Source organism: Bos grunniens, chromosome 6 (genome assembly GCF_055505025.1).
Source record: "Bos grunniens cultivar Pamir isolate PY7600 chromosome 6, Bosgru_T2T1.0, whole genome shotgun sequence".
Taxonomy (NCBI): domain Eukaryota; kingdom Metazoa; phylum Chordata; class Mammalia; order Artiodactyla; family Bovidae; genus Bos; species Bos grunniens.
The window spans coordinates 35,476,931-35,621,109 of NC_141170.1; the positions used below are offsets into that span (position 1 = coordinate 35,476,931).

The 144,179-nt window shown below is 37.1% G+C and overlaps 1 long non-coding RNA gene across 1 annotated transcript; it reads left to right on the forward strand.

The window, feature by feature from the left end:
• The first annotated feature begins 13,331 nt into the window (after positions 1 to 13,331).
• On the forward strand, positions 13,332 to 87,675 carry LOC147370587 (uncharacterized). The gene is made up of 3 exons (XR_015166027.1): positions 13,332 to 13,638; positions 13,731 to 13,834; positions 86,711 to 87,675. It is a non-coding gene; the product is annotated as an uncharacterized LOC147370587 (long non-coding RNA).
• Positions 87,676 to 144,179: the final 56,504 nt, after the last annotated feature.

Sequence of the window (144,179 nt, forward strand, 5' to 3'; positions counted from 1 at the left end):
GCCTCCCTTTGGCTGTGTCGTTTTCTTCAATTACACAAACAGCAACTGGAGAATCTGGAGGAGATGAGAACTACAAGAATTCTGGGAGATGCTAACGATTAGCACTTGCATTATTAGTCTCTGGAGGTTATTAAAGCTCAGAGTCCCTCATGGCATTGTCAGAATAGCAAAGTGACACAGAAGCAGGCAGCAGTCAGGCGGCATCATTCAGCAGCCTAGGATAACATGCTCCTCGTGCACAGGGCCCTGTGCCCCCAGAGTCCCTCAATCTGCCCAGGAATCAACAGACCCTGCCTGGCCATGATGGGTTTAACTATATCTAATCAGTCTGGAGGGCTGATAGCTGTGAAAAACCTTGTTACCCTGGGAGGGAAGCCTATCTTTCTCTAATAAAACAGAATGTAGTTCCTGTACCACTGGTTTCCTAAAGCGCTCTCCTTTGTATTATTAATTTTTTGAAAGTGCAAGTTTGGGAAAGTCTTTAGAGATGCCAAGCTTATCAACTCTATTCATCTTCTGAGTGAATACATTTCTTTCTGAAAATAATGCTCTTGGAATGCTACTTTGTTTGTGGTTCTCCTAGGAGAGCGTTTTCTATCTCTCTGCTATTCTGCTCCATTTGAGAGTGAAGCTTGTAATGATACGACTGTCAAAAGGAAAGAAAACATCCTAAGACATCATGGACTGAAGCATCCGGGAAGGGTAAACATTTGCCAGTAAAACCTTTAGTACTATGGTGCAGGCTCTTCTTCAGCTTGCACTACCACTGCTCTCTGAGCAACTGCTTGGAGGCACAGGATGGACTCCTAGAAAAGAGTGGAAGCTTACTGACGACATGCAGGTAAATAGCAGAGCAATCCACATACGAGGGGTTTTTGTGCATTTCAGGATAGGAAAGTGAGAGGCAGATGCTGGCTCAGCACGCATAATGTAAAGCAGAATGTATGGGAAAGCTATGGGCTTGGGAGTTAGACTGCCATCAAACACAGATCTGCTTTGCAGCTTTGCCCATGTTCCTTTCTATTTCTGTTTTCCATTTTTCTTTTTACTTGTAAAATGAGGCTCATGATATCTTCTGCACATGGTTGTTGAAAGGATCAAATCAAATTGGTATACATTAGTTTCCTTGTATATAATTCATGACCAGTAAATGTCAGCTTTGCTAGCGTTCTTTCATAGGCAGTGTTTGCTGCTGCTTCCTTCATTTCTCTCTCTTTTATGGTTCTTAGCACATTTAATTGAAGTTATTTGTGTTCAAGTCTGTTTCAGATCAGATCAGATCAGATCAGTCGCTGAGTCATGTCCGACTCTTTGCGACCCCATGAATTGCAGCACGCCAGGCCTCCCTGTCCATCACCAACTCCCGGAGTTCACTGAGACTCACGTCCGTCGAGTCAGTGATGCCATTCAGCCATCTCATCCTCTGTTGTCCCCTTCTCCTCCTGCCCCCAATCCCTCCCAGCATCAGAGTCTTTTCCAATGAGTCAATTCTTCGCATGAGGTGGCCAAAGTACTGGAGTTTCAGCTTTAGCATCATTCCTTCCAAAGAAATCCCAGGGCTGATCTCCTTCAGAATGGACTGGTTGGATCTCCTTGTAGTCCAAGGGACTCTCAAGAGTCTTCTCCAACACCACAGTTCAAAAGCATCAATTCTTCAGCGCTCAGCCTTCTTCACAGTCCAACTCTCACATCCATACATGACCACAGGAAAAACCATAGCCTTGACTAGACGAACCTTTGTTGGCAAAGTAATGTCTTTGCTTTTGAATATGCTATCTAGGTTGGTCATAACTTTCCTTCCAAGGAGTAAGTGTCTTTTAATTTCATGGCTGCAGTCACCATCTGCAGTGATTTTGGAGCCCAGAAAAACAAAGTCTGACACTGTTTCCACTGTTTCCCCATCTATTTCCCATGAAGTGGTGGGACCGGATGCCATGATCTTCGTTTTCTGAATGTTGAGCTTTAAGCCAACTTTTTCACTCTCCACTTTCACTTTCATCAAGAGGCTTTTTAGTTCCTCTTCACTTTCTGCCATAAGGGTGGTGTCATCTGCGTATCTGAGGTTATTGATATTTCTCCCGGCAATCTTGATTCCAGCTTGTGCTTCTTCCAGTCCAGCGTTTCTCATGATGTACTCTGCATAGAAGTTAAATAAACAGGGTGACAATATACAGCCTTGACGAACTCCTTTTCCTATTTGGAACAAGTCTGTTTAGGTTTCAATTTTCTCTTGGACAGGAACAATGTCTTATGATATTAAGATTATTAAATGTGGAGTCAGAATACTTTTAGCCAATAAAAGTTTGTTCATTAGTAACTATAGGGATGGCAATACTTCTCAAAGTAGCCATGAAGATTAAATGGGAAACCACAGTGTGTACCCTCCCTTGGCACAGTGCTTAGCACAGAGCAGTCTCTATGAAAATGTTAGGTCCATTTTTCCTTTCTGTCTTTTGTACATTTATGGCCTAGAGGATTTTAACACAGATTTTAAATGCATAATACCATTGCTTAATGAATGAGGGAAACTACAAACAAGTAATGCATGAGTGAAATAGAGCATTGGAAGGAAAGTCAAAGATTCTAATTCTGCCTTGATTTTAGCTGTGTGACGTTGAGAATGCACTGCTGCGCTAGGCCCCAGTGTCTGTCATTAGAAAGGAGGAATTGAGTTGAATGGACTGTATAATACAGTGTGTTTTTTCCTAGGTTTAATCTACATGACACAAAAATCTGAGATTTTGTAAAAATCTGTAGCTTTTGATTTATAAGAAAACATCTTTCAGAAACACAGAAATGCCCATAGTAAATGATAGAACACATTTTTCTCTAACATGATAAGTATGGTAGGAGTGAATGCGAAAGAGTAAGAGGTCCTTGGAGATCCACAACAGTGGCTTCATTCACTTGTTTAATGACAGTGATTCGTTTTGGATAATGGAGAATAAGACACTTCAGTATCAGTCTAACATTTCAAACTTACTAAAGGTCATATCTTACTATAAAGAATCTCTTCACAGTGAAGAAATACTGAGGCCTTAGATGCAAAGATATGCCTTGGCTACTTCTACAAAATGACACATAGATGTTGTACTACATGGTGATTTTAAAACTGGTTCTCAGAGTGTGGTCCCTGAACTAGCAGCTTTAGCAACAACTGGAAATGTGTTAGAAAAAAAAATCTCATTTCCCACCCCAGACCTTCTGAATCAGAAGGTGTATGGGCAGGTCCAGGGATCCATGGTCCCTGTGATTCCTGCTTCGTGCTGAAGTTTGAGACTCAACTACTTTCAGGAAAATAAAATCTTTAATGCTGACCAGTCTTCTGAAGCTAGGCTTCTTGGCTGTTCAGAATTTATCACAATGTTCTTTCTCATACAGCAGAAAATGTTTCAGCATTTCAATATATAATATATACTAATGCTCACATTAATTAATTAATGCCATCGCTTCATGGCAATTAATTAATTCCATCATGGCAATAATTAATGCCATCACTTCATGGCAAATAGATGGGGAAACAATGGAAACAGTGACAGACTTTATTTTTTTGGGCTCCAAAATTACTGCAGATGGTGAATCCAACCATGAAATTAAAAGATGCTTGCTCCTTGGAAGAAAAGTTATGAAAAACCAAGACAGCATATTAAAAAGCAGAGACATTATTTTGCCAACAAAGGTCCATCTAGTCAAAGCTATGGTTTTTCCAGTAGTCATGTATAGATGCGAGAGTTGGACTATAATGAAAGCTGAATAACCAAAGAATTGATGCTTTTTAATTGTGGTGTTGGAGAAGACTCTTGAGAGTCTCTTGGACTGCAAGGAGATCCAACAAGTCAATTCTAAAGAAAATTAGTCCTGAATATTCATTGGAAGGACTGATGCTGAAGCTGAAACTCCAATACTTTGGCCACCTAATGTGAAGAACTGACTCATTGGAAAAGACTCTGATGCTGGGAAAGATTGAAGGTGGGTGGAGAAGGGGATGACAGAGAATGAGATGGTTGGATGGCATCACTGACTCGATGGACATGAGTTTGAGCAAGCTCTGGGAGTTGGTGATGGACAGGGAAGCCTGGCGTGTTGCAGTCCATGGGGTCACAAAGAGTCAGACATGACTGAGTGACTGAACTGAATGCTTACATAGTCAAAGACTACCCTATGTTCTTCCACTTTCTAATCATAACAATGATCGTACTCATTTGTTAGAGAACAGTGAAGCTCTGATTTGAATAACAATAAGTCATTTATTTTTACCTATTGTTAGTATAGATACAAGTATTCTTTTCTTTCCTCTCTTTTAGAAAATATGCTCTCAAATCCTCAGGATAGAAAGGACTTCTGAAGAGTTTGGGATGAAATCACTTTGCTTCACACACCAAGGTCCCAGTAGGCATGTTGCCTCTGAGCTTAGAGTGTCCACAATGTCACCTGCTCATCACACTTCCTTTTGTTGAAGCAAAGGGAGAAATCAGCAGCCGTGGGTGCACCTGACTCTTTTGCAAGTTTTCTGTATGTTCCTATTCCACTTCTTTCAGTCTCCTTTAGTTTCAGAAATAATGAGAAGAATTTCCCTCCTGTGTACTTTTTATCATAGTTAGAGGAAAGAGAAAAACCTCATTAAAATAATGAAGTGATTTCAGCATGATTAATTATGTCCCAAAGCCATTGATGTCCATTGGTAATGAAAACACTCAACTATCCTCAGCTCTGGTTGCAAGATAAAGTTATTTGCTCCTTTTCAGAAACCATGGATGTGTAGAAGGGAGCAGGCTCTGGCAAAACCGAACTTAGATGAATGATCTCTTTCATCTTGTGCTGCAGCTGGATCAATTTGGTCACCAGGAGTAGACAGATTTTATCCGAGCCTTCTGACAGAAATTCATTTGGCACTGAGAAATCATTGAGGAGTTTGCAATGTCTGTTGTCAATGAAATGAATTTAAGCATGGAAAAAGGAAAAATCCTTCAGTTAGACATAATGGAGAGGAAGAAAATGAAAGCTCACCAAACATTACAAGCTATTCTGTCAAAGAAATGTGTTTTATGGCTAATTGAGCAGTGTAGTTGGATGATATGTGTGGTCACCTGCTTTGCTTGGCCAGATCTTTGTTTCTAAAGTATAGATTTTAAAGACATTAACACACATTAGTGATAAATAATTGTTTTTGATTATAAAGGGGAAAATATATGAAATTTATTGGTTCTTAATGTCTGCTTAACTGATACAGGGGAACTTATCCTGATCAGCATTCTTCAACAGGGAAACAATTGCATGTATTATTACTGCTGTTTTGAACAGAAATTAGATCTGAAATCACATCAATCATAATGATAAGGTTTTATGAAGTTCTAAGTAAAACTAAAGGTAAAACAGCAGGTGTTTGGATTTTAGTTAATAGGGATAAGAGGCTTTCTTGTACCACAAAAGGAAGCTCCATAGTCCCTGGCAACAGATGAAGATATTTCAAAGCACATAACTTCTTCCAAAGTGAAATACACAAATAAATAAGTTATTAGAGAAGACCTAGAAATATGGATTGACTGTAAATGGAGTTTACAGCTTGATATATGTGAATTGAGCTCAATACCAATAACACAAATGCTCAGCCATAATAGAATTCCTAAGAGAGAGGGTGGTTATAGGCCTCAAAAACCGTTATAGCAATCCCCTCTCTCTATAATGGCTAATCTTTCTCCAGTCATGTTCTGTAGGTAATGCTGTAGATGGGATTTAGTCATTTAATTATGAGGCTAGGGGAAAAAGGGTCATAAACCAAAGCTCATGTTACCCATGTAGAAATAAAAACTGACTGTCTTAAATCCATCTCATTGTGGTAAAAGCAGAGGGTTGTTGGCAGACATGGAAGTATTTTTATTCTAAGATAAAAAGTAAGATTTTGTTATACACATTTTGAAATTAGACATTTTCTGTTTCTTAGTATTTTGCTGATAGTCTTCAAGACTACCATATAAATTACAAGGATCATTATCTTGGGATATTTACAAACTTCAGCTATTTCAGTGAAGATCTGTTTATTCAGCACTAACTATGTAAGAGGTATTGTTTTTCCTGTAACCCATATTAAATCTTTTGTATCAAGTTAATGGAGTCAGTTGATATTTGAACCTGTTTTCTTATAAGCCAGCTTCTACATTCACAGAACAACCATTTCTGCTATACACTACCTCCTACACAGGTATTTATTGGCTTTTCAGGTTTGAGAGCAATGGGTCTCAACACTGACCATAATATTAGAATCACCTGGGGACCTTTACAAACTACCAATACTTGTTTCCTCCTGCAGGTCAGTTAAATTAGACTTGCTCACAGGTGAGTCTCAGGCAGTCATGTTATTTTAAGCTCTGTAGGTGATTTTAATGTGATCCCTACAGCCATGATGGAGAGCCACTATTTTCCAATTTTGACTAAGAAATCAATGTGTATTTCATTTTTTCCCCATTTATTCACATTTTCCTCTTCCAGGCTTAAAATAATTAAGTGATGGCCAACTCTCTGCATCTTGTGTTATAGATTTAAATATTCTATTTATTGTAGTTCTCACCTTTGGCCAAATATATTTTCATTGATTGAAATATAACAGAAACTAGTACAGAGTCTTGGAAAACATCAAAATCCAAGTTTTCTTTTATAGGTTGAATTCTGTAATTAATTAGTTATTTCCTCTTAGGTGAGAGTGATTTGGGAAAAAAGCCAAAACTATTGACAAAAGTAGAGCATGATATCATTTTATTGGCATTTATTTTCATAATTAAAATTCTGCATGCTTTAGTTACTTGTTTACCTTCTGTCATCTTCCCCATTCTCTGTTGTTGATGTTGATCCTTAGTTTTGTCTTTTAACTAGGGATTTTCTTCTGGCGAATGGTTCATTTTTGCCTATTAATATTTTAACATACTATGAAATATTTAAAACTTTGAAAATGGCATGAAGAAGAATGCAACAAAAACCCATTTACCCAGCTTAAGAACTAAGACATCAATCCAACTGAAGCCCCCATGCAGCTCTTCTTTCCTCATTAGGATGCCATATTTAGCAAAGATACAAGCCACCAGTAAAATGTGAATTTCAGATAAACCACCCCAAACTTTTTAGTTGTCCCAAGTATTGCATGAGACATGTGTACTAAAAATATTGTTGGTTTTCATCTGAAATTCAGCTATCACTGGGCATTCTCTGTTTTATTCAACAACCCTACTACCAACTCAACATGTATTTCTTTCTACTTTCATTATGTATGTAATGATTTAGCAGTTTATAAAAATGGCACCATATCTTATATATACTCATTGTATGTATATCTTTGAAACCTTTTTAATTAGCCTAGTTTAATGTTTGTGGGTCCCCTATTTCATTCATACAGCTCTATTTCATTTTCAACACCGAATAGTATTCCACTGACAGAGAAGGCAATGGCACCCCACTCCAGTCCTCTTTTGCCTGGAAAATCCCATGGACAGAAGAGCTTGGCAGGCTTCAGTCCATGGGATCGCTAAGAGTTGGACACGACTGAGCGACTTCACTTTCACTTTTCACTTTCATGCACTGGAGGAGGAAATGGCAACCCACTCCAGTGTTCTTGCCTGGAGAATCCCAGGGACGGGGGAGCCTGGTGGGCTGCCGTCTATGGGGTCGCACAGAGTCAGACACGACTGAAGCGACTTAGCAGCAGCATTATTCCATTGAAAGACAATCCCACAAATTAGCTACACATTCTTCTGGTGGACATACATTTCTAAATTTTTGCAATTACAAACAGTGCTTCTATGAACATTTTCTAGTCTCCTCATGTAAGTATTTAGTTTGGATTTACATCTAAGAATAAAATTGCTATGTTGTGCATTGTATATAACATTTCTATTAATCATTAATTAGCCAATGCTTGAAATGGGACAAAATTTGAAGCTTTTTAGATAGGTTGATTATGATAATGATACATTTATTGAAAGTTTTACATTTTCATATTCCGGTCCTGGATGACTTATGTTTAACATCTTAGTTTATGATCCCCAAGTGCTCTGGCATATACACTGTAAAAATATGCTGATAATGATGATGACTCTAGTTTTGACAATTGATGTGTTTTTAACTACTTGCTTGTTTGATACACATTACACTCCTAGCAGAGGTATTGTTAATTCCATTTCACAGGTGAGGAAACAGGGTTAGGGAAGTTATATATTTATCTCAAATCCTTCAGAACACCGGTACATGGTAGACCCAGGACTGAAACTTTGATTCTCTAAATTCAAACTTCAGGTTTTCCTTTCTTTATTATAACTCCTAAATGCATTTAAATATTAATAAAGTAATTATGGTATTTCAGAAGTATCTTCTTAATATTTTCTCATATCAACAGATTATTTAGGGAGCATATATTAATAGTCTAATTGCTTTGAGAAATGTGGCAAAACATATACTGTATTTCTTAACTTGTAATATATTTTGTCTTAAAATAAGTGCCAAATTGCATGTAGCTGATAGCACCAGATGTAGGCATGCTATCTCTTCACTGCATATCTCCAAGCCTGCTCAGTAAACTGTGTTCTCTCATAACTGACAGAGGTTTAAAAGAGAAAAGACTAATGACAATAATCATGCAAACAGTGTTATTCCTAATATTTGCACTCACTCACTCAACAAACAAGAATGTTATAAACAAAATTCCTGGGATTATATTATACTTAAAACTAATTTTTTATATTATAAAAACCTATTTTATGCCTCTAATTGTAGATAGAAAAATAGAAGTTCCAAGAGATTAGGTAATTTACTCCAAATTTTATTAAATCAATGAAGTAGAACCAAAGTCTAGACTTTTAATAAGAAAGAAAAACTGTCAAAGTTTTCTAATAATTTCATGAAAAACTTAGGTTCTGTAGTAGGCAGAATAATGGCCCTCAAAGATATCCTTGATGATCTTTGAAAGCTGTGAATATGTTATTTTCAAGGCAAAGGGGATTTTGCAGTTGGATTCAGTTAAGGACATGGAGTGGTAGAGAGTAGCCTGGATTGGCCAGGTGGGCCCCATCTAATCACACGAGTTCTTGAAAGTGGAGAACCTTTCCCATCTGAAGCCAAAAGAGAGCACAAACAGGGAGGAATGATCAGAGGCAAGCTTGCTAACTCTGAGGTTGGGGATTAAAGCTGTGATCCTAGGGACATGCGTAACCTCTAGCAGCTGGAAAAGATAAGGAAATATTCTCTCGTAGGTCATTTTGTAACCCTACCAAATCCTTGAGTTCATTCCAGTAAGACCTATTTTGAATTTCTATGAAATGCTTCTGGAAAATTTTGTGTTAAGCTATCAAGTTTGTGGTAATGTTTTACAGTGGCAATAGAAATCTAAAACATGGTACAGTTTGACTATACAGCTATAATGTTTGTGTAGGTGATAGGTAAGCTCAGTAATTCAACATATATTTCTTGATAATTATGATGATAGTTATAGTTAGGAGGAATAGTAACCTTTGAGATAGGAATCCTGGTACCTCATAATTTTTGTGTGTAATAATCAGCTTGGCTTTTATTTTTAAATGCTGATTCAAGGTATCTAAAAAACTTCCACTTCAGAAGTTCTAGAGTAGGATCCTGATGGAGATGCAATATAGAACAGTCATTTTGGGAAATTGTTTAGTATTTAGAAACCCAAATGTATGTCTTCTGATAAGTAAATCAACTTTAGTGCAACCATACAATGGATGTTTCTCAGAAATAAGTTATAAGCTACTAATAAGTATGCTGATATGTATGAATATAAAAATTATTAATGTTTAACAATTTAGACACAAAAGAACGACATTGGTTATGTTTCCATTTATATGAAATTCTGAAAAGGGAAAAACTGAGGGAAAAAAGAGAGACAGAAATTATATCACAATAACCAGAGGCTGTGGGTTGAAGAATGGGATTGATTGCAAATGGGGATGAGGGAACTTTGTAGGATAATTAAAATGTTCTATATCTCTATTATGGTGGCAATTATAAGACAGTGTGTCTTTGCCAAAATTCAGTGAAATTTAAGAGGGTGAATTTTACTTTATGTACATTTTATTTTAGTACACTGGACTTAAAAAAGTAGTCTGTTTAACTATGTCTTGGAATGCACTTTTAAGTCAACAACCACAACCATCTCACACAATTTAGAAAACACTGAGCTCGTGAATCTCAGGTTAAGAAATGGAAACCATGTTCTTTCAATTGATTCCTAACAAGTACTAATTAAGCCATAAAACCCCAGTGAAAATTATATAATAGGAATTCTCACTAGGCTCTGAAAGGACTCAACTCTCATCCAATTTTACACATCCTAAGAGAGCCATGAATTTCAGGTCATTGTGTGCATAGAGATAAAAAGCATCCTGCTCCAACTAATCTTCTCAAAAGAGAAAAGAAGAAATCCTAGACTTGTAAAGGAAACTCAGAATTCATATTTTACTTCTGTGAATCCATCTGGTTTGTAGTATGAGTTAAGTTCCTTCTCCAAGAAATCTTACAGTTAAAATCTCTGTTAAAAGGGGAAATGTTGGTAAAACAATAGGCTTTAAAAGTAAAACATTTTTAAAACTATTAAAATTCATTTAGTGTAATGTATAAAGGCTTAAGGATTCTGTTTAGTGACTTTGGGTTTAAAAAAAAAACAGCCGTTGCATGAAATATGTTGATATATTTCAAAATATCAATTTTATTTCTTCTCTACTATCTTACACTTTTGGAGAAGGAAATGGCAACCCATGCCAGTGTTCTTGCCTGGAGAATCCCAGGGACAGGGGAGCCTGGTGGGCTGCCATCCGTGGGGTCACACAGTGTCGGACACGACTGAAGTGACTTAGCATAGCATAGCATTAGCATCTTATACTTTATAGCAAGAAAACTTTCTGGCACTTAGTAATCTGATAAGAGGTTGCCTGAAAGTCTGTAAAGTTCTCCTGAGCCAGAGACTGAGAATCTAGGCAGGGTTTTCAGAATGAGTCTGGTTGATATTTACTGTTAGGCTGTGGTAGGATTCCTGATTCCTTGATACAGTAAAATAAAGGAAGTTTCCAAAGGCATTCACAGGGACAGTGCATTTTTTTTAATTGAGTTATAGCAATATCAAGATTGATAGCAGAGAGTGATTAAATTTTTGAAAGTGGATTTAACTATTGTGTAAGGGACTTGTTAACACAGTATAGGTGGGTATTGTTAACTAGAGTGGTTGGAATGTATTGCAACAGGCCAGGTGAGTAATGCTGCAGTGTTGGTAAGAATAAATTCAAGAGGTGGTAAGGCTCAGAAACTTGGCGACTAATTAAATAGCTAGAATGAGTGAGAAGGAAAGTTTAGGGATGGTTCTAAAGATTACTAGATATTCAAGAAAATTATCTTAAACTGCTAGGTTCCAGAGCAGTGATTTTTAACACTGGCTTTAGAGCATATTGATGTACCTCAAACCTTGCACAGGTGTACCACCAAACTCTGATCAACATAAAAATTCTACTTTTGTTCCACCTTAATATTCTGGGAGCTTCATTTTAGAAGACACCATTTTTCCAGGTTCTTTATTTCCGTGAAATATTGTGCCCCTTTTTACTTTTTTATACAATTCAATTTTCTTGAGTGATTCAGTATATCTCTAAGAGTGACATTCTTATAGGATAAAGGCCATTAATCTTAATATCAGTTTTTATCTGACTGGAAACTCCTTTCACTGAGTGATAGTCAATTCTGGCATGCCAAACCTCCACATGCTAAAATAGCTCTCTAAAGACGTTTTAACTAAAGTATGTCAGTGGGGAAAAATTAAAAAAAAAAACAAAAACAAAAAACAAAGGGGAAAAAATTCTGAAAAATAAAGCCCTACTGTTTGATTTCAGAACTTTGTCCTTCTACCAAAGTCAAGGTCTGCAGAAAGTGTTGACAACTTGATCAGTAATTAAAAGAAAAGGTATTTACAAGAACCTATCCCTATGCTTTATGGTATCCCCCGAGGTCATTTAACTGACTAATTTGGACAGGCTAGACAAAAAACTGAGGGCTCAGACTCTTCTCCTTTTATAACTCTGCAAACATAGTCCCAAATTGATTGGTCTCCAATACATGAGAACCAAATGAAAAATTAATTAGATTGGCTATAACCCTGACATGAGCAGTTTCCTACTTTGTTGCTTTGTTTATTTGATCCTTTTTCTTTTGATTTATCAATAAAGTAGCCCATGTGGAAAAAATAACAGAAGAAAGGTAAGGGCAAGCATCAAAAGAATCCAGACAACTGCAAAACTGAGCAGTCTCTGCAAAATGTAAGATACAGAGTTGGTCTCTAAGTATTAACTGCACATAAACAATATGTTAACATGAAATCAGTATTTTTCTATTATTAAACTTACAGACTCTTCTGTATATTCTACTTTTCTATCTTTACATTGGGAATAACAATTTCTGTTAATGTTTATCTCATTTCATCTATATCTAAACATTCATTAAAAAAACTGACTTAAACTATTATAATCATAGAAAAGTAAACGTTTCATGCAATGAAACCTTCTCACTTTTATGTGTGAAGTCACTCAAAGCCTTGGAGGCTAGTGGTGGTATTGAGGGATAAGAAATCATTTCCCTTGACTCATATGCCTGTGCTCATTAACTTTATTTAGAGTTTCAGTAATCATAGTTAGCTCCATATCCTGCCAGCAGGAGAGTAAGTTTTTATGGCACTAAAATATCATCTCAAGGAGTTGAGACAATTGATTTTAAAATATCATAGCCAATGTCAAATGTGGTTACGGATATAATTATTTTATTCTTGATTCTAGAACCCAAAACTAGGTCTATAGAAATCCACATGTCAAATATAAATAATAGAAATTGTCTTATTTATATTACAAAGTACATTGTAAGCATTTTAGTCAATGGGCATCATAATTTTCCTAAAATATTTGACTTTTTTACTTAGTTGGTATTCAATAGTAAATGAAACACAGATTCATCAGGTAATGTGTCATAAAATTTTTGATTTGATCTATAAGAAAAATATGAAAATTTCTGATCTTTGAAGGTGAATTCTTGAACTGAATTAGTTACTAAAATCACTAATTCAAAAGTTCTTTAGATTGAACTAACTCTTCAGGTTAATGTTAAAAATTGGCCTATGGTAAAACACAAGTTATTTAATAAGTTGTGCTAGGGAGAATAATGTACCCAAAGATGTCCACGTCTTAACCTTAACATTATGAGTATATTACCTCATATGACAAAAGAGATTTTAGAGATTGGAATTAAAGGATTTCATGATAGCTATATTATCCATGTGGAGCTAATGGAATCACATGGTCCTTTAAAAGTAGAAGAGGAAGGCAGGAGAGTTGCTCAGAAAGATGCGAGGATAGGAGAAAAAATAAGAAATGAGAGATTCAATTTCATTGCTGATTTTGAAAATGGGGGGGGATGGGCAAAGGAACACAGGTGACTGCTAGAATCTAGAAACAGCTTTCTGCTGATAAGTAGCAAGGTAAAAGGGACCTCTGTCCTACCACGGCAAGGAATTGAATTTTGTCAGCAACCTGAGTGAGTAAGCAAGTGGATTCTCTCTTAGAGCCTCCAGAAAGAAACAGCCCTTGAGTCAACCTGATCTTTAACCCAGTAAGTCTCATCTCAGACTTCTGTCCTGTAGAGTATAATAAGAAAGGTGTTTTAGCTACTACATTTGTGGTAATTTTTTATTGCACCAATAGAAAATAATACACAAGCCATCAAAGTATCATGAAAAGAACCAGCTGTATTGGTAACGTGTGAGCTGCTGCTGCTGCTGCTAAGTCACATCAGTCGTCTCCGACTAGTGAGTATTAACCTTTACAATATGCCAAGCCAAATTCTAAGCCATACTCTTGGGACCGTATACAAAATTTGCCTGTATTTCTGTGAGTAAGGTATGCTGTTGATCTAGTCTTGTTTGTTTGCTTGGTTATATTTTTAATTAATATAGGAGATGGCTCTTGTGGAGCCAGTCAACTTTACAATTATCAACAGGGAAACTTTCTTCCATTGATTGAAGACTTGTGAGGAAAATAACTTAAGATCTTGCCTGCTCTGAGGCAAAATTATTAAGAAAAAAATGTGTCATCCTTTCACCTCAGCAGTAGCTACTTCAGCCAAGAAATAATCAATATAAATATTCTAATTGATAATTCAGTCACTAAATCAATATGGACTGAGAACTTTCTGTCAATTACTCTCTTAGACAACAATGATGTAGTAACAAGAAAATGAATGTGTATATTCATAAAGCCTGGGATCTATAAATAGGCAAGTAAATAGGTATAATAATTTGGGAAAATCATATTTAACATTCACCTTAGGAAGTGAGGTTCAAGGAACATAACTACTCAGTGAGTAGCTAAGAAGAAAAGTGGTTTCTGAAAAATCATTTCAGAGATGTTGGATCCATTTAAGCACATTGGTTTAGTTGAGTGGACTATACAATAATATACCATTTGTGCTAAATGCTCTATATGGAGAAAGAAGTCATTACTAGAATTTGAGCTTAAAAAAAAGAAATGTAGGTTGAAAATACCAAAGTAACTTATCCTGGGATGTCAATATGTACTCTTTTACCATCTCTTTTATGATTGTAAATGCTACCAAGAAATACACAGACTGGGTTTATTATGGACTATGATGAAAGAGGAAGGAATTGGTCTTTTTACAAGCTGATTTGAGAAAGCCAGACAGTGTCAAAACTGAATTGATAAGGAATAGTCAGAACCTAACTGAAATTCAAGGTATGACTTCCCTGGAAGTTAGCAATTATATGAGCGTGTGTGCTTGTAGGAGAGATCACGTAGTGGGTATTTGACAGTGTTCCTGACAAAAGGATGTATACATGCAAAAAGTAGGAAGAACAAGGTTTATCAAGAGAATTACATTAGGTCAAAATGACAAGAACATGTGACGTAAGTTACATAATGTACATTTTAACATAATTTCTCAATATAATTACTTAAACTTATATAGGATTATTAATTACTGAGATATTACGCCAAAATATTTGGGTCCAGGGTGCACTGATAGACGTTTAGCAGAAACAACTTTTCCAAATGATAAATTCTTTATATGATGAGAGCTGTGGTTTATCCTTCCTTTCCTCCTTTCCTTATGCCCTCCTTCCATGAGAATTTATTAAACATTTGTTAGATGTAAGTAACTCTGCTGGGTATCAAAGATACAGAATGGAAAACATAAAATGATTAGTGTGTGATAAGTACTGTGATAGGGTCTTATGAAGAGGTACCTATTCTGTTTGGGCCATAATGAGGGTTTATATGGTAGGCTGGCTAAACATGATGCTTGATTTGAATCAAAGATGATTAGGAAAGGAGGATAGCAGGATCCTGTGACAAACTAGGCATAGGGAACCGTGTGTAAAGACAGAGGTATAAACAAGCATGATGTATTTGAAGAACTGTCAGCAGTTTACATTGCTTTAGTACAGAGTGGGAATGGAGTGTGATAAGATAGATCCCCCATCATGAAGTATGCTACATTTGAACTTAACACATGAATCAAAGAAGTTGGAATGTTTTAAGTGGGACTGATGTTCCAAGTACAATGATAATTATATATATATATATGTATCCTTATTTAATCACTTATTAAGATATTTTCTGTTTTTACATATATAGAGAGCAGGAGAAGGCAGAGGGAGAAGCAGTGAGAAAAAGTTGACCTCGTTCTTAAAGTCAAACCATCTGAGTCAATAGCCTGCTTAAACCTAGTTCTGTCCCAGTGCAATGGAATATTTATTATTTTTGAGGAATCACTTGGTGGCACTGTAAATGATGTAGGAAACATTAAAAAAAGAACAGTCCATTGCAATAATGAGTGTGAAAAATAATCATGATCTTATCAAAAGGAACTTGTGGGTATAGAAGAGATTGAGCAGGTTTTAAATGCTTTGAAGAAGCAAAATTAATAGCACTTGACAACAGGAGGTGAGGCTCTGCTGCTGCTAAGTCGCTTCAGTTGTGTCTGACTCTGTGCGACCCCATAGATGGCAGCCTACCAGGCTCCTCTGTCCCTGAGATTCTCCAAGCAAAAATACTGGAGTGGGTTGCCATTTCTGAGATAAGGCTCAGAGAAAAGCAAATGTGGTTGAAAATCCTCCCTTTCTAAATTTGGTAAAGGGTTCAGTTCAGTCGCTCAGTCGTGTCCGACTCTTTGTGACCCCATGAATTGCAGCACACCAAGCCTCCCTGTCCATCACCAACTCCCGGAATTCATTCAAACTCACGTCCATCGAGTCGGTGATGCCATCCAGCCATCTCATCCTCTGTCGTCCCCTTCTCCTCCTACCCCCAATCCCTCCCAGCATCAGAGTCTTTTCCAATGAGTCAACTCTTCGCATGAGGTGGCCAAAGTATTGAGGTTTCAGCTTCAGCATCATTCCTTCTAAAGAACAGCCAGGACTGATCTCCTTCAGAATGGACTGGTTGGATCTCTTTGCAGTCCAAGGGCCTCTCAAGAGTCTTCTCCAACACCACAGTTCAAAAGCATCAATTCTTCAGCGCTCAGCCTTCTTCACAGTCCAACTCTCACATCCATACATGACCACAGGAAAAACCATAGCCTTGACTAGACAAACCTTTGTTGGCAAAGTAATGTCTCTGCTTTTGAATACGCTATCTAGGTTGGTCATAACTTTCCTTCCAAGGAGTAAGCGTCTTTTAATTTCATGGCTGCAGTCACCATCTGCAGTGATTTTGGAGCCCCCAAAAATAAAGTCTGCCACTGTTTCCACTGTTTCCCCATCTATTTCCCATGAAATGATGGGACCAGATGCCATGATCTGGTTAGAGGTATGAAATTTAGAAAACAGGGAAGAGAGGGTTTGATAGCATGAGAAAGATGAGGAAGTCACATTCGGTTATTTAATGTAGAGAGACTTTTGAGAAACTCCAAGTGTGAGTTTCTTAGGACCATGGATATAAGGCTCTAGGATTGAAGTGAGTTTGCGGAAGGAGATAAAAGTTGGAGTAATTATTATCAGGAGTGGTGTCCTGGTGCCCATGAATTTCATCATTTTCTGGCTCTTGAATTTAAGAGTAAAATGGATGCTTATTGTCTTCTGGGAAAAAGCCATGTCGCTCAATAGTTCTTATATGGTCCTGCTTATGTCTCCTGTTTCTATTTTACCCAAAATCTTTCCAAGCGGCAACTCCAACCTTGGCCCCACTTTAAAAAATATATATATTTTTGGCTCTGCTGGGTCTTCGTTGCTGCGTAGACTTTTCTCTAGTTGTGGCAAGTGGGGACTACTCTCTAGTTGTGGTGCATAGGCTTCTCATTGCGTGGCTTCTCTTGTGGCAGAACACGAGCTCTAGAGCATGAGGACTGCAGTAGTTGCAGCACATGGGTTTAGTAGTTCCAGCTTCTTGGCTCTAGAGCACAGGCTCAGTAGTTGTGGTACATGGGCTTAGTTGTTCTGAGCCATGTGGCATCTTCTCTGGCCAAAGATCTGACCCGTGTCTCCTGCATTAGCAGGTAGATTCTTTACCACTGAGCCACCAGGAAAGTCCTCAGTCCCACTTTTCATTCATAATCATATGAGGCTCTTTAGCCCTCTGAATGCTATCGGCTTTGATTGCTTTAGTCCAATATACTATGTTCTCTCTCTCCTTTGAGGAGTCACACACAGTATTTTTTCAGGATACTGTCCTTTCCTTTCTTTAATGACTAACAGTCACTCCTCCTTTCAAGCTCCATTTAGATGTTACTTCACATGGCGTAAATTACTTGACAACCTTCATCCTCCTACATTTATTTGTCTTAAGGAACCCTCCCATGTGCTCCCAAAATGCACAATATTTTTCCAATATCTTAGTTTAACTATATGTTTACTTGTCTATATCCACAAAAGGCTCTAAGTCATATAACTCTTAAGTTCTTCTGTTATTCACCATCATGCTGAGAAACTAGCACTTTTTAGAGTGCTAAAATACCTTTAAGAAAGATATGAAATTTCTTAATGAATAAACAAGTAAGAAGGACAAACAAGAAGGGAAGCTTGGGTAAAAATAAACTTCTAAGCTGTACAGAAAATAATCTTAAAATCATATAGGAAATATCAGAGTGAAAGATTAAACCAGAGAAGAATTTCACAGTATCCAAAAAAGAGCTTCCCACAGAGGAAGAGATCAACAGGTTGAGCATTGTAGATTTCAAAAAGCAGTAATGTACTAGATTTTGCAGTTTGGAAGTTGACTTTGGAACCTATACTGATAGATGTGCCTTTGATTTCAGCATTAGATTATAATGGGTTTTCTTTTGAATGAATGAAAATAACAGGTCTTCTCATTAACACATACACACACACACACACACACACAACATTTCCCCCTTAACACCAAGGAGAAATAAGTACCCATAAATAATTTAGTCAGTGCTGGCTTAGAATTCTAAATTTTTAATACATATTAAAATGCCTAATTGTTGCACATAACATAGCCAAACATTAAAAGATCTTTTGCAGATACTGCTGCTGCTAAGTCACTTCAGTCGTGTCCGACTCTGTGCGACCCCATAGACGGCAGCCCACCAGGTTCCCCCGTCCCTGGGATTCTCCAGGCAAGAACACTGGAGTGGGTTGCCATTTCCTTCTCCAATGCATGAAAGTGAAAAGTGAAAGTGAAGTTGCTCAGTCGTGTCCGACTCTTAGCGACCCCATGGACTGCAACCTACCAGGCTCCTCCACCCATGGGATTTTCCAGGCAAGAGTACTAGAGTGGGTTGCCATTGCCTAAGGTGGATATAAATACAATGTCAATATTATACCAAACTTCTATGCATATTATAGGAAATAAACAGTAAATAATTTCTCCCAAAAGTTGCAAAAAGCTTTCTGCTGGCCCTAATATGATGGTAAATTTAATGTGTTGAACTTTTTATTTTTTCATTTTAATACTGACATATGGTCAGTCTATACCTAACCAAAGAAATATTCTTATGGACCATTTTTGAAGGTGGAATTTTCTGTTTCACTTAGGATACCAGTTTTGAAAGGTGAAGGATCATTAGTATCAACAACCTTTGTGAAAGGTTATTGTCTTCTAAACTGTCTTTTTATTTTCATGAACTTCAATTTTTAAATTTATTTTTAATTGGAGGATAATTGCTTTACAATGTGTTGGTTTCTGGCACACAACAATGTGCATCAGCTGTAAGTATACATTTATCCCTTTCCTCTTGAACACCTTCCCACCACCCCCATCCCACTCCTCTCAATCATCACAAAGCACTGAGCTGAGCTCCCTGTGTTTCACCTGTAGTAATGTATATGTTTCAATGCTACTCCCCCAATTTGTCCCTTCCCTTCGCCGTCTGTGTACACAAGTCCGTTCTCTGTCTGCATCTCTATTCCTGCCCTGAAAATAGGTTCATCAGTACCATTTTTCTGGATTTCCATATATATATGTGCATTAATATATGATACTTGTTTTCCTTCTGACTTCACTTTGTATAATTCTGAGTTCATCCATTTCAGGTCAACTGACTCAAATTCATTCCTTTGTATGAATTAATATTCCACTGTGTAAATGTATCATGACTTTTTATCCATTCATCTGTTGGTGTGAACTTCAATTTTGATTAGATAAAAAACTTAGCTCAATTTAAAAGTTCAGGAATAAATATCTGTAGGCAGATCTTCCTTAAAAGAAAGGAAGAACTCTTTGACTTCTATGAAATATAAAATAAATATGACATATGTTTGAAAATATATTTACTGTTAATACATTCACAATATTCAATGCTAGTTAAATAACTTGCACTTTATGTGCCATCCTTCTATGCAAAAATTTAGAGTTATTGGCCTTTAATTAAAAAAAAAATTGACAACCAGTCAATTACACCCTTCTCTCAGTATTGTAGTATTCTGGATATTTTGTTTGCATTGCTCTTCAGTTATGTGATGAGTCCTTGTGGCTCAGCTGGTAAAGAATCAGCTTGCATTGTGGGAGGCCTGGGTTTGATCCCTGGGTTGTAAGATCCCCTGGAGAAGGGAAAGGCTATGCACTCCAGTATTCTGGCCTGAAGAATTCCATGGACTATATAGTCCATGGAGACACAAAGAATCAGATATAACTGAGCAACTTTGACTTTTCAACTATGTGATACTAGCTGCTGAATTATGAGTTTGAGTAAAACACCACCCTGTTTCCTTCTGTCTGCAGACATGCAATAGAATTTCAATAAAGCTTAGGAAAATATGTGTATAAACAAAGGCTATATAATTAAGAGGAAAGTTTGTGAGATTCTGCATGTTTTATAAGGAAAATCTAAACAGTAAGAAGGGAATAGCATTATTATGAAACCAGGGGTCTATGATTTGGTTCAAGATTTGTATTTACATAAACTTTTCAGGTCCTCATTTGTGGAATGTAGAGAACTTGTTATTTGTTAAATGATATTTGAAGATTCCTTCCAGCTCTATAAATTTTAATTTGCCATTGCCACCCAGCAAGGCGGTAGGCTATGGAATCCTTATCTCTGGGCACTTGGGTGAACATTTCTCTAAAGATCTGCCTTTTCTGTGGTATAATACTTCTCTGCAGTAACATCTGAGACAATTCCAACAAACTCCATAAAGCTGATTTTTGGTAAATTAATCGTAAACTGTAAGATTATAATCATAATAATGATATTACATGAAACTAATGCTATTTTATGTATCTGATATCTCAGGTCATTAAACAACCATTTTGCACATATCATAGATTGTCTGATTTTTTTCATTTGCAAGATTTTATGATTCCCATTTTATCTTCAAGGAGAGAGATTAAGGAGTAGGTAACTGCTCAGAGCTACACAGCAAGTAATTATGACATCAGGGTAACATCTCCAGTCTCTCTAGCTCCTAAGCACATGCTTATTATTATATTATGCCAATGGTAAAATAAAACTCAGTGTGGGTCCTAATTGGGCTGAGTTTTTTTTCAAAGTTTGTGTGTATGGCTTTTCCTATTATTGTTGTTAGGAATGAGAATTTTCATACTCTTAGGGATTTTTTACTTTCTGAGATATTATAATAAAACTTTTATTTACAGTTTTACTGAAACTGCAAACAAAGTTAAAAAAAGGTGAATTTACTTCCCTCTGAAACACTAGATGGTTTATTGTTGAATTTTGATGTCAGTGAATTTTAAAGAGATTCCAATATTAAAATGGACATAAGGCTGAAGATGATATATGTATAAGATGCCATTGGTTAGAACATCTTAATTATACTTATTTCTTATTAACCACATTAGCAATTACACATATACATTATCTGTGTTAGCAAAAAGTAAAAAGAGGGAAGGAAAAAAGAAAGAAAGCAGAAGAAAGAAAATAATAGCAAATATTTACTTAGTACTTGCCTTCCAGAAATGGTTCTAAATGCTTTACATGAAAGATTTATTGTAACCCTCGCTGAGGAGTTCATGTATATGTATGAATACAGTGGACATCTGTCAAACTGGTCAATTTGACTACCTTTTTTAATTTAAACACTGCCTTTCTATAATTGGAGAATTCACCATATTATGATTAACACCTTTAATATGGAATTAAAAATTTAAATGTATGGCATGTTTTTCAGTAACGATGCAAATGTAATTTAAATGAGGCTTCCTTCTCTGTGCTGATGATGAGTACATGGGACTTAGTTCTTTTTTCAGGTGAGGTCCCTTTGCTGGCAGCAGTAGCTGTTAACAATAGTTGAATTTTTGGTGGTTGAAACTTGGTGATCTTAGCTGCATTGGTGACAGTTTCTTTACTGTCATCATTTCAACTAAGATGTGGGATGTTATATTTCTAGAAGCCTGCCTCAATATTCCTCTAGGCTTCAGTGATACTGTGAAGTTAGGTGAATCACTTAATTTTTTTCTGGCTTAAATTAGCTGTAGTGATGATTTGCTATCATGACCACTAACCAATATTTCCTTTGTGTGTGTGTATATATATATATATACACACATATATGTATGAACACATAGTCACATAGATGTATATACATTCATATGTATATTATATATGTGTGTGTATATATATATATACACACACATATATATGTATATATTAGTGACATTAAACTCCTTCAGTACAGTCAAAAGGTAACACTTAACTATGTGATGCTCTGTAGTCTGCTAGACCCGTTGAGCAGGCATTGTAATAATACATTCTCATAGCCCTGTAGGATAAGACAGTTGGCTGTCTTTCATTCCCATGCCCTTCAAAATTACAAATGATTGAATATTTATTTGAATTTCTTCATCCCTTTTGAAAATCCTAAGGAAGGAACCATGCTATATGCCTCTCAGAATGAAGAAAATAGCATTTTAGGGCATCCCAGTTTGTAACTGAGATAGAAAAATTATGTATTAGACATGCTGAATAAATAGCTGTTGTAACTATTATTCTGATGGTACAGGATAAGGGAAGTTAAGACCTGTGTTCAGGTACACACACTAGATCTGTCCCAGGCATCTCACTGTAATACTGTGTTCCACATTTCCTTCCTTCCATGTTCATGATATAACTCTACTTTCAGTTACTCAATCAGAAATGAGGGCCATCTAAAACTTGTTTCTTTTTATCCACTATAGTTAATTAGCAGTTGATTCTACTGATTATTTCTCCTAAATATTGCTCAAATCCATCAAAGGCTCTTCATTTACCTTGCCAGTTTCCTAAGTTGATTTAGCCTTCTGCATTTTCCTTCTTCCTTTGGTTAACATCAATCTATTCTCTACAAAGAAGCCATGATGATATGTTAAAACATGTATGTAAAAGATGCATATAGGATGAGGAAACCATTAATCATTTCACTGCACCCTTCAAATACAATTCCATACCTTTTCTGTAGACACAAACCTTGCATGATATGTTACGTATCTCTTTCAGCCACCTGAAAGAGGTGCATAAACTTACCGCACTTTACATCCCACCATGCTAAACTCTTCCCCTCCCTGCAATGATGTATTATGAATTTGATTTTCTAGGTCCTAATGATGATTTTTTTCTTTCCTATGGGTTGTCTTTTCTGGTTAACTCCTCTATCATATTTAAATAAATCCCATATCCTTAGGGAGTATTCCCCTGAACTCCCAGACCACATGAAATCTCATAGAACCCTGGATATCCCCCTTTGTATCCATCATCAAACTTTATTTTCATTGTCAAAGCTTGATTTCCTATGCTCTCACCTCTGCAGGGGCCAGAATGTATTTACTTTGATAATAGTAGTAATAATGGTAATGATGGTCATGTTCTTATCAGTTTATACAGTACATTGTTTTCCAAGTGCGTGTTGCATGCAGTTTTCAATGAGTTGTAGCTTGAAGCCAGACTAACAAGAGTAATCTGAAACTGAATCACCTGAGTGTTAACAACTATACATTCCTCCTGCTGGAAGCTAAACATATTCTGTAACTGTGGATGATCCTGAGTCTTGAGGGATACATTAACCTACTAATGAAATGTTGTGGGGCCAGAGATCTACTCTGGGGGTCTGCAATATTTATGTTATATGTGTGTGTGCTCAGTTATGCCCAACCCTTTGTCACCCCTTGGGCTGTGGCCTACCAGGCTCCTCTGTCCATGGGACTTCTCTAGCAAGAGTACTGAAGTGGGTTGCCATCTCCTTCTCCAGGGGATCTTCCCAAATGAGGGACTGATCCCTCATCTCTTGTATCTCCTGCACTGTGCTATGTTTAGTCACTCTTTGTGACCCCATAGACCATAGACCTCTAGGCTTCTCTGTCCATGGGGATTCTCCAGGAAAGAATACTGGAGTGGATTGCCATGATCTCCACCAGGGGATCCTGGAATCCAGGGATTGAACTCAGGTCTCTGGCATTGTAGGCAGATTCTTTATCACTGTGTCACCTGGGAAGCCCCTTCAACATTTAAGAAGTCTGTGAAATGGAGAAAGGTCTCTTCAATTGAAGGTGAGAGTTGAACGTGTAAGTCATCTTTGGTGAAGGAACAACTATTCTGTGTTAAGAAACTTTCCTGTGTTACTAAGCAAGTGGGGCCATTCTAGTGTGGCAGAAATCCTAGAGTCAGTCTAAACCTCACTGATCACCTTTGAGGTGCAAGTCAAATGTGGTAAACTCATGGGGTCATTTATCAGAATCTTGTTTGCAGGAGGAATGAGGACACTGCTCTGAGCATTCTGGAATACAGTTCCCAAGTAATAGGCATTTCTAAAGTGAAATTACCAGGTAGTAGTCTGAGTGCTTTCTGCTTCAGCACATGATAGCATTTTATTTCCACAGTGTTGACAATAGTGGGGCTCCCACAAAGTGTTACTGCTCCATCTGCTCCCCAAAGCCTGATATTTTTGGATATTAAAAATGTGATACTTTGGTACAGGTGGTGTGATTTATCATTTAATTGGCATTTATTTGACCTCTAAAAATGTTGAGTAGTTTTTTATACACTTATTGGCCATTTGGTTTCCTTTTCTTTGGTGAAGTTTCTTCATGGTTTTCCCTCACCCTCAGTTTTTCTATAGTTTTTAAACTGATTTGTAGAGGTTCTTTTTCCAGTTATGTTTAAATTACTTCAATTTGTGACTTGCAGTTCCCTTTTCACAGTATCTTTTGATGAGTAAAAATTATTTTTATTATACTTTGGGTAATCTTACACTTTGTACTTTTCTTGTGTCTTGGAAGAAAGCTACCACTATCTCAAGGTCATAAGATATTCTTTATATTTTGTTGTACAATGTTAGCCTTTTATGTGTGTTTATATTTCATCTGGAATTTGTTTTTATATATTGTATGAGAAAGTGAAGTCGTTCAGCCAGGTCCGACTCTTTGAGACCCCATAGGCACCAGGCTCCTTCGTCCTAGAAAATCCCATTGTATGAGGTATGGATCTAATTTCCTTTATTTACCATAGGAATATTTAATTATGCTGACCATCATTAACTAAATAGCCATCCTTTCCCCAGTTTCTGCAGCATCATCTCAATCATCTGTGATTTCCCCATATGCAAGTCTGCTTCATTTTTTAATTCTGTCTGCTTGTTTTACTTCTATTAGAAGAATGATGATTTAAAATCCAAAGTATGGAGCGTGGGTTAGAAAACCGAATCTGCTACCTTGTACAAATTGCTAAACATCCTTGTGTCTCAAACTCCTTATTTGTAAAAATAACTATAATAGTATCCTCATCATAAAGTTATTATGTATCTTGCACAAAGAGTCATATGTATAGGTTATATCATTTTTATTATTAGTTGTTCAGTCGGTCAATTGTGTCCAATTCTGCAACCCCACAGACTGCAGCACGCCAGGCTTCCTTGTCCTTCACCGTCTCCCAGAACTTGCTCAAACTCATGTCCGTTGAGTCAGTGGTGCCATCCAAGCATCTTACCCTCTGTTATCCCCTTCTCATCCTGCCTTCAATCTCTTCCAGCATCAGGGCTTTTCTAATGAGTTGGCTCTTGACTATTAGTATTCCTGTGATAATAACATGCTGTTCTTACTAAAATATCTTCATAATAAGTTTAGGCATTTTCTGAAATCAGTTTACATCATTTTTAGTCTTCATTACGGGTTTGGCTACTTCAAAGCTTTTGCTTTTCCACACATATCTGAGAATAATGTCAATGGATCCATTGAATAGAAGCATTTTTAATTTGGAGTGCATATGATAAAGTTAGGAGAGTTACTGCTTTGTCGTTGAGCCTTCTATTCATGATCTCAGTAATATTTCCATTTATTTATGTCTTTCAAGCAATTTTATTTTCCATAGAAAGGTCATAACATCTTCTGCTAGCTATATTCTTAGCTCAAATTTTTGTTGCTATTAGAAAACACATTTTAAATGTCATTTTCTTAGCTATTTGTTTCTGTGTTTGATTCTACCTGACCTATTGTTTTAGGTCTATCTTCTCTCCTTTCTGCTGCATCTAATCTGGTTTTCATTTCTATAGGTACATTCATCTTTTTTTTCTGCTTTCCTCCAGTCCACATTCTTTCTAATTCCATTTTTTTTTTAAACCAGACTTTCTCTGAAGTATTCTTTCCCTTTTGAGCTCCTATTCTACAGAATTGGTTGTTTCCTTAAATTTACTGAAACCATCAGTTTCTTCAGGTATATATTTTTGCCTAAATCCTCTCCATATGCCTTTTGTATTTTCCTGTTCCTTGTAGTCATTTTTTTGCATTGTTTCTGGATAGCTCCTTGCCACTTCATTTTCAATCACTGCTCGTATGCCATTTCCTCTCAGGTTACTGGATATAGAAAGTGTTTGTCAGTGTATGTATAGGAGATGTCAATGGATAGGGAAAGAACCAGGACTCTACTACTAACTAGAAGGAATTATCCCTGTTGGAAAAGGCTGTCTGTGAGAGTGCGTTCCTGTAGCATTTTCCCTCTTAGCCCCTGAGTTCAGCTTTGCACAGCTGCTGATAATGCAGTCTCTCCCTCTCCTGCTTCCAGAGTCAACAGACTGCTTTCTGTAAATACAGCTTGTCTGTGGCATTCCTCACTTCTTCAAACAATCTGGTTTCAGGGGAAATTCTCACCCTCCATTCATGCACATTGTTTCTGTTGTTCTAAAGAAGGAATTGCTAGGTTTTGCCCCTCAGAGATTTTGCCTTCCTATTGAGAGCTGCAAGCTTTGTCTACAGCTGCAACCTTATCTTTTATTTCTACCCTATGTGTATTCACTCATTCATATGGCAAATATTTCCAAGTGCAATATGCTAAGTACTTTGTTCATTTCTAGGCAACATTTGATTACATGAAAAATTATGGAATATGACCTCAAAGTACTTTCATTCTTATGAAGAGAGTTCTGCTCATGACAATACAATAAATTAATTGCAATGATAGTTATGTCTGTGCTGCAAGACAAGGAGGATGCCTAAAGCTGTCTAAGTGAAGAAAAGGATTGGTTAATTCATGAAACAGGAGATAGACCTGCTAGATGTAGTGTACCATGCTCTGTGAAGAAGCAACAGTGACTAAAATAGACATGATTCTTGCCTTGATAAAGTTTATAAACTAATTGATTAAGAACAGTGACTTTTAAGATGATGGATTAAGAACGGGCAGTTTTCCACAAGAATGAAGAATAATGTTCTAGTCAATAGGAAGCATGTGCAAAAGAAGGGAAACTTCAGAAAGTAAAACAAGTTTAGGAAATTATGCCTAAGCTAGAACTAGATTGCAAAAATCAAGCAATGTTTGTGAAGTTGGAGCTGCCAGGTAAGATGGGGCCATATAGGAAATTATGTTGTGTTCTATCACTGCAGTTCACTTTTTGTCTAACAGATATAGAGGCAGGATCACTGGAAAAGAAACTAACAAAGAATACCCTCTTCAGATTAGTATGTTAGTGATAATACATAATAAATATGAAAGATGGGTGAGAGAAGATCCAAACTTGAATCTGGACTTTGTGCAATATATCCACATTGATAGACAAGGAAGAGGGAAGTTCTGAGTGTGAGTAGTTGCAATACGGTTGGAATGAGAGAGGTAACGAAAATGGAAGAATTTTTTAGATAATTAGCTCTGGAAAATAAGGGGAGCACTTCAATTGCTCTCAGATTTCTACTTAAAAGAAGGATAAATCTTGGTGTGTTTATCAAACCAGGAACTGTCATATTTGTGATACATATAATACTTATAAAAGATTGGCATGAAAATTTATAATAAGACCAAGTTTTGAAAAGTAGTCTGAACACAAGGGAACTGGAAGTAATCAGTCATGTCACCTTTTCATCTCTATCCCTTTCTTGGGCTAAATGAGTTTTCATTTACGTTTCTTTCTACAAATTTGTTATTATTCCCTTTGTGATTTGGCTTCTTCAAGGTTCAATGTTTTGTTTTGTTTTGTTTTCCTTTCTGTGACATCAGATTCTGCTTGATCTTAGTTTAGCATGAAATAAAATCTGGCCTCAATTTTACACTCTGGAGCCAAAGGACTCAGTGTCTGTTCTGTGTCCTATTCCACATTCCTGATTATCAATCACTATCAATCACTAATAACACTATCAGTGTTAATGAATTAGGTCCTGTGGACCCCACTTAGGCTCAGTCTCACCAAGGTCTCCTGCCTGTGCAAGGAAAGTTCTTTTTCTTTTCTGGGTTCATGCAGCCAAAAACAAAACCAAACCTGAGATTGCAGCAGCATAGCTTTACTCAATGGCCAGAGAATGGAGAAGTGGAAATTAAGTTCACAGATCAACTCACCTTAATGTCAAGAGAGATTTGCTTTTAAGGAGTAAGGACAGTTGGAGAAGGAGTGAGACTAATGATGGGAAAGAGGCAGGATTTTCCTGGAAATAGGGTGCCATCCTTTTTCTGTCCTTTTATTGGGGTGTCTGTGACATCTTGTCACACAGTCAGTAGGTGGTGTTATTTAGTATGCTAATATAGTAAAATTAGTGTAAAAATGAAACTCAGGGTCTGTTGGTGGTCCCACTCATTGCTGTCTTGGTTTTAGCTGTTTTTGTTTGTTTCTTCCTACAGCTTCCTTCTTTGTCTAGACTCTGACTTAAAGATATGTTAGGGCTTTCCTGATAGTTCAGATGGTAAAGAATCTTCCTGCAATGCAGGAGACCTGGGTTTGATCCCTGGGTTGGGAAGATCCTCTGGAATAGGAAATGGCAACCCACTCCAGTATTCTTGCCTGGAAAATCATCGACAGAGGAGCCTGTTGGGTTACGGTTCATGGTGTTGCAAAAAGTCAGACATGGCTGAGCAACCAACACTTCACTTCACTTGGTTGGGTGTTAAGCAAGGGTTTGGTTCCACCTATGGTAACAAAAGAATAAAATGACCACTCCCAGTTGAGTTAATGGTGGTTTCTGAAGTATATGGGCTTGCTCCTTTCAGACACTGGGTGGAGTAGACTGTTTTTGAGAAAAAATGTATGGATGAAAAGGACACCACAGGAATGTATAGTATAGTTATACTCCCCAAAATCATTAATGAGTAGTCATGCATGATTCAGAGAAGGCACTGGCAACCCACTCCAGTACTCTTGCCTGGAAAATCCCATGGACAGAGGAGCCTGGTAGGCTGCAGTCATGGGGTTGCGAAGAGTCGAACACGACTGAACGACTTCACTTTCACTTTTCACTTTCGTGCATTGGAGAAGGAAATGGCAACCCACTCCAGTGTTCTTGCCTGGAGAATTCCGGGGATGGCGGAGCCTGGTGGGCTGCTATCTATGGGGTCGCACAGAGTCAGACACGATTGAAGCGACTTAACAGCAGTAGCAGCAGCAGCATGCATGATTAGGGGGAAATAGTGAGCTTAATTTTGAGTATCGATGTTGAAAAGCCATTGTCATCCAAGCATTAATACAAAGAGTCTTGGTTCAGTTCAGTTGCTCAGTCATGTACAACTCTTTGCAACCCCATGGACTATAGCACGCCAGGCTTCCCTGTCTATCACCAACTCCTGGAGCTTGTTCAAACTCATGTCCATCAAATTGGTGATGCCATTCAACCATCTCTTCCTCTGTCATCCCCTTCTCCTCCTGCATTCAATTTTTCCCAGCATCAGGGTCTTTTCCAATGAGTCAGTTCTTCGCATCAGGTGGGCAAAGTATTGGAGCTCCTATAAGTATTGAACATCCTATAAGCCTTCTCTATTTTCAGCTGTTAATATCCACCTCTTTCTTCTCAGTATGTTTCCAAATGTTATCTTTTATTCATGGAATAATTTCTAAACATTTTAACAAAATGATATGCTTCTTAAACAAAAAGCTTTTCTTAATTCTCTTCTAGCTTTTATTTTTTGACTTGCTTTAGAGTAAGGTCTTAATATTTTGTCATTTCTTATTCTGAGTTGAAAGATTTCTGAGGCTATAAGGCTGATATAACTTCATACCATGATATTTGCTGCTGAGTTATGCAAAATTCTTCCACACCTAGCAGGTACTTCATGCATAATCATTGCAATGTGAGTAAAAGAGAACCTTAGACAGGGATCTAGACTTGCAGGAAGTGTAGAGATCAGGAAGAGAAAAAGGTTGATAGTAATCAAACTGCCTTGCTAGTGTCTGTAATGAGGACACTTTGCTTGTTGGGTTGATTTTACATAAGTAAAATGTTAAAAAAAAAAAAAAAAAAAAAAAACAACCTCCAGTAAAATTAGCCATGGTTTATGGATTTACAAGTTTCCAATTTAAGTAACTTGATTTTCATTGGATTGATCGGTTGCTCTTGAATGGGATAAATGGCTTATTTGTTTTGGCATCGTTAGACAGAGCCCCGTTTTGAGATGAAACTGCAAAGGCTGTTCAATCATAGTGTTTCTTAAATAGTTACAATTCCCTATGGACTGAATGAGAATTTCAAGCTAAATTTTAGATTCATTTAAAAAAAAATGTTTCATTTCACTATTTGAATATGTAATTTGAAATGTTCTAAAATAGAAGAGAGTTAAAATATCAGAAAACCTGGCAAAAATGCCATAGGAAGTATGATTCTTTTTTTTCTCAAGTTTAGCAATTTGCAGATATAGTGCTTGATTCTGGCTCTGGTTTTAGCTATTTAAGAGATTTTATTTTGAATTTAAATGACAAACAAATCTTCCTGTCTAAATCTTCCAGGTCAACAACTTTACCAACAATATTGTAAAAGTGTTTTAATAATAAAAATTAGATACTAAAACAAATATACTTTAAAAATTCTACTTTGAAATACTTCCCCATTAGCAACACAAGAAATAGTTAAAATTTTTAAATTTTTCAAATATTGTCTTAATTTGTTATGATAGAATATTTTGAATTTTAGCTCTCTTGTACTCAGTCAAATTACCTAAGTTACATTGTCCTGATTTTTCTGATCTATATAGGAAGAGTAATAATAATATCTTGGAGAAGGAAATGGCAACCCACTCCAGTATTCTTGTCTGGAGAATCCCATGGACGGAGGAGCCTGATGGGCTACAGTCCACGGGGTCACAAAGAGTCGGACACGACTGAGCGACTTCACTAATAATAATATCTGGAACACTAGCATTTTAATGTAACAACCAATGTGATAATACAAGTAATATGCTGGATACTTTAAATATTACTATAAATTGAAATATGATTACTATTTAATGTTTGTAAAAGAAAACAATTATTGTGATATACTGTAAGTTAGAAAGTCTTCATATTCCTTCAGAAATGCAGTTACTGTGAAGGGAGTTTTCTTAACTTTGGGCTTAAATTGTTACATAAAATCAAGATATGACATAACCACCGGAGAGACCATTGCCTAAGAAAAATCATGAAAGGAGATAAAATTTTAGAAGTATTTTTGCTTTAAGGGCATAAATGAAAGACTGTGATAGATATGAAAGGTGAATCTAGCAAAGGGAAACTGAATTATATGGGAAGAATTGGATGAGCTAAGATAAGGGTAATGTTTTAAATAGTCAAGACTTACTTAGAAACCAAATAATGGTGCCCAGAAAAGCTGTATTTTTGTCAGATTCTGATTCAGATTTGGGGACAAAGAATCTACATTTTAAACAAATTTCTCAGGTAATTCTGCTCAAGGAGGTACATCTGTCTATACTGTCAATACACATTACTGTAGACCTTTCCATGACATGTTCAATTCTACTTTTTTTTTTTCCAAGAAATACTAAAATAAGAAAAGTGATTAAATGTTAATAGGTAATGAATTTAGGTTAATGACTTCTCAGGTTAAAAGCACATCATAAAAATACAGTTAGTAGCAACAAAAAGAAATACGTCTTATTGTTTGAGAGTATTTTAATTTTGTTGTGTTCTGTCTTATGAAGAGTAGAGATCAGTTTAGTTTGGATCTGTGTAATAGAATGACACGTAAAAACTGAAGCTACTCGAGGACAAATAATGTAAATAATATGTAAATTCTGCATGATGGAATAAGAAGTCTATGTGCAGTTCTGAGTAAGTTGAGAGAGTCTGTGGGACTTTTCCAATGTTCATATGAATCACTAGAGGGCAACATATACTATACCTTCAAGATCCCATCACAGACAGTTGTCTATAGTTACAAAGAGTGAAGGCAGAACCCAAACTGGCTGAAGTCAAAGATAAAATTGTAATGATAATTCTGCTAAAATGATCAGGTAATTTAGCCAATTGCATGGAAGCAATCAGTAGCAATTATTTAATAGGAAAACCTATTGAATGAACTATTAAAGTTTTTCTCAATTTTTGAAAAATAAGCAGGCATGGTCAATGTCCTCTAAAAGTCATGCACACAATCATGCAGAATATTTAACAGCCATGAAAAATGGACTCCTTTTCTATCTCTCAAACCTGCATCAATTACAGAAGGACAGCACAGTCACTTTACTCTGTACAGTACCGGCCGGTACAGAGTGTGGGCTGGTTTTATTCTTTCTATTGCATTACACAGGCTCATTTGATCATTGCTTTGGTTTAAAAACTATGAATGGAGCTACCAACAGAGAAAGAGCTGGCAATTGACTATCTTTTCAACCAGAATAAAGGAAAAAGAAAATAACATTGTAGGAATCATAGTTCTGATTTTCATACTTCTCATATTTTTATATCTAGAAAACAATGTTTTTGTTGTATCTTCTTTTAATGATATGACATTATAAATCCATTTTGGAGTCAAGTTGCTTATAAGAATGAAATTTTAAAAAAATGAATTTAATGAATTTCTGACTTCCAAAGACTTAAAAAAAAACCAAAAAACAGAAATGTGGAAAAATACAGATTACTGTGGTAGAAAATCTGAACATAGTTCTGAAAACAGAACTGCATGGTTTAAACATAACTTTCTTTAAGAAGTGAAGTTTCTATTTTACTAAATGATAGTATAAATCTGATGTTTCAAACACAGCAAATTGATAGTTACCAGTTATTTTTTAAAACACTTTGTGTGTGCTGGGCAAAATACTTTTTCTCAATTAATTGGAGTTATCACCATATACACTTTTTTACATGGATAAACTGATTTTAGAGTTGAGTTTACTGATGAAGCTGAAGCAAAATTCAAGGCAAAGAATTCAGACCCTATTTTCTTAACTATTGTGCTTTTCTACTTTCCATGGTTAGATGCTATCTCAGGAGAAGAATAATAAGGTCTTAGGCATGTTCGCCAGAAAGTGGGTATATAAATTTCATATTCATTCAAAGCTGCTAAATCACCTCTATTTTACTAGTCTAAAGTCAATATGAAAACATTATCCAGGTTCACATGCTTGGAAAATGTATGAAAGAGTTGAAACATTTATATATAAAATTAATTTGGCTTAATTAAAAACAGTAAACCTTGGTTCAACCTCAATCTAAAAAGTATACTGGCAGTTGGGAGTTGGAGAATATATGTTAAAGTGAATCTATTTCATGATTTTCAGGAAATAGTAGGGGCCTCTAAGAAAAACTATACATTCATTCATTAATATTTTTAAGCATCTTTTTTGAAGATATTAAAGGAAAAATGAGGCATTATTCCAGCCTTAAAAAATTGAATGGCTTCTATTTCTGATTTGGTATCCTAAATTCCACTTCTCTAGTTGAGAGTTAAACCACTGATCAGTGAAACGTTATTGAGGAGGAAAAAAACCACAAACACCAAAATGTCTGAGATGCCTGTGAACTTTGGAGGTGTGTCTAATTTTGTGCTTCATTCCTTAATAGAACTTTATAGAAATTCAGAACTTATTAAACTCAAATATTTAATACACCATGCAAAAAATAAGTCTAAACTACGCTAACTTTTTATTTTTTGAAAATTTTTTTTTCAGTTTTGTTTATTTATTTATTTATTTTTCCTTTGCAATATTGTATTGGTTTTGCCATACATTGACATGAATCCGCCATGGGTATACATGTGTTTCCCAATTGACTTTTTAAAAAAGTGATTTTATACAGAGTGAAGTAAGCCTGAAAGAAAAACACCAATACAGTATACTAACGCATATATATGGAATTTAGAAAGAAGGTAACGATAACCCTGTAAGCAAGACAGCAAAAGAGACACAGATGTATAGAACAGTCTTTTGGACTCTGTGGGAGAGGGGGAGGGTGGGATGATTTGGGAGAATGGCACTGAAACATGTATAATATCATATACGAAACGAATTGCCAGTCCAGGTTCGATGCATGATACTGGATGCTTGGGGCTGGTGCACTGGGACGACCCAGAGGGATGGTACGGGGAGGGTGGAGGTAGGGGGGTTCAGGATGGAGAACGCGTGTATACTCACGGCGGATTCATGTTGATGTATGGCAAAACCAATACAATATTGTAAAGTAATTTAACCTCCAATTAAAATAAATAAATTTATATTAAAAAAAAAAAACTCCTAGAGATTTAAGTGAGAGTTACAAAATGTTAGTTGTACCTTTCAAAGAACTTTGCAAAAATGTTAATCTCCTATATCAATCCAGAGAGCTTAGGCAGTCACCAAAGTATAGGCTATGCTGCAATAATAAATAGTCCCCAAATTTGAGTAGCTTAAAACCTAAAGTTTTAGTTCTTGCTCCTGCTGCCATTCCTTGATACATCAACTGAGAGTTCAGCTCCCATGTAGCCATTATTCTGACTCTGGAACCAGCCTGCCTGCGGACCCACTATCTTGAACCTTGGTTCTGAACATGGCAAAGAGAAAAGGGAACTCCTGTGTTACCTCAGCATTATGTACTTTGTTATACATTTTGGACTGGAAGCAGTTTATAATTCATGGCCCAGAATTACTCACATATCCTTGCTCAACAACATGGAAACTCACTTAAAAAAAAAAAAAAAAAAAGGCAATCCACTATAGTTCTGAAATGGAGGAAACCAAAAGTTGAGTGAATAGCAATAATGGCTATCACAATTCTCAAATGGCAACAACAAAATCCCTTTCTTTTTTACCCAAGTAGGATACCTAAATTTTACACATGATTTACACAAACTGAGATAGAAATGAAATTTTTGACAATATTAAAAAATGTTGTAAGATTAAAGTTTTTTTAAAAAAATATTTGGTATAAAAGGGATGTATAATGTTGTCTTAGTTTCAAGTATACAGAAAAGTAAATTAATTTATATGCTTAGCCACTTCAGTTGTGTCTGACTCTTTGCGACCCTATGAACTGTAGGCTGTCAGACTCGTGAGTACATGGGATTCTCCAGAAAACAATATTGGAATGGGTTGTCATTTCCTTCTTCAGGGGATCTTCCTAACCCAGTATTAAATTAGTTATTCACATCTATATATTCACTCTTTTTTCCTTTTTAGATTATTTTCCCATATAGTCTACCACAGAGTATAGAGTAGAATTACCTGTGCTATAAGGTAGGTTCTTAATAGTTAACTATTTTTATATTTCAGTTCAGTTCAGTTAGGTTGCTCAGTAGTGTCCGACTCTTTGCGACCCCATGAATTTCAGCACACCAGGCCTCCCTGTCCATCACCAACTCCCGGAGTTCACTCAGACTCACATCCATCGAGTCACTGATGCCATCCAGCCATCTCATCCTCTGTCGTCCCCTTCTCCTCCTGCTCCCAATCCCTCCCAGCATCAGAGTCTTTTCCAATGAGTCAACACTTCGTATGAGGTGGCCAAAGTACTGGAGTTTCAGCTTTAGCATCATTCCTTCCAAAGAAATCCCAGGGCTGATCTCCTTCAGAATGGACTGGTTGGATTTCCTTGCAGTCTAAGGGACTCTCAAGAGTCTTCTCCAACACCACAGTTCAAAAGCATCAATTCTTCGGTGCTCAGCCTTCTTCACAGTCCAACTCTCACATCCATACATGACCACAGGAAAAACCATAGCCTTGACTAGACAGACCTTTGTTGGCAAAGTAATGTCTCTGCTTTTTAATAAGCTGTCTAGGTTGGTCATAACTTTCCTTCCAAGGAGTAAACGTCTTTTAATTTCATGGCTGTAGTCACCATCTGCAGTGATTTTGGAGTCCAGAAAAATAAAGTCTGACACTGTTTCCACTGTTTCCCCATCTATTTCCCATGAAGTGATGGGACCGGATGCCATGATCTTCATTTTCTGAATTTGAGCTTTAAGCCAACCTTTTCACTCTCCACTTTCACATTCATCAAGAGGCTTTTTAGTTTCTCTTCACTTTCTGCCATAAGGGTGATGTCATCTGCATATCTGAGGTGATTGATATTTCTCCCAGCAATCTTGATTCCAGCTTGTGTTTCTTCCAGTCCAGCATTTCTCATGATGTACTCTGCATAGAAGTTAAATAAGCAGGGTGACAATATACAGCCTTGACGAACTCCTTTTCCTATTTGGAACCAGTCTGTTGTTCCATGTCCAGCTCTAACTGTTGCTTCCTGACCTACATACAGATTTCTCAAGAGGCAGGTCAGGTGGTCTGATATTCCCATCTCTTTCAGAATTTTCCACAGTTTATTGTGATCCACACAGTCAAAGGCTTTGGCAGAGTCAATAAAGCAGAAATAGATGTTTTTCTGGAACTCTCGTGCTTTTTCCATGATCCAGCCGATGTTGGCAATTTGATCTCTGGTCCCTCTGCCTTTTCTAAAACCAGCTTGAACATCAGGAACTTCATGGTTCATGTATTGCTGAAGCCTGGCTTGACAAATTTTGAGCATTACTTTACTAGCGTGTGAGATGAGTGCAACTGTGCAGTAGTTTGAGCATTCTTTGTCATTGCCTTTCTTTGAGATTGGAATGAAAACTGACCTTTTCCAGTCCTGTGGCCACTGCTGAATTTTCAAAATTTGCTGGCATATTGAGTGCACCACTTTCACAGCATCATCTTTCAGGATTTGGAATAGCTCAACTGGAATTCCATCACCGCCACTAGCTTTGTTCATAGTGATGCTTTCTAAGGCCCACTTGACTTCACATTCCAGGATGTCTGGCTCTAGGTCAGTGATCACATTATCGTGATTACCTGGGTCGTGAAGATCTTTTTTGTACAGTTCTTCTGTGTATTCTTGCCACCTCTTCTTAATATCTTCTGCTTCTGTTAGGTCCATACTGTTTCTGTCCTTTATCGAGCCCATCTTTTCATAAAATGTTCCCTTGGTATCTCTAATTTTCTTCTTCTTTTTTTTAAATTTTATTTTATTTTTAAACTTTACATAATTGTATTAGTTTTGCCAAATATCAAAATGAATCCGCCACAGGTATACATGTGTTTTTCTTGAAGAGATCCCTAGTCTTTCCCATTCTGTTGTTTTCCTCTATTTCTTTGCATTGATTGCTGAGGAAGGCTTTCTTATCTCTTCTTGCTATTCTTTGGAACTCTGCATTCAGATGCTTATATCTTTCCTTTTCTCTTTTCCTTTTCACTTCTCTTCTTTTCACAGCTATTTGTAAGGCCTCTCCGGACAGCCATTTTGCTTTTTTGCATTTCTTTTTCATGGGGATGGTCTTGATCACTGTCTGCTGTACAATGTCACGAAGCTCAGTCCATAGTTCATCAAGCACTGTATCTATCAGATCTATGCCCTTAAATCTATTTCTCACTTCCACTGTATAATCATAAGGGATTTGATTTAGTTCATACCTGAATGCAGAGTTCCAAAGAATAGCAAGAAGAGATAAGAAAGCCTTCTTCAGTGATCAATGCAAAGAAATAGAGGAAAACAACAGAATGGGAAAGACTAGAGATCTCTTCAAGAAAATCAGAGACACCAAAGGAACATTTCATGCAATGATGGGCTCGATAAAGGACGGAAATGGTATGGACCTAACAGAAGCAGAAGATATTAAGAAGAGGTGGCAAGAATACACAGAAGAACTGTACAAAAAAGATCTTCACGACCCAGATAATCACGATGGTGTGATCACTGACCTAGAGCCAGACATCCTGGAATGTGAAGTCAAGTGGGCCTTAGAAAGCATCACTATGAACAAAGCTAGTGGCGGTGATGGAATTCCAGTTGAGCTATTCCAAATCCTGAAAGATGATGCTGTGAAAGTGGTGCACTCAATATGCCAGCAAATTTTGAAAATTCAGCAGTGGCCACAGGACTGGAAAAGGTCAGTTTTCATTCCAATCTCAAAGAAAGGTAATGCCAAAGAATGCTCAAACTACTGCACTATTGCACTCATCTCACACACTAGTAAATAATGCTCAAAATTCTCCAAGCCAGGCTTTAGCAATATGTGAATCATGAAATTCCTGATGTTCAAGCTGGTTTTAGAAAAGGCAGAGGAACCAGAGATCAAATTGCCAACATTGGCTGGATCATGGAAAAAGCAAGAGAGTTCCAGAAAAACATCTATTTCTGCTTTATTGACTCTGCCAAAGCCTTTGACTGTGTGGATCACAATAAACTGTGGAAAATTCTGAAAGAGATGGGAATATCAGACCACCTGACTTGCCTCTTGAGAAATCTGTATGCAAGTCAGGAAGCAACAGTTAGAGCTGGACATGGAACAACAGACTGGTTCCAAATAGGAAAAGGAGTACATCAAGGCTGTACGTTGTCACTCTGTTTATATAACTTATATGCAGAGTACATCATAAGAAATGCTGGACTGGAAGAAACACAAGCTGGAATCAAGAGTGCCAGGAGAAATATCAATAACCTCAGGTATGCAGATGACACCACCCTTATGGCAGAAAGTGAAGAGGAACTAAAAAGCCTCTTGATAAAAGTGAAAGTGGAGAGTCAAAAAGTTGGCTTAAAGCTCAACATTTAGAAAACGAAGATCATGGCATCCCGTCCCATCACTTCATGGGAAATAGATGGGGAATCAGTGGAAACAGTGTCAGACTTTATATTTCTGGGCTCCAAAATCACTGCAGATGGTGACTGCAGCCATGAAATTAAAAGACACTTGCTCCTTGAAAGGAAAGTTATGGCCAACCTAGATAGCATATTCAAAAGCAGAGACATTACTTTGCCAACAAAGGTCCGCCTAGTCAAGGCTATGGTTTTTCCTGTGGTCATGTATGGATGTAAGAGTTGGACTGTGAAGAAAGCTGAGCACCGAAGAATTGATGCTTTTGAACTGTGGTGTTGGAGAAGACTCTTGAGAGTCCCTTAGACTGCAAGGAAATCCAGCCAGTCCATTCTGAAGGAGATCAGCCCTGGGAGTTCTTTGGAAGGAATGATGCTAAAGCTGAAATCCAGTACTTTGGCCATCTCATGCGAAGAGTTGACTCATTGGAGAAAGACTGTGATGCTGGGAGGGATTGGGGGCAGGAGGAGAAGGGGACGACAGAGGATGAGATGGCTGGATGGCATCACTGAGTCGATGGATGTGAGTCTGAGTGAACTCCGGGAGTTGGTGATGGACAGGGAGGCCTGGCGTGCTGCGATTCATGGGGTCGTGAAGAGTCGGACATGACTGAGCGACTAATCTGATCTGATCTGAATGGCCTAGTGGTCTTCCCTACTTTCTTCAATTTAAGTCTGAATTTGTTAATAAGGAGTTCATGATCTGAGCCACAGTCAGCTCCTGGTTTTGTTTTTGTTGACTCTATAGAGCTTCTCCATTTTTGGCTGCAAAGAATATAATCAATCTGATTTCGGTGTTGACCATCTGTTGATGTCCATGTGCAGAGTCTTCTCTTCTGTTGTTGCAAAAGGGTGTTTGCTATGACCAGTGCATTTTCTTGGCAAAACTCTATTAGTCTTTGCCCTGCTTCTTTCCGTATTCCAGGGCCAAATTTACCTGTTACTCCAGGTGTTTCTTGACTTCCTACTTTGCATTGGAGAAGAAATGGAGTAGCCATCATGGTCAACAAAAAAGTCCGAAATGTAGTACTTGAATGCAATCTCAAAAACGACAGAATGATCTCTGTTTATTTCCAAGGCAAACCATTCAATATCACAGTAATCCAAGTCTATGCCCCAACCAGTAACACTGAAGAAGCTGAAGTTGAATGGTTCTATGAAGACCTAAAAGACCTTTTAGAACTAACACCCAAAATAGATGTCCTTTTCATTATAGGGGACTGGAATGCATTTTTATATTTAGTAGTGTGTATATGTCAATCAGGGCTTCCCTGATAGCTCAGTTGGTAAGGAATCTGCCTGCAATGCAGGAGACCCAGCTTCATTTCCTAGGATGGGAAGATCTGCTAGAGAAGGGATAGGCTACCCACTCTAGTATTCTTGGGCTTCCTCTGTGGCTCAACTGGTAAAGAATCTCCCTGAAATGCGGGAGACCTGGGTTTGATCCCTGGGTTGGGAAGATCCTCTGCAGAAAGGAAAGGCTACCCACTCCAGTATTCTAGCCTGGAGAATTCCATGGTCTGTATAGCCCATGTGGTCACAAAGAGTTGGACACAACTATGAAAGTGAAAGTTGCTCGTGTCAATCCATAGCTCCCAATTTACGCACTCCCCTCCCCAATCCCCTGGTAACATTAGTTTGCTATATATGTGACTTGACTTCTGTTTTTCATTTGCTTTAGATTCTGTTCTCATGTAGGCCATTACAGAGCATTGAGTAGAGTTCCCTGTGGTATATAACACGTCATTATAATCTATTTTATAATGAATAAAATCTAAGGCATTAACATCTAAGAGGTTTCTTGTTTGATTATGTTCATAAGAAAAAGGATAATAAAAATTCTGCTTTTCCTCTGTCTAGATTGACTTTGACAATAGAGGTTCTTATCCCAGTTTTACAGACTGACAGATGACTGTGTCTGTTTTTGTTTTTAAATTACATATAAATTAAGTTTGCAGTTTCAAAAACTTAACCAGCTTTAAGTTAGATCAATATTGCCTTTTTGTAATAGTTCAAGATATCTTAGTCCCCTCTCAACTGCTCTGTTTTTGAATGTATCAACTAATTTACGTGTGTTAGTTGCTCAGTTGTGTCCAACTCTTTGTGACCCCATGGACTGTAGTCCACAAGGCTGCTCTGTTCACAGAATTCTCCAGGCAAACATACTGGAGTGGGTTGTTATTTCCTCCTCCAGGGGATCTTCCTGACCTAGGGATCAAACATGTTGGATCTCCTGCATTGCAGGCAGATTCTTTACCATCTAAGCCACAAGGGAAGTCCTTTAATTGTATACATATGCTTATTTTATGAGAAATGTTTATTTCTCATAAATTATCCCATTAGCTTTCCTAGTACCTTTTCTTGTCATTAAAAATGATTTCAGAATCTTATAAACTAAATAAATTATAACTCAAAACAGCTGTTATTGTTGTTCAGTCATGTCTGACTATGACTTAATAAAGTCCCATGCACTGCAGCACAGCAGGCCTCCCTGTCGTTCACTATCTCCTGGAGCATGCTAAAACTCATGTCCATTGAGTTGGTGATGCCATCCAACTGTCTCACCCTCTGTTGTCCTCTTCTCCTCCTGCCTTCAGTCTTTTCCAGCATCAGGGTCTGTTTTAATGATTTGCTTCTTCACATCAGGTGGCCAAAGTATTGGACCTTCAGCTTCAGCAACAGTCCTTCCAGTTGAATATTTAGGGTTGATTCCCTTTAGGATTGACTGACTTGATCTCCTTGCAGTCCAAGAGACTCTCAAGAGTCTTCTCCAACACCACAGTTAAAAAACATCAATTCTTTGGCACTCGGTTTTCTTTATAGTCCAACTCTATGACTACTGGAAAAACCATAGCTTTGACTAGATGGACCTTTCTTGGAAAAGTAATGTCTCTGATTTTTAATACGCTGTCTAGGATTTTCATAGCTTTTCTTCCATGGCACAAGCTCCTTTTAATTTCATGGCTGCAGTCATCATCTGCAGTGATTTTGGAGCCCAAGAAAATAAAGTCTGCCACTGTTTCCATTGTTTCCCTGTCTATTTGCCATGAAGCAATGGGATCAGATGCCATGATCTTAATTTTTGAATGTTGAGTTTTAAGCCTTTTTTTTTTTTTTTTCACTATCCTCTACACCTTCATCAAGAGGCTCTTGTATTCCTCTTTGCTTTCTGTCATAAGGATAGTATCATCTGAATATCTGAGGTTATTGATGTTTCCTCCTGAAATCTTGATTCCAGCTTGTGCTTCATCCAGCCCAGCATTTCACATGATGTACTATGCATGTAAGTTAAATAAGCATGGTGACAATATACAGCTTTGACATACTCCTTTCCTAATTTTGAACTAGTCCATTGTTCCATGTCTGGTTCCAATTGTTGCTTCTTGAACAGCATACAGGTTTTGCAGGAGGCAGGTAAGATGGTCTAGTATTCCAATGTCTTGAAGAATTTTCCACAGTTAGTTGTGATCCACACAGTCAAAGGCTTTAGTGTAGTCAATGAAGCAGAAGTAGATTTTTTTCTGGAATTCTCCTTTTTTTCCCTATGATCCAGTGGATATTAGCAATTTGATCTCTGGTTTTTCTGCCTTTTCTAAAACCAGCTTGAACATTTGGATGTTTGTGTGATGTTGGAGCCTGGCTTAGAGGATTTTGAGCATTACTTTCCTCACATGTGAAATGAGTGCAGTTGTGCAGTAGTTTGAACATTCTTTAGTATTGCCTTTCTTTGGGATTGGAATGAAACTGACTTTTTCTAGTCTGACCAGAATTGAGTTTTCCAATACTGCTGGCATATTGAGTGCAGCACATTCACAGCATCATCTTTTGGAATTTGAAATAGCTCGACTGGAATTCCATGACCTCCACTAGCTTTGTTCATAGCGATGCTTCCTAAGGCCCACTTGACTTTGCATTCCAGGATGTCTGGCTGTAGGTCAGTGACCACACCATCATAATTATCTGTGTCATGAAGATCTTTTTTTTTTTTTTATTTTATTTTATTTTTAAACTTTACAATATTGTATTAGTTTTGCCAAATATCGAAATGAATCCACCACAGGTATACCTGTGTTCCCCACCCTGAACCCTCCTCCCTCCTCCCTCCCCATACCCTCCCTCTGGGTCATCCCAGTGCACCAGCCCCAAGCGTCTTTTTTGTATAGTTAGTTCTTCTGTGTTATTCTGTTAGTTATTCTGTTAGTTATTCTGATGTTATTCTTACCATCTCTTCTTAATCTTTTGCTTCTGTTAAGTCCATACCATTTCTGTCCTTTATTGTGCCCATCTTTGCATGAAATTTTCCCTTGGTATCTCTAATTTTCTTGAAGAGATCTCTAGTCTTTCCCATTCTATTGTTTTTCTCTATTTCTTTGCTTTGCTCATTTAGGAAGGCTTTCTTATCTCTCCTTGCTAGGCACTCTGCATTCAGATGGGTATATCTTTCCTGTTCTTTTGCCTTTCATTTCCCTTCTTTTCTCAGCTATTTGTAAGGCAGCTTCAGACAGCCATTTTTCTTTTTGCATTTCTTTTTCTTGGGGATAGTTTTGATCACCTCCTCCTGTATAGTATCACAAACCTCCACCTGTAGTTCTTCATGCACTCTATTAGATCTAATCCTTTGAATCTGTTTGTCATTTCCACTGTGTAATTGTAAGGTATTTGATTTAGGTCATACCTTATTGACCTCCTTATTTTCCCTACTTTCTTCAATTTAAGTCTGAATTTGACAATAAGAAGTTCATAATCTGAGCCACAGTCAGCTCCTGGTCTTGTTTTTTTCTGACTGTATAGAGATTTTCCATCTTCAACTGCAAAGAATATAATCAGTGATTTCAGTATTGACCATCTTGTGATGTCCATGTGTAGAGTCATCTCTTGTGTTGCTGGAGGAAGGTGTTTGAATAGTGGATTCTCTTGGTAAAAACTCATTTATTTGACACCATTCAGATCAAACAAATGCAGTTCTTTTTCTTATTACTATTTTGTGATTTAAAAAAATACCTAGAGGTTTTTTCTTTGCTGTTCTTTCTCTTTAAAATCAAGCTTGAAATTGAATTTACTTTGTACTCAAATGACTTTAAAATTTAAAAAAAAAACTTGCAAAGATAGGAGTAAATGACATATTCACAGCATAAGCCTTTAAGTGTCCCAGACTATTTGTGGCACAAACAAATGAAAATTATGATACTCACTGTGAGAAAGGGTACTATGCCTGTTTTCCAAACATTTCAATGTATAATATGGATTTGAGTCCTGTTCTTATTAAAATCTTGACTTTTTTCCTTCATTGATTTTTTTTTTTTAATAATCCGATGTTTGCAATTCACTGAATAAGTAGACATTTGAAAGAAATGGTAAATGGATGAAAGTGTGCAATAATATATTGAAACAAGGATGGGTTAACTATCTAAAAACTCAATATTTTTCACAAGATAACATTAATAATGAAAGGAAATAGATGGAAAGGTAAAGGGAAGGAGAATCATTAATTAAATACAAGAAAGCACTTGTCATTAGAAGACAACAAACTAGGAAAATATTAATTCAAGAAATATATTTCAGAGAAGGTAACACAGATTAGTTTTTCTTCATCACTTAAAACTTTTAAAGTATAAGCATTGTCATGTTCTGCTATTCAGGCTCCATAATTTTTTTTACTTTCTGAGAACTGAATAGTCCTTCAAATATTTCTTATACCACTAGGGTGCCATTCAGTAAATTGCTTTTTCATAAGCACTAAATTGCACACTAATGTCTTGAGAAAGAAAGCTATCTACTCCCTAGGATTATAAATATTATCCCATTAGTTCTAAAAACACACCTATGAGGATGGAAAAGTAGAAATGGGAAGTATTTCTTTCATTTTAGAGGTTGGACTGTTGAGACATGGAACGCAGAATATCAGCATTCTCAGTATTTCATATTCCAGAGCTACTAATGTAAAAATCTAATGTTTGAACTACTAAATAAATAATTTACAACTCTGCAGCTATTCATGTGTCAATCTTTGCAAAGCATGTGCTAGGGCCTATGAAAATTCTGCTTTATAAATCTTTGTTAAATTTATCATGGCAAGGATTCCTTGCGATACTAGTAAAGGCAGACAAGTGAGAGAAATGGTAAATGAATAAAATGAGGTAGCAACATGTTCGGAGAAGGCAATGGCACCCCACTCCAGCACTCTTGCCTGGAAAATCCATGGACGGAGGAGCCTGTTAGGCTGCAGTCCATGGCGTCGCTAAGAGTCGGACACAACTGAGCTACTTCACTTTCGCTTCTCACTTTCATGCATTGGAGAAGGAAATGGCACCCCACTCCAGTGTCCTTGCCTGGAGAATCCCAGGGACAGGGGAGCCTGGTGGGCTGCCATCTATGGGGTTGCACAGAGTCAGACACGACTGAAGCGACTTAGCAGCAGCAGCAGCATGTTTAAATAAAGTAGGTGAATGGATAAACTTTGAACTTTGCTGAAGCCCTTGGGTCCTTAATGGGCCACCTTATTCTGCTAGCCCTGGTTCCTGTTGACATAGCTTCATTCCGTGTCAAGATTAGTACTTAGGTCTAAATTATCTAACACCATTTCCCTAAAGAGTTCTGTCTCTTTAACATTCACAAACATACTCAGTCATCCCCAGACCTTTACTCTCTTCCTTCTCACAGTCGGATTCTTCTTCTCAGCAGTCAGGGCCCTTGGCCTTGCCAGTCCATTTGACACATCTGGAACTTCAGAAAGCAGGATCCTTGTCCTAATATTCTTTTAACTAGGTGATTGATAAACCTCTGTATAAGTATTTGAATTAAGCAGAAGTGTCTAGGGAGGTTTTTATCTCTACTGACTAACAGCAACCAAGCCTAAAACTCTGACTAAACCCTCACTAAACCTATACCAGCCTGCTGGGTTTCTCAGAACTATGTGTGGGTGCTTCACAGATGACTGAAGAGGACACATGGGACTTCCAGTTTAAAAGTCTATCTCAGGCTTCTGGCTTTACTTCCTTTTCAAATATGTTATCATTTGTTCTCTGCAGAGTGCCTCACTGCAATTATGACTGTCCCAGAAGTCATTATGTCTTTACTGTTCCAGTGAACTAATTTTACTTATTTTGTAGATTAGAAAAAAATGAAAAAGTTGACTTTAGGGGAAAAAAAAACTATTTGGAGAAAAGTCTATGGTCCTTATTTTTAAAGGAATATAGACTCCCCATTTAAAAAGTTTTACTAATAGAATACTTTAAAGGGGAATTTCAACTGGTTAAATTAGGACAATGAGAAGACATGTCCAGGGAGAAGACTTGATTTTGTCATAAAATAAATTTGAACGCTGGCTTCCTAGTACTTTTTTTCTTTGAGACCTGAAAATGAGGGTCAGATTAGCTGCAACACAGCTACCCTTACCTAAAGGACCTATTTCAGTTATATTATACCCAGTTAATGATGATCTTGTGCTGTTGAATTATCTTCAGTGATTGATGGGGCCAGAGATGCTGAAGTTTTCAGCACTGTTTTTCACTCTCTGTGACTTGACTTCGTCTCTTTTTACTTATGTTTTTTAATTGACATATAGTTGATTTGGCATGTCATAGAAGCCCAGGGACGGGGGAGTCTGGTGGGCTGCCGTCTATGGGGTTGCACAGAGTCGGACACGACTGAAGTGACTTAGTAGCAGAGGTTTTACATTTTGTCAGATTAGGATCAAATGAAGAAACCTCATGTGTGCTTTCTAGGAGAGCTTTTCACCTTAACATTAATTCTTCTTTAAGGAAAAACCTTTTTCCTGAGATAATCAAGTACAATGACTTTGGATTTATTCCCTCTTCCTTCTACATACATGCTGAACAGTCTGAATCTGTACAAGTAATTCCCTTTCTATCTTGTCTTAGCTGGTAAATATCTATATAAATAAATATTTCAAAATTAAGTTATACACACGTATATACGCACATGTGGAGCTTCCCTGATAGCTCAGCTGTTAAAGAATCCACTTGCAATGCAGGAGACCTGGATTCAATTCCTGGGTTGGGAAGATCCCCTGGAGGAGTGCATGGCAAACCACTCCAGTATTCTGGCCTGGAAAATCCCCAGGGACAGAGGAGCCTGGTGGACTATAGTCCATGGGGTTGCAAAGAGTTGGACATGGTTGAGTCCATGTCCAACTATAAGCACAGCACATAGTTGATTTACAGTATTGTGTTAGTTTCTGCTATACAACAAAGTGATTCAGTTACACATACATATACACATTCTGTTTCTAATTATTCTTTTCCATAGGATATTAAATACAATTTGTTTACCATAGGATACTGAATATAATTCCCTGTTTATTCATTCTGTATATAAAAACCTAGCATGCTAATACCAAGCTCTCATGCCACCCTTCCTCCAATCCCCTCCCCCTTGACAACAACAAATCTGTTTTCTATGCCTGTGAGTTTCTCTTTTATAAATATGTTCGTTTGTGCAATAGTTTAGATTCCACATATAAAAGTGACATGGTATTTGTCTTTCTTACTGACTTAGCGTGGTAATCTCTAGTTGCATCCATGATACTAAAAATGGCATTATTTTTTTCTTTTAATGGCTGAATAGTATTCCATTGTATACATGTACCACTTCTGTATCCATTTATCTGCCAAGGGACATTTAGTTTGTTTCCTTGTCTTGGCTATTGTGAATAGTGCCGCTATGAACATGGCAGGTACATGTATCCTTTTAGATTAGAGTCTTGATTTGGTCTCTTTGCAGTGCTTTGCCAATCCTCCCCTTTATTTCTTTTTTGCAACCAAGTGAAAGCAAGGTATTAGTCCCTGTCTTTATCTTACTCTGTTCAAGCTACTGAATGGCTCTTGAACTTGGAATGTGTGAAAAGGGCTAAGATGACAGTTAAGTTTTCAGAACCCCAATTAAATACATTAAAGGTACCAATTTTGAGAGTGACATGGTACTAATCTTTAGCAGCCACCTCAGGAAAGGGGCTCTGAGGTGACCTTTACCCGATGATCATAACAGATGTCTGGTTTAGAAACTATTCCTGAAATCACAATTTCATTGACATCAACCAGATTAAGACAATGTGAAGTTTTAATTTTCTCTTTAATAGCTGCTTCCTTTCTTCAAAAATAATTGCTGGAACTATATCATAATACTATCTCCCTTGGAGGAAGGCATGATTGAATAATGGTGTATGATCATAAATCTTGGGTACCAAGTGGACCCATGGGATGGATGTCCAGATAAGTGGCTAAACTTTATTTCTGGATATTTCTAGAAGAGATCAGCATTTGTATTGGTGGACTGAATAGAGCAGATGGTCCTCCTCTATGTGGGTGGGCGTTATCTAATCTATTGAGAACCTGGATAGAACAAAAAGTCAGAGGAAAGCTGCCTGTCTGTGAGCTGGAACATCGATCTTGTCTTGCCTTCCATATTTTTTCTTGGGTCTTTAGATATATATTGAAATCTACACCATTAGCTTTCCAATTCTTAGGGCTTCAAATGATACCACCAACTCTCTTGGGTCTCCAGCTTACAGAAAGCAGACAATAGAACTCCTCAGCCTCTGTAATTGTATGAGCCAATAGTTTATAATCAACCTCTCTTTCTTCTTCTGTCTCTTAATATACATATTATATACAAATATTTATGTGTAAGCATTTATGTTCAAGAGTGTATCCATAAAGTCTTAGTCCCCAATAGTGCATGGTAGAAATAAGACTTTGGAGTCAAATTTGAGCCCAATTTCCTATACTGACTTATACCGACAATGTGACTTTAAAATGATTATCTACTTATTCTTGGTATATTTTTTGTATCCCTATCCAGATGTGTTTTCTAGTCTCCTCACCGGTTCTGTTTCAGGAGGCTGGCCTATATAAGTTGCATCACAGGGGCTCTTTAATGCTCCAGCTTCTAATTAGGGTCAACTCATGGAGGAAATGGTAGATTAGAGAGCAGAGAAATAGATCACATTTATCACCCATTTCCCTTCCTGATGACCTGTATTCTGTGACCTAACGGCAGAGCCCCTGTCCCATGATGGCCTTTTATTTCCTCACCTCAGTTATAACACTCCAGGTGCTTGGTATCTCTCCCTTCCCTTGAGATTGCCTGGAATTAGGAGTGGTGAGGTTTCCATAGTCCCTAGCTCCAGAGCTTCTCAATATTTTTTGATTTTCCTTTAATCTGCCAGAAACATTTACAAATTGTCTCTTTTATCTTCAATTTCCTTTTTCTAGTATGCTCTGTTTTCTGCCAGGAGTATACCCTGTCCTACAATTGTTTTCACATCTGAAAAAGGGTGTTGGTTATAATTTTATAATTATTATGAAAATTGAATAATACATGTAGAATGCTTAGAAAAGTACCTGCTGCTGCCATTTCATAGTAACTGAAATAACTGGGAACCATATTACTAATGCTATTATTCATAATTTTCATAAAACTTTTTTTTCTGATGGTCCAAAGCAATTTAACCTTTAAGACAATTGTCACTATCTGTGCCAGTCTGGGAACTCCAAGAAGTGAAACAGGGATGGGATTAAATGTGTAAAAGATTTGAGTGTCTGTGGGAACTTCTCTGAAAGAGAAATGCACAAGGAGAGGCTTCAGACCACATTTCAGTGTTGATGCATATGAGAGGAGGGTGTGGGAAGGGAGAATAATTAAATAGGCAGTCTTAGATGGTAGCACTTTTCCAAAGGAAGTTTGGATAAAGTCACTGGGAAATCCTTGAATGAAGACTGCTCATTAGAGAATTCCCTTATACTGCTGGAATGAGCCCACTCTAATACCCCCGACCACAATTAATTATTGACTGAGGAGGACTATGGGGAAGTGAGGCATCAGCAGAAACATGGCAGTCAGTTGAAGTTTCTTCCTGCCACAAGAGATTTGGTGGTTGTATTTCCATGGCTCTAAATTATAATATTTTTTATGTGTAATATCAAAAGTTAGGTTGGCTGAAAGTAAGCAAAGATGCTTTAAATACCTTATGGATATTATCTATCATTGCATTTCTTCATATATCTACCTATTGGCTCTATTTCTTCTTTTGAGAAATGTCTATTCAAGTCATTTGCCCAAATTTTAATCATATTACTTTAAAAATTGAGTTGTAGGAGTTCTTTATGTATTTTGAGTATTAACTCCTTATCAGGCATGTGGTTTACAAATATATTTTCTCATTCTGCATGTTGCCTTTGCACTGTTGATTGTTTCTTTTGTTTTTAGCAAATTTTTTGGTTTAATGCAGTCTTATTTTGTTTTTGGTGCCTGGAGCTTTGGTGTCATAGTCAAAAAATCATTGCCAAAGCCAGTGTTAAAGCTTTTCCCCTTATGTTTTGCTCTAGTAGTTTTATGATTTCAGGTCTTAAAATTATTTCTCTTTAATCTATTTTGAGTTGAATTTTTTTTATAGTATAAGATAAGGTCCTACTTCTACTTTTACAGTCTTTTCCCCATAGTGTGTTCTTGGCACCCTAAAGATCAGTTGACAGTAAATGTGAATTTAATTCTGGTCTCTGTATCCTGTTTCATTGTTCTGTCTCTCTCTTTTTTAATGCCAATTTTGCACTGTTTTTATAACTATAGCTTTTGTAATACATTTGAAATCAAGAAGTATGAGAGCTCCAGACTTGTTTTTGATCAAGATTGCTTCAACTCCTTGAGGTCTTCTGTTCTTATGAATTTTAGAATATTTGTTTCTGCAAAAAAAGCAGTTGGAATTTTGATAGGGATAGCATTGATTTGTGTAGATTATTCTAAGTAGCATGAAGTTTTAAATTATATAATTCTAGAAGATGAACATGGGATATCTGTCTGTTGTTCTTCATCAATGTTTTATGTGTATAAGTCTTTAACCTTTTGGTTAAATTCATTTCTAAGTATTTTATTCTTATTGTTGTAAATGGGGTAGTTAATTTTCTTTATGGGTAATCAGTTAGCGTATAGAATGCTAGTAATTTTTGTATGCTATTTTCATTTCTTGCAAATAAATGGAATTAAAGTTTTTGTTGAGTAGGTTTTTTTTTTTTTTTTTTTAAATATGCATGGTCATGTCATCTGCAAACAGATCACTTTACTTTTCCTTTCCTATTTGGATGCTTTTCATTTCGTCTTAATTATTCTAAGACTCCAGTACTTAGGTTTAATAGGATTAGTAAGACTTGGCATCTTGCCTTGTACCAGATCTTTGAGGAAAAGCTTTTAGTTTTTTACCCATTCATTATGATGTTTTTCTTATATGGTCTTTATTGTGTTGATGTACATTCCTTCTATTTTAATTTGTTGCTATTGATCTTTATGAAAGGATGCTGAATTTTGTGAAGTGCTTTTTCCAATTGAAATGCTCAGATGATTTTTATATATATTATGGTTTATTTGTTTTTATCTGTTAATATGGTATATCACACCTTTGTATATGTTAAATCATCCTTGCAACACAAGGATAAATCCTACTTGGTCATGGCATCTAAATTTTTTAAAGTACTGTTGAGTTGAGTTTGCTAATATTTTGTGAAAGATTTTTTCCACCTATGTTTCTTAGTTAGTGGCCTATAGTTGCCTTGTCTTGTGATGGCATTGTCTGGCTTTGGTATGAAGATGTTGCTGGCACTATAAGATGAGTTTAGAAGTTTTCACTCCTATTATTTTTTTTTTTTTAAGAGTTTGAGGAGGTTTCATATTAATTCCAGAGAAGGCGATGGCACCCCACTCCAGTACTCTTGCCTGGAAAATCCCATGGATGGAGGAGCCTGGTGGGCTGCAGTCCATGGGGTCGGGGAGAGTCAGACATGACTGAGCGACTTCACTTTCACTTTTCACTTTCATACATTGGAGAAGGAAATGACAACCCACTCCAGTGTTCTTGCCTGGAGAATCCCAGGGATGGGGGATCCTGGTGGGCTGCCATCTATGGGGTCACACAGAGTTGGACATGACTGAAGCGACTTAGCAGCAGCAGCAGCAGCAGCAGCAGCAGCATATTAATTCCTTGCATGTTTGCAGAATTTCCTCACAATACCATCTGGTCCTGAGCATTTTTGTTTGGAGGTTTTTTATTTACTGCTTCAGTCTTTGTATTGGTCTTTTTAGACTTTTTATTTGTTTTTTATTCAGTCATGGTAGTTTGTATGTTTCTAGAAATTTATGCATTTATTCTACGTTATCCATGTGTATGTTGGTATATAATTGTTCGTATGTCTTCATTACATTTTTGACCTTTCCTTCCATTATCTTAACCTTAGTTTGCTTTTTTCTTAATTCCTTGAAGTGTAAAGTTAGGTTGTCTCTTTGAGGCCATATTTTAAATGTAGACATCTAATGCTATAAACTTCTCTCTTAGTAATGCTTATGCTATTGTTAGTCTATCAGTCATGTCCAGTACTTTGAATCCTATGGACTGAAGCCCATCAGGCTCCTCTGTCCATGGAATATTCCAGGCAAGAATACTGGAGTGGGTAGCCATTCCCTTCTACAGAGGATCTTCTCGACCCAGGGATAGAACCCCAATCTCCTGCATTGCAAGTTTTGGTATATTGTGTCTTCATTTCTGTTTGCCTCTATTTTCTAACGGAGAAGGCAATGGCACCCCACTCCAGTACTCTTGCCTGGAAAATCCCATGGACAGAGGAGCCTGGAAGGCTGCAGTCCATGGGGTCGCTAGGAGTCGGACACGACTGAGCGACTTCACTTTCACTTTTCACTTTCGTGCATTGGAGAAGGAAATGGCAACCCACTCCAGTGTTCTTGCGTGGAGAATCCCAGGGACAGGGGAGCCTGGTGGGCTGCCGTCTCTGGGGTCGCACAGAGTCGGATACGACTGACCCGACTTAGCAGCAGCAGCAGCAGCTATCTTCTAATTCCTTTCTGATTACCTTTTTGAGCCAGTGGTTGTTCAAAAATATTTTGTTTGCTGCTGCTGCCGCTAAGTCACGTTAGTTGTGTCCGAGTCTTCGTGACCCCATGGACTGTAGGCCTACCCAGGCTCCTCTGTCCAAGGGATTTTCTAGGCAAGAGTACTAGAGTGGGTTGCCATTGCCTTCTCTGATATTTTTAGTTTCCCTATATTTGTGGTTTTTCTTGTTGTCTTGCTGTTAGCAATTTCCAGTTTTATTTTATCATGGTCATAAAAGATAGTATCATTCTGATCTTAAATTTTTAAGACTGACTTTGTGAACTAATATGTGATTTATTTTGGAGAATGGCTGTTTGTGCACTTGAAGTGTATGTGTTTATCAACTGTGGAGTACAACGTTTTGCTAGGTCAATTTGATCTACAGTATTGTTTAAGTCAGTTGTTTTTAATTTTTTCTGTATCTGGATATTTTATTCATTATTGAAGTGGGGTATTAAATCTAATATTATTGTATTGCTGTCAATTTCAGATATGTCAATATTTTATATACTTAAGTGCTCTATGTTAGGTGCATATATACTTTATCTTGCTATTAATCTTTTTATCATTATATGATCTGCTTTGCCTCTAGAGAGTTTTTCATTTGATCTATTTTACATAAGTATAGCAATTCCTGATTTTAAGAACAGCCTGCAGGGCCTTCAAACTTATCACTTGGTTCTCTGTAGACTCTAATGAGTTTGCAAAAGCCAGGCCCTGTCAACTCTGAGACACACAAATGAGAAGCCAAACCCTCAAGCATCAGAAAGAAAAGTCAAAAGTTTATGAGTAGTCCAACTGCTCATAAATGAGTAGTCCAGCTCCTTCCAGGAGCAAGTTTAAGGGTTGGTCATTGCAGCTGGATTGAGCTGGTGGTGGTGGTGCTGCTGCTGCTATTGCTTCAGTCGTGTCCGACTCTGTGTGACCCCATAGATGGCAGCCCATCAGGCTCCACTGTCCCTGGGATTCTCCAGGTAAGAACACTGGAGCGGGTTGCCATTTCCTTCTCCAATGCATGAAAGTGAAAAGTGAAAGTGAAAAGTGAAAGTGAAGTCCCTCAGTCGTGTCCGACTCTTAGAGACCCCATGGACTGCAGCCTACCAGGCTCCTCTGTCCGTGGGATTTTCCAGGCAAGAGTACTGGAGTGGGGTGCTATTGCCTTCTCCAGAGCTTGTGGAGAGGGAGCAGCTATAGGAAGTGCCCACATGCTCTTTCAAGCTTGCTGAGGAGGACACTTGTGTGCTCCATCAGCTTTCCATGAAGGCTAATTAGAAACCAGACCTTCAGTCAGCACTGGAAAAAGCCAGCACTCTAATCTTTTCTGTAAAGAATCTGAGAGCTGGGCTTTGTTGCCTCTTTGCCCTGAGCCAGGGGGAGTATTTCTGCGCCTGATTAAAATTGCCCCTTCCTTCTCAGAAACCCAAGGGACTGGGGAATGCCAGCCCCCATCAGTTTTCAGAGATGGGTGAGTTAAGAGCCAGTCTCTTGGTTAGAGGTCATGAAAATGAGATAGTAGGTGTGTAGCCCAACTATTTTTTGCTCCTCAAAAAAAAAAAAAAAAAAAGCTGGAAGTTGAGGATTATTTCCTGATTATATGTCAGTGGGGTGGGGTTTATGGTCAGAGAGTCTCAGCTTTTCTTACTTGCTTTAATCTCAGCTTTTCCTACATTCAATTTGGGTACTTTCTCAGTTACTTGTTGTACAGGACTATAACTACTTTCTGTATTTCTCTCAGATGGGAATTAATGCATGTACAGGTGGTTACTCATAGTGTCCAGGGGTGGAAGGTTGGAGGCTTCTGCCATCCTGCTGACTCTACTTAGAGAAGATCATTTTTATTCAGGTTTTGTGTGTGTGTGTGTGTGTGTGTGTGTGTGTGGTGGACTCATCTGTTTGGAACAGCTCTTCAACTGATCTAGTTGTAAAGAATACCAAGAAATGGAGCTGACTCAAAAATTAACTGCAATTTTTACACTCGTTTACATTGGAAAATGATCTCTTTAACATCAGAACTGAGAGCACCTAGTGCGCTTCTTCTCTTAATGAAGGGTATATAACTAAGGGAAACTGAAGGGATGGTTTAATGTAGAAATTTTATTTCCTTTAATGGCAGCTTCTATTATCATCTCAGTAGATGCAGAAAAATCATTTGACAAAATTCAGTATCCTTTCATGATAAAAATCTCAACAAAATGTGTATCGAGGGAATGTGCATCAACATAATAAAGGCCATATATGACAGATCCAAAGCTAACATTACACTCAACAGTGGAAACCTAAAAGCTTTTCCTCTAAGATCAGGAACAAGATATGAATGCCCACTCTTGCCACTATATTTAAGATAAAATTGGAAGTTCTAAACTTAGCATTTAGAAACCATGTGCTTAGCTGAAAGGGAAGAAAAGACATTATGAATATGACTATGAAAGATGTTTGGACTGGGGAGAGAATAGATTTTATTGAGGAGGGGTTTCCCAGGTGGCTCAATGATAGAAGAATCCACCTGCTAATGTAGGGCATGTGGGTTCAATTCTGGGTCAGGAAGATGCCCTAGAGGAGGAAACGGCAACCCACTCCAGTATTCTTGCCTAGAAAATTTCATGAGCAGACGAGCCAGATGGGCTATAGTCCATGGGGTTGCAAAGGATCAGACATGACTGAGCACACACACACACACACAGCTCATGAGATCCTATAAGTTGAGTCACTATATCATTGTCTAACAGAGAAAGTTATAGGTAAAAAGGAGGCCTATTGATAATGTCAGGATAATAAGCAAAAATAAATTTGTTCTTACAAGCTTTGGAATTTTTTTTGGGAAACAAGGCTTTCAAATGGAAACTTTAGAACAAACTTGAAATATATCAAATTTGTAAGTTTTGTCTTTTCTTAAAATTCAGGAAAAAAAATGTGCTTCAGTAAGATTTTTAAGTACCTTGATTTTAAAGGTAGCTACTAGATTCCTCAGTCTTCAGCTTCAGCTCTTTACTTTGGTTGAAACAAACACAAAGAAATTTTATTAGCTCACTTGTATATATAAACCGTTAGGAAAGAGGGACATGTAGAAGCATAGGAGCTGAATGACTTGTTAATTCACAGTATTTTCATTCCAGGCTACTGCAGCATCTTATAGAAACTTTGCTTACTTATGTCACATATGCAAGAGATACATTTCAATATACTCTTTTATCAGAGCAGTGCATTTATCCACATTTTCATTAATTGTATTTTGTTTTATAATTCTATTATATGACCTAGCTTCATGATTTGAATTGTGTTCCATTATTTATCAAAATGCTTCTATGGACTTTGTATGAGCTACACAATTTATTCTCCTAATGCATCTGTGAAAAATATAATAAAATGTTGGGGAGGTTTATGAGAAAGAAAGGCAGATGGCATGAATGATATCTCATTTTTCTGAAAAAGAATATAACAAGGATGGAAAGTGATACACTGTGAATGCTTTGCAGTGACAAAGATTATAATGAGAATTGGTATGAACATAACTGACTGCATTCTCATTATACTCTCTGGATTGTAATCTTCTCATCCTCCTTGGAGGCTGCACCCATCCGCCACTGACTGATGAGTCTTCCACATAGCTCTACTTCAATTTGCTTTAAAAATATTTTTGATATAAATGGTCCATTAGGAAAAGCAAGTAATAAAAATTTCAAAATTGCTGGAGCTCTAATTCTAGTGACTGGTCGAAAAGAGATCTCTTATTTGCTAGTGTGAAAGGTTATTAGTTAGTACTTTAATAGAAGCATTATTTCAATCAAAAACTGTCACTTTATTCTGGGCAAATAAAACCTATTGGTTGTGGTGTTCACAGCACAAGATTTAGGTGATTGGAAAAATCAAGAAAGAAATAAGTTTATTAACAGTAAGATTCTAGGGATTTCTTTGGTGGTCCAAGTGCTAAGACTCTGCACTCCCAATGCAGGAGGCTGGGTACAATCACTGATGAGAGAACTAGGTGCAATGTGCCTCATGTAAGACCCAGCACAGCCAAATAAATAAATAAATATTTTTTAAAAGAGAAAAAGTCTAAGGAGTTTCTTTAGAACTGCATTGATATTTTATTATAATAATATATAAAGTTCTCTAATGATATTTCAAAAATTTAAATAAAGTATAAATTTACAGCTGACAATTTTAAGTATTATATAGCAACATATTCCATAAGCTAAGCTAAAATAAACTTAAAACTTGGTGAAGTGATTTCCTTTAAAAAGGCATGTGGCACAAAGTTTATTACTGAATCCTAACAATTTTAAAATAGTGTTTTAAAAATTAAACAATAACTTCCTTAACTAATAATAATAAAATGTCCTGGAAAATATTATTAAACAACTATGAAAAAGTATAAGCATTACCAAGCTACAATAAATGTTTTTAGCTGCTGCTGCTGCTGCTAAGTCACTTCAGTAGTGTCCGACTCTGTGCAACTCCACAGATGGCAGCCAGCCCACCAGGCTCCTCTGTCCCTGGGATTCTCCAGGCAAGAACATTGGAGTGGGTTGCCATTTCCTAATCCAATATGCTTTTATCTGTTATCCCCTATTGTCTTGAGAGCCAAAATTAATGGGGTGAGCCTAAATAAATAAATAAAGTAACTAGTACTGGAAATGTAGTCATAAAAATGACTTGAGTTTGAGCAAACTCTGGGAGATGGTGAAGGACAGGGAAGCCTGACATGCTGCAGTCCATGGGGTTGGAAATTCAGACGCAGCTGAACAACAACAAGTCACAAAAATAACATCAAGATGATTTAAATTTTAATTCAGAAAATCTGTCCATCTTTTAAAGAAAATTAACTGGAGTAGAACTAAGTAAGAGTTCAGAGATTTGTCCACATATAAACACAGTGCTTAATGTTTTTACTCAATCTTAACAAAAACTTGAATTCAGTCACTCAGGCATGTCCGACTCTTTGTGACCCCATGGACTGCAGCACGCCAGGCTTTCCTGTCCATCACCAACTTCTGGAGCTTGTTCAAACTCATGTCCATCGAGTTGGTGATGCGATTTAACCATCTCATCCTCTGTCATCCCGTTCTCCACTCATCTTCAATCTTTCCCAGCACCAGGGTCTTTTCAAATGAGTCAGTTCTTGGCATCAGGTGGCCAAAGTATTGGAGTTTTAGTTTCAACATCAGTCTTTCCAATGAATATCCAGGACTGATTTCCTTTAGGGTGGACTGGTTGGATCTCCTTGTAGTCCAAGGGACTCTCAAGAGTCTTCTCTAACACCACAGTTCAAAAGCATCAATTCTTTGGTACTCAGCTTTCTTTATAGTCCAACTCTCACATCCATACATGACTACTGGAAAAACCATAGCCTTGACTAGACAGACCTTTGTTGACAAAGTAATGTTTCTGCTTTTTAATATACTGTCTAGGTTGTACATAGCTTTTCTTCCAAGGAGCCAGCATCTTTTAATTTCATGGCTGCAGTCACCATCTGCAGTGATTTTGAAGCCCCCAAAAACAAAATCTCTCACTGTTTTTACTGTTTCCTGAGATGATCAGATTATCTTTCCTGGAATTTTTGAAGTAGAATATGAATTTGATTACATATGGTAATTGAACAAACATGGTAAAGACCTAGGTGCTAAGGACATTTTGAGGGGAAAATAAGGTAAGTTGAATTTGGGGTGGGTGTGGGGGAAACAGAGCAATAGAAACAGTAAAACTTAAAACTACCCCATGTGGCTCACAAAAATTAATTATGTAAAGCAAAGTTGCCCAGAATTCCAGTGATTCTCCCTTCCAGATTCCTATCTTTCCTGAGTTTTCCAGTGTATTCCTGTGTCTGTCCAATCTATTGAGACTGGATTTTTGTATATTGTAAGGCTGCTGCTGCTGCTGCTGCTAAGTTGCTACTAAGATGTAAATGAAGTACATCAATTTAGGATATACAAGTGAGTTCTCTGGTCCAGGTCTTCAGAGCTACTTAAATTCTTTCTCCACTTACAAATGATTAATAATGACCACCTATGTGCAAAGAATTGAGTGAAAGAGGTAAACTCTGACCATGTCTTTCATTTAAAAATGAGTCAGCAGATGGAAGATGTTACTGTAATGTATTTTATATAGCATTAAATACTAGTAATAAAAAACAAAGGAGTGAAGTTTCATTTGTTTCCATTTGAATGAGCTTTGATATAACAAAGTAATTATTAAACTAATATTAAGTAACATAAATCCCATGGATTTGTTTGGCAGGGAAGTACCTCAGTGAGACTTGAATTCAACCTACGTGCAGGAGTAGCTAGACTTTCAAAAAATCTAAATACATTTAGGTATCAATAATTAAACTAATGAGAAATATGTCAAAATGAGTAGTCTCCTTATCAGCTCTGTTTAAGGCTAGATTCAAAATTTTAAATTTTCAAACTTGATTTCCTGCTTTCTCTTAAAGAAAAGCATTTAGTCCAGCTCTCCTGTCAGATAAGCAGTTGATGGGCTAAATGGATGCAGTGACTCCATCCATACCAGTAGCAGACAAGGTGGAGAATTGATTTTATTTATTGGCAAAAACAAAGTCTCTCTTGCATTAATGGTAGACAGATATTTCCAAGAAATAAGCCTTTGCTTTTATCTCCTCACTACTGGTTTTCAGGCTCAGTGGTCAAGGATGAAATACACCTGGTAAAAGTCATAGGTTTAGTCTGAAAGATAAACTAATTCAACTTCATTAACATTTTTACTTTAAATATGAACACACCTAATCTTGAAAACTGTAATTAAATAAAAGGAAGTGATTATTGATTTTATTGCATTCAAAAACTGTAAACACATTTTAAAAGGCTGTAGTCTGTATGATCACATTGCCACCTGAGCTTTGCACAGCTAATTAATATCTTAATTTATTTTATTACCAAGAATACAACAACCCAGAGGAGGCTTTCATAGAAAAAACTGCCATTAAGCTTTCCCAAAGACCTTTCTTACCTGTGAAGTAATTATATGTAACACAGGGAAACACTCTCATGTTTTGTTCAGGGTGTACCCTTTTTAATAGTCCTCATTAAATTTTAGGATCATATATGGGATCTTTTGTGGAGAAGGCAATGGCAAACCACTCCAGTACTCTTGCCTGGAAAATCCCATGGACAGAGGAGCCTGGTAGGCTGCATTCCATGGGAATGCTAAGAGTCGGACACGACTTCATTTCACTTTCACTTTCATGCATTGGAGAAGGAAATGGCAACCCACTCCAGTGTTCTTGCCTGGAGAATCCCAGGGACAGGGGAGCCTGGTGGGCTGCCGTCTATAGGGCCGCAAAGGGTCAGACAGGACTGAAGCGACATTGCAGCAACAGCATGGGATCTTTTGAGGGAGGTCACAATTATCTTCATTACCTCCACCATAGTTTGGCCCCAGGTAAACAGCAAGGAGGGAACCCAGCTCCACCCATAAACAGAAAATTGAATTAAAGATTTACTGAGCACAGCCCCGCCCATCAGAACAAAACCCTGTATCCCCCTTAGTCAGTCTATCCCATCAGGAAGCTTCATCAAGCCTCTTATCCTTCTCCATCAGAGGGCAGAGAGAATGAAAAAACACAACCATAGAAAACTAACCAATCTAATCACATGGAAAACAGCCTTGTCTAAATCAATAAAAGTATGAGCCATGCAAAGCAGGGCCACCCAAGACAGGTGGGTCATGGTGGAGAGGTCTGACAGAACGTGGTCCACTGGAGACAGGAATGGCAAACCACTTCAGTATTCTTGCCTGAGAACCCCATGAACAGTATGAAAAGGCAAAAAGATAGGTCACTGAAAGATGAACTCTCCAAGTCAATAAGTACCCAATATGCTACTGGAGCTCAGTGGAGAAACAACTCCAGAAAGAATGAGGGCATGGAGCCAAAGCAAAATCAACACCCAGTTGTGATGTGACTGGTGATGGAAGCAAGGTCCGAAGCTGTAAGAACAATATTGCATAGGAACCTGGAATGTTAAGTCCATGAATCAAGGCAAATTGGAAGTGGTCAAACAGGAGATGGCAAGAGTGAAGGGTGACATTTTAGGAAGCAGGGAACTAAAATGGACTGGAATAGGTGAATTTAACTCAGATGACCATTGTGTCTACTATTGTGGGCAAGAATCCCTTAGAAGAAATGGAATGGCCATCATAGTCAATGAAAGAGTCTGAATTGCAATACTTGGATGCAATCTCCGAAATAACAGAATGATCTCTGTTCATTTCCAAGGCAAACCATTGAATATCATGGTAATCCAAGTCTATGCCCCGACCAGTAATGCTGAAGAAGCTGAAGTTGAATGGTTCTATGAAGACCTACAAGACTCCCTAGAATTAACACCCCCAAAATATGTCCTTTTCATTACAGGGGACTGGAATGAAAAAGTAGGAAATCAAGAAATACCTGGACTGACAGGCAAATTTGGCCCTGGAGTACAGAATGAAGCAGGGCAAAATCTAATAGATCTAATAGAGTTCTGCCAAGAGAACAAACACACTGGTCATAGCAAACATCCTCTTCCAACAACACAAGAGAAGATACTACACAAGGACATCACCAGATGGTCAATGCCAAAATCAGATTGATTATATTCTTTGCAGCCAAAGATGGAGAAGCTCTATACAGTCAGCAAGAACAAGACCAGGAGCTGACTGTGGCTCAGATCATGAACTCCTTATTGCCAAATTCAGACTTAAATTGAAGAAAGTAGGTGAAACTACTAGACCATACAGGTATGACCTAAATAAAATCCCTTACAATTATACAATGGAAGTGAGGAATAGATTTAAGGGACTAGATATGATAGAATGCCTGATGAACTATGGATGGAGGTTCGTTACATTGTACAGGAGACAGGGATCATCTCCTTAGGAACCATCCCTAAGAAAAAGAAGCAAAAAAGAAAAATAGCTGTCTGAGAAGGCCTTACAAATAGCTGTGAAAAGAAGAGAAGCAAAAAGCAAAGGATAAAAGGAAGATATACCTATTTGAATACAGAATTCTAAAGAATAGCCTTCCTCAGTGATCAATGCAAAGAAATAGAGGAAAATTATAGAATGGGAAAGACTAGAGATCTCTTCAAGAAAATTAGAGACACCAAAGGAATACTTCATGCAAAGATGGGTCAATAATGGACAGAAATATTATGGACCTAACATAAGCAGAAGATATTAAGAACAGGTGGCAAGAATACACAGAATAAAAATACAAAAAAAGATCTTTTTGACCCAGATAATCACAATGGTGTGATCACTCACCTAGAGCCAGACATCGTGGAATGTATAGTCAAGTGGGCCTTAGGAAGCATCACTATGAACAAAGCTAGTGGAGGTAATGGAATTCCAGTTGAGCTATTTGAAATCCTAAAAGATGATGCTGTGAAAGTGCTGTGCTCAATATGCCAGCAAATTTGGAAAACTTGGCAGTGTCCATGGGCCTTGAAAAGGTCAGTTTTCATTTCAATCCTTAAGAAAGGTAATGCTAAAGAATGCTCAAACTATTTCACAATTGCACTCATCTCATAGGCTACTAAAGTAATGCTCAAATTCTCCAAACCAGGCTTCAGCAATACATGAACTGTGAACTTCCAGATGTTCAAGCTGGTTTTAGAAAAGGCAGAGGAACCAGAGATCAAATTGCCAACATCTGCTGGATCATCAAAAAAGCAAGAGGGTTCCAGAAAACATTTACTTCTGCTTTATTGACTATGGCAAAGCTTTTGACTGTGTGGATCACAATAAACTGTGGAAAATTCTGAAAGAGATGGGAATACCAGACCACTTGACCTGCCTCCTGAGAAATCTGTATGCAGGTCAGGAAGCATCAGTTAAAACTGGACATGGAACAACAGACTGGTTCCAAATAGGAAAAGGAGTACATCAAGGCTGTATATGGTCACCCTGCTATTTTAACTTATATGCAGAGTACATCATGAGAAATGCTGGGCTGGAAGAAGCACAAGCTGGAATCAAGATTGCTGGGAGAAATATCAATAAGCTCAGATATGCAGAAGCTCAGGCTTCCCTGGTATCTCAGCTGGTAAAGCGTCTGCCTACAGTGCAGGAGACCAGTGTTCGATCCCTTGGTCGGGAAGATCCCCTGGAGAAGGAAATGGAAACCCACTCCAGTATTCTTGCCTGGAAAATCCCATGGATTGAGGAGCTTGGTAGGCTACAGTTATGGGGTCACAAAGAGTTGGACATGACTGAGCAACTTCACTTTCACTATGCAGATGACACCACCCTTATGGCAGAAAGTGAAGAACTAAAGAGCCTCTTGATGAAAGTAAAAGAGGAGAGTGAAAAAGTTGGCTTAAAGCTCAACATTCAGAACACTGAGACCATGGCATCTGGTCCCATCACTTCATGGCAAATTGATGGGGAAACAATGGAAACAGTGGCAGACTTTATTTTTGGGGGATCCAAATCACTGCAGATGGTGATTGCAGCCATGAAATTAAAAGACACTTAATCTTTGGAAGGAAAGTTATAACCAACCTAGACAGCATATTAAAAAGCAGAGACATTTCTTTGCTTTCAAAGTTCCGTCTAGTCAAGGTTATGGTTTTTCCAGTAGTCATGTATGGTTGTGAGAGTTTCTTGGTCCATAAAGAAAGCTGAGCGCCAATGAATTGATGCTTTTGAACTGTGGTGTTGGAGAAGAATCTTGAGAGTCCCTTGTACTGCATGAGATCCAACCAGTCTATTCTAAAGGAAGTCAGTCCTGAATATTCATTGGAAGGACTGATGTTGAAGCTGAAACTCCAATACTTTGGCCACCTGATGCAAAGAACTGACTCATTTGAAAAGACCCTGATGCTGGGAAATATTGAAGGTGAGAGGAGAAGGGAATGACAGAATATGAAATGGTTGGATGGCATCACCGACTCAATGGACATGAGTTTGAGTAAACTCTGGGAGTTTGTGATGGACAGGGAGGCCTGGCATGCTGCAGCCCATGGGGTCGCAAAGATTCAGACACGATTGAGCAATTGAACTGTACTGAACATGTAATTTTATGGTGAGATTTTCAGTTGTGAACCATAGATTCAAATTACGAAATATTGTTTTAGAAGTCTTTTCCAAAAAATACAATTATTAAGATGTATCATGCATATAAATGTATATTGCATTGTTTTATAAAGGTAACTTTAAAATCAGTGCTTAAACATTTTACAAGTTTTGTTGAAATCAGTCCTTTGGGTATATTTTCAATATTCATGAAAATGTATCTTGTAATATGTAAAACTGCTACAAAATATGTTTTACAGTAAAATACAGATTTTTTTATTCTGTTCTATAATTTTGGAATTATTAATGTAAATTGAATATTTAGAGTATGATATGATACAGAATAAATATTTTAAAATTTATATTCGAGTGTGTATATATATATTAGGCAAGATATTTAATGGTTTATATATATATATATATTTAATGGTTTATATATATATATATATATTAGGCAAGATATTTAATGGTTTATATATATATTTAATGGTTTATATATATATATTAGGCAAGATATTTAATGGTTTGTTGTTAGACTGTTAATGAGTGAAGAAGTTGACTAAAGGGCTTCCTTGGTGGCTCAGATGGTAAAGAATAAAGCAAATTATAACCATTCATAAAAGAAGCACAATTGTAGCCAAAATGAAGGTGTTCGCTTTTGTTAAAAACAGTAAGATCAGAAGCTCTAATATTAGACTACTTAAGTTTGAGAGCTGATTCTACAACTGACCAACACTAGGACTTTGGGAAATAAATGAAACCTTTTAAGGACCTTACAGATGAAAAAAGTAAGATGTGAATGATGATTATATTTTTCTAACATTAATTTAAAATTTTGCCTTTTTGACTTTTAGAATCAAAGTAGTAACATGTAGATTACCTGAACTATGGTCATTATTATTATTCTTGCAGTTTTTTTAAGGTATTTAACAAAATAATCAGGTAATATTTTTGAAATTTTGTTAGTGTTCTTTAACATGTTGATTATAATTTTCCATTTGTTTTTAAAAAGGAGGACTTCCCTGGTGGTCCAATAGTTAACACTTTTGAGATCCTGCATGTTCAGTTCAGTTCAGTTAAGTCGCTCAGTCGTGTTCAACTCTTTGCGACCCCATGAATCACAGCATGCCAGGCCTCCCTGTCCATCATCAACACCTGGAGTTCACCCAGACTCAGGTCCATCGAGTCAGTGATGCCATCCAGCCATCTTATCCTCTGTCGTCCCCTTCTCCTCCTGCCCCCAATCCCTCCCAGCATCAGAGTCTTTTCCAGTGAGTCAACTCTATGCATGAGTTGGCCAAAGTACTGGAGTTTCAGATTTAGCATCATTCCTTTCAAAGAAATCCCAGGGCTGATCTCCTTCAGAATGGACTGGTTGGATCTCTTTGCAGTCCAAGGGACTCTCAAGAGTCTTCTCCAACACCACAGTTCAAAAGCATCAATTCTTCGGTGCTCAGCTTTCTTCACAGTCCAACTCTCACATCCATACATGACCACAGGAAAAACCATAGCCTTGACCTGATGGACCTTTGTTGGCCAAGTAATGTCTCTGCTTTTGAATATGCTATCTTGGTTGGTCATAACTTTTCTTCCAAGGAGTAAGCATCTTTTAATTTCATGGCTGCAGTCACCATCTGCAGTGATTTTGGAGCCCCTAAAAATAAAGTCTGACACTGTTTCCACTGTTTCCCCATCTATTTCCCATGAAGTGATGGGACCGGATGTCATAATCTTCGTTTTCTGAATGTTGAGCTTTAAGCCAACTTTTTCACTCTCCACTTTCACCTTCATCAAGAGGCTTTTTAGTTCCTCCTTACTTTGTGCCATAAGGGTGGTGTCATCTGCATATCTGAGGTGATTGATATTTCTCCTGGCAATCTTGATTCCAGCTTGTGTTTCTTCCAATCCAGCATTTCTCATGATGTCTGCATATAAGTTAAATAAGCAGGGTGACAATATACAGCCTTGACGTACTCCTTTTCCTATTTGGAACCAGTCTGTTGTTCCATGTCCAGTTCTAACTGTTGCTTCCTGACTTGCATACAGATTTCTCAAGAGGCAGGTCAGGTGGTCTGGTATTCCCATCTCTTTCAGAATTTTCCATAGTTTATTGTGATCCACACAGTCAAAGGCTTTGGCATAGTCAACAAAGCAGAAATAGATGTTTTTCTGGAACTCTCTTGCTTTTTCCATGATCCAGCAGATGTTGGCAATTTGATCTCTTGTTCCTCTGCCTTTTCTAAAACCAGCTTGAACATCAGGAAGTTCACGGTTCACATATTGCTGAAGCCTGGCTTGGAGAATTTTGAGCATTACTTTACTAGCATGTGAGATGAGTGTGGTAGTTTGAGCATTCTTTGGCATTGCCTTTCTTTGAGATTGGAATGAAAACTGACGTTTTCCAGTCCTGTGGCCACTGCTGAGTTTTCCAAATTTGGAGATCCTGCATGCCTAGTGGCCAAAAAACAAAACATAAAACAGAAATAATATTGTAACCAATTCAATAAACACTGATAAAATGGTCCATATCAGGAAAAATTCTTACAGTTTAAGAAAAATAGGTCACGGTATTTAGACGCTATTAGTATTTGGTTAACTTGTTCATTTATTAACATACTTATTGCCTACCATGTTGAGCACTTTTCCAGACACAGTTTTGCAAGAGGCATGCTTTCAAGGAGCTATTGATTCAACAAAGGGCACAGACAAATAAGAGTATTTTAAATACCTAGAAGAGATTATTTTAGATCAGATTATTTTATACCAGACTATAAGACATGGTTTTATTCCTAAACAAGATTTCTGGGAAATTGCAATTAAACGTATACATAAAAGATGAGAAGAAATGTAATGCCAGTAGAAAAACAAAATTCTTGAGCAACAAGAGCAAATACCTTATTTAGGATAGATCATTTGTTCTAAGGCGTATCAGATGGCTGTTATTCAAGAATATAATGTATTGGAGGACTGGGGCATGATATGATAGTTTTGTAAGAAGAACTAGAACTATAGCATTTAGAGATTTATAGGTTATGGAAATAATTTGCATTTATTCTAGATACAAAGGTGAAATTAAAGGCTTTAAGTGGTGTGCATAATGTGACTTTCTTTGTCATCCCTCTTACTGATAACTGGGTAGGAACAGGGCAAGAATGAAAAGATGGCAGTGACTTAGGAGTTACCCAGATATGGAGGTATAATGCTGGCTTAGACAAGGGCAGTGTGGAGAGTGGATAAAAGTAGATGAATTAGGTATATCATTTGGAGGTAGAATAGACAAGATCTGATGGATTTATTGTAGTGTATTAGAGGGAGAAATCAAGAAATGCCTTCTAGTAGCTGAGTGTCCTTTAGCTATAATTTGAGTAATGTTAACTTTTAGTAGAATTAAATGTGCACACAGCAGTTTGCATATGTTAAAAGCTGAATAACTAGAGAAATGCCAAATTATTGCTGATAGTAAAGGAATATCTGCTGAGAAGTATATTGCTTCTTTAGAAATCTAAAGAGAACAGTATCCTTCCATTTAAAAGATTCTTGAAATCAAATGTTCATTTTTATTCCCTCTGAATGTTTCCATGATGTTTGGTTGGAAAAATTTTAGACATTACTGGCTTAATATTCTTTTTCCAAAATGACATCATAGACTGATGCTTAACACCTTACGGAAATTTGTATTGTTGCCGAGGAGACTGTGATGGGAAGAACATGTGACAGACAAGGTTGAGGCTTCAAATTAGGAGTGTTTTTAGGAGCAATTAAAGTATTTAATTTATTTCAGTAAGTTTATAAACATTTCATGCTCCTAAGTACTTGAAAACTATAAAGGTTAGAAAGAAAACCCTTTGCATCATTTTAGAAAAGTGCATGCTTCCACTCATGATCCCCTTGTCACTTGAATAGCACTCAATGTACTCAAAATTATAGCTATTACGGAGGAAATTGTGAGTTAAATACAGGGAGGTGTATAAACTACACTTATCGCCAACACAGTGCTAAGCACTACCCATCCCAGTATGATACCATCAGCAAAAGACATAGAATATGTGACACCTATGTCCGACTTTGTATTTCTTTCACTTTTTATGTCATGACCATAAATTTAATCTTTCAAGGAAATGTGCGTTGTTTTTCTTCCCCTCAGTTTGCTGGGAACCTTCTAAATACTCTCTGTGATGAGTATTTTGTTGAGTGAGCACAATACACAGTGTTGTCTAGTAATTTGAGATTGGTCTAGTTATACTATTTGACAGTCTCTTTTATTAATAGTAGCTTATACAGCTAAAAATTAGATCCTAATCTCCAATACTTTGGCCACCTGATGCAAAGAACTGACTCATTTGAAAAGACCCTGATGCTAGGAAAGATTGAAGGTGGGAGGAGAAGGGGCAGGAGGAGAAGGGGAGGACACAGGATGAGATGGTTGGATGGCATCATCGACTCAGTGGACATGAATTTGTGTAAACTCCAGAAGTTAGTGATAGACAGGGAAGCCTGGTGTGCTGCAGTCAGTTCATAGTGTCGCAAAGAATAGGACATGACTGAGCAACTGAACTGAACTGACTCTTCATTTGATCTTTTTAATATCACAGAATTATCTTTTTTCTTGAATAGAGAATGCAACCCTCCCCCCACTTTATCCAATACTTTAATAGTGGCAAGAGAAATGAGGATAACATGGTTAAATACAATCTCTTAACACGAAAATGTTAATCCTCAAACTCTTTTTCAAGCAATATTTTAAATTCTCTTTCCCATCAGTGTTTCACCAGAACTGTCAAAAAAGAAGACAACTTTGTTGATTGACCTTCAATTTCATTTTTGTTGTAGATAAATATTATCAGGAAAATGCCCTGAAGATAGGTGGTTGCAGAGTGAAGAATAAATTGTTCCTCAGGATATATAAATTGAAAAATTGGGCCTTGCAGGCCCAGGGAATTCACTGAAACTTGAGCAGTTAGTGATCAATAATAGCCATGCATACAAATGTACACGGTTCCAGGAAATGAAACTAGAGAATGTAGACACTTGCATTTTCCACTAATCTATAGATACCATGTTTTCAAATTCTATCTCAACTTATGCCATATTGAGAACGTGTCTTGATAGTAAATTTCATGAATGCTAAGATCCTCCCTATTTTGTTTAGTAATGTATTCTCAGTAAGTAATATGCCTCACATAAAACAAGTATTTTCTATTTAATCTCAGTCCATAATTGTAGCTTTATTAATTCTCTAATATGTGATTATTGTAACTTAACACTACAACATATAGTTGAATTATCACATTTATAATGTATCCTTGCCTTTCTCACTTCATGATGGAGCCTAAGAATTGAATTCATATTCATCCATTATAAATATACTGGTTCAGAGTAAATTCTTAGGCATTAGAATATTTTGTTAGCTATAGAACTCGTACATGTAGTTTATGCTTAAATTTCAGGTGTTTTACTTTTTAAGAAGGTGATCATAATTTTACTTCTAGCATTCTCTATGCTAAGTATGAAGTGAAGTGAAGTGAAGTGAAATAGCTCAGTTGTGTCGGGCTCCTCCATCCATGGGATTTTCCTGGCAAGAATACTGGAGTGGGTTGCCATTTTCTTCTCCAATGCTAAGTATAGATAAGGAAATTTCTATTTGAAAAACCTATCAAAGTGTCTGCTACCTTTTAAGCTCTTCATGGATGCCAGGTATCATCAACAATAGCAGTTTAGAATACAAAGAAATCTGGTCCTTAATTTTAGGATTCTTAATATTAAAGATTATGGCACTTTAGTCTCGACAATATGTTACTATTAGGTCCTTGCTGGGTACAGAGCACACATTTATATGACTATAGATTATCTAACAATTATGCCTGAGAGTCAGAGAATAGGACATAACATGACATTTTAGTAACAGAGAGAGGAATGAAAAAGCAACTGCCACAATGGAATATTTGTATCTGCCTTTTCTAAAATGCTTCAACAGATTAAATACCTCAGGCTGGAACACTCTTCTGAGACTCTCATGCCACTTCTAATGTTCTGAGAAAGCTCTTCAGAGAAAGTCACCTTGAGTGTTCTTACCAATAACCTACAAATTGCTGTGGCGCAGAGAATTGTGTAGAAGGTTTTTGAATCAGATTTTACTGATAAGCTACCCTTTGTGACCACATACGTTACATGTTACTGACTTGGTTAAAGTATAACTAAGCCTCTGCTCCAGTGTCCTCTGAGAACACTGGGGCATGCTTTTCACATAGATATTTGTGAGGCTAAATTTTATTGGCGGGTCCTCAACACACAAAAGATTTAATTTACATCACATGAGAAAGAAATGTCATGCTGTTTTTGGTGTCTTAACATTATAAGAGATGACTTATAATAGTAAAAATGCAATTTTAAAGAATCATTTGTGGTAAAAAAACAATTTAACTGGGAAAAGTTACACAGAAATGTGAATACAATAGAAAATATTCAAGTGGTACATTTAACAATCAACCCTGTTTTCTGGTGTACAATTCTAGAGCACTCTCATACCACCAAAATGTTTAAAACTAACCTTAATAAGTTCATACTTGTTATATTTGTAATCATGTCAACTGATCTTGTTTATGGGACTGGTTTCATAAAAATAATGGTGTTTTCTTCTTTACTGGAAGATATTAATTTAGTAACATTTTTGGTATTTGAACTATTATTAAGGATATTACATTGGGAATTCAATATGGTTTGTATTACCATCCTAAATCTTGGTAACATTGAATATTTGCCTTATACTTGAATTTAAATTATTAAAATGCCCAGCCAGACGAGATCGGGCGCGTTCAGGGTGGTATGGCCGTAGACTTAGCCTACAGCACCCGGTATTCCCAGGCGGTCTCCCATCCAAGTACTAACCAGGCCCGACCCTGCTTAGCTTCCGAGATCAGGGCTACAGTCCATGGGATTGCAAAGAATTGGACATGACTAAGTAACTTAAAAACAACAACAACAATGAGAAAGAATAGGAGGAAAATAAAGCACCATATGGGCTTCCCAGGTGGCTTAGACGATAAAGAATCTGCCTGCAATGCAGGAGACCCGGATTCGATCCCCGGGTTGGGAAGATCCCTTGGAGAAAGGAATGGCTACTCACTCCAGTATTCTTGTCTGGAGAAGGCAAGAACGGATAGAGGAGGCTTGTGGGCTATAGTCCATGTGGTCACAAAGATAGGCAGGGCTAGCCCAGTCACAAGTGATGGAGCACGACAAAAACACTAAACAGTGACATAATCTAAACAGTCTACCCATGTCTTCAGTGCTGCTCTGACTTTGAGCAACTTTATCCCCGTTTTTTTTTTTTTTTTTCGTTTATGTATTCCTTTCTCCTAAACGTCACTGACACGCAGTGAACAATGGCTCTATCAGTGACCTTGGAGTCCCTTGTAATGAGTCCTCCCCAACAGGCTTGGGAATCAGTTTTTTGTGATATCATCCATGAGGCAACACCTCAAAGGCAAGTTAAAAGGATGAAGGGAGAACCACTGGAGCAAAACCTGAGGGACATGACGACCAACCTTACAAATGACACCATCTTACTGAAGACTGGTCCTGACTATGTTCATTCATGGAAAGATTGGCCTTCAGTCTTGATAGAAAAACAGCTCAACCTATTTGCAATGCAAACACATGATGCTCTGTGTACTAACCACTGAAGCAACAGATACATATCAAAGAGCATATTTTGGGAAAAAATTCTTCCCAGGCAACTTCCTTTTCTCCAAACTTTTCAAGATTTCCAGTGTCCAGGCCACACAAAAATTTAATAATTTACTAAAGTATGTAGATCTTCTTTCACAAGGGTCTTGGAATACATGCTGTAACTTTGGGATTTTGTCTTCATACATTGGTAAACTGCCAAACATTCAAGTTTTTCCTGGGTCTCTCAGACAAGTCACAAATGTCATCTTCACTCTATTTCTTCATCAATCAACCCTGTCCACATCTGCAGTCCATTGAAGCAGAACCACTGTGGAAGAGCTGAGAGGGGGTAAGGCTGCCCCGTGCCTGTGATGAGCACCCAGGCAACATTCGTGGATAATCAGCACCAAAGGCAAAACTTGGGCTCACGTCCATGGACAAAAAGAGCCACCAGCAAAGTCAAGCATCAGCTTCTGTCTGTATTTCTACCACGAAGAATAATTATTAATATCTGAAAGTATAAAAAATAAAATAAAATGCCCAGCCATTGTAAATATGTGTTCCTTATAGAAACTGAAGGAGGGTGTATAAAAATCTAATGATAATTCAGAGAAGGTAAATTCAATTAAGAGAGACCATTGAGCTCTAACCAAATAGAAGCACTTCTTATTTAATAGTTTGCACATAGATATGGCTCTCAGGAGTTATAAAATGCAATATCTCTAATTTTGACTTTTAATGGTAGGTAATTTTCTCATCCTTTATATCAAATTGCAGAGTCTTAATCTATGACCTTTGAATTATTTTTATTAAATTAATTTGAGAAAGGAATAGGCATTTTAAATGGTAAGTGGTCATAAAGCATTTACAATAAGTTTTAAACCTAGTTTTGTAATTTACATTTTAATATTCACTTATACATTTCTAAGTACTGAAACAACCTTATAATAAAGAGCTGAGAAACATTATAATTTATTCCTCCTGTAAATGTTCAATTCTGTGCTCCATATATTTAAATCTATCCCAAGCAAAACACTAACTTTTGAAGATATTTTCTTCTCAAAACTTCCTAAAAAAGTGAAATAGCACTGACAGCTAAATATTCAGATTTCAAAGACAGTCCTTACACAGTTATAGGCTAAGTTGGGAATGAATAGATTGAGAGACGAGATTTCAAATTATGCTTTAGATACTGGGATTCCTCAAAGTGAGCTTTTCTATTCATTGAACACATTTCTTTGATTACTCATTTTTTATATTTCCTTCAATTTCAAATATTTTGATTAAACATTTTTTCAGCACAACTAGTAATATTTCAGTATTTTTCAGCAAGTTACCCAAAGTAAGAATAAAGATCCTTGTGTTGTGTTTAAAAAAAAAAAAACCCAGTTATGAAAAATCCCATGGACGGAGGAGCCTGGTGGGCTGCAGTCCATGGGGTCACTAAGAGTCAGACACGACTGAGCGACTTCACTTTCACTTTTCACTTTCATGCCTTGGAGAAGGAAATGGCAACCCACTCCAGTGTTCTTGCGTGGAGAATCCCAGGGATGGGGGAGCCTGGTGGGCTGCCGTCTCAGGGGTCGCACAGAGTGGGACATGACTGAAGTGACTTAGCAGCAATAGCAGCAGCAGCAAACCTAATAAACTACTAGATATACTTTTAAAGTCTTCTAAATATTTACTAAACTCTCTTTTATGTTTATATCTCAGTATCATTTCATAATTTTGTCAATTTTCTTCTCTTGATGTTCAGTCGCTAAGTTGCATCCAACTCTTTGCGACCCCACAGACTGCAGCACACCTCTTTTCCCTGTCTTCTGGAGCTTGCTCAAATGTATCTAGCAGCTCATTTTTCAATTGTAATTTTTGTTGAATGCATTTTTAAAGTATTTATTCATTAGTTTGTTGAAGACATTCACTGCTTGCAATGAATGGGTTGTAAGTATCTGAGGTCTCTTCTGTGAGTAAAAGTTTACTCTGATAACATCAATTTTGGGAAATGAGAAAACACAGTCATTTGCTATTCTTTTGACAAAGTAACCACATGGATACTTTTTACATAAAAGGCATTTCAATATTATCTGAAATGATATTTCTAGAATTTGATAATTAATAACTCATGTAGTAATCCAGCAGTTGTCTAAATAATTCTGAGGAACCTCCAAGACCATTTCAATAGCCCCAAACCATAGTTAGAATCACTGTATTCATTGCCACACACTCATGGGGGAAAAAAACCAGTCCACTTAAGGGTTTTGCCTTTTCATACTGTTCATGGGGTTCTCAAGGCAAGAATACTGAAGTGGTTTGCCATTCCCTTCTACAGAATGTAGACCACATTCTGTCAGACATCTCCAGCATGACCCATCTGTCTTGGGTAGCCCCACAGGGCATGGCTTAGTTTCATTGAGTTAGACAAGGCTGTGGCCCATGTGATCCACACATCCTGGAATGTGAAGTCAAGTGGGCTTTAGGAAGCATCACTACGAACAAAGCTAGTGGAGGTGATGGAATTCCACTTTAGCTATTTCAAATCCTGAGAGATGATGCTGTGAAGGTGCTGTACTCAATATGCCAGCAAATTTGGAAAACTCAGCAGTGGCCACAGGATTGGAAAAGGTCAGTTTTCATGCCAATCCCAAAGAAAGGCAATGCCAAAGAATGCTCAAACTACAGCACAATTGCACTCATCTCACACACTAGTAAAGTGATGCTTAAAATTCTCCAAGCCAGGCTTCAGCAATACGTGAACCATGAACTTCCTGATTTCAAGCTGGTTTTAGAAAAGGCAGAGGAACCAGAGATCAAATTGCCAGCATCTGCTGGATCATCGGAAAAGCAAGAGAGTTCCAAAAAAAACATCTATTTCTGCTTTATTGACTATGCCAAAGCCTTTGACTGTGTGAATCACAATAAACTGTGGAAAATTCTGAAAGAGATGGGAATACCAGACCACCTAACCTGCCTCTTGAGTAACCTGTATACAGGTCAGGAAGCAACACTTAGAGCTGGACATGGAACAACAGACTAGTTCCAAATAGGGAAAAGTGTACATCAGGCTGTATATTGTCATCCTGCTATTTTAACTTATATGCAGAGTACATCATGAGAAATGCTGGGCTGGATGAAGCCCAAGCTGGAATCAAGTTTGCCAGGAAAAATATCAATAACCTCAGGTATGCAGATGACACCACCCTTATGGCAGAAAGTGAAGAAAAACTAAAGAGCCTCTTGATGAAGGTGAAAGAGGAAAGTGAAAAAGTTGGCTTAAAGTTCAACATTCAGGAAACTAAGATGGCGTCCGGTCCCATCACTTCATGACAAATAGATGGGGAAACAGTGGAAACAGTGGCTGACTTTATTTTTCTGGGCTCCAAAATCACTGCAGATGGTGATTGCAGCCATGAAATTATAAGACACTTACTGTTTGGAAGGAAAGTTATAACCAACCTAGACAGCATATTAAAAAGCAGAGACATTACTTTGCCAACAAAGGTCCATCTACTCAAGGCTATGGTTTTTCCAGTGGTCATGTATGGATGTGAGAGTTGGACTATAAAGGAACACCAAAGAATTGATGCTTTTGAACTGTTGTGTTGGAGAAGACTCCTGAGAGTCCCTTGGACTGAAAGGAGATCCAACCAGTCTATCCTAAAGGAGATCAGTCTGGGTGTTCATTGGAAGGACTGATGCTGAAGCTGAAACTCCAATGCTTTGGCCACCTGATGTGAAGAGCTGACTTATTGGAAAAGACCCTGATGCTGGGAAAGATTGAGGGCAGGAGGAGAAGGGGATGACAGAGGATGAGATGGTTGTATGGCATCACCAACTCAATGGACATGGGTTTGGGTGGACTCTGGGAGTTGGTGATGGACAGGGAGGCCTGGTGTGCTGCAGTTCATGGGGTTGCACAGAGTCGGACATGACTGAGCGACTGAACTGATCTAAGGGTTTTGGAGTACTAAAAATTTATTTTATTAAATCTCACCCTATAAATATTTTACGTAATAAAATGGGAAGGACACAACGAAGCACTTCTGAATAGCAAAGACAAGGGTTGTCTGGAGGAAACGCGTGAGTGCAAGCTGTTTAATCTGAAGCCTGAACTAGTCATTAACCTGTCAGCTAATCTTGAAGAAACTAATACCCACACATTTTACTATACTATCAAAGATTTGCACAATTATTTGAAATGATAGTGTTTATCAACTTAATAGCCAAATGGATTTTCTTTATATGCTTTAACAAGAACAAAACCTTAGCAGATTAGGTACAGAAGCAGGTATGAGAATTGAACTATCTTATATCATATGCTAAAGGGATTTAGTCTTCATATTAACATTTTGTATTGGAGGATATCCTTTTCTATAAAAATATTCTAAAATTCAATGGGTTTATTTTTGTTTTTAATTTATTTTTAATTAAAGATAATTGCTTTACAATGTTGATGGTTTCTGCCATACAATGTGGATCAGTGATAAGTATACATGTATTCCCTACCCCTTGAACCTCCCTTCCACCTCCCACTCCATCCTACTCTAGGTTGTCACAGAACACTATGTTGAGCTCCCTGCTGCAAATTCTCACTGGCTATCTACTTTACATATGGTAATGTATATGTTTCAATGCGTCTCTCTCAATTTGTCCCACCCCTTCCTTTCCCTGCTATGTCCACAAGTCTGTTCTCTGTGCCTATGTCCCTATTACTGCCCCACAAATAGGTTCATCAGTGCAATTTTTCTAGATTCCATATATACTTGTTGATATACAATAGCCTATTACACAAAGTGAGGTAAGTCAGGAAGAGAAAAGCAATGAGTTTATTTTTGTTTAAAATGAATAAATATCTTTTAGAGTTCTTAGTTTGAATTTCTAAGAAGGTAAATATTAAGGACTTTAGCCTACAAAAATAAAAGCTCTTTTGGGCTCTGAATAATTTTTAAGGATCTTAAAGTGTCCTGATTGTATCAAACAATTTCATTGATAGAAATATATCTCCTTTTGTATCAGTCTACAAACTGTGACCCTGCCAGAGTTTTCCATTTTCCCATAAATTCTATCTTTAATTGATTAGTAAATTAAAATCAAACTCATTTTTAAAAGAAATTTCAAAAAATCATTTTATGAGTTATTCATTCATTCACCTGTTAGATATTTGTCACTTGCCTCCAATGCGTCAGACCTGGCACCACTGTTAATCTTGTATGACCTTCTTTCAGCTTTATCCAGATGTTCTTTGTTACATCATAGTCTGTATTCCCGTTTCCATGTCTGTTTCTCCATTTGACTCTTAATTCACTAGTGATCCTGACATCAGCACTGACTATAATGTTTGGTACACAGTAATATGTATCCAATTTCTTGGAACAGTATCCTAATTACTATAAGTTAGTCCCATTTTTCCACAAAGGTTTCGTAATAAACTTTCATAGACAGTAATTCACATTAGATCTAGTAGGTTTGTTGAAACTAAGAAAAGCTGGTAACAGAAATATGAAATGATTTATCACTACATTTAAATGAAGTTTAAAGCATGATATTTATGTCTCTGGCTACAAAATAGTATATCTATTTTGGATCTACAGTCATGTAGAAAGTTAGATGTAACCATAGAAGCAGGGATTATGGTGATGGGACCACAAGGCAAAGGATGTTGGCAGCCACCAGATGCTAGATGAAGCAAAGAAGATATTCTCCTCTAGAGACTCTAGAAGGGATGTAGCCCTTCTGACACCTGGATTTCCACCCAGTGAAACTGATTTCAAACTCTAAGCTATAGAACCATAAAAGAATGTGTTTCAAGCCGTCAACTTTGATAATGTTATAGCAATCATAGTAAAATAATGCAAATAAGAATAAATAAAATTCTATATACCCTAAAATGTACTTAAGAGGTGGTAACTTAAAGCTTACTCAGATATACTTTTATCTGTTTTGAAGCTGCCTCTAATGCAAAATTATAAATTCTACTGAAAAGTCCATACTTTTAAATATATTGAAAAATTTGCTTTTACTCAAATAGACTATAGGTTTCTCTAGAGTTTTTCAAGTGAAAAAAATAGTAGTACTTCAGAACTTTCTTTAGTTTCTGAATTTTAAAAGTATGTTTTCATGGAACTGAATATATTCTTAATCATTCATTAAAAGGGCAATGTATTCATGGCAAGTGGTTAACAAGACTTTTAATTCTTTTGTTTTCTCATTCTGCACTATAGTTACAATACAATATGACAAACCCCACCCCAAATTTTATTTTATAACTTCAGTCCTATATAAATGATCTGAAATCACATTAAGATACCACTTTAGACCCACTGGGATGACTAAAGGACTGACAGCTGTTGGAATCGTCACACATTGCTTGTAGAATTGGAAAATACTATAGGCATATTGGGAAAGACCATCACAGTTGTGAAAAATGTTATACATAGTTACACTATGACACAACAATAATACTTCGAAGCATATACCCAAGATATCTGAAAATATATATCTGTTCACTAAAATGGTATACAGATGTTCATAGCAGCATTATTCATAGTAGTCATGAGCTACAAACAAAGCAAATGTCTGTCAACCAATGAGTGGAAAAATAAAATGTGTTTTATCCATACAATGGAATACTATTTGGCAATAAAAAGGAATAATGTTGATACAAGCTCCAACATGCTCGGAATGCTTGAGAAATTATGCCAAGCAGAAAGGGCCAGTCCCAGAGGACATCATATTGTATGATTCCATTTATATGAACTATCAGAACAGGCAAATCCAGAAATAAAAGGTAGGTTAGTGATTGCCACGGACTGGAATGAACAAGATGGAATGACTTCTGACTGATAATAAGTATTGGGTTTCCTTTTGAAGTGATGAAAATGTCCTTAAATTAGAAAATGTTGGTGGTTGTACAACTCAGCATACCAAAAGCCATAAAATTACACATTAAAAGAGTGAATTGTATGATAATCATAGCTTAAAGCTGTTACTTATAAAACAGGAATAATCTTGCTCCAACTAAATACTTAACTTCATTTGTCCTACTAAAAATTCAAGAAAATTTTTTCAAAACATTTGTCATTCTCTTCTGGGGCCATCTCATCTTGATTCTGAGGTCGGGAAGAAATCATATATATTTGTCTGATTTGATAAGGCAGGGACAAATTCCACTGGATGCTGAGTCTATTAGGGAGGACAGAGTTCTAGTTTTATGGAGACAATTTGTTTTGTTTTAAAGGGAAGTGAGTGGAAAAAACAGAAGGTAGAGTTGTCAGCACGACCAAGTCATTATCACCCTCCCCACATATAACAAATGAGAAAAGTGAAATTAAGAAGTTAAATAACTTGCTCAAAGGAGCGTAGCTGGCAAATGATTAAACCAAGATTGCAATCTTGGATAGGAATTCTCAAATACTTAGATTATAAAATGCCAATGTTTTTGAATTATGAAGATGGCTATTATACTAGCTAATACATAGATAATATTGTGTAGTTGCTAAGTCCTCTCCAACTCTTTTGCCACCCCATAGACTATACTTTGTAGCTAAAACTCTTGAAGAATTTCACCTTCATTCAGCCATTTGGTTCTCATAACACTAAGGGGTATAGATTCTACCATATCATTATCTCTATTACTGGTGAGGAAATTACAGCACAGAGAGGATGAATAACTAGATTCAAAGTAACTGCTATGGAATGTAAACCCAAACAATCTGACTCCAGACCTTATGTTCTTCATCTCTATGTTCTGCTTTTTTAGTAATTGTCAATTACTCAAATAATCTATTTGAGTAATTGAATGCCCACATTTTATGACTGTCTTCTACTACTTACTTTATTGTAGAAACTTTAAATCTATTATAGAAAGTTAAAAATATGTAGTTTCCTCTCTGTGAAGTGAAGTCAAAGTCACTCGGTTCAGTTCAGTTCAGTTCAGTCGCTCAGTCGTGTCCGACTCTTTGCAACCCCATGAATCGCAGCATGCCAGGCCTCCCTGTCCAACACCATCTCCCAGAGTTCACTCAGACTCACGTCCATCGAGTCAGTGATGCCATCCAGCCATCTCATCCTCTGTCGTCCCCTTCTTCTCCTGCCCTCAATCCCTCCCAGCATCAGAGTCTTTTCCAATGAGTCAACTCTTAGCATGAGGTGGCTAAAGTACTGGAGTTTCAGCTTTAGCATCATTCCCTCCAAAGAAATTCCAGGGCTGATTTCCTTCAGAATGGACTGGTTGGATCTCCTTGTAGTCCAAGGGACTCTCAAGAGTCTTCTCCAACACCACAGTTCAAAAGCATCAATTCTTTGGTGCTCAGCTTTCTTCACAGTCCAATTCTTACATCCATACATGACCACAGGAAAAACCATAGCCTTGACTAGACGGACTTTTGTTGGCAAAGTAATGTCTCTGCTTTTCAATATGCTATCTAGGTTGGTCATAACTTTTCTTCCAAGGGGTAAGTGTCTTTTAATTTCATGGCTGCAGTCACCATCTGCCGTGATTTTGGATCCCCCAAAAATAAAGTCTGACAGTGTTTCTACTGTTTCCCTATTTCCCATGAAGTGATGGGACCAGATGCCATGATCTTAGTTTTCTGAATGTTGAGTTTTAAGCCAACTTTTTCACTCTCCTCTTTCACCTTCATCAAGAGGCTTTTTAGTTCCTCTTCATTCAGTCACGTCCAACTCTTTGTGACCCCATGGACTATATTCTCCAGGCTAAAATACTGGAGTGGGTAGCCGTTCCCTTCTCCAGGGGATCTTTCTAATCCAGGGATCCAACCCAGGTCTCCCTCAAAGCAGGTGGATTCTTTACCAGCTGAGCCACCAGAGAAGCCCAACAATTCCTCTCTGTACGTATCCAAATTTATCCATCACTCAAGTACAAATGCACAAAACTTCTATAAAGACTTTTATGATTTCTAAACCAAGTGTAAATTGCCCCTCTCTAAAATCCTGTCTTAATTTAGTTGTTTCAACTACTCATTTCAACACTGAAGTTGATTTGTTTGGGTTCATACTTACCTTTTTCTGATAGACCGTTCCCTTAAGGAGCTTACAATCTATGTATAACTGAACCTTGTAGTGAATACTCAATACATATTGAGAAATAGAAAGTGTGTGAATGGACTGAATGACATTTCCAGTCATGATATCAGTGTGTAAATGAATGTATTATTTTGTTACTTCCTCTGAACAAGAAAAGGAAATTTTATAGTGTTAGTATTGTATTCTCTAGAACCAGCTTTAATCATAGTAGATTTATGCACTGAAGTTACTAGTAAATCCCTTTTAGTATTGATCCTGTTAGAATAGTGAGTGACTGGACAATTTCAGTCTTGTAAGGTAGAACATTTAGCAGTGACATGTCAGAAGGACCTGTGCTCTATTAGAAGTAGCAGCAGATTTATTCCAGCATTTATCTAGTTTATGCAGAATTGCTAGTCTCTTTTGTCCTGTATATGACAGATTCATGCTTCTCTACATGTTTATTTCTAGATGAAGGGAGTTTTGAGGTCAATTTTCAGATTGTTAGAGAAGCTGCTGAGTTAAACTGATGAATGTTCGGGGTACTGTAACACTGTCTAAAATGCATTTTTTCTTCCATTAGCATATTTTAAAATGAGAAATGAACCTTTTAGAAATGGGCAGGTTCAGAAAAAGCAGATTATGACTGGGCTAGTTACACGAATCCAATTCCCTTGTAAATAAATGGAATCTTCAAAAATCAACAGTCTGAACTGATTTAAAGTCAACTGGAGTAAAAGCAACAGTTGCTATTTATTTGCTGATTATTATGTTCTAGATACTACCCTGGGTGGTTTAGCTCACAATTTTTGCAACATCCAGAAAGAAAAATAGCAGAACCATTTGGAAATCAGGAAAATAAGGTTCAATGTTGTGTGTGCTTACTTGCCCAAAGAGGTCAAAGTGAAAAGGCAGAATTCCAGCCAATATCATAACTAATTCTGTGCTTAATATGGCCTTTTCAATATATCACAATGTTTTTAAATAATGTTTGCTTACTTTTACCATAAATATAATTTTTTGAAGATTTATTTTGATGTAGAACCATTTTTTAAAGTCTTTATTGAATTTGTTACAAATTGTTTCTATTTTATGTTTTATTTTTTTGGCCACAAAGCATGTGGAGGCTTAGCTCCCTGACCAGAGATCATTTCATACCCCCTCTATAGGAAGGTGAAGTCTTAACCACTGAACCACCAGGGAAATCTCACCATAAATATAATTTTGAAACAGTTTTTGGTGGGAATTACAATACATAACTTTGATTGTATAATCCAGTCCTTGATTATATGTAATCTAATAATTTGTGTTCTATTAAATACATTTTATTCTCAAGATTCTAGGTATGATAGAGCTGTAATTTCCTTTTACCATTACCTGTTTTCACTTTTGACACTTAAGGTTGGTTGACTCCAGGGACTGGCAATAACATTGTCTGTGTAGACTTGACAACCAAGAAGAGTAAGATCACTCCATCTACAGACAATGTTAATTCATTCAATAACTATTTATTGACAATCTAATGAATGCTTATGTATCAGGCACTCTTTTTAGGGTCCATCATATTTGTATTCAAGGAGCTCACAAACCTCAGAGAGAGAAAACAGATACTTATTAAATAAAGAGTACTTACAGTATGTCAGGAGTTGCAAAGCTATGTCTTAACTATGTGATTCCAAGCAGGTTCTAGATTTTAAAATATTTCAAGGGCTTTTAATATAAAAGACAGCAATATAGTTTATCTTAGTAGTATCAATTTAGTTGTGGGATTTTATACAATTTATTTCATATTTATAAACCTCAGCTTTCCTATTAAATGATAATTAACTGAATTCATAAGCCTGTTAAAATTAAATGAAGTAATGCTTGTGACTGAAACATGCTAAGCAGTTGATAAAGGTTTGCAAACATGTTATTCTCTTTTTGCAGAATCAAAATGCACATTGTGATCTAAGAAGTGAATTCTGCAGTAACATAGCTCTATTTAAACTTGTTTAATCCAGTCTCACTTAACTATGATACATTTTTTTCATATAATATTTATAATAACATGCATAATTATTATTTAAAAGAACACATTTTGGAAAATGCTGATGTAATGATATTCAAATGTCTGAATGTAAAATGAAAAAAAGAATGTCTATATTACATAATATGTAGATACATTTATAATAATTTTCATAATAATTTACACTCTTAAAAGGTCTTGATATTTAGTTTAGTGGTCAAGAAAAATAGTTGATGGCATAAAATCTTGGGTTTAATTTCTGGTGATTTATTAATTGTGGGGTTTTGAGAAATATTAGGTCTCTCTGAAGCCTCAGTTGTAAAACTGGGAAGATATAATACCCGTAGAGGTGTAGACAAGTGAAATAATGGAAGAAATATGTATTGTATAATGCCTAACATAAAAGTTCCTCAAAAAATTTAGCTGCTGACATTACTAGAAATTTCATCACTGTTTTAATGACTACTTTTAGAGTATTGACATGACCTATTCAAAATATTGATACTTTCACAATTTATAGTATTGTCACTTTCTATTATATGTGTACTATATATATTATATAATTCTAATGTTATGTATTGATAAGTTAAGTGGCCTAATAGAAATATCAGCGTTAGTCCGTGGAACGGAACACAAAATATCAATTCTCTAGCTCTTTTCTCTGTGTGCAGTTATATAGATCATTCCCAGTTTTGTATTATTAGAGAGAAGTGACATTTTCCCAGGATTGTTTTTCATGACATGGTGCTAACTTTTGCTGACTCTTATAATCTGGTTTGGTACTGAAGAGATATTCTAATAAAAGAACAATTTGTTTTTCCTTTTGTAATTATACAAATATCATCAACACTCTTAACCTAAATTTAAAATTCTAGTCTTTCCTCTCCTAAAAGCAACCCATAGGAGCTTATCTATTAATGTTAAATATGAAAAAATCCTAAGTGTTAACACCACTGACTTTCTGATGCAAGAATGGTATAAGGGAATATCATCAGTGGTGTGTAAATTGTAGATTACTTTTTTTTTTTCCAGTTTCATCCAGTGGTTTTACACTGATCCAGCTGGAACCTCCCTTCATTCGTTTCCTTTGTTGACAAGGGCTGTGTGATGCAGATAGCTTACAAAGGATAAGGGTAATGAGTGCTCAGGGAACAGGACAAAGCAGGGAGAGATCAAGCCTTGACCACTGTATCCCTGGTACACTTCTTAACACTGGAGCTAACTGAGATCATTCTTAAGAAAAAAAAAAAAAAAAAGCTTGCCAGCTGCTTCCAAATGGGAAGTCAGCAGCACCTGCTCTCCTACCAGTGAATCAGTTCTTTCAGTTAGCTGCTGATTGAACACTTTATGAGACTTTTTTTAAAAAGAAATTAAGATGTTGGGAGGGACAAAAAATCTTTCTGCATAAGAAAACAGTGAATAAGGGTTTATGTTTTGTATCTTTAAAACTACTGAATTTGAGTGGACTGAGGTAACGTCCCAGTTCTGGGCAAATGTGTATAAGCATTTGGGAAGGTAATAGAATTTTCATTATATTCTGAAATTGCCTAGAAAACAAAACAAAAATAGTGTTGAGACCCCTTAGCTTCTTTTCAAATCAAGAGAGTGAGGCCTACTATGCTGTTAATAAAGGCATTTTATTATGCAAATACTTCCCCCTCACCAAACATTTAAGTAAACATTTCTACAGAACATTGTTCCAAGTGCTATTTGCTTTCCCACTGACTTTTAAGGATACTTGTAAAACACCATGTTGGTTTGCATTATTTTCTTTAGAAAAATATCTGAAATTCAATAGCTATTTTAGCATTGTGCTCTCCATTTATTGCATTCCCAAGTGTCATTCAAAAGCAGTACCTGGGACTCATTTGGCATTTAGAATACTCATGCTTGATCATGAAGTGACAATAAGTTGAGTGAATTTTTGTTTCCTTTCAAAGATGTTTTCAATAGTTTTTGAAAAAAGTTATCAGATTTAGTGAGAAAAATGCAGGAACTGTGGAAATATGAGGCCAGTAAAATGTTCAATAGTATTTTCCCCTAACATTTATTTATTTAAACATATTAAAGTAGGCTATATGGGAATACACATGAACAAGATGCAAACTTTACCCTCAAAATATGTAGTATAGTAGGAAGGATAAAATGTTAATAATAACTATGTAAGATGTTAAGAGTTACAAAGAAGATATAAATAAAATCTTATGAGAGCACAGAAAAGGGTGGGATTATTTTTCAGTTGTGAATAATGAGGCATGTGTCTTGTAGTAGGTGTGTGAATAAATAAACTGGTACATCCAGACAATGAAATATTATTCAGCACTAAAGAAATGAGGTATCAAACCATGAAAAGACATGAAGGAAACTTAAAGGCATATTGTTAAGTGAAAGAAGCCAATCTGAAAGGGCTACATCCTGTATGATTCCAACCAGATGACAGTCTGAAAAGGTAAATCTATAGAGGTGATCAGAGGTTGCCAAGGGTTAGGGATAGAGGGATGAATAGGTGCACAGAGGAGTTTTAGGACAGTGAAAATACTCTGTAGGAAAATATGATGATGGGTACATGTCATTATAAATGTGTCCAAAACTAAGAAAAATATAATACCGAGTGTGAATTGTAAGGCAGGCTGTGGTTTGTCTGACCACAATTTATCAATGTAGTTTCATCATTTGTAACAATATTCCATCCTGGTGGGAATGCTGTGCTTGTGTGGAGGGCTTCCCAGGTGGCTCAGTGGTAAATAATCCATCTTCCAAGGCAGGAGATGCAGGTTTGAACCTGGATTCAGGAAGATTCCCTGGAGAAGGAAATGGAAACCTTCTCTAGGATTCTTGTCTGGGAAATCCCATGGACAGAGGCCTGGCAGGCTATAGTTTATGGGGTTGCAAAGAGTTGGACACATCTTTGTGACTAAACAACAACAAATGCATGTGTGGAGCCAAGAGAAATATGGGGAATCTCTATACTTTTCTCTCAGTTTTTTCTGTGAACTTAAAACTGCTCTAAGTAATATTTTTAAAACAGTAAGTCATGCTTGGGAGATAGAATTATTGCTTAGCCTGGAAGGAGCAGTATTTTTCCTTAGAGGTTTAAGATAGGCTCCTCAGAAGATCTCTCTAAAACAGAAAAAGTCTATCCTAGAAAAATATTGTCATCTCATCAAAATTATGATTTTTTTCACCTAATCAAAATGAGGAGAAGTCCATCACAGAATGATGGAAGAGGCCATGCTTAGGATGGATTTAAGAAGTACCAAATGTACCTTGGAAATACAGTGATATTGGAATTTGGGACAGAATTAGTGCTATGCAGATAAATGTTTAATTTCTGTCTTTGGTGAAAGAAAACCCATTTCACAGTGCTTGTCTTTTTTTTTTTTTTTTGGTGTAAATATTCTTACTTTGACAGATATCAAGCTATCAGTGCAGATATTATATCACTGAACACAGGGGAAAAAAGACATGCACATAATTAGCTCTTCTGTGTGTATTGTGGTCTTCAGGATGCCACTGAACCAAACCCTGAGATTAGACTGTGGGCACACTTAAATTTCACTACTTTGTAGACTGAACTCTGTTCTATGCTTAATACAAAAGCACTGAAATTTAAGAGCAGGTGAATAATATGACTTTTAATAGCGGTCAGGTTTTAAGTTGTGATTATGTGATTGGCCTGAAAAATACGCAGGTATAAAAGGCCTAAGAATGATACACAGGAAAAAAAATAGCTAATTAGGTATGTACAGTGAGAAAAAGGAAGACATCAAAGATGAATATTCTAATGCTATCATTTAAGTATTCTTGTGTTAAACTGCCTATATATCCAGAATTCTTTTTTGTTTCCTGGTTCAGTCTGTTCCTGAAAACTGCTTTACATTTTTTCTCAATAACTGCTTCATAAGTCTGTATGACAGTTGGGATTGTGGAGTAGGTATATCAATTACTGTCACTGAATCTACATTTTTAGAAACTAGTGAGAGCAGCCAATGCTATCAAAAGACAGAATTAAGATTCATCTAGAAAAGGGGGGAAACTGATACTGACACCATGTATGCTTGTGAGGAATTTGTTAAGAACTGTATGGAAAAGCACTTACCATGCAAATATGAATAAGGTTGCAAGTATGAATAAGGTAAATAATTATTAAGAGGCAAATAATGATAATTAAAAATGTTTTCTTGGCTGTGTTGAACGGGCAGGATGGTAAAAGTGAGATTTAATTGCATACTTTCATTCAATTTTATTGCCTGAAGAATCTTTGCAGCATGGAAATTCCTCATCTCCACTGGAAAGCTAAGAAATCTGACTCATGGAGCAGAGTATGCCTTCTAAAGTCACATAAGTCAGTACCAAAGCTTCAATCAGAATTAGATTGGGTAACTTACATGTCCTGTTTTGCTTTCCACCACAGCCATGAAATTAAAAGATGCTTACTCCTTGGAAGAAAAGTTATGACCAACCTAGATAGCATATTGAAAAGCAGAGACATTACTTTGCCAACAAAGGTCCATCTAGTCAAGGCTATGGTTTTTCCAGTGGTCATGTATGGATGTGAGAGTTGGACTGTGAAGAAGGCTGAGCATCGAAGAATTGATGCTTTTGAACTGCGGTGTTGGAGAAGACTCTTGAGAGTCCCTTGGACTGCAAGGAGATCCAACCAGTCCATTCTGAAGGAGATCAGCCCTGGAATTTCTTTGGAGGGAATGATGCTAAAGCTGAAACTCCAGTACTCTGGCCACCTCATGTGAAGAGTTGCCTCGTTGGAAAAGACTCTGATGCTGGGAGGGATTGGGGGCAGGAGGAGAAGGGGACGACAGAGGATGAGATGGCTGGATGGCATCACTGACTCGATGGATGTGAGTCTGGGTGAACTCCGGGAGTTAGTGATGGACAGGGAGGCCTGGCGTGCTGCAATTCATGGGGTTGCAAAGAGTCAGACACAACTGAGCGACTGAACTGAACTGAACAACTGTTTAAATAATAAAGTAAGAGTGAAAGTGGTGAAAGTTCTAAAATTTTTAAAAAGCACAATAAATCAAAACTATTAGTCAAGAAGAGCGGTATGGAGTCACTCTTCTAAGCCATATTGTTACTATTACCCCAAGAGCATCATGGTACTTGCTTTGCACTCTCACTTCTACAATTCACCTGTTATAATTTGATAAGTTTCAGCTTATTTGAACAATTCTAACCTGACTAACAATAATGAGGTGATTTACATGGTACTTTCCATCTGCATTCTCCACTCCAGCCCTGAATATTGGTGCCAGTAATGTCACCATATGTGAGGATTTGGGGGGAGGCTTGCATATATGAATTGGGTTCTTGAAGCTTCTGGGAAAATATCTTAATGAGCTAAGGGAAAAAATAGTTATTTAAAACAAAATATTTTCTTTGTCACTGACAGAATTAAAAAATGGTATTTTTTTTAACTTTTGGGGGTTGATATCTGTTTCTACTCATATATAACTATCTTAAAATATAAAAATTTGCATTCACCTACCAAATACCTGGTTATGTTATGCCTGAGTGAGGGTGTGGAATGGTGGTAGAGATAAGGGTATATATGTTGACACAAACTTTCCTAAACCATTAAGTATCACCTAAACCACTGTATTAAATTAAAAAAATTTAAGGAATATACTTGATTCATACCCATATCTAGATACTAGCAAGTTTCAAATGAGGTGCTTGATAAATAACCACAGAGGTTGAAAATACAGTCATTAAGTTTTAGAAGATTATAGATTGTTGCAGCTTTCCCAATGGCCCAGACAGTAAAGAATCTGACTGCAAAGTAGGAGACCTGGGTTAGATCCCTGAGTCTGGAAGATTCCCTGGAGAAGAGAATGGCTACTTACTCCAGTATTCTTGCCTGGAAAATCCCTTGGAGAGAGGAACCTGGTGGGCTACAGTCCATGGGGTTGCCAAGAGCTGGACACAACTGAGTGAATAACACTTTGAGACTGTTGAAGATGTTTTATGTGTTTGTTTCTTGACTACATTAAATAAGTGAAGGGAATGGTAGGAAAATGGGATATTAAATAATTTTAAACATACTCTAAATTAATAAACATATTTTCCAGAAGCCCATTGAGTAATTCTATAACTCTTCTAGAATCTGAGTGGATAAAGATATTTGAAAGAATCAGAATGTTAAAACATGCTACTGTAAACATGGTCATCATTCTACTTATTTCCAAGTTCCTATTTATTCTTTACCACTTAGGGTTTCATTCCCAAAGATCAGTTCTCTCTTGGTATTTAAGTTGTTCCCTGGCAGAAATGCAGTGGTTAGGGGAGACATTAACATGTCTTTTCTTACTAGTCTAGGTCAGTGCTTTAGTGCATGTTGTGTCAGAGAAGGAAATGGCAACCCACTCCAGTACTCTTACCATGGAAAATCCCATGGACGGAGGAGCCTGGTAGGCTGCAGTCCATGGGGTCTCTAGGAGTCAACATGACTGAGCGACTTCACTTTCACTTTTCACTTTCATGCTTTGGAGAAGGAAATAGCAACCCACTCCAGTGTTCTTGCCTAGAGAATCCCAGGGACGGGGAGCCTGGTGGGCTGCTGTCTATGGGGTCACACAGAGTCGGACACGACTGAAGTGACTTAGCAGCAGCAGTGTGGCGCCAGGCTTCCTGGATTTGATTTTCAGCTTCATAGCTTAAATTACATTCAGTTTCAGCTGTGTGATTTAAGACAAATTACTTAAACCCTAAGCATTCATTTTCTCTTTGGGGGAAAATAATAAGAAAATAGTTACCTCTTCTATAAGGAATGTGGTGAAAGTTAAAGAATTCAGTTCACTCAATTCATTCAGTAAAAACTAAATAAGTACCATTATTATTACCAAAATACAAAAGTATACAGCCAACCTGTGAGCAGTTTCTGACCAAGAATTAAGTGGTTTTGTACCATTTATTTATTTTTAAATATAATGTATTTATTTTAATTGGAGGTTAGTTACTTTACAATATTGTATTGGTTTTATCATAGATCAGTATGAATCCTCCACGGGTATACACGTGTTCTCCATCCCAAACCCCCCTCCCTCCTCCCTCCCTGTACCATCCCTCTCAGTTGTCCCAGTGCACCAGCCCCAAGCAACCAGTATCATGCATCCAACTTGGACTGGCGATTCGCTTCATATATGATATTATACATGTTTCAATGCCATTCTCCCAAATCATCCCACCCTCTCCCTCTCCCACAGAGTCCAAAAGACTGTTCTGTACATCAGTGTCTCCTTTGCTGTCTCCGTTTAAAAGACACATCAGATATCTAGGTCTGTTACTGTGCCTGCGAGCTATGGTTGTGACTCATTTGTCTTCTCATCTAGAATCTGATTCTAGTTTTGCCTTTTGCTGAATCATCCCCAACACTGTCTACAAATTTACTAAGCATATCATGGTTTTGGGAATTGTAGTGAAAACTTTAAAGGTCCTATAGAAGAATCATGTTTAAAAATCCTGCTCACCTCTTATCTAAGCCCCACCTTATCCCTCAAATTCTGCTCCAAGAAAGGGTTATAAAACCAGCATCACTGGCAATTTTGTCCTTTCCCAGGAAGTTACCCCCAGAGAACCAGAATCTCCTCACCATCTTTATAATACTAAGTAATTAAGACTAGATCCATTGTCTACCTTTAAACTTCTATATACTTTACCAATCATTTGCTGCTCCCCCAGCAAAAGAAACTTCCAGTGGCAGAATTATTTATAATTGACTAACAGCTATATAAAACTTTTCTCTTCTTTCCTCCTCTCCCTCCCTTGCTCCATTTATTTTGATTTATATTCATTTATGTTAGGCAAGTATTTTCCGAAAAAAATCCTTCTCCAACCTGTAACTCATAGACTTCTTATTTGTTAAAGAAACGAACATGAATCAGGACTGGAATTTGTTTTATGAAGAAATTGGGAATGGAGACTTCATTTCAGTAAAACAGTCTTTATGAATGTGACACATACTATTTCTGAACTAGAGGGCCCATTGTTACTTAAGACCATGTGTATCATTCAGTAGGTTATAAGTAGATTAGATTTCATAGATTTGAGCACTTAGCATTCGTATCCTCAAAAGATCTACTTAGCATATCCTTATAAGTTGTATTAACATTGAAACTACCTTCTTAGATCAGTCTCTGTACATAAACCACCTTGTATTCAGTAAAAGGAAACAGCTATAATTAATCAATTGTCTTAAGTTACCAGGAACATTAATATATTTCCACACATACACACAAAAAATCAGTTCTTAGCACTCTATGCCTTCAGAAAAGATGGATTTGTTAAGAGTTTACAGATACTGGTAATCAGAATGTGGCGTTTTAATTGCTAGGTACCAGAGATCAAACTGCCACCATCTTTTGGATTATCGAAAAAACAAGAGTTCCAGAAAAACATCTATTTCTGCTTTATTGACTATGCCAAAACCTTTGACTGTGTGGATCACCACAAACTGTGGAAAATTCTTAAATATCAGAGCACATGATCTACCTCTTGAGAAATCTGTATGCAAGTCAGGAAGTAATAGTTAGAACTGGACATGGAACAACAGACTAGTTCCAAATAGGGAAAGGAGTATGTCAAGGCTGTATACTGTCACCCTGCTTATTTAACTTATATATAAAAAGTACATTATGAGAAATGCTGGGCTGGATGAAGCACAAGCTGGAATCAAGGTTGCAGGGAGAAATATCAATAACCTCAGATACCTGGATGATACCACCCTTATGGCAGAAAGCAAAGAACAACTAAAGAGCCTCTTGGTGAAAGTGAAAGAGGAGAGTGAAAAAGTTGGCTCAACATTCAGAAAAGTAAGATCATGGCTTCTGGTCCCATCACTTCATGGCAAATAGATGGGGAAACAGTGGAAACAGTGACAGACGTAATTTTGGGGGGGCTCCAAAATCACTGCAGATGGTGACTGCAGCCATGAAAATAAAAGACACTCACTCCTTGGAAGGAAAGTTATGGCCAACCTAGACAGCTTATTAAAAAGCAGAGACAACAAAAGTCCATCTAGTCAAGGCTATGGTTTTTCCAGTAGTCATGTATGGATGTGAGAGTTGGACTGTAAAGAAAGCTGAGTGCAGAAGAATTGATGCTTTTGAACTGTGGTGTTGGAGCAGACTCTTGAGTCCCTTGGACTGCAAGGAGATCCAACCAGTTCATCCTAAGGAAATTGGTCCTGAATGTTCATTGGAAGGACTGATGCTGAAGCTGAAATTCCAATACTTTGGCCACCAGATGCGAAGAGCTGACTCATTTGAAAAGACCCTGGTGCTGGGAAAGATTTAAGGCAGGAGGAGAAGAGGACAACAGAGGATGAGATAGTTGGATGGCATCACCGACTCAATGGACATGAGTTTGAGTAGGCTCCAGGAGTTGGTGATGGACAGGGAGGCCTGGCGTGCTGCAGTCTATGTGGTCGTAAAGAGTCAGATACGACTGAGTGACTGGACTGAACTGAACCAGAGTTATTATGATAACACCTTGAACCATAGCATTAAATGACCTGAATCCATTAAAAGGGAATTCTATTTCTAAGAATTAAGTAAGGCAATATGTATTTTGAAGCTTATAAATACATTCATAAAATGATTCTTTGGAAGAATCAGCAGCAGGCTTTGTTAATGATGGATCATTTATTGTAGTTTGTGTAAACAGTTTGAAATACCTATGCTGGTAAGGATTTAAAGTCAAAACACCAAAATTTTAAAAACATGAGGACAATATATCTATAAAGCACACATGGAAATAATGAGATGAATTACAACAAATTTACACTAGGCAGCAGCATGTGAAACAGTCATACAAATAAGATGAAAGTTTAGCTTCTGAGGAAAGAAAACCAATGTGGATTAAATCGTACACATTCTAAAAAATGCAAGAACAACTGAAAAGTCACTGGTGGTAAAGCCACATTTAAAAGATTCATAAGGACTGGTTGTACTGCTTCTACTTTTATCTGTGACTTATAGAAGTAACTTTCTGGTAGAGGTAGAGGATGCTCTGTGAGGTCTACCTGCCACAGACTGAGGTCAGTACTGTCCCACTATCAAGCTAAGAAATTTATTTTCCTTATTTTACTGCAGTGATTAATTATATTCACTATGCCTTGGTTAATTTGCTCTGAATTACTGTACTTGCTCTCTTTTCATCAAGCTCATTTGCCTTCCTAACTGAGTACAGCATATAGACAATAACACTACGGTCCCATTAGTTCAGATGGCAGGTAGGCTTTAGCATGGAATCCAAATGTTAATAAGTAATATAATTTAAAAAGTTCAGTACGGGCACAAGAAGAGAGGAAGAGGAAAAAGGAGAGGCACATTCATCCTATTTAAAGGGTGGGAAGCTTTGTGATTAAAGAGAAAAATGTTTTGTTGTTGTTTTTTTTTTTTTTTTTTTTACAAATTTTATATATGTCATATTTCATGCATAGAAACAACACAAACCAACTGAAAAATAGGGACACAGATTATTCTCTGACTCTTGGAAGAACTTGGTTTATATCCTTATGGAAAAATAAACTTCTGTTTCTGTGCAGTAATATTACCAGAAACTAGAAGAAATTAGTATGGAGATACCAGCTCTTAGCATTAGGACTTGATTCGTGCAAAGGATAAACAAGAACCTTTTATCTTTGCTTAATGAGCAAACCGGCTCCAGAGAGATGCAAAACTATTTTGTCAATGTGCCTACAACTTATGTCATAGCTCCCAGGAACAAGGTGCTGGCCCTGATGGTGCTTACATTAGGGACTTCACAGCTCATGCATTTCTGCCATGCTTCTCCCTCACCCAGGGTTACGTGGCCACAAGGGACAATGCACCCTTTGGATCATTTGTGGCTTATGAATTGTAAATCCAAAGAGAGGGAGAGACAGCTTGACTAAACCCAAATTATGTTACAATAGATGGTAATGAATGTCCTGCTTTAGCAGGATAATAGAACCCCTGCTTATTGGCAGTCGTTCAGACTCTATCTCTCTTATCCATTTTCTCTCTTGGCCTTGACCCTAATCCAGCAATTGCACATCCCCAGCTGCTCTTTAAGCTGCCTCATTAGCAGCGCACCATTGGGCAGCTCCCATGACAGCCATCCAATGGGATGAAAGTGACATGGGGCCAAAGACTGTTACTGATTGGCAAGCATTGCAGTGAAATATGAGACAGGGTTAGATGATGTATTTGTAGAGGCTGAATTGTTAAGGAATCTTAGGCACATGTAAACTTCACTGTTCAGCACTTTGGTTTTTTAAAACTTTAGGGCAAAAAAAAACACCACAAAATTCTCCATATAGAACATAAAAATTTATTTGGTACTGAAGATATTTTTAAATTAAAATGTAAAGTGGTTTTTTTTTTCCACTTAATAAAATAGATACTTTAGCTGCAAAATAGCTTCAATCTCGTTGATACTTTTCACAGATTCTTATAGTCGAGAATAGTTTATAATTCAGAAACATGCTATTTTCAAAACCGTTAAGAAATGGGTGAAAGATATCTATATCATCTGAGAATCTAGTAAATGTTATCTATTCTTTTCCTGTCATAAATCTAGTTTACATTATAAATTCCAAAAAAAAGTTAATTGTAGTGATAACCTTGCATTTAGTTAAATACTACTCAAAATAACATTTTCAAAGTACAACTCAAAAATTTTCATCATGATCTGTACACTATCACTGAATTTATTCCAGTTTTTTTTCAACAATTTATGTAATACCTCACTTAATACTATTTAACAACCTCCGTGATAAAATAATTTTTATCTATGTTGGTATTACTTTTAGTTCTTTCAAATCTATATCAAAGTAATTCTCTCCAGTGAAGTCATAAATATCACTTGTTACATCTTAAAACTTCTCAACTTTCATATATTTAAATGCTTGAAGGCATGAAATGTGCCTCTGAACTAATTCTATAAGGGTAACTACTTTTTAGCTAAGTGAAGGCAAGGAAAGGAGAAAGTATTTCAGACAGAGAGAAAGCAACATAAAAATACCCTCAATTACCTCTGCTGCCGCTGCTGCTGCTAAGTCGATTCAGTCGTGTCCGACTCTGTGCCACCCCATAGATGGCAGCCCACCAGGCTCCCCCGTCCCTGGGATTCTCCAGGCAAGAACATTGGAGTGGGTTGCCATTTCCTTCTCCAATGCATAAAAGTGAAAAGTGAAAGTAAAGTCGCTCAGTTGTGTCGGACTCTCAGTGACCCCATGGACGGAGGCCCACCAGGGTCCTCCGTCCATGGGATTTTCCAGGCAAGAGTACTGGAGTGGGATGCCATTGCCTTCTCTAGTGCATGTTTTAGTTTATTTTTGGAATGTAATAAACAGCCATCATAAACCCAGGCTAAGTTAAGGGGTCGAGGATATATATATAAGGATATATATATATATATATATATGTATACACACACACCCTATTGGAGAAGGCAATGGCACCCCACTCCAGTACTCTTGCCTGGAAAATCCCATGGACGGAGGAGCCTGGTAGGCCGCAGACCATGGGGTCGAGAAGAGTCGGACACAACTGAATGACTTCACTTTCACTTTTCTCTTTCATGCATTGGAGAAGGAAATGGCAACCCACTCCAGTGTTCTTGCCTGGAGAATCCCAGGGACAGGGGAGCCTGGTGGGCCGCCGTCTATGGGGTCGCACAGAGTCGGACATGACTGAAGTGACTTAACAGCAGCAGCAGCAACACACCCTATATATATATATGTACCCATATATATATATATATATACACACACATCCATACACAGGCACAGGGAAGTAAACTAAGTGCAACTTTAGGGACATCCAAGTAAAAGAACCCTCACATGGGAAGATCTCATTGTGAAAAAGAATTATCATTCACAACCCAAGTCAGTTCCAGAGATTCGGCACTAGAAATACATGATGATTTAATTAGATACTGCATAGTCATTCAAGTCAACTACATTCTCTAGTTATTCTTTTATTTATACATACTGGCCAATTCTTCTTTAAGACTTTCAAGAAACACAATTGTTTCAGTATAACCAGACACAAGATGTACATTTTTATAGCAATACAAGTCATATGTTTGTGTTAGCTGCCTTGAATCGTATGTTTTTCCTTGCTTACACAAATTATAATTAGGGAGAGGGTAAGGGGATTCCCTGGTGGTTCAGTGGTAAAGAACCCACCTGTCAGTACAGGAAACATGGGTTTGATCCCTGGGTCAGGAAGATCCCCTGGAGACAGAAATAGCAACCTGCACTCCAGTATTCTTACCTAGAAAATCCCATGGACAGAGGAATCTGGAGAGCTACTGTTCATGGTGTCTCAAAAGTGTTGGTTAAGATTTAGTAACTAAACAAACTACAAAAAAAAAATTACAAATGATATGAAGGCTCAGTGGATATGATTGAGAGTGGAGCTGTTTGAGGCTACATATTGCTGTAGGGCTCTGGGAGAAGCAGTTTGCTTTTAAGACCAGTTATTGGCATGACAAGCAAGTCGAGGATGCTAAATTTCTTATAATATAGGCCATGGAAGATCTCTGTGATATGCAGACCATGTGAGATTTTTCTTAACAAAGTGAAGTTAAACATTTTACATTGTTGCTAAGTTGCTGCTAAGTCACTTCAGTCATGTCCGACTCTGTGTGACCCCATAGACAGCAGCCCACCAGGCTCTCCCATCCCTGGGATTCTCCAGGCAAGAACACTGGAGTGGGTTCCCATTTCCTTCTCCAATGCATGAAAGGGAAAAGTGAAAGTGAAGTCGCTCAGTCGTGTCTGACTCTTAGCGACCCCATGGACTGCAGCCTACCAGGCTCCTCCATCCATGGGATTTTCCAGGCAAGGGTACTGGAGTGGGGTGCCATTGCCTTCTCCAAAACATTTTACATTACCACAAGCTTCTAGAAGTAGGATGCATTAATTTTTCTTTGAATACACTGGACATTAGGTGAATAAAATATTTTATGGTTCTATTCAAGGTAGTCCTTTCTTTTCCTAGTCTAAGTTATTCTTACCTTTCTCTTTTTATCTCAACTTTCACTTCATTATTGAAGTCTTTCTTTACTTCACATTGAATCCCTCTTCATACCTATAAATTTTCCAATGATTAAGCACATAATCACTTATTTCTTTTTACTTATTTTGTACATTTATATATTTTTCCACTATTGTGAAGTCTGAAAATCCAAGATTTTATTTTATACTTCATTCTATTACCTCTATAGTGGATTACAACTTCTTTTTCATATAGTAGTGTGTGTTACACACACTCAGACACTCCAACTAACAGACACTCAGTTGTGTCTGTTAGTAGGAATGCAATAAATACTACTTAATTGAAGTGATTGAGTATAAGATAAAGAATTTGAGAACTATAAGAGTGTTTCTGAATCTATCTGAAGTAAAGGATTCAACTAATTTTAGGGAGTCTTTTGGAAGAAGGCAATGGCAACCCACTCCAGTACTCTTGCCTGGAAAATCCCATGGAAGGAGGAGCCTGGTAGGCTGCAGTCCATGTGGTCGCGAAGAGTCGGACACAACTGAGACTTCACTTTCACTTTTGACTTTCATCCATTGGAGAAGGAAATGGCAACCCACTCCAGTATTCTTGCCTGGAGAATCCCAGGGATGGCGGAGCCTTGTGGGCTGCCGTCTATGGGGTCGCACAGAGTTGGACACGACTGAAGGGACTTAGCAGCAGCAGCAGCAGCAAGGGGTCTTTCAGAAATGCATGATTTTATAAATCATAAACAGAAATGAGTCATTTTTATAGATTTCGTTTTATTTGACTTCTAAAATGTCTTTACTAAAAAATAATATATGACTTGAACTTTCTTAAAAAGAGTGTCTCATTTATCATAATTGCTGTTTTCAATAAAATGTGCTCACTAGTGACAACATTCATTCTTTAGCGCACTAGAACCATTTGCAATCAAGAGTCCCCTTCAGCTTATTTCTTTTGCAATAAGAATGAGTACGTTTGGGAATATATCTGCTGACTCAGAGTCTCCATAACATAGTGAACTGCCAATATTGATATAGTCACAGATTTTTGTGACAAAGCTCTGACTTGGTAGTAGAGATATTAAAAAGGGATCTATCTTATTCATAATGCTGTGCTGTCTTAAAACCAGAAGCATCAGCCTTAGCCATTGTCCGTCTACTTTAAGAAAAGTACTAGCTTATCTAGTGTAAAAATAATGAAAAGCAATGGATTTTTTCTCTTAAACTTAATGACTCAGAATGAGCATCATGAATGGTCAGCATGTAGTAATCTGTTGAACTAAAAAGATTTGTAAAAGTTAAGAGCCTACTATTTTAAATATAATGTGTTCAAGTTTTTTGAGTTCTCATTTCACTATATTCAACTATCATTACATTTTAGAGTCAAACACAATAAAATCATTCAATATTTTATATACATATTAAATAAATGATATAAATATCCAATTTTCCCAATAAATATTTGTCACATGCTAGACATTATGATGTGAAATGGAATAGCAAACAGGCCTTTTATATAACCTGCAGCCTCAAGTACCTGTCTATAAGGAAAAGATTTTGTTAACTATAGTACAAGAGTGAAATAAGTATGATTAAAAAAAAATAAGCGTAAATACTATTGGGTTATATGTTAGGGAGAAAGTTTTTTTTCTTAAAAAATAAAAGAAATATGGAAGTTCAAATGGAACATGGGTCTAAGGCAAGGAAAAGATTGCCATTGCAGCCTCTATACTTGTTCTTAAAGGAGCCAATAGATTTCTACGGGATCCAACCAGTTTATGGGATAGTAGAATTAAGAGATTTGTGACAAAGTTCTGGCTTGGTTGATGAGATGCTAAAAAGGGGACTATTTTATTCATAGCGCTGTGCAGTCTTAAAACCAGAGGCATCAACCAGTCTCACATTTTAAAGTGAACTGACCCATCTATTTCAAGGATGAGACTCAGTCTCTCATGTTAAAAGCAAGTCTAAATAGGGTAAAGCTATCTCTAATGGGATCAAGACTGAATGAATTATTTGGTGATGTGGAGTGATTTAGAAGAGGAAGACAGGATATTTGTGTTGAAAAATGGATGGGAAATAAAATTGAAGATAGTACACCAACAACTCTTTTTCCTTTTTATGAGAAAATAAGAAAAGTCTAGGGTATTAAATTTTAGTGTGGGCTTTTGCTTAGCAATCAATAAAGTTGCTTGGGACATATCCTGAATGAAGCCTCAGTTAGGAATAGTAATAATCATATTATTATTATGACTATTATTATCTTGTACTTATTGATTACTTTCTATATTTCAGGCTTTGGACAAGTAAATTAAAACATTATGTTATATCATCACTAACACATTTTATCCCTGCTTTGATGATTAGGTGATTGAGGCTCAGAGAAGCTAAGCAGTTCACCCAAATTGACCCAACTAATAAATAATGGATCCAAGATTTTACCACACACAGTTTATTTTCACACTTTCAATTTCTTGTAAAGAAGTAACCTTTCTTATTTTGAGACAGAATAGAAAGAGAGCCAGGTAATATATGTAGGGGCAATGAAGATTTTATTCCAAAAGTACAAGTGTTATGAAGATCCAGTGTATTCCTAGGTGAAAAGTGAAAGTCATTCTATTGTGTCTGACTCTTTGCTACCCCATGAATTGCAGCCTTCCAGGCTCCTCTGTCCATGGAATTCTCCAGGCAAGAATACTGGAGTGGGTAGCCATTCATTTCTCCAGGGAATCTTCACAACCCAGGGATGGAACCCAGGTCTCCCGTTTTGCACTTGGATTCTTTACTGTCTGAGTCACCAGGGAAGCCCAAGAATACTGGAATGGGTTGCCATTTCCTTCTTCAGGGGATCTTCTTGACCTAGGGATTGAACCTGTATCTCTTGCATTGGCAGGTGGATTCTTTACCACTGAGTCACCAGAGAAGCCTCTGACTTTGGCATTTGTTGATGTTTAGTCATTAAGTCTTACCCCACTCTTTGCTACCTCATGGACTGCAGCATGTCAGGCTTCCCTGTCCTTCACCGTCTCCCAGAGTTTGCTCAGACTCATGTCCACTGAGTTGGTGATGCCATCTAACCATCTCATTCTCTGTCTCCCCCTTCTCCTCATGCCCTCAATCATTCCCAGCATCAGGGTCTTCTCCGATGAGTCAGCTTTTCACATTAGGTGGGAGAGGGGAATGGTTATCCACTCTGGTATTCTTGCCTAGAGAATTCCACGGACAGAGGAGCCTGGCAGGCTACAGTCCATGGGGTGATAAAGAGTCGGACATGACTGAGTGACTTGGGCAATGGCCGCCTCCTATTAGAGAAGGCCAGAATAAGAGTTCAAATGTATGTAGGACACCAAAATGATACTATTCAAATATAAACCAGCCCACTGTCTAGTAGGCTGCTTGTTGAAGAGAAATTGATCTCAGAACTTTAAAGATAAATTCATCCTTTAGTGGATTTAATCCAATAATTTTAATAACTTGGAGATCTGTATTTATCTTAAGATCTGTTGTGCACAGTGTTGGTGGCTGGGTGAAGTAAAACATCAGTATTTACACCTCCATCTGCAACTATGTCTCCCTATTAAAATGGTAGTAGTGACAGAGGGAAACCCTTGCTGACTGCAGATGCTGAGCCATGGAAAAGACATTTCCCAAGTGGAACCACTACAAAAATGTATGAAGCAGGCAAAACACTTAGAGAAAGGGAAATACCATAATTGCTGCTGTCAGCTCTAATGGACAAAGACAGTTGGGTCTGCCTGTAGGACTGGTGCTGTAAAGAGGGTTGGGTCATTTACTTCGCAATATCCAAGGAGGAATTCAACTTCTGTATTAGTCTGGAATAGTCCTAATGGTCTACATGTCTGATTAGATAAGAGAACATAGTTAATATTTCTCTAAATTATTAAATATTTATCACACACATATGATTTCCTGTTTAGGAATATTTGTTCCAATCATTACAAAACTCCTATGAGGTAGAACTTTTTTATATACTTTTTTTATTAAAATATATTAGAAAATAGGATCAAAGAAATATATATACCTATAGTTAACAGTAGAGCCTATATTTGAAACTGATCAGTTTACTTAGAATCTAGAGCTTTCAGTCACTATACTAAAGCAATAATCTCTAAGTAGCATCATTAGTGATTAAAAGGCAGATGGAGGCAAATAATTCTAGGAACAAACGAAGATGATTTAAATGCTTGTAACTGACTTGAAACTGAAGGAGAAGAGGTTAAATAGGATCAGGGCTCAACCTACCAGATCAGAGCTGAGAAGGGAGTTAACCCTAAACACGAGGATTCCGTGCAAGATCCCAGACATGAAGAAAAACTAGAGTGTAAATTGCCAACTGAATGAGATCTAATACAGGATTAATGAAAAATATTTTTCCTCAGATTTTGTGAGATCTAATGGACACTAGATAGTGGGCTTATTGCTACATGATGACCTAGAAATGGTTCATTGGTAACTGTGGCCTTCTACTGCCCGTTGATCAGGATTGCCTCAACACTAGTCTGTAACCAAAGCCTGTGGGTGACAGACCTTGGTGATTGACAAATATAAACTGTTACTTTTAAATTTACATCTCAATGTTCCTGTAGCCCATGGAACGATGAACTACATATTTTATAAGATAATTTATGGCTTGCCTTTCAAATACAGAACTGTGTAAATATACCAGAGTCTCACCTCAATATATTATTTGTTACACAAAAGCATTCAGTATTGAGTAGGCCTGTTTTGGATACCATGCAAAGCAATATTATTTACTGAAGCATAAAATAACTTATATGCCAATGTCATTTAAAATTTAACATTAAAATCTCCAGTCTATCAATCCTTGAACAACATGGGTTTGAGCTGCATGAGTCCACTTATATGTGTTTTTTTTTTTATTTTTTTTTATCCCCAATAGCAAATAGTCCAGTACTACAATCTATAGATGTGAAGAAAACTCTGATGTAGAACACTTACTGTAAGTTATGCATGGATTTATGATTTTGGGGAGTTTCAGCACCTCTAATCTCTGAGTTTTTCAAGGGTCAACTGTATATAGAAACATCAACCTATTGAAAGAGGATAGATATGTTTATATTTATCACCATTTCAAGTGTCCAATCAGATTTGTTTCCTAATTCATTGGGAAGATCAACATGTATTGATAAATAATAGGTGAAATTGATAATGTTCATCTATGAGCTAAGAAAAAAGGCAGTTCCATGATCTTTCTGGTACATGGCCCTGAGTCTTCCAAAGTCCTACTTGTTTCTTTTTTCCCCCACATTTCCATGTGTGCTTAGTCGCTCAGTCATGTCTGACTCTTAGCAACCCCATGAACTGTAGCCCGCCAAGTTCCTCTGCCCATGGGATTTTCCAGGCAAGAATACTGGAGTAGGTTGCCATTTCCATATACTATCACTCTGTTTTGATCTCAAATGGATATCTGATACAAGGGTAAATAGATTAAAATGCCAAATGTTCTGAAATTGCAATGCATTCAATATTTTTGTGCCAAGTTGAGGAACAGTTTCAATACCAACTTTTTTTTTTTTTATTATCCTTTTCTTTCCTTGAATAGAGTTTCCACTGAATTGAAAAGAATCCCCATGCACCAAATGATACAGGGCACAAAAAGGAGACTTGTGCCTAACGATCTATACAGACATATAATCAAGTAGTAATTGTAAACCTAGCTGATATGTGACTGGAGTACAGTGTTAATGAAATTTCACAGCGGTTCTGGTAAGATGGTGATGGTTATTAAAGCTGACCCCCTTCAGCAACGTAGATTGCCTTAGGTTTTAATTTTATTTTGACAGGATCCTTTATTACTTTTTCTGAAATCAATATTGACACACACAGCACACTGTAGAAAAAGCTAAACAATGCAGTACACTCAGCAGTGAAAATCTGAACAACAGGTGGTTTATATTTTTAGCTGCTACATATATCATGCACTGCAGAAAAATTATATGTGACACATGGAAAAATGCTATGCATGCATTAATGGCATTAAATGCATTTAATGTGGGCTCCAACTTTATATCCAATAAATATAAAAAGCAGTATGACCTGTCATCACTTTTGAAAGCTTCCTTAAAATGGATGGTTAACAAAGGTTACTATAAGTTATATACTAATTCTACTTTGAAGTACAAAGGCAACTTTGAATATAGACCTTAATTTTTTGAGACTACTTAAAACAAAACTCTGAGACAGACAATACAATTTGATATATAAAATGGATCTTATAGACTATCATATTAATTAAGCTCTCACAAGTAGAAATCTTTAATTAAGTGACCTCAGAATAAGAACTAATGTCTTAGGCAACTATATTTTCTCTGAAAAGTATCACCTTTGAAATTTATGATTAAACATTTCAACAAGTAAAATGACTGAGGACTTTCAGCTATAGTTCAAATGAGAATACCTATGTATAGATATGTGTGTGTATTTCTGAGCACTTGTGTATATAGATGCATATATAAAGAAGCATTAATTTATCTATTTGTATTCTACTATTCCTAATAATATTTCAACCACACCTTCTTGCCTTATTGACAACTCTAAGAAGATTCATCTTTCTACTTCTCAAAATAAAGATGTGATAAATTAAGATGGTTTTGTAATATTTTATTATATACTTATTATTATATATCAAAATTTTCCAGGCCAGGCTTCAGCAATATGTGAACCATGAACTACCAGATGTTGAAGCTGGTTTTAGAAAAGGCAGAGGAACCAGAGATCAAATTGCCAACATCTGCTGGATTATCGAAAAAGCAAGAGAGTTCCAGAAAAACATCTATTTCTGCTTTATTGACTGTGCCAAAGCCTTTGACCCTGTGGATCACAATAAACTGTGGAAAATTCTGAAAGAGGTGGGAATCCCAGACCACCTGACCTGCCTCTTGAGAAACCTATATGCAGGCCAGGAAACAACAGTTAGAACAGGATATGGAACAACAGACTGGTTCCAAATAGGAAAAGGAGTACCTCAAGGCTGTATATTGTCACCCTGCTTATTTAATTTATATGCAGAGTACATCATGAGAAACGCTGGACTGGAAGAAGCACAAGCTGGAATCAAGATTGCCGGGAGAAATATCAATAACCTCAGATATGCAGATGACACCACCCTTAGGACAGAAAGTGAAGAGGAACTAAAAAAGCCTCTTGATGAAAGGGAAAGAGGAGAGTGAAAAAGTTGACTGAAAGCTCAACATTCAGGAAACGAAGATCATGGCATCTGGTCCCATCGCTTCATGGGAAATAGATGGGGAAACAGTGGAAACAGTGTCAGACTTTATTTTTCTGGGCTCCAAAATCAGTGCAGATGATGACTGCAGCCATGAAATTAAAAGACGCTTACTCCTCGGAAGGAAAGTTATGACCAACCTAGATAGCATTTTTTTTTTTTTAGCTTTGTTTTTTTTTTTTTAATTTTATTTTATTTTTTAACTTTAGAATATTGTATTGGTTTTGCCATATATCAAAATGAATCTGCCACAGGTATACATGTGTTCCCCATCCTGAACCTTCCTCCCTCCTCCCTCCCCATACCATCCCTCTGGGTGGTCCCATTGCACCAGCCCCAAGCATGCAGTATCGTGCATCGAACCTGGACTGGCGACTCTTTTCATATATGATATTATACATGTTTCAATGTCATTCTCCCAAATCATCCCACCCTCTCCCTCTCCCACAGAGTCCAAAAGACTGTTCTATACATCAGTGTCTCTTTTGCTGTCTCATATACAGGGTTATTGTTACCATCTTTCTAAATTCCATATATATAGATAGCATATTAAAAAGCAGAGGTATTACTTTGCTAAAAAAGGTCCGTCTAGTTAAGGCTATGGTTTTTCCTGTGGTCATGTATGGATGTGAGAGTTGGACTGTGAAGAAAGCTGAGCGCCGATGAATTGATGCTTTTGAACTGTGGTGTTAGAGAAGACTCTTGAGAGTCCTTTGGATGGCAAGGAGATCCAACCAGTCCATTATAAGGAAATCAGTCCTGGGTGTTCTTTGGAAGGAAAGATGCTAAAGCTGAAACTCCAGTACTTTGGCCACCTCATGTGAAGAGTTGACTCACTGGAAAAGACACTGATGCTGGGAGGGATTGGGGGCAGGAGGAGAAGGGGACGGCAGAGGATGAGATGGTTGGATGGCATCACTGACTCAATGGACATGAGTCTGAGTGAACTCCGGGAGTTGGTGATGGACAGGGAGGCCTGGCGTGCTGCGATTCATGGGGTCACAAAGAGTTGGACACAACTGAGAGACTGATCTGATCTGATCTGAACCTATCATGCAAGTTTTGTGTCATCTTTAATGAGGCACTAGTGATTTTTTTCAATAATTCCATTAAAAAAGCATTTGGAGTGAAAATACTCACAATGGTTAAAAACAGCCACCCAAGAATAAGCTTACTTTTATGCTGGAGAATGTCCACAAAACTATCAAAGGATCACTTGTGAGTAATTACATGGATTTCAATTAATATAACTCACATATTAAAATGAATTCTAGAAAAAAGATTATGTAAGAATATAGAAAATAGGTTATATTATTAGAAGTTAAATTGATTAGCTTGATTTTTATGACAGGCAAATAAATAAATGGTGAATTATAATTCCTAAACTATATATAAATTTTTCTTCATTTTGCATAAAAACATACAAATACTCTTTGAAGCTGTGAAGCCCTGCCATTATATTTATGCTCACTAAGCAGCGTACCATAATTATTTAACTAGTGCTTCAATATTTTTGTGTATGCAGCATCGCTGAGCCATTAGAAACCCTGTATTATTGTGTTTTTTCCCAATTACCTGAACATCCCCTGGGTCCAAGAAGATGAATAAGTTTTTCTAGATTGCTGACTCTCTTACCCTATTAGGAATGATTCTGCTTGTTGTTTCTACCACATAAACCTAATTTTATTGGTGTTTATTTAACAACCTCAGACTTCTTTTGAAGTTAATTTTAAAAGCCTTTTAAATACTATATAAATATAATGGGAAGGTAACTAATGTCTTACTACTGAAGTTATTCACTCATATACAAAAGTAACATCACTATTATATAAATTTTTCTTGTTTAATTCAAATGATTTTTTTTTTCCTTTCCAACACTGAGAGCACCTGCTTATTCACTCCACTGAGAATATGCAAAAAGCAAACACACAAGGAACAATTAAGTGTGTCCCAAAAATTGGAGCATGTGGGATTTAAGTTAGTAATAAATATAAAATGTCCTCACAGTAGATACTATTATACAATAAACATCATTTGAAGTTACTTGGTTGGACAATATATGTTACTATTACACACTCATTAACTTTTAATTGACTTCAATCAGGAGGAAGAAATATGGACAAAATGACTCTCAATAGTATTCCTCTTCAACACTATTCATCAATAGTATTTATCTTCAATAAGTCAGTTGAAGACAGACTGTGACAATTATGGGCATTGAAAAACAGGATAAATACTATTGACAACTATAGGCATCCTTTTTTATTTTTTTATTTTTTTTTAATTTTATTTTATTTTTAAACTTTACATAATTGTATTAGTTTTGCCAAATATCAAAATGAATCTGCCACAGGCATACATGTGTTCCCCATCCTGAACCCTCCTCCCTCCTCCCTCCCCACACCATCCCTCTGGGTCGTCCCAGTGCATCCTTTTTTAAAAAAAGTAAAACTTCTTTTCTAAGATTAAATTTTATTAGAGTAGTTGATTTACAATGTTGTATTAGTTTCTGCTGTACATCAAAGGGAATGAGTTATACATACATGTATATCCACTCCTTTTTAGATTTTATTCGCATATATATCATTACAGAGTACTGAATAGAATTTCCTGTGCTATAAATTCAGGGAGCAACAGTTAGAACTTGACATGGAACAACAGACTGGTTCCAAATAGGAAAAGGAGTACATCAAGGCTGTATATTGTCACCCTGCTTATTTAACTTCTATGTAGAGTACATCATGAGAAACACTGGGCTGGAAGAAGCACAAGCTGGAATCAAGATTGCCAGGAGAAATATCAATAACCTCAGATATGCAGATGACATCGCCCTTATGGCAGAAAGTGAAGAGGAACTAAAAAGCCTCTTGATGAAAGTGAAAGTGGAGAGTGAAAAAGTTGGCTTAAAGCTCAACATTCAGAAAATGAAGATCATGGCATCTGGACCCATCACTTCATGGGAAATAGATGGGGAAACATTGGAAACAGTGTCAGACTTTATTTTTTTGGGCTCCAAAATCACTGCAGGTGGTGACTGCAGCCATGAAATTAAAAGACACTTACTTCTTGGAAGGAAAGTTATGAGCAGCCTAGATAGCATTTTCAAAAGTAGAGACATTACTTTGCCAACAAAGGTCCATCTAGTCAAGGCTATGGTTTTTCCTGTGGTCATGTATGGATGTGAGAGTTGGACTGTGAAGACAGCTGAGCACTGAAGAATTGATGCTTTTGAACTGTGGTGTTGGAGAAGACTCTTGAGAGTCCTTTGGACTGCAAGGAGATCCAAGCATTCCATTCTAAAGGAGATCAGCCTTGGGTGTTCTTTGGAAGGAATGATGCTAAAGCTGAAACTCCAGTACTTTGGCCACCTCATGTGAAGAGTTGACTCATTGGAAAAGACTCTGATGCTGGAACCGATTGGGGGCAGGAGGAGAAGGGGACAACAGAGGATGAGATGGCTGGATGGCATCACCGACTCGATGGACGTGAGTTTGAGTGAACTCTGGGAGATGGTGATGGACAGGGAGGCCTGGTGTGCTGCGATTCATGGGATTGCAAAGAGTTGGACACGACTGAGCAACTGAACTGAACTGAACTGAATATTAGGTTGGTGCAAATGTAATTGCAATTTTAGACAATTAATTTTAAATCACTATAACTAGGCTCAAACATATCTTTATTTTTTTATTTTTTATATATATTTTTTATTTTATTTTTTAACTTTACAATATTGTATTGGTTTTGCCATATATCAACATGAATCCGCCACAGGTATATATGTGTTCCCCATCCTGAACCCTCCTCCCTCCTCCCTCCCGTGCCTATTAATCAGAATAGGAACCATACAATCAGCACATTTTTGTCAATGTGAAATAAGTTTGTTTAGTCCTGTAGCATAAAAATCCACACTTCAGGATTCAGCAAATTTTGGAAAACATTTTCTGCTTCTTGTTGGTTGTAGAAGTATTTTCCCTGCAAAAAGATTTCCAAACACTTGAAGAAGTGGTAGTCAGTTGGCAAAAGGTCATGTGAATATAGCAGATAAGGCAAGACTTCATAGCCCAATTTATTCAATGTTTGAAACATTGGTTGTACGAAGTGCAATTGGGTGTTGTCATGGAGATAAATTAGATACTTTCTGTTCAACAATGGTGGCTGCAGGCATTTTAGTTTTCAGTGCATCTTACCAATTTACTGAGCATACTTCTCAGATATAGTGGTTTCACCAGGATCAGAAATCTATAGTGGACCAGACCAGCAGCAGACCACCAAACAATAGTCATGAACTTTTTGTGTGTGTGTGTGTGTGTAAGTATGGTTTTGGGAAGTGCTATGGGGCTTCTTCTTGGTCCAACCTCTGAGCTGGCTGTCACTTGTCATATAAAATCACTTTTTTTTTTTCACACATCACAATCCAATCAAGAAATGGATCATGTTGTATGAGAATCCATAGAATAAGAGAATATGACAAGATGACATTTCAAAACAATAATTTATTTATTTTTTTATTTTCAGTCAGTTCACTAGGCACCCACTTATTGAGTTTTTCACATTCCCAATTTGCTTCAGATGCCAAATGACCACAGAATGGTTGATGTTGAGTTCTTTGGAATTTCTCATGTAGTTGTAAGTACTCATGCCTGGAAAATCCCATGGACGGAGGAACCTGGTAAGCTATAGTCCACGGGATCGCGAAGAGCCAGACACAACTGAGTGACTTCACTTTCTCTTTTCACTTCCATGCATTGGAGAAGGGAACTGCAACCCACTCCAGTATTCTTGCCTGGAGAATCCCAGGACAGAGGAGCCTGGTGGGCTACCGTCTATGGGGTCGCACAGACTCGGAAATGACTGACGCGACTTAGCAGCAGCGGCAGAATGTAGTTGGAAGAGGATTCGCTTCAGTGATTGTTCTCAGTTGGTCATTGTCAACTTCTGATAGCTGGCCACTACACTCATCTTCAAGGCTCATTTCTCCTTTGCAAAACTTCTTGAACTACCACTGCACTGTACATTTGTTAGCAGTTCCTGGGTCAAATGCATTGTTGATGTTGCACATTGCCTCTGATGTTCTATGACACATTAAGAACTCAAATAAGAAAATCACTGAAATTTGCATTTTGTCTAACATCATCTCTATACTCTAAAATAAATGTAAAGTAAAAAGCAAGTAATAAGTTATTAGCAAAAAAATAAAAATAGAGAAAAACCCATTAAAATGATGTATAACATAACCACATCTATTAAAGAATGTATTCCAATATTAAATGGCAAAGTTCAGCAATGCAAAACTGTAATTACTTTTGCACCTGACCTGCCTCTTGAGAAACCTGTATGCAGGTCAGGAAACAGCACTTAGAACTGGACATGGAACATCAGACTTGTCCAAATAGGAAAAGGAGTACGTCAAGGCTGTATATTGTCACCCTGCTTATTTAACTTCTATGCAGAGTACATCATGAGAAACGCTGGGCTGGAAGAATCACAAGCTGGGATCAAGATTGCTGGGAGAAATATCAATAACCTCAGATATGCAGATGACAACACCCTTATGGCAGAGAGTGAAGAGGTAATAAAAAGCCTCTTGATGAAAGTGAAAGAGGAGAGTGAAAAAGTTGGCTGAAAGCTCAACATTCAGAAAACTAAGATCATGGCATCTGGTCCTGTCACTTCATTGGAAATAGATGAGGAAACAGTGGAAACAGTGTCAGACTTTATTTTTTTGGGCTCCAAAATCACTGCAGATGGTGACTGCAGCCATTAAAAGATGCTTACTCCTTGGAAGGAAAGTTATGAGCAGCCCAGATAGCATTTTCAAAAGCAGAGACATTACTTTGCCAACAAAGGTCCATCTAGTCAAGGCTATAGTTTTTCCAGGAGTCATGTATAGATGTGAGAGTTGGACTGTGAAGAAAGCTGAGTGCCGAAGAATTGATGCTTTTGGACTGTGGTGTTGGAGAAGATTCTTGAGAGTCCCTTGGACTGCAAGGAGATTCAACCAGTCCATCCTAAAGGAGATCAGCCCTGGGTGTTCTTTGGAAGGAATGATGCTAAAGCTGAAACTCCAGTACTTTGACCACCTCATGCGAAGAGAAAAGACTCTGATGCTGGAAGTGATTGTGGGCAGGAGAAGAAGGGGACGACAGAGGATGAGATGGCTGGATGGCATCACTGACTCGAGGGACCTGAGTCTGGGTGAACTCCGGGAGTTGGTGATGGACAGGGAGGCCTGGCGTGCTGCAATTCATGTGGTAGCAAGGAGTCGGACACAACTGAGCAACTGAACTGAACTGAACTGAGTAGTAGGTTCTTATTATCTATTGTCAGAGAAGGCAGTGGGAACCCACTTCAGTACTCTTGCCTGGAAAATCCCATGGACGGAGAAGCCTGGTAGGCTGAAATCCATGGGGTCGCTAAGAGTCAGACATGACTGAGCAACCTCATTTTCACTTTTCGCTTTCATGCACTGGAGAAGGAAATGGCAACCCACTCCAGTGTTCTTGCCTGGAGAATCCCAGGGATGGGGGAGGCTGGTGGGCTTCTGTCTATGGGGTCGCACAGAGTCGGACAGGACTGAAGCGACTTAGCAGTAGTAGCAGCAGCATTATCTATTGTATGCGTTCATGGTCATGTTCAGTTGTGTCTGACTCTTTGTGACCCTTTGGACTGTAGCCCACCAGGTTCCTCTGTCCATGTATTTTCCAGGCAAGAATACTAGAATGGATTGGCATTTTTTCTTTGTATCTATAAGCCTTTTATTTTGACTGTTTTGTCTTTTAGATTCCCTATATAAGTGAGGTCATGTGGTATTTGTCTTTGTCTTACATCTTTCACTTTGCATAATACTTTCTAGATCCATTTGTGATATTGAAAATGGCATGATTTAATTTCTTTATTGGCTGAGTAATATCTTACTAAAGATATATATATATATATATATATATATATTCACACACACACACACACACACACACACACACCCCACATCTTATTTATGGACACTTAGGCTACATTGACCCACTCCAGTGTTCTTTCCTGGAGAATCCCAGGGATGGGGGAGCCTGATGGGCTGCCATCTATGGGGTCACACAGAGTTGGACACTACTGAAGCGACTTAGCAGCAGCAGCAGCAGCAGCAGCAGCAGCAGGCTACTTTGATATTTTGACTATTGCAAGTATGCTGCAATGAATCCATTATCAATATGAATTCTATTTAGCTAGATAAGACATCAAATAATTGCCCATAAGTTATAATTATATTTTGCAATTTAAATCATAAAGACAATAGAATAGCAATACAAATACATTATTTTGCCTCTGTAGATGAAATAATATATATAAATCTATGGCTTTACTATTTTAGACATACATAATACATACAAAAATAAATCTCTCCTAAGCCCACAAAAGTAAGATGTATCATCAAACCATCTCAGATTTCCTAAAAATTAGATTTATCCAGTTTACTTTTTCTCAAAATTTTCTTTGTTTTCTTGCAAAAATAGGAAAAAGTTAAAAATCTGTTTCAGGATATCATGTTGATCACGTTAGGTTGAGTTTATTCAAGGTTCTCAGAAGATTTTTTGAAAGTACACCCCCCATTCCCCAATACAATGTTTTATCTTTTAATATGGGATTACTTTATGTGATTACTCTGCTAACTCTACTTCCAAAACTACTTCCTTGGTTGACAATGCTGGTATGGAAAATTTATTATAAAACAGATTACATATGAGGCTTTTCTAGCAGTGCCTAACAGCTAAAACAAAAAACAGAATGTTAGAGTTGATTTCATGCACATTTTTTTCTTGAGTTCTCTTAATTCCTTTCAGGGTCTCTGCTTTACTTTTTTCATTTTCTCCAAAGAAACTTATTAGAATTCGTAACTGAGGGAATTGTTCCATAAATCCCTAAACATAGAAGCAGAAAAAGAAATTTGAAACTAAAAATATTCCATTTTTTTTCTCAGTGAAGTCTCCTCTATCAAGTACTTTACTTCTGAAAATTGAATATCCCTTGCCTAATATATTTTCATATATTCATTTTCAAATAATCTGGAGATCATTTTACAAATACTCATATTGGACTGTAGGTTTTCTTCTTCAGCTAGCAAACAAAGGGCTTTGTATTGATCCTTTCATTTTCATGTATATGTAGGCTGAATATTATCTACCTCATACTATTGTTGGTGCATTTATATTTGCACTATAAAGTCAAAGTTACAATAGGTAATCTAAAAGGTCAGTCCATCAAGGATTATCTAAGGCAAAGTTTAGCATATAGGAGTCAAAGATCATGGAACCTCCATACAGGATCCTCTGTCAAACCACACTTATTGTCACCATAATGCTGTACTCAATAGGATGGCATTAGAGACTGGAATAGAGTTAGTAGAATTGGGAGTATAGATCAGGATCTGACTTACCTGTTGTGTATTCCCAGTAAACTGACAGGCCTATTCAATGCCACAATATAACTGTAACACTAGGTCTTAATTTTGCATGGACTTTAAGACTCTTTTCTTTGTTTTTAGGAAAATGTCTTTTTTACTAAATGGGTAAGCAAAACTGGGTATTGTTTTACTTATCCTTATGATGGATATTGTTTTACTTATCCTTATGATATTCTTATGAAGAAGGCAAATGTCAAAGCTTATAATCTTTACCTTGTGAATAGGGGAGGTGTTAAAAGATGAAACTGTTTTTGTCAGTTCGAAAGCTGAAACTAGAATTCCTAAGAATACTGATTCATGGCCAGTGCTCTTTCCCTACAGTTGTCTTTCACTTTGGAAGAATGTAAAGATTATAGTCCACACATAATGTGTAGTGTTTGACTCTGCATGTATCCAGTTTCTGTTTGCCTTTAGAATGATCTCCCTATCTACTGATACGAGTGCAACTAGTGCTAAGTACGGGCTTCCCAGGTGGTTCGGTGGTAAAGAATCCTGCCAATGCAGGAGACATGGGTTTGATCCTGGGGTTGGGAAGATCCCCTGGAAAAGAAAATGGCAACCCTCTCTAATATTCTTACCTGGGAAATCCCATAGACAGAGGAGCTTGGCAGGCTATAGTCCATAGGGTCTCAAAAAAGTCAGACACAACTTAGGGACTGAACAACAGCAATGCTAAAAATTGTGTTTACAAGTTGACCTTCAAAAACTTACATACCCTGACAAAATTTTTAAGAACAAATTTCTAAGGAATATTTGTAATCATTTATAGATACTGGACTACTTAAACATGTGTTTTAAATGTATATACTAAAATTATATATTGCATATTATAGGATATATAATTATATATTACAAAGTATAAACATCAATTGTTTCTAGAGCTGGTTTATATTGCCTCACAGAGCATATTATTAAATTTTCAGGACTTTCATAAGTACAAACTGGTTTTATATTACATATCAAAAATAAAGTAAAAACAAAGGTAATACATACTAAAAACTTACTGTTTCCTAATTATGTTACACACTTTACTTTTCTCTCTGCTCTATACATCTTGTATGTGTATATTTGAAATACTATGTGACATCGTGCTGCCAAGGCTCTCTTTTCAACTACTCTTTCAGTGAAGTCACTTTGTTGCTGCTGCTGCTGCTAAGTCGCTTCAGTCGTGTCTAACTCTGTGCGACCCCATAGACGGCAGCCCACCAGGCTCCCCTGTCCCTGGGATTCTCCAGGCAAGAACACTGGAGTGGGTTGCCATTTCCTTCTCCAATGCACGAAAGTGAAAAGTGCAAGTGAAGTCGCTCAATCGTGTCCTATTTGGCCACAGTGGGAGTGCTTACACCATTGAAGTTAGCAATTTTCATAGACCAGATCTTAATTTATTGTTTTATTCATTGTCTAAACTCGGTTCTGTAGATTAGCTGCTTGTTTTTATACAAAAATTGTTATGGGAACCTAGGCATGCTGGCTGTTTTTGTACTCCAATAACAGAGTTCAGTAGTCACAACAAAGTCATGTGGCTAGCAAGCTTGAATCATATACTATCTGGCCCTTTAAGAAGCTTGCAAAAACCTTGTTCTCTACTCATGAAAACAATGGAAAAAATGCTAATAATGTGGTTGAACTTTAAAAGTGTATTGTGACTTTGGCTGTTATATTGTGAATAATACAGAAGAATACAAATTTATTATTTTATTATTGAAAAAATTATCCATTTCACCAAGGTCCCTAACATTACTGATAAGTGACGTTTTAATGTATATATCTTCTTTGTTTCAATTGCATCGTGCTCATTAAGGTAAATAAAAATATCCACTAACATTTGTCAAAATTATATTTATTAATGACTTGGCAACCATAGTGGCTATAGGTACAAGGATTTATCAAAAGCCTATAAAAACATATTGACAAAATCAATTTCCGGTATGGAATTTAGAATAAAGAGTACTGCATATTTTTTAATGGAGAGACAGGTTCATCCTTTACCAGAACATTACCACCTAAATCTGTGTGCTTTTACCTTCCTTAAATCTATTATAGAGGTATATAATTGTATTATATAAATACAACTATACAATTGTATATGTACTATACATATACCTAGTATAATATGTAGTTTTATTGTATAATATTTTTGCCTGTGTTAGTCACAAATAACTTGCAAATTGGATTTATTTGAAGAATTGGCAAAATTCATACACAGAAAGAAATTATTACACTCTGAAAAAGCTATTACACCCATTGCAACTTTATAGAAAAAAAATCACATTACTAATTTTATACAGCTATCAGTTTATTGATCCAACTGTTTATAGAAAGGCAACCATTTTAAATAGACTGCTTTTTTCAAATTATCAAACACTTTTTCTACTTTTTATCTCATCAATAGGTAGAATTAAAGATATAAAAAGTCTGAACAATCAGTGTGCAGTGTATTGTCTTATGTAAAAAATTAAAAATAGAGAACCATCTTTCTCTGCAATCAAGAAGTAAGGCTTTATTCTTTTCATTTTTCACAAAATAGCAAAAATTACCTCATTAATAGTTTTTCACTATCAAGACTGAATTACTTCCTCTACTTGTTAGAACTCCAAGAGGACTCAATAATTTCACATTTATTGAAAGAAATTGAAGGAGGCAGACTATAATCTAGGGCTGTGTAATTCAGTATTTCAACGAATTTTATATTCAGCATGAACCAACAAAGCTTACATGATGAGTATTTCAGTTGTTGAATGACTCCCTTACAGTTCCATTGTGAGTATGCTATTCTATAATATATTTCAGAAATTAGGTTTTGAAGCTTCAGTGAAAGTAAATTTCAGTGTTCTCTACTGTAGCCACAAGCTATATGAAGATAAAAGATTGAAAACAACAAAAACTAAAAGGAACTTAGTAATATATTGTTTAAAGAAATGGAAACTAAAACTAAAACAATTTATTCCAACTAATTGGTCAAATACATATCTGTGAATTAAAACAGAATGTTGATTGTAGTTGCTGGTTTTGATGGAGAAAATTGATGAAGGATAGAAGGAAACACCTGTGGAGATTGGACAATATAAAAGCAATTTAAGCAAATTAAGGAGTATTTTTCTTTATATAGTACAGTAGAGGCTATAGAACTGGGAAATTAAGGATTGTATCTACAGGGATGCATGGATGTATTTGTCAAGTTTTGCTAAGGAACTGATTAAAGACTGGGCAAGGCTATGGCACCCCACTCCAGAATTCTTGCCTGACAAATCCCATGGACGGAGGAGCCTGGTAGGCTACAGTCCATGGGGTTGCAAAGAGTTGGACACGACTGAGCGACTTCCCTTTCACTTTTCACTTTCGTGCATTGGAGAAGGAAATGGCAACCCACTCCAGTGTTCTTGCCTGGAGAATCTCAGGGACAGGGGAGCCTGGTGGGCTGCCATCTATGAGGTCACACAGAGTTGGACACGACTGAAGTGACTTAGCAGCAGCAGCAGCAGCAGCAAATATTCTTCAGATGAATTACAATAGGAGTTTCCCAGAGTGGTTCCAAGCCTGCCACACTGGTTTTTCATAACAGAGAACTAGCATCTGTCTATTTTATTTTGTCTTGTTTATGTTTGGTGGGAACCTGCAGAATTTTATTGAAATACTACCTGGGAGGCAAGAGTCACATGAAAGGCAAGTGCCATAATGGAGATAAGGCTTTATAAGAGATGATGCCAAAAGAGATGGAATAACAAGGTCCAGATGCAGTAGTAACAGTAAATTGAAACAGACGGGCACATCTGGGCCACAAATATAAATAGTGTGCTAGAATTTGCTGGTGACTGATGCATGCGGCCATTTAAACCCATGGAGAACTTTAAAAACCTTGATGCTCAGGCCATAGCTCAGAATAGTTAAATTAGAGCATCCGGATGTAGAACCCAAGCATTCTTTTTTTTTTTTTTTTAAAAGTTTCCCGGATCTTTCCAAAGTGCAACAAAGTTGACATCTGTCTTAAAAGAATTTAAAGAACAGATTGCATGTTAGAATAACCTGGGAGCTTTGGTGCACCAATGCCTGAATCTCTCCAAAAGCTAATCAATTCAATCTCTGGGGATAAGGCCTCAGAGTGAAGATTAACTGTGTAATTTAGACACCAATTTATGTCTCATTTATTTTCACTAAGGTAATTCCAGTCTGGGACAATATGAAACCAAACGAACAAACTACAAGGATGCCAAAAAATGAGTAATGGTTTACTTCATGAAAGCTATTATATGTTTTTCACACTTGAACTTTATTACATTTTAATTTGATTACCCTGTGTATAAAAATATATTAAATGCAAATTAACATTTCAGGTATCATTATCATTTCACAGTATTGTAATTTTTATGAAAATACTATTTGATTTGAAATTTCTAATGCTGAAAACATTTGACTTTTATTAGTGCCATGTAGTTAAAGAACTAAAATAGAAACTCCCTAAAACCAATTCAACCAAGAGGATTCAATTCCTTCAGCCCCCATTTTGTAATTCTTCATTGTCATGAAAGTCAAAGCATGTGAGTAATACTGTTCTTCAACACTGTGAAAGGAAATTGTTACATCAATAATTAATGCTCTGAAAGGTTAAAGTTAATTTGAAAGTAGGTGATTTTCTCTTGCCAGAGTTATGGACATTGAAGGTGACAGACTTCCTTGTCATGGGAAAGCTAATGCTAATTGGGTAGCTTTTCTTACATTGTGCAGTTACCAATATAATTTCTGTCTATTTATCAACTGTTGGAGAAAATATTTTCTTTTACTTTAAAATTGAGGGAGAGAATTTAGAATGAAATTAGAAGGAAATTTTAAAATTGACAAAAAGGAAAGTGCTGTCAGAGTGCATGCATCCTGAAAGTAAACTGAAATTTTAGGAATACATAATACAAATAAATATATTTTCTGAGAAAAATGGAATTCTGATCTTCACTGTAACATATTTTTATAATTTCCTTCTTTCAGTTTACAACATTTACTTGAAGATATATGGCTTTCATTATGACATTCAGAGATAAATTCTATACAGTTGTAGATAAGCCTCTAGTTAAAAGAGTACTTGAAGGAAGAAGAATGCAAATGAATAGTTATCTCTGTAACAATATCTGATTTACTGGTCTAGTTAACTACACTAATTAAATCAAAGTGCATCACAATTTATTATTGGAAAGCATTTTATCCAAATGTTAAAAAAAAATTGTATTCATGCACCGTATAATAGTACACTTTATTTTGTTAAGTTGGATAGAGAATAGTCAAGGAAGTTTGACTTGTCAGGTGTTAACACATCAATCTAACTGATGTTGAAGAGTATGGCTTTACCTTTCTCAATTGAAAATGACTGTTTCCTTAGTCTAGACAAATTTTTAAGTGTAAACAGTGGTAGACACACACACACACACAATCATTAGCTGGGCTCATAGCCAGAGGCTAGTCATTTTGTTGTGAGTCTCATGGAATGACGAAAATGTTCCAGTGCCCTCCTCATAAAAGACTTTTTCAAACACAAGTTTATTTTCAAACAAAAGAGGTACATCTGTGTATTATTTTCTATTGATTCTCTTAATTAAGTTACTTCATGATAATTTGTCAGTAAAGCATTTAATTTGTACCAATGAAAGACATTCCTGACTCTGAGAATTGAAATTGAATATTTCTTGTCTTAGTAACATGTTTGGGTAAGACAAGTCCAGGGATATGCAGGGCTGAAGAGAAAGCTTTCACAGTTTATTCTTCATAAACAAATGCCCCATTTAAAGTCTAGAACACTAACATTTCTGAAGGTATATCAAGAATTAGGGCCTGCACATCCACATAGATAAACTTAAAGGAACCATGTGTATGTGTTGAAACAAGCACTTGCAGAGATGAGAAAATAATCGGGGGATCTCTCTACTACACTTTCTTTGTTAAAACAAAATTCTTCACTTATCTCCCACTAAGAGAAATCCGTGTATGATTTATGCTACACTATATTTAGGAGAAGATAGATGACTATTTGATGGAATAAATAGTAAATGGGCTTCATCATTAAGCCTATTACTTTATTTATATATGAACAACATGCTAAAGAAATTCCCCCATTCTACTCCACTCACATGTGAATTGGTGAAACTACAGAAGTTTAGATAGCTTCCAATTTCTAAAGCTTCTTTAAGGTCACTTAGAGAAATGGATGAGTTAGCAAACATCTGATAGATAGCCTAAAGGGACATAACCTATTCACTAGTAAAGCTTGTGAACTATGAAAATTGAGCAATTACCTGAGGAAATGCTTTGTGGAGCCATGACCTTTGTCCCTTGTTGTCTCCATGGAGACTACAGAAAAACGAATTGTGTATACTAACTAAATAAATGTTGATATGCATTATGGGCAGAAAAGGACAATCATGATAAAATATATCAAATATTTTTTTCTAAACCTTACCTATAAGTCTTTGGTTGGTAGTTGCCTACTTCATAGTCAGGAAAATTGAGGTCCACACCAGGTCCTCTTGATATGTGTAGAATCAAATGGCAAACTAAGAAATTATCCGATATTTTGAATTTACTGAAGTGATCTGTCCATTGAATTTTACCACCCTGATTGCTAGGGATGGATATATCAATAATGATGTATGTAAAAATGTTGTAAAAAAATCATTTTCCCAAGATGTCTTCTTTCCCATTCTAATCATCTCCATTAAATTAATCAATGTGTGAGTGTCCAGGTCTTTTTCTTTCATCTCGAAAGTTTATCCACATCAATACATGGAATCTTCAGCCTTAGAAGAGATGAATTTAGAAGGAGAAAGAAACCCCTCCAGTCACCAGAGCAGGTGAATTACCAGGTGATAGTCATTAAGATGGCAAGTATTCAGCCAGATTTCTCTCTCATTTCTAATTTAAGAATTACTATAATAAGAAAGCAAGAGCAAAAACTGCTTTATGTTCCTCAAAAACAAAAATTGAACCTCTATTGAAGGGAAAAATGGAAGGGAAATGTAGTTTATTAAATTTCTTATTAAATCCACTGTCTCATTTTCATTTGATCAATTACCTTTCCAAAGCTAAAAAAACAGCTGTTTAGCAAGTGTTTAAAGTGTGCGTCTTTACAAATTGAGACAGCTTAGCTGAAGCAAGCATTTATGCATATGTGTTAACATTAGAGACGTTCTGTTCTTCAGTAATTTTGTGTTACTTTGTTTTCTCAGATCCTGCAAAGACAACATGACCAATTGTTGTATAATGATGATGAATACAGAATAAAGTTGTCCCCTCTTATAAGGGGAATCTAAAGAAGTATCAAAAACTGACTATTTTCCTAATTACTCAGCTCTAATTCTTCATCCCATACTGAAGTGACCAAGGCAATGCGACTTACTTTCTTCTTCTCTACAGCACTTGTGGCTGCATAAATGACAGAAGTTCCTCTTCCGTTATACTAGCAGTCATGGTGTTTAAAATTCAGAGATTCAGTTTAGGTTAAAAAAAAAAAAAACAACTCTTAGAAAAGTAACCCAAAGTAAACATTTTTGTTAAAAATCTGCGTAGTATAGCATGATATAAATCAGAATATTTTCAAGAACCATCATTCTAATTGTGTTCTAAAAAATGGTAAGTTAAATGATTGAAAAATGAATTATTAGGGAAAATTTGTCTTCAGTCAAGCATGAATCTCTCTCTAAACTAAGTGGTTCATTCTGAATAGTGGAAAAAAGTAGCACTTGGGATTTTTTCTTTATTGTAAGTGATTTGATGACTGAACTTCAATGTAATTAATATGTTCAGTTCGGTTCAGTCGCTCAGTCATGTCAGACTCTGTGACCCATGGACTGCAGCACACAAGGCTTCTCTGTCCATCACCAACTCCCGGAGTTCACTCAAACTCAAGTCCGTTGAGTCGGTGATGCAATCCAACCATCTCATCCTCTGTCGTCTCTTTCTCCTCCTGCCCTCAATCTTTCCCAGCATCAGGATCTTTTCAATGAGTCAGTTCTTCACATCAGGTGACCAAACTATTGGAGTTTCAGCTTCAGCTTCAGTCCTTCCAATGAATATTTAGGCCTGATTTCCTTTAGGAGGGACTGGTTGGATCTCCTTGCAGTCCAAGTGACTCTCAAGAGTCTTCTCCAACATCTCACTTCAAAAGCTTCAATTCTTTGGTGCTCAGCTTTCTTTATAGTTCAACTCTCACATCCATACATGACTACTGGAAAAACCATAGCTTTGACTAGATGGACCTTTGTTCGCAAAGTAACGTCTCTGCTTTTTAATAAGCTGTCTACGTTGGTCATAGCTTTTCTTCCAAGGAGCAAGCGTCTTTTAATTTCATGGCTGCAGTCACCATCTGCAGTGATTTTGGAGCCCACAAAAATAAAGTCTGACACTGTTTCCACTGTTTTCCCATCTATTTGGCATGAAGTGATGGGACCTGATGCCATGATCTTAGTTTTCTGAATGTTGAGTTTTAAGCCGAATTTTTTGCTCCTCTTTCACTTTCAAGAGGTTCTTTAGTTCCTCTTTACTTTCTGCCATAAGGGTGGTGTCATCTGCATATCTGAGGTTATTGCTATTTCTTCTGGCAACCTTGATTCTAGCTTGTGCTTCCTCCAGTCCAGCATTTCTCATGATGTACTCGGCATAGAAGTTAAACAAACAGGGTGAAAATATACAGCCTTGATGTATTTCTTTCCCTATTTGGAACCAGTCTGTTGTTCCATGTCCAATTCTAACAGTTCTAATTAATACATTAGGATAACTTAAAATGCATTTTTGGCACAGAGATTATTAACAATACAAATTTATTTCAACTGTCTACTCAGTGATTGTGCATTGAAGTTCAAGTGTTGTGAAATTCACAAATGAAAGCCCTATCAGAAGTAAAGACTTAAGCTTCCATTTCTGTACTTTGCCTGAAGCATGCATGTGTGCCTAGCTGTGTCCTACTCTTTGTGAGCCCATAGACTGTAGCCCACCAAGCCCGTTTGTCCATGGAATTTTCCAGGCTAGCCTACTGTAGTGGGTAGCCGTTCCCTTCTCCAGGGGCTCTTCCCAACACTGGGACTGAACCCAGGTTCCTGCATTACTGGAAGATTCTTTACCAGCTAATCACTAGGGAACCCCAAGAATACTGGAGTGGGTAGCCTATTTCTTCTTCAGCAGATCTTCCTGATTCAGGATTTGAACTGGGGTCTCCTGCATTGCAGGTGAGTTCTTTATTGACTGAGCTACTAGGGAATCCAGATATTGAGACAGTTGAATTCAAATTTGTATTACTAAATACAAATTGTCACCTTTAACAAGGTTTGCTAAATGCTCACTGCAGATGGTGACTGCAGCCATGAAATTAAAAGACGCTTACTCCTTGGAAGGAAAGTTATGACCAACCTAGATAGCATATTCAAAAGCAGAGACATTACTTTGTCAACAAAGGTCCGTCTAGTCAAGGCTATGGTTTTTCCAGTGGTCATGTACGGATGTGAGGGTTGGACTGTGAAGAAAGCTGAGCACCAAAGAATTGATGCTTTTGAACTGTGGTGTTGGAGAAGACTCTTGAGAGTCCCTTGGACTGCAAGGAGATCCAACCAGTCCATTCTGAAGGATATCAGCCCTGGGATTTCTTTGGAAGGAATGATGCTAAAGCTGAAACTCCAGTACTTTGGCCACCTCATGCGAAAATTTGACTCATTGGAAAAGATTCTGATGCTGGGAGGGATTGGGGGCAGGAGGAGAAGGGGACGGCAGAGGATGAGATGGCTGAATGGCATCACTGACTCGATGGACATGAGTCTGAGTGAACTCCGGGAGCTGGTGATGGACAGGGAGGCATGGCATGCTGCGATTCATGGGGTCGCAAAAAGACATGACTGAGCGACTGAACTGAACTGAGTGAAATGTGTTGGATATTTCTGTAGACATATTTTACATAAAGTACATATGATATGTTTATCTTTGTACTTTTAGGTTTAGTTTTCGCTGGTAGTATTTTGAAAGAGGTGGAAAATTTAATTTTGTAAGTTATACTGCCATTGGACATCTGAAGTGCAGTTCCTCTGTGTGAAGGAACATAGGGATATTGATTTTAGGAAAACCCTGAGACATACGTTTAAAAAAATTTAGTTTGGGAAGTAGAACCAAGAGAATGGGTGAGATGATGTGGATGTAGAAAAGTGAGAAACAACATAAACTAAGAATTGTATGCTTAGAAATATCATACTGTAAGGGTGTATCTAAAAAAGTAGACCTAGCAAATGGAGTTAGTAGAAAGAGGATTCATACAGGAACAAGAGAGAAATGCTATCATGGGAAATAAGGGGATATTCTCAAGGAAAGGAAACAAAGCATTAACTGTAGTAGAAATACCAAATATGTGTAAGTATTGATCATTGGAACAAGCAACAAAGACCATACTGGTGAGCTTCACAAGATGATTCAGAGAAGAGATGAGGCCAAGACTGCTTATTTGGAGGAAGGAATATAACAAAGTGGATATTACTCTTGGTGACATTTTCCTTCATGACTTTTATCGAAAATGAGAGAAACATAACAGAAGCTAGATGGGAACCTAGATAGACAATCTCCTTCTTTGTTGGTTTGGGTATAAGAAATGGGACAATTTCCAGAAAAGATGGGAGGAACTGGAATTAGATCAAGTGGTGGGACTGGACGGTAAAGTGTCTGCCTGCAGTGCAGGAGGCCTGGGTTCGATCCCTGGATCGGGAAGATCCCCTGGAGAAGGAAATGGCAACCCACTCCAGTATTCTTGCCTGGAAAATTCCATGGATGGAGGAGTCTGGTGGGCTACAGTCCGTGGAGCCACAAAGAGTCAGATACAACTGAGCGACTTCACCTCACTTCACTTCAGGGGAAAAATGCAAGTGAGGGTGAGAGGAGATAGTATTAGGAGTTGTGGAGATAAGAAGTTGAATGATTTCATGCCTTATACATTGAATGGTCTGTACAAAGCCAGAGATAAACTTCACAGTTGGAAAAGGGAGAGTGGCTTTGAAGATGCTTTAGGAATAGTGGTGGATGTCTGGAGTGTGTCCATGAGGAATGGATTTTAGAATTCCAGAAGGAAAGCCCTTCTAGGAGGTTAGGCTTCAGACATTTGATAAAATGTCATGTATATACCCAGTCTTGTTAAGTAAATAACTTTTAAGTTATTTTGCTAAGTCGCTTCAGTTGTGTCCAACTCTGTGCAACCCCATAGACAGCCTTCTATCAGGCTCCCCTGTCCCTAGGATTCTCCAGGCAAGAACACTGGAGTGGGTTGCCATTTCCTTCTACAATACATGAAAGTGAAAAGTGAAAGGGAAGTCGCTCAGTCATGTCCGACTCTTAGCGACCTCATGGACTATAGCCCACCAGGCTCCTCCATCCATGGGATTTTCCAGGCAAGAATACTGGAGTGGGGTGCCATTGCCTTCTGCAAAAATTTCCTAATGTAGTTGTTGAAGCCATCTATGTTAATAAGAACAGTTTATGATATCTGAATGCATAACTTGTAGGTAGAGTTCCTATATGCACTTAAGGTTTTTGCTTTGTTTTGTTACATGTTCTAAGGAAAAAACACCTTTAATAAATAATTTTGCTTTCAACCTAAGAACTAAATCTTTGCTTATAGAACTTAATAGCATATATTTTCTCATTTGTATCAACTGAAATGTTTCTGCCCCTGAGGCTAATATAACCTTTTAATGCTTTATTAGGTACAACTACTACTTATCTAGCAGTCACTAAGTATCAGACACTGTATTAAACATCTTACAAATAATTTTCATAAAAAATCAATCCTCATATAAAGCTTAATAGGTTAACAATTATCATTCTCCTTCAAAAAATGAAGAATTGGATTTTGGAGTGGTTAAGACTTTTTACCCAGATAATATAGCTACTGAAAGTTGGAGCCAAGATCCAGACTCAGATTTATCAATTCAGAATGTTAGCTCTATAGCATTTGTTATGTGGTTAGAAGAGTTTCTGCTAAAAGACCCTCAGGTTGCTTCTCTAGAAGAAGAGTTTCATGGGAAAGGCAATGAGGATATTCTTCCCATGATATTGCCAAGATTAATTACATTAGGGAGTTCTTCAGAGATTCCTACAGATACTATGAGCTTTTCAAAGGTATTTTAAAAGAGAATCTTTTTAAAGGAGAACTTAGAATAAACTCACAATATAAAGGTTTAGCCTGGAAATATTGAAATGATACGAAGTAAACACAAGCATTATATAAATGAAAGGTGTAATGAATTAGTCTCACATGACATTCACAATAAGACACTGCCTGAAATCTTTTTTTTTTTTTCTTATTGTGGATAGTATTCCAGCTCACTAATTTCTGGGGAAAAACCAGAATATCTTGGGAATTAAAATGGAAAGAGGAAATGGGGGAATATTTGAGATTGCCATGCTAACAATGATAAGTTAAATGGTTTGGGGATTGCTGATTTTATTACAATATGTTCTTATAATTTTTTCCAGTAATTTCACATTTTCATATTTTGATTTAAAATCTTTATTTTTATGTTCAGTTATTAACTATTAAAATATTGAAAGGAAAATCTAGATGTTTTAAAATTTCAGAGATTTATGGAAATATAGCTCTGTTTTCTGTTATTCTGTTAAAATATAAAGTACCCTAAACCTCATCCTAATATTTTAAAATTTTATTCTTATATGCTAGACCCTGCCACAAAGTATTGAAAATATAGCAAAGAATATATATATATATATACATACCAACACACACACACACACATATATATAGCCCCCCTCCATCTATTTCTAGTGTTTATAGTAACAGACTGTAAAGATAAATAGCAGAATCCAGAAATGCTCTTGAACTCCCTTGCAAGGCATAAAACTTGCTATTAAATGAAAGTAGATGCTCTCTACATCTTAGCTAAGTCTTTATTTCACCGCTGAGAAATAGATTAACTAAAGCAGAAACATTTATGCTAACCAGACTGAGTTACAGTGTTAGCCCATTGACCATCAGCCTCCCCTGTAGTCATGATTGTTGCCACAGAGTGGTCCCTGCTAATTAATTTCCTAGTTAGGTCACAAGGGAGCACTTAGGGAAGAGCTGTTATAGTTTTCTCCCTTCTAACCTGGACAGATAAATCAGTGATCACAGTTTATTTTTAAACCTTTTAACAATCATCATTTTCAGAAGTAATTCCACACTTAGGAAATATTTTATATTTCACTGTATTGCTAGGATTTTTCACTGACAGTAAGACAAAATGCAAAATTACATTTTATTTCACTTTTGCAAAAACAGTGCAAAATGCAAACCTGCCATAGTCTGCTTTTGCTTTAGTCTTATCTTTGGGCTAAAAAGGGATGGTATGGGGACGGAAGAGGGAGGAGGGTTCAGGATGGGGAACAGATGTATACCTGTGGCGGATTCATTTTGATATATGGCAAAACCAATACAATATTGTAAAGTAAAAAAATAAAATTAAATTAAAAAAAATTTATAAGGAAAATACAATTTTCTTCTTCCCTAGAGATGAAGGCAGATGGTATCGAGTATGTTTAGCTCTTCCAGCAACAGTTTTCTATAGCATTAGCAGTAAATCTACCATTTGCAAACTATTGTCTATTTAAATCTATTTAATTTACATTTAACAAGACACCTCTTATTCTTGTGAGTTAATTAAAGGGTTAGTGACTATTAAAAAGATACTAATTGAAATGCAATAAATAAGATAACTGAGTTGGTGTGTAATTAGCCAAATTTACATAAGTAATAAACATCGTTTTGCAGTCTTCTGGAATGGCCTTGAACTAACGCTGATAGTCTAATCTTATACAAGAACAAGTGTCTAGGCATTTAATTAGCATAAAACTGAATAGTGGTGGCAAATTAATCGTATATAAAATTTTTAAGTAACTGCCAAAGAATAATGTAATGGTGTTTTATGTGGTCTTTTAACATTATAGGGATGCCTATTAAATTTTCAACGTGTCTTTTCAGGAAGAGAAATATTTCAGATAGAATGCAAACCAAGTTCTCCCCTACCTAGGACTTGTGTTTTTCTACGGCCACCACAGTTACTTTTCAAGGCCCTAGTTTACCTTGATGGAGAAGGCAATGGCAAGCCACTCCAGTACTCTTGCCTAGAAAATCCCATGGATGGAGGAGCCTGGTAGGCTGCAGTCCATGGGGTTGCTACGAGTTGGACATGACTGAGCGACTTCACTTTCACTTTTCACTTTCATGCACTGGAGAAGGAAATGGCAACCCACTCCAGTGTTCTTGCCTGGAGAATCCCAGGGACGGGGGAGCCTGGTGGGCTGCCGTCTATGGGGTCGCACAGAGTTGGACACGACTGAAGCGACTTAGCAGCAGCAGCAGCAGTTTACCTTGAATATGTCCCTCAGTGCTGTCTCCTACATGTCATAATCCTCAATTTGAGAAATGAAACATTTCTATAGAACTTTCATAGGACAGTCCAAACTTTCTCAGAAAATTCAGGGTCCTTCCAACTTCCTAACTTATAATGAGCCTATATGGTTAAGGTAAAATTTAATAGAAAATACATAATTTACAATTCTTAATAGTTACAAAAGTAATTGTGTATTTTTTCAATGTGTGTGAGTCTGTCTATAGAATACGTTAATGAGTCATTAAATGGAGGCCTAAAATCTCTATTCTGTGTTACTTGGTGATACAACATTGATGGTTCAAGTAAATGGTCATCATATGTTCTAAAATGAGGACAAATGGAAAAGGGACAGAAAGCCAGCAGTAAATCCAAGGACTTTAGAGTATAGTTATGGAAAAATATTTTCTGCTCTGATATTATGTATAGTGATGGTTTTCACATATATTAATATGTCTATGATAAGGAGGTTAAACATATTCTCTGAATATGTTGCCTTTATTTATTTATTTTTTTAGGAGCCAATTCTAATTTAAATTTATTTATTTTAATTAGAGGCTAATTACTTTACAATATTGTTTTGGTTTAGAATGTTATTTTTTGGTAGCTTTTGAGGAGATCAGTCCTGGGTGTTCTTTGGAAGGACTAATGCTAAAGCTGAAACTCCAGTACTTTGGCCACCTCATGCAAAAATTTGACTCATTGGAAAAGACTCTGATGCTGGCAGGGATTGGGGGCAGGAGGAGAAGGGGACGACAGAGGATGAGATGGCTGGATGGCATCACTGACTCGATGGATGTGAGTCTGAGTGAACTCCAGGATTTGGTGATGGACAGGGAGGCTTGGCATGCTGCAATTCATGGGGTAACAAAGAGTTGGAGACCACTGAGTGACTGAACTGAACTGAACTGACCTATATACATATTTTCTCCATTTAAACTCTTTGAGTACCTTCGTTTGCTTTATTTGAAAGAAATACAATTTTTTTTCTCTGTAAGATAAGGTTGTCATATAATACTCATTCACATACAAGACTATGTTGTAATTAATAGAGCACTTGTGTTCAAAATTCACAAAGTATTTCTGATTTAATTCTTAGCTTTTTGCTTTTGTGGTCTACTTATTCAATCTCTACTCTCACTGAAAGTTAAAAAAAAATGGGTTAAAAGCCAGAGAAAAATAATCTCTAAGCAAGATGGATTTAGATAAAGCAAAATAGAAACACATACTGTTATATTTTCACTGGAAAGTGTCTATTAAATGGCTTAGCCACTGAATATATTGATGGTTTCAACAGCGAAAGTAATTCGTCAGAAGTGAATCAGCTTAGATATTTATTTCTAAAGAATTTACAATGTTTTACAAGAACTACTTAAGGAATACTGTATCATATAGTGAATATATGTTTTCAAGTCAGGTTTACACCTGCCAAAATGATGTTACTATCACTGAAACTATAAATTACCCTGTGTTCACCTGAGATATGATGATGTAATTCAGAGAAGAATTATTCACATCCTTAATATAATACATTAAGTCTTCATACAATAATGAAAAGTGGTAGTTGCTCATTGCGACCCCATGGACTATAGCCTGCCAGGCTCCTCTGTTCATGGAATTTTCCAGGCAAGAATACTGATGTGGGTTGCCATGCCCTCCTCCAGGGGATCTTCCTGACCCATTGCAGGCAGATGCTTTACCGTATTTGATGGCAGCAATAGTTTTTAGAGCTTTTTGCCCAATGTGAGAATAATATGATTATTTTTTGGAACTATTTTCCCTTCTTATTTGGTTTCTCATCAGCATATTCTGTGAGGACATTTCTTGCAATGGATAATTATGTGGCAAAAAGCTCTCTTTTCCTATTATTGATAAGGGTTGCTTGTACATTTGGATAGTACAAATACACATAAATTTAGAGGTGTGAAAAATTAGTCAACATTATTAAAATAATCAGTTGAAAATTTTGAAAACATACATGTTATATTTATATATATTTCTTTTTATATAAATATGTTAACTACTGCATCAGTAAATGGGATGGACTCCAGGTAGTTGAATGTTCTCTCTTCATAATCCATAAACCAAACATCTAAACTATTCTAACTCTCCTCACTGCTTTCCCTCATTAGGAAGCTTGTCTGTACTAAGCCATGATCTCTCAAACTATGCTTCTGTTGCACATAGATGTTCTATTAAATTCACTGAGAAGAAAAAAAGAGCTAATATTTTCTGATGTTTAAGTTTTATTAACCCTTTGGCATTTGCAAGGAGAGTTTGCAATTATTTACATAATAAACGAAAGCATAGCAAATGCTAACAGAAAAATTGTGAGCCTTTTTAGAACTATAGAGCCTTTTTTTAAACCAAGTGTGATTTCTATTTGCCTTTATGGAATATAGGCACTTGCTGCTGGTAAAAGTGATTTATATTTTGAATGATAAAATCTAGTATGTCAATATTTCCTAGAGTTCAGGGAAGAATGGTCAGCCCATGAACACTGAGAATGCTGGCACTAAGCTTTTAATTTAGTATTCTTCAGTTTCATCACTTGACTCACATTTCCTTGCCTCCTCCAGAATGCTGATTTGCATTCTTGCTGTTGAAGTGGAGTAACTAGCTATTTTTTTCTATAGTTGACTCTAACGTAACTGTTCTGCCTGAGGGAAAAAAAAAATTGTCAGCTTTTCTTCTCACACTCATTTCTCCAGTAAAGAAGACTGTCTGAGGATCAGATATCTGTTCCTGTTGTCCTCTTCCAACACAGAAGACATCCGAGTGTGGGTTGTCTGGGAACAGACTGAGTCAAAGACTTCTTTGCAGAAGGGGTCTGAGGGATACCTCAGGAAAAGCATCTGTGAGAAGCGTCAGAAGGAAGCAGGACTGCAGACAGGGAAGAGAATTGCAATACAGTTCCAACCATGGCGTTAGTATATCCCACAGGGATCTCTGGAGTTGGGATGACCCATCAGAAATGTTTCAGATTGAGGCAGGACCTGGGGCTTTTCTTTTTCATGTTGCCTTAAAAAAAAAAATTTAATTGGAGGATAACTGTTTTACTGTGTTTGTTAAACATTTGCAGTTTTACAATACTTTAAATATTGTAAAACATATTTCTACCATACATCAACATGAATTAGCCATAGGTATACATATGTCCGCTTCCTCTGGAACTGTATTCCCACCTCCTACCGCATCCAACCACTCTAGGTTCCTTTCATTTCTGGTGGTCATTGGGTGAGTGTTATCCCAAGAGAGGTGTGTGAACTTGAGCAAGGTAGTTCCCTTTCACTCTCCAAGGCAATTCCGTGGTAAATATTAAACTGTGACTGGCCAATAGCCAGCATTCCAGGTGGTGGAGGCATAAACGACTTGGTCTCAAAGGCAAGTATATGGTTGATGCACCAAAGTATTCAACTGAGTCTGTTGACTAACACAGGAAATTTTGCTGGTCTTTCATTAAACTAATTGCCACGTTACAGCTATCTGTGGAAAGACAGTACCACTTTTTAAAATAGCCATTAAAATCTTCTGAGAGAGAAAATATTTCTCTTAGGGTATTTAATAAACTAACCTCAACCATGTGTATGCAAGTATACAGATAAGGATAGAAGAAATGTGGGCATTTTTTATGAAATTAATGTTGACATTTTAAAAGAAATTCCCAAATTCAGGTTATAGCTAATAACCAGTTGATATGGAATTGAATCATTCATAAAAAATAATGATCTTAAATCATAGATTTTTTTGTCCTTCAGACTCTGTGCGACCCCGTAGATGGCAGCCCACCAGGCTCCTGCGTCCCTGGGATTCTTCAGGCAAGAACCCTGGAGTGGGTTACCATTTCCTTCTCCAATGCATTAAAGTGAAAAGTGAAAGTGAAGTCGCTCTGTCATATCAGACTCTTAGCGACTCCACGGACTGCACCCTACCGGGCTCCTGCGTCCATGGGATTCTCCAGGCAAGAGTACTGGAGTGGGTTGCCATTGCTTTCTCCAAATATTATCTAGATTAACTATATAAAAGTTATTATGTTTTCTTGGCTTGATGCATAGGAAATGCAAAATCTAAGATAAGAAAATTTCAAATATTATAGATAATCTCACTATTATATTGAATTATAAGTATCATATTTAAATAACAGGGATTATTGTTTTCTACCTAAGAAATGCTTAATTAGAAGCAGAACTGGGCAAAGCTATTTCAGTGTTACAGTTATTTTTCAATTGCTCAGTTGTGTCTGATACTTCACAACCCCATGGACTGCAGCACACCAGGCTTCCCTGTCCTTCACCATCTCCTGGAGCTTGCTCAAACTGATCTCCATTGAGTCAGTGATACCATCCAACCATCTTGTTCTCTGTCATCCCCTTCTCCTCCTGATTTCAATCTTTCCCAGAATCAGCGTCTTTTCCAACCAGTCAGCTCTTTGCATCAGACGGCCAAAGTATTGGAGTTTCAGCTTCAAAATCAGTCCTTCCAATGAATATTCAGGACTTATTTCTTTTAGGATTGACTGGTTTGATCTCCTTGCTGTCCAAGGGACTCTCAAGAGTCTTCTCCAACAATACAGTTCAAAAGCATCATTTCTTCAATGCTCAGCCTTCTCAGTAGGATTTGTAAATCATTGAATTTGATCCTGGGGATTTTATAAGACCTATTATGTAAATCAAATGGTATTACAGTTTTCATTTAAATTTGTTTTGACTGTACTCTAGTTAGCTAGAATCTACCATCAGTGTTTCTATTAAGATCTATTATTACAAAGTGAGGTTCCCAGGTGGCTCAGTGGTAAAGAATTCACCTGCCAAGCAGTAGACATGAGTTTAGTCTATGGGTTGGGAAGATCCTTTGGAGAAAGAAGTGCAACCCACTCCAGTATTCTTGCCTGGGAAACCCCAAGCAAGATGAGGAGATCCCATGGTTAGAGGAGCCTGGTGGGCTACTGTCTATGGGGTTGCAAGGAGTTGGACATGACTTAGTGACTAAACAATTATGAAGTGGGGAAATCTTAGGATATGACCATATAGTTTTTTGAGCATAACTGATTTGTACCATATTAATTTCCTCTTCCTGCACCCTATAAATAAATAAGATTTGTATATAAAGAAGAGAATAGCAAAAAAAAAAAAAAAAAAAGAAGAAGAGAATAGCAGATTCCATCATTTGTAATAAAATAAACCTGGTGTAGATTAGTTACTGAAGTGAGTGTAAACCCTAAAGGTCTATGTGCTTTAATTTCTGCATTTATTCAGTCATAAATATATATCACTTATCTTCTTAAACAAAAATATATATTATTTACCTTCTTACACATATAGCACTTGGCTTTAGCTGGTCAGCCCCTTGAAAATCTGCTGAACAATTACATTTTGCAGAAAAGTCAGTGGAAATAATGATTAGCAGGTTCATTATTAAAGACCCAACTTAAAGTTATTACTATATAGACAGTACATAAATTTCATAAGTTATATATACTTCTGTAACTAAGTAGCAAATAACTTATATTAATATTTGGCTGGTAAAAACACTGTATATCTAGAAACACTGGTGAACAAATGAGTGTACTAATTTGTGATAGCATCTCATTAATATCCTTGTCCTGGACAAATGGTATTACAAACAAACAAACAATTTCAGACAAATGGTAGCAAATTTACAGTTTTAAAATTTCCCCCCAAATAAAACTATTGATGCCTCAGGCTGTTCATTATAATAGGAAGTTGAACAGTTCCATGTTTTCTAGTCATTCTAAATCAGTAACTGAGCAATTTACTGGTGAATACTGAACTATAACTTCTGAGAGTACCGGTTCTACTGAGCTGTATATCTTGTAACTGGAAAAGCCTGTTTCCTTCCGAGTAAAAAATGCTTCTATGTTACATTTTCAATACATTAGCACTGGCGTTTTGGAGAAGGCAATGGCACCCCACTCCAGTACTCTTGCCTGGGAACTCCCGTGGATGGAGGAGCCTGGTGGGCTGCAGTCCATGGGGTTGCTAAGAGTCGGACACGTCTGAGTGACTTCACTTTCATGCATTGGAGAAGGAAATGGCAACCCACTCCAGTATTCTTGCCTGGAGAATCCCAGGAATGGGGGAGCCGGGTGGGCTGTTGTCTATGGGGTTGCACAGAGTCAGACACGACTGAAGTGACCTAGCAGCAGCACTGGCGTTTATAGAATTTAGGAAATTTTATATTATCATACAATTTATACAGATTTGTCATCCTCTTATTTCTTTTTATGGGTAACATCAGCTTAGGTGGTATTTTTAATTATACAGTGGTTGTTACTCTAGTGTTAAGAAAAGGAAAACACAGACAATATATCTTAAAAAAAACAGATCATTATAGGGTATCTCTTACATTTTAGAAGACATGAGCTATTCACCTGCCACAAATGTCATCTAAAATGCTCTATTTAACACAAGTGTACTCTGCAGTGGGAACATTTGCACATTCATGAGTTATATATGAATCTCCTATGAAATAATGAGACTGCCTGTTTAGTCTTCCAGAAGAGGATGCAACTAGTTTACTCTCCTAGGCACCATCAGGTCTGGAATAACATGGAAAGTATTTTTTCCTTTCAAGGGACTATTACTGCAAAACAACTGATTGAAATTTCAATTATAAAAAGGACCATTGGTTAAGAAAATATAGTAGAGAAGAAAATATTCCAAACATTACATATACCTTATAAAAAGTACACATAGACAAATTAAGAGATGTTAATAAAAATTACTCATGGATATGCTTTGTCAATTTACCTTAGTCAAATATGTCATATCTGAGTTAAGCACTCTGTCATTTAGAGAACCTTGAATCCAAGCTTACCTTAGGGATTTATACCCATGAAAGTGAAAGTGAAAGTCTCTCAGTCGTGTCCAACACTTTGCAACCCCATGGACTAGTCCATGGAATTCTCCAGGTCAGACTACTGGAGTGGGTAGCCTTTCCCTTCTCCAGGGGATCTTCCCAACTCTGGGATTGAACCCAGGTCTCCTTCATTGCAGGCAGATTCTTTACCAGCTGAGCCACAAGGGAAGCCTCTATACTCATGAGTAACTTTGGAGTATTTATCACAACTGGTAATTATACACAGTGATTCTAGTAAAATAGAACCATTATACAAAACCTCCAATTATATAATTATAGCGTGCTGTGTCATCATACTGAATATGGTTCTTTTAGACAAAACATTGTTCAAAGTACATAAAAGTTCTTCTGAGTCTGAGCCCAACTCCAGTATTCTTGCCTGGAAAATCCCATGGACAGAGGAGCCTGGTGGGCTACAGTCCATAGGGTTGTAAAGAGTTGTATATGACTAAAGCAATTTAGCACAAAAAGAATATTATAACTGTAAGGCATCAGTTCAGTTCAGTTGTTCAATCATGTCCAACTCTTCGACCCTATGTCCTACAGCATGCCAGGCATAGGTGAGTAGAATCATATCCTTCTGAGTTTTGCTTAATCTCCTTAAAATTACAATCAGTTAGTCTTGGCCAGTCTTTCACCAAAAAAAGGAAAATACATGCTCAAAAGCTGAAAAACATTGTAAATTACAAAAAAAAAAAAAAAAAAAGATAGCCATATTTGACTGACTTTTTTCCTAGGTTTGGATTTGAAATAGTTTTGGCATGTTTCACTTGAACAGATTTAGATGCTTTGTAGAGGTGAAATAAAAGATGACAGGTTAATTAAACATTAGAGATGTGCCAAAGCACAGACCCCCTCCTCGTCACAGGGTTCAGCAGGTGCTTCCATCCCAAGTGTGATATCTTGGTTGTAGGTAAGTTCACAGCTAATTAGGATCCTGCTGGATGATTGTCTATTCAGTCAGTTCAGTGGCTCAGTCTTGTCTGACTCTTTATGACCCCATGAAATGCAGCACTCCAGGTCTCCCTGTCCATCACCAGCTCCCGGAGTTCACTCAAATTCATGTCCATTGAGTTGGTGATACCATACAACCATCTCATCCTCTGTCATCCCCTTCTCCTCCTGCTTTCAATCTTTCCCACGATCAGGGTCTTTTTCAATGAGTCGGTTCTTAACATCAGGTGGCCAAAGTATTGGAGTTTCAGCTTCAGCTTCAGTCCTTCCAATAAATATTCAGGATTAATTTACTTTAGGATGGACTTGTTGGATCTCCTTGCAGTCCAAGGGACTCAAGAGTATTCTCCAACACCACAGTTCAAAAGCATCAGTTCTTCAGTGCTCAGCTTTCTTTATAGTCCAACTCTCACATTCTTACATGATTACTGGAAAAACCATAGCTTTGACTAGATGGACTTTTAACTTCCTTGAATAATTTGGTATTCAGTGTTTAGGAAAACTAGCATGAGATCACTAGAGTAGCATGCAAATATTTATTAATAAAGTTAGTATTAATCCACATAAGCACTGTGTTTCTTTCAAAATTTCACTTAAATGAACAGAAGTGGAAGATAGGGAAAACAAAGATACAAAAACATATCCCACAAGAAGCAACCCAAAGTTAAAGAAACCATGATATTTTACCTAAGCTTCTAATGATGTAACTAAAAGGTTTATATGTCATGTAATTAGCTATGTCTGAATATCATTAATCCCTTGGTGATAGATTTTTTCATAGATGGAATAATCTGAGCTCATGCTTACACTAGAATCTCAGAATTCTAGGAACTCCTATAATTCCCTAGTAGTTACTGATTTGCACTCCCTCGGTTGGATTCTAATCTCTGTTACCATTGTCTTTTTCATCTGCTTCTGCAGTCCCAGCTTTCTGTTGGACTAAAATCTCCTTGAGGACTGCTGTCTTTTATGTTAATGCCTATCACTAGAAACTAGAATCAAAACAATTATAGAAAAATCTCATTAAATATTTAAGGAAAATTAGTGACATTATTTCAGATTGCATACTCAATTTATTTTTATTTATAATTTATAACTAGTAATAGATTAAATAAATCAAATTTTAAGTACATGATTTACTTTTGTGTCTAGCTCAACTTCATGGCAAATACATGGGGAAGCAGTGGAAACACTGATGGACTTCATTTTGGGGGCTCCAAAATCACTGCAGATGGTGACTGAAGCCATGAAATTAAAAGAGGCTTGCTCCTCAGAAGAAAAGTTATGACCAACCTAGACAGCTCATTAAAAAGCAGAGACATTACCTTGCCAACAAAGGTCTGTCTAGTCAAGGCTATGGTTTTTCCAGTAGTCATGTATGGATGTGAGAGTTGGACTATAAAGAAAGCTGAGAGCCAAAGAATTCATGCTTTTAAAGTGAGGTGTTGGAGAAGAGTTTTGAGAGTCCAGATACACAGATGACACCACCCTTATGGCAGAAAGTGAAGAGGAACTAAAAAGCCTCTTGATGAAAGTGAAAGAGGAGAGTGGAAAAGTTGGCTGAAAGTTCAACATTCAGAAAACGAAGATCATGGCATCTGGTCCCATCACTTCATGGGAAATAGGTGGGGAAACAGTGGAAACAGTGTCAGACTTTATTTTTTTGGGCTCCAAAATCACTGCAAATGGTGACTGCAGCCATGAAATTAAAAGATGCTTACTCCTTGGAAGGAAAGTTATGACCAACCTAGATAGCATATTGAAGCAGAGACATTACTTTGTCAACAAAGGTCCATCTAGTCAAGGCTATGGTTTTTCCTGTGGTCATGTATTGATGTGAGTTGGACTGTGAAGAAAACTGGGCGCCGAAGAATTGATGGTTTTGAACTGTGGTGTTGGAGAAGACTCTTGAGAGTCCCTTGGACTGCAAGGAGATCCAACCAGTCCATTCTAATGGAGATCAGCCCTGGGATTTCTTTGGAAGAAATGATGCTAAAGCTGAAACTCCAGTACTTTGGCCACCTCATGCGAAGAGTTGACCCATTGGAAAAGACTCTGATGCCTGGAGGGATTAGGGGCAGGAGGAAAAGGGGACAACAGAGGATGAGATGGCTGGATGGCATCACCGACTCATTGGACATGAATTTGAGTGAACTCCGGGAGTTGGTGCTGGACAGGAAGGTCTGGCGTGCTGCGATTCATGCGGTCGTAAAGAGTCAGACACAACTGAGCAACTGAACTGAACTGGACTGCAAGGAGATCCAACCAGTCCATCCTAAATTAAATCAGTCCTGAATATTCATTGGAAGGACTGATGCTGAAACTCCAATACTTTGGCCACCTGGTGTGAGAAACTGACTCATTGGAAAAGACCCTGATGCTGGGAAAGATTGAAGGCGGGAGGAGAAGGGGACGACAGAGGATGAGATGGTTGCATGACATCACAACTCAGTGGACATGAGTTTATGTAAATTCTGGGAGTTGTTGATGGACAGGGAGACCTGGCATGCTGCAGTCCATGAGGGCGCAGAGTCAGATACAACTGAGAGACTGAACTGAACAATATCCTTAAGGGCTTCCATCACACCTTTATTCCTTGTACAGAATCTCTTGTATATTCTATATTTCTGTGGATTTTCAGGGATCACACAAACACATACTCTAAACACTGATTATTTTTTCTATAATGTTTTTCTCTGTATTCTGAAGTACACTGATGTCTCATTTCTGTGGATCCAACCCACTTGCATATTCATAATAAGGAATCTGTATTAATAGAGCATGTTAAAAGAATAATAAAAATAAAAAATAAATCACCCAGAAGTCATTTATATTTACTGTTTCAATTCTTTCCACTCTAAGGCATATGTATTTCATAAGGAAACTAACCACACCAAATATCAAAGAGGGAATTATGACTCTGCTTGGCCATGTGTTACTAGACAAATATGCCAGGTCTGGGTCCCAAAATGGTGAAATGCCTTCAAGACAACCCGAGAGAAATAACAATTTGGGAAAATGTGTGCTTAGCTTTCATTTGTCCACCTCTGAGTACACTATTAATTTTGTGGTTAAAGAGCTATTACAAAAAAGAACAGAATGAAGTAATATTCAGCAGGTGCAAGGCAATATGTGCACACTATCAGCATCAGGGAGCCACCTGGGTTCATCTAACTCCAGCCAAATCAATCTTTTATCCAATAACACAAGATGATTCAGACACAGAGAAAAACAGTGCACAGTATTGCAAGTTACTTACTCCTAAGGCAGTGATATACATTAGCTGTTTGGTCTTGGTCTGTCTGTTTTTCTCTCTGTGTGTATTAACTATCCATCCACCCAGATATATGTATATGTATTTCCATCTATATGAAAATATATATTTATATATATATAGATATAGTTCTATATGTCTTCTTCAAAAGTTGAGATGTCCTAAAAAGATGAATGCAGCCCTTTTATTTTACTATTAAGGAAAAATGTGTATTGTTCTCTAAGCACAAGCAATCTATAAGTATTTATAGCATGCTCATTAATATTTTTGAGTATTATAAACAGTGGCCAAAACTACATACTTGGTATCAGATTGTCATGACTTTATTTGTTCAACAAATATCCAGAGATTTTAAGCTCTATCCAAGATGGTACTGTGTAGTATATGAACTTCAACTGTGTCTAGTTTCCTCTCATTCATAATTAAAAAACAATAATAGCTCTACTAAACAATGTTGGATTCATTATGATATTTGGCAAAACTAATACAATTCTGTAAATTTTAAAAATAAAATAAAATTAAAAACAAAAAAACAATGTTGTTAGTAGGATGAAAGTGAAAGTGGCTCAGTTGTGTCCGATTCTTTGTGACCCCATGGACTAGATGGTATGGTCTGGAATTCTCCAGGCCAGAATACTGGAGTGCATAGCCTTTCCCTTATCCAGAGTATCATCCCAATCCAGAGATCAAACTCAGGTCCCCTGCATTGCAGGGAGATTCTTTACCAGCTGAGCCACCAGAGAAGCCCAAGAATACTGGAGTGGGTAGCCTTCCCCTTCACCAGGGTATTATCCCAACCCAGGGATCAAATACAGGTCTGCCGAATTGCAGGGAGATTCTTTACCAGCTGAGCCACCAAGGAAACCCAAGAATACTGGAGTGGGTAGCCTATCCCTTCTCCAGGGATCTTCCCAACCCAGGTATCCAAGCAGGGTCTCCTCCATTGCATGCAGATTCTTTACCAGCTGAGCTACCAGGGAAGGATGAGATGAGCAAATACAAAGAATGTCCTTAAGAAAGGGTTAGCCACTTATTAAACACTGAGTTTTTGTTAAATTATAGATCCATCCTAAAACCTTGTTATGTAATTACAGAGATCAGGTCCAAATAAATCCTCTTACACCACAGTCTAACATTCTCTCCAAACTACATTAGTTTATTAGATACTATTTGAAAGGAAAAGAGTATTACTTGGGACTAGGATACTTTTATATGAAAAAATATTACTTTGATAGTCATTGACCATTATCTTAGTCAGGGAGGCATGCTTTGCAGTAGGAAAGATAAGCATGAGAATTTGGAAGATTATTGCTTTGCTAATCAATTTTTTTTTTTTGACTTTTCTACTGTCAGTAGTGCCTTTATAGCTCAGACTAGAAAAGGTGCCACTATCTTCAATATTAACCTCACAGGTGACATTACTGTTTGTAAATTAGAGGATCTGTGAAAAATGGTTGACTACTAATATATAGTTTGCCTAAGTTATACATGAGAAAACATAAGGACACGGATTCTATTTAGTTTCCCAATGAGTACTTTCATCCTTGATAAGAAATAAGAGACTTGAGTATTTTTTTTTTACTTTCTTTTAATCTGTGTTACTTTGTATTAATTTTTATTTTATATTGTAGTGGCTTCCAAATGGCTCAGATGATAAAGGCCCATAGTGCAGGAGACCCCAGTTTGATCCCTGGGTTAGGAAGATCCCCTGGAGAAGAGATTGTCAACCCAGTTCAGTATTCTGGCCTGGAGAGTCCTATGGGCAGAGGAGCCTGGCAGGCTACAGTCCACAGGGTTGCAAAGAATTGGACATGACTGACCAGCTAGCGCACTCACACATAGTTGATTTACAGATGTTTTAGTTTCAGGTGTATATCAATGTGATTCAGTTACACATCTGTATATATATATGTATATATTATATACACACATATGTATGGATGGATATACACACATGCATATGTATATATACTGCTAAATCACTTCAGTCGTGTCCAACTCTGTATGACCCTATAGACATCAGCCCACCAGGCTCCCCTGCCCCTGGGATTCTCCAGGCAATAACACTGGAGTGGGTTGCAATTTCCTTCTCCAATATGTATGTGTGTGTGTATATGTATATATATATATATATATATATATGTTTATATGTCCATTCTTTTGCATATTCTTTTCTTATATAGGGTATTGCAGAATATTAAGTTGATTTCCCTGTGCTATATAGTTGGTCTTCCTTATTTATCTATTATCTATATGTATATATATGTATATATATAATTATGTAAATGTTAACCCCATACTCCTAACTTATCCTTCCCACTAACCTTTCCTATTTGATGAACATAAGACTGTTTACAAAGTCTTTAGATATATTTCTGTTTTATGAACAAGTTAATTTGTACTTTATCTTTTTATATTACACATATAAGTGGTATCATATGACAATTTGTCTTTAGCTGATTTATGTCACTTAGTATGAAAATCTTAAGTCCATCCGTATTGCTGCAAATAACATTATTTCATTCTTTTTGTGGCTGAGTAATATTCCATTGTATGTGTATATATAAATATATACTGCATCTTTATTCCTCTGTCGATAGGCATTTAGATTGCTTTCATGTCCTGGGTATTGTAAATAGTGCTGCAATAAATGTTGGGGGTATATATGTCTTTTGGAATTGTGTTTTCCTTCAGGAGTAGGATTGCTGGTTATTTTGTAGGTATGCTGCTGCTGCTAAGTCACTTCAGTCGTGTCGGACTCTGTGCGACCCCATAGATGGCAGCCCACCAGGCTCTGTTGTCCCTGGGATTCTCCAGGCAAGAACACTGGAGTGGGTTGCCATTTCCTTCTCCAATGCATGAAAGTGAAAAGTAAATACTTTTAGCCTTTTGACAAACCTCCATACTGTTCTCTATAGTAGCTCTACCAATTTACATTCAAACCAATAATGTAGGGGGGCTTCCTTTTTCTCCACACCCTCTCCAGCATTGTTTTTAGACCTTTTGATGATGGTCATTCAGACTAATGTGAGGTGATCCTTCATTATAGTTTTGATCTGCAATTCTGTTAGTGATGTTTAGCAACTTTTCATGTACTTTTTGGCCATCTGTATGCTGTTTTTGGAGAAACTTCTATCTTTTGGAGATCTTCCACCCATTTTTTGACGGGGTTCTTTAATTTTTACATCGAGTTGCACGAGCTGCTTGTGTATTTTGGAGTTTAATCCTTTGTCATTCACTTTGCAAATATTTTCTTCCATTCTGTGGGTTGTCTTTTCATTTTGTTTATGGTTTTCTTTGCTGTACAAGAGGGTTTGAGTTTAATTAGGTCACATTTGTTTGTTTGTTTGTTTCATTTTCATTACTCTAGGATGTAGAACAAAAAAGACCTTGCTGCGATTTGTGCCAGAGGGTGTTCTGCCTATGTTTTCCTCTGAGAGTTTTATGTTAACTGGCTTTCCATTTAGGTCTTTAATTCATTTTGAATTCCTCTTTGTGTTTGGTGTTAGAGTGTGTCCTAATTTCATTCTTCTCAATGTGGCTGTCCAGTTTTCCCAGCACCACATTTGGAGAGACTTTTTTCCATTGTATATCCTGGTTTCTTTTGTCATAGCTTAGGTAACTCTAGATGCTTAGATTTATCTGTGAACTTGGTGTCCTGTTCCATTGATCTGTACTTCTGTTTGGGGGCTAGTATCACAATGTTTTGATGACTGTATTTTGAAGTATAGTCTGAAGTCAGGGAGCCTGATTCCTCTAGCTCAGCTCTTCTTTCTTAAGACTGCTTTGGCTATTCAGAGTCTTTTGTGTTTCCATACAAATTGTAAATTTTTTATTTTAATTCTATTTTTAATTTTAATTCTGTAAAAAATTCCAGGTTCCTACATAGGCTGCTTTGTGCTATGTTCCAGTGCATATGAGACCGTATGTGCACCCTCAAAAAATGAGGTCTCTGTTACCCCCAGCCCTTTGGAGCTCCAGCATTCAAGCTCTGCTGGCCTTCAAGGCTGAGTTTTTGCAGGCATGCTTTATCCTGATACCAAACTCTAAGACTTTCTTGGCAGCTATTTTTACGTGGGAACATCCCTGTGTAGTCTGTGTGAGTTTAATTTTGTGTGTGTGTGTGTGTGTGTGTGCATGTGCACATTCTAGGGCCGTATTTGGTATGAATGTCTACCACCTCTTTCTGCACTGTATGCTGGCTGTTATCTCATTGATACGGTGTTTGACTAGTGTTGTGATGACCACAGCCTGCCCTGATTATTGAGCAGGGCCTCCCCTTTGTTCTGTGGTTGCCACTGCCTTGTCAGGAGCTGTGTTTGTTCTTTCCTTGTTGAAGTAGAACTCCCCACATCTCTTTCTTATCTGTGTTTCTGATCTGTGGTGTGAGATATGCAGTACTGGATCATCCCCAGCAGAAGAGAAGCCACTGAGTATTCCTTTCTGGAGCTGTTCATCTGTGTGCATGCTCTGTTGTGTCACTTTTCACTCATTGTTTTGAGATCACTAGTTACTCTGTTGTTGGCACTGCTCTCAGCCCAACCTTAACTGGGTATGCTGGCAGTTGGGCCTGGTGGTGTTTTCCCCAGGCCACCAGTGTAGGTCCACTGACGTCAGTTCCTAGGATTGCAGGAATTATGGATCTGGACCCACAGTGGGTGCTATGGGGGCAGCTTGGACTCTGACCTAGCCAAACCCCAACGTGTGCACACCCTCAGAGTTCACAGCTGCTAAAGCTATGGACTTCAGCAGGAGTCCTGGTCTCAGTTGCAGGAGCACTCACCTATCCAGATGTTTCACAAGTGCTGAGTTTACTAAGACAGTCTCAGGGCTTTAATCTGTGGTTTGCACAGCAGCAAGGAGATATTTCAGCTCTTCTTCCTTAGTTGCACAGCCCCTGGAGCTCAGCTTTGGTATCAGCGCCACCTCTGTTTGTGAGCCACCCACAAGAATCTGCTCCCAGACCAGGATAGAAGGGGCAGAAGCAGTGGCTGACTCAGGTGTGAGGGGCACCCACTCCAGCAGTGCTTAAGGATAGAGACACTCTGCCCTTTGCACATCACTCAACAATGGTGCTTTGCTTCTATAGTGATCTTGACCTCCTTCAGGAATATTCCTGGTTGTAGAGATCCTCACTCCTGCTTCCTCATGCTGTCTCTGCAGGTCCTCTCCCCAGATCTCCTCTCCAAATCCCATCTTCCAGTACCCAGCCCCCGTCCACTCTAACAGACACTTATCTCAGGCTGGAGAGTACAGGGTTGTGGCATGGAACATCTGTGTAGATCTCACTCTGGCCTGCTTGCCACAGACCTTAGTTGCATCACTTTCCTCTGATAGTCCCCAAATCTCCCCTTTTGTCCCAACTGTCCTCTTCACCTATGAGGGAGCTTCCCCAGGTGTGGGGACCTTGACTTTCCTTCAGTTCCTCCAGGGACACAGGTATCATCCACTTTTTCTTTTTTTTTTTTCCCCTTTTTTTCTCTTTCATTCACTCAGTTACATGAGGATTTTTTCTTGTCCCTTTAGGTGTCCAAGGTCCTCTGCTAGAGTTCAGCAGGTGCTCTGAAAGAACTGTTCAGTTTGTAGATGTACTCTTGGTGTCCCTGTGAGAAGAGATGAACTCCACATGCTCCTACTCTTCGGTCCTGACCCCAGTCTCTTTTTCTTTCACACTTTACTTCCGTAGTTGCGGAGTGACAACCAGCATTATCATTTTTTTCTGTCTGTTTGTAGACAACCCTTATATTGAATTAAAAAGAAAAATAAGCATGAAATATTCTAAATATGTTATAGTTATTTCACTATTACAAACATCTTAGGGGAAGTTGGAGATAACAAACATTTCTGTTACTATTCAACTGTTGGAAAGAAAGGTTTAGTTCTTTGGAATATTGGTCTAAGTTTTCTGTGCTCATTATTCTTAAAAAAGCTAAATACTTTCTTTTTAAGAAAAGTGTCAATAAAAATCCCAATTTTAAAGTGGTTGGATTATTGAAGTGTTTGATTCAGATAATAGAACAAAGTTTTGTTTTCTGTTTCATCATTAGATCTATATCATCAATGAAAATTGATAAATTGTTAATTATAGGTGTTATCTGAGCATATTGCAGCTCCTTTCTTCATTGTACAAACTAAATTGTAGAACATAAATTGAAAGAAATGCGTTGAAAATTTAAGAATTTTACTAGAGTAAGAATAAACCTTTTATTTTATTAATAGCCTAAACATTTTATTTAGAGAATTCATGTCAGTGAGCTTTTAAACCAATTTTATTACACAATGTGCTAAAACAGTGAAAATGTTTTAAACTATACTCATCCCTTTTTAGGAGGAAATTTTTTTTTTTAAGTCTCATTTACAATTTAATTATAATCCATTTGACTTGACAAGCTAAATGTGAGGATGTAAACAGAAAACCTGAAGGGAAGAGGAAAAAATCTCTTCAGAGACAGGCTATTTTTCTTGCCACTCTGTTAATATGTCAAGAAGAGGGTCTGAGCAACTTGGGGGCTAGAATGATTTATAGTGACTCATTCATTTTAATTATCCTTCTAAAGTTTTAAATAAACACCACACAAACTCTTTTTGTTTTTCTCCTTTGGTTAATGTACCTCTTCTAAGAACATCTTACTGTAATTAAATGATCAAATTCAGGC